We start from the raw sequence: 120,000 nt of genomic DNA, 5'->3' as shown, positions 1-120,000 counted from the left end.
ATTGACGACTTGAAAAACCAATCCAGTCTTCTATCAGCCACTTCCACAGCCAAATATACAATGTCCCAGTAAGCATCAAAGCCAATTTATAGACTCCGTAATGGTCAGAGTTTCTACATGGCACCAGACATTAAGATTTCCTGTAGAGTTTTTCCAAATTTCTTAGCGTCTATATCAACCGAGTGGCCTAAGATTACCCACATGCTGTCCTGAAGACCACCAATCAACCCGGACTCTAGAAGAAACCGTCCAAGTGAATAAAAAATTAGTTCCGGGGGGCAGCATGAGCCAAGCATAACTAGCGCCACTATAAAAATTGCCTGCGCCATGACGGGCTTGAGCCGACCACCAGGCCCCTGAAGAAAGCCTACCGGCGCTATAGGCAGAGATATAAAAAGAAAAAAAATACTACACAAGGAATTTTCATCGTCTTAAGTAGTCAGTCTTAAAGCTTATACACCCTCTATGTCAAGCTGTGGAAATGGCCCGTGTCTTTTTGCATATGGTCAAGGCTTGCTACTGAGTGCTGTTTCTCGTAATCCATTAAAGACACAGTATAATCTAAAAAGCCTGCGTGTCCTTCCCAGCCCAGTATTCACTTAAGTATTGGACACGTGTAAAACATTGGGTTCGAGTGCTCCGAGTTCGGTGATACCAAGTCATCGTCTTCGAGTTATGATCACTGTTTGCTTAAGTTTCCATTAGTGGTCACTGTGATTACATACTTGCTCTGTGAGGTACGCGACATTAGTTTTTTTTTTTTTTTTTTTTGTCACTGACGATTTTTTTTTTCTCTCTCTCTCTCTCTCTCTCGCATTGCTTTAATGAATTGCGATATGAAACCTTAATCATACCTATAAATCAGCGAGGGAAAACACACACACACACACACACACACACACACACACACACACGCACAGATGGCACAGGAGCAAACCCAAGAACAAACATCAGACGAAGAAACGCACAAAACACGACAAACTGAAAACTCTTGCCACTTATGAAGCTTGAATTCGTGCACGATGACAAAGACGTACTACTAATAAATATGTGGTTTGGATATACATAGAAAAATATCATATCATAACGCAAGCAAGGTGGGCGGTAGCAGGTTTCGAAAAATGGAGGGAGAGCATCAGTCAGCGAGGAACCCGTTGTGTACAGGTAGTGGGTCAGTCCGAGGTGTTAGTCCTTAGTATTCGGGGGCACACAAAGCTCCAGGAGGAAGACAGCCCCCGCCAGCAGCAGCCCCGCCCCGGCCACCATGAACAGCCCCTACAGGAGAGAGAACGCTGTGATGATGACTAAACTTGTAGCGTAACGAACGTATATATTATGTCTTAGCTTCCTGACGCTATGTATGAAAAAAGATATTCTGAAAAGGTCAGCCACACATGTACAATTCTGACAACGTTGTTTTGCTGGGCCGAGGGACCGCACCAAACATTTCACGAAGATGCTGCCGTAAACTGGCGGCTATCCAGACATAAGACGAATATTCCAGACTGTCGTTTGACACCTCTGAAAATGTTCGTAAGCAAGATGGTGTTTCAGATGTTGAAGTCTGGGCCTCCTCGTGCACAGCTGGTGTACTAATAATCTCAGCAGCCCCTCAAACACACGGGCGTGCATGTGACAAGTAAGACAGGTGACCCCAGATAAAAAAAAAGATTTGTCTACAATATCAATTCAATAATAATTACAAAACCATGCACATTAACAAATACATCAATAGAAATTAGAAAAAGATTATCAGTTAAGCCAATCGATGACAGGCACGCAATGCAACAAGCACCGCGCCGCACACCTGAGCCTCAGGTGAAGGGAGGCACCTGTGCAGGGAGCCGGCGGATCAGTCACTCACCCACAGGTTACCCAGCGAGAGGGGGGCGCGCACGGTGATGGTGGAGGGCGCGGTGCGGCAGTTGGTGGCGGGCATCTCTTGACGTACCCAGTGCTTGTACAGGCCCGCCTCGACCATGCGACGCGCCCTGCACACACACACACACACACACAAACACACATCTTCAATATATAAGCTTCAGACACTTAACAGCGTCATAAACATAATTCACTGCTATGGTTATTGTTGGTAAAAAATACTTCGTAGCTAAACTAATACTATTTGTATATTAATGTTAAGTGATATATTCTCGAGCCATGCGATAAATTCAATTACATACAACATATGCAAACAAATTCGTCATATATCATTTGTGACACCATTTTCAGTTAATATTCATTCCTATTGATGCAGTGAAGCTTGCCTCCCCCCTCCCTCCCTCCCTCCCTCTAGGCTCACTTATGGCTCAGAGCCTCCGTTAAGGGGCTGTTCTTCTGGCCGATCATGCAGTGGCTGTTAACGGTAAAAAGTCCCTCTTTTGATTTGTAGAAATCACACCGCTCTGGAAAATAAATGTGCATAAACGTAAAAAGCTCTGGAAACCGTCTTCCACCGATGACTCATAGTTCATGTTGCCAACATAACTATATATCACCTGTAAACACTTCTCTAAGTATATTTCATTTTTCCTAATTCAACAATGCAGATGTCGACCGACACTTGGATTCTTTTACATAATCAATTTTATCTCCGTTATTTTTTTTCCATCTTTCTCCGGCTTGAGCTACATAAAGTACCAGATTGATTCGTGATATACTCGTAGAATTGAATCCTACACGGAATGACTTCAACATTTTAAAGTGTGGAGGAAATCTCAGTAGCCTTCATACTTGTTTCCTTAAAGTAGGTGGCGATCGTCATGTCCTGCGTGAGGGTGGTGTAGAGGGTGGCGCTGCGGCCGTAGAGGATCTCCGACGTGGGGAGCGCTTCGTGGTACCGGAGGCGACCAATCTTCTCAAGGTCATACATCTCCTTCAGCTCCCCGTCCTTCATGCTCTGGGGGCGTGGCATGAAGGGCCGCACCTCAGCGTCGAGTGTAATGCACTATTTTAAGTCTATATTTCCTTCTAAGGCAGACTTTACTTATTATAATGCAAAAAATGCTTACTGATATAATTTCGGTGACACTGATATTTGCGAGTATGTAGAGTATGATGCCGGGGTCGTCGAGCAGGTCTCTGAGGGTCTGGATGGGCTGCGAGATGTGCCGCACCGTCAGCTGGGCGATCAAAGTACCCGTGTAGCTCCAAAAGACCATGGCCGCCACTAGCGCCCACGACCCCAGCACGGCCTGCCCGGCGCAGCCCTGAGCTGCCCGCCACGTCAGTCCTGGCAGTAATGGCAGAATATACATATTTTAACCCTTTTTTTATCGTTACGACAACCGACAGACCAAACGTGGATACAGACTTTCTCCCTTGCCGTATCCACTTTTTGCATCCAACTGTCACCAGGAGAGCGAGAGTTCGGCTTTAGTTGAATTGTATAAGTAATCTGCAGGGGATGCCGAACTTTCAGCAATATACTTTACTGGCTGCAAAAACTATTTACCAACCTGTATGTTTCGCTGGCTGCTAGATACATGTGGCCTCGTAACCAACGCACCTTGGTTGAAGAAGACCCGCAGGTAACTGAGTAACAATTTTCCTCCCCAGTTGAAAGGCGTCACGTTCCCGGGGCGCCGCGCCATCACCATCGTCACCAGCCACGCCAGGGCCAAGGTCAACACCACCGCCACCCACACCGACGCCGTCAGCGGGTACAGGAAGCCCCAAGAGTCGATCTCCGGCTCACCCTTCCTGGACAGGATCTTGCGGTCACCGTAATGAAGCGACGCCGTGTAGTCCACCACTTTCATCCTCTTTACCGTGGTGCCGAAGGGACCCAGGGCAAGATCTGCCTCCTGAGCACAGTTTCATTTAAGTCTTTTTATAATGATAAAAAAAAATAATGTACGAGTATGTACATCGTGAATGGTGATACGCTTTATGCGAGTAATTGCTAGAGGATATCAAAATTAAGCCAGTGTAATTTCAGATCCATAAAGAGAGTTATTTGCCTCACATACAAATAGAGTTAAGCAAAAATAAATATAGAAATTCATGAGTCCGATAGGATGCTAAATATGCAAGATTTTGGTGAGACTTGCCGTGCAGGGAGACGGTGCAACAAAGTGACTGATTGTGCCAGAGATCCCGTGATGAAAAGATTTCGACAATACTAACGTATATATATATATATATATATATATATATATATATATATATATATATATATATATATATATATATATATATATATATATATATATATATATATATATATATATATTGTATACGTACAAATATAAAATACAAAGTAACTTTACGACTACTCTGACGAAACAAACACACAGTGAACAGCTCACGTCGGGCCACGCGCCCCCCACACCTTGTTCACTACTTGGCCCAACATGCCCGACCAGGTTCCGTCAGACAGCTCGGAGCCCCAAGTGCCGTCCGCAGGCTCTATCACCTTGTACCTGGACACAGATAAACAAGCTAACAACCATCACCCTCTCCGTCATTTGTCCAGGGTTTGTGGCTGTGAGCCAGAAGTTCAGTTTTCAAGGAATGCGCACAATCTTTAAGTCTTATTGTTCTCACGTAAAGTTGAGAGTCTCGGCGAACAGCCGCAGCACGTTGCCCATGGCCCCCGAGACATCTTCGATGCTCCCGTCTGAGCGGTAGGTCATTACCACGTGGGGTGTCCAGCCCACTCCCCCCACCACCAACGACGGGGCGCGAGGGAACCTGCAACAAAAGCCACCGTGTTAGGACGACCTGTCCCTCCCAAGCAGCCTACAGTGACCGCCGGCCAGCCAAGTTACGAGTTACACGTCGTAAGAAAATAAACCATTTTATTTCCCATGTCTGTTTACTCTTTGTTACGACTGCATAACCATTTTTGTTCTCCTGTGAGGCATGTAGTACGCCGAAAATACCTCTACTCAAAAGGAACCAGTCAAAACTACTTAGCGGCACATGTGTTAAAACAGAGCGGTGTCTGGTAAATGCAAAAATCTTGAAGTACTTTAAGTAAACACGGAACGAAATTTCATATCATGACACAAAACTACAACCGTACATCTGCGGTGGCGAAAAATAATTAAATCAAGCATTAGAAAAAATTATGACGAACTTTGAAGCGATTTGTTGGCGTTGGTTACACTTGGAGCTTTCACCTGTTTGGACGCAGTATGCCCCTTGTGTGTGTGTGTGTGTGTGTGTGTGTGTGTGTGTGTGTGTGTGTGTGTGTGTGTGTGTGTGTGTGTGTGTGTGTGTGTGTGTGTGTGTCAACCAGATCTTAACCTATTCGCGTGGCAGAGGAGCCGTTACAAAGGCAATCCCACACCTACTACTGGACTGAACTGGCAAAGCATAAATATACCCGGGTAGAGTAAAAGTTTTAGCTCGGATGCTGTGATGTTATTTGCAGGTGGCCGTCGATCAACACTTACACGTACATACATGTGAGAGAAAGCTGTCCCCAGAGTACTCAAACAAAGGTAGAGTTAAAACCTGAAGCGGGTCGGGTTCTGCGTCAGGCTGCGTATCACCTCAGGCTCCTCCAGCACCTCCCGCAGCGACGGAGCCATTCTGCTTATTACTATTATTATTACTTCTATTACAGTTGCTGCTGCTGCTGATGATGATAATAATGATGCTACTCCCACTTGTGCGTGGCTGAGCACCCTCCTGCTGTTGGCCGTGAGTGTCCTGCCTCTGTGCTCGCTGCTACCGTCGTTTCGTTTAGTATCTTTGTTATTCCGTAAGATTCCCTTCCTTCAACCCGCGCCTCCACCTGTCATTGGCTGGTGGCCCTTGGATGTGACAAGGAGGAGGAGCGATGTCACCATCCACAATATACAGGGCTGACCTTTATTTCTTACTCGCCTGTCAAGTAGTTTGCAAGACATGAAGGTCACGGCGAAGAAAGTAATATGCGATGATCGTGACCTCTGAACTCAGTCAGCAGCGAGTAGACTACAGAATACGGCGATCCTTGTTCTCTAACGCTCGAAGACTGAGGGGAGCAGAGGACCCAGCCTCCCACTCTGTGCAGGAATCTACTACCGCTATGGACTTGATTTCCTTTTTCGTCTGTTATTCAGAGTTTCACGTAATCTATTATTTTTTACAGCAAGGGAGGCGGCTCAAGGCCACCAAACAAAAAAGCAACAAAAAAACCCCGCCAGGTGCTGCTCCAATTTTTTCTTTTCCTTTTTTCAACATCCATTACATACAATTTTCATAAAAAAACATCAATATTATTCTAAGTTTTCATGTCTGCTTTCCTTTCCTTTGACTTTAAAAATTACTCAAGGACGAAAATAAAGATACACGAGAACTTCATCTTACTTCGTTTTTCCTTCACGCCAGAGTTCGAACAATGATCATTTTAATCGGTAACTCAGGCGCCCTTACTACACACGAAGTGCAACTGACATCGCCGGGGCTTGTTTCCAAATGACCGGCTGCGTGGGAGAGGACACCATGAGGCACCGCCACAAGGCCCAAAAAAGAACAGATATCGGTATTCATATAAAGTCTTTACATTGCTATGAAAATTTTCTCTAACCAAGGTTTTGATGCCGAGCAGTAAAGACCACACTGAGCTAAACCCGAAACTGGATACAAACCATGTGCCGACATCTTCATGCCTTCAAAGTAAGAGCGGTGTAAACGACCGCAGATGTAAGGTGAAGGAAGAAGGGAGCTGTGACCCGGGCGTCAGCTTTGAACCAAATTAAGACCATGACCTCGTGAAAATATATTTCCTACCACGAGATAAACACCTGCTTGTTACTCTCCACAGTCTCCCGACTCCACCCCTAAAGGCTGCTGCACCATCCAAAAAGCTCTTATCATTACTGTCCTGATCGACACCATTAATATGTGTGTTACGGGGCAGTAACGACGCCTGACACTCTCAGTATACATTTAGAAAATCATTATGTACCTGAGGCAGACAGGAGTAAGCGAGCATCAGCTCAAGAGTCATTCTTTAAGGAACCTTGGAAAGAAATAATCATAAAATTGATTATAACAATCCTACATGGACGCATCCCACACACAAACTTGTCAGCCTCACACGTCTCTTTATCTCCAGACTCAGCTTGGAGCCGGCCACTAGTAGCCACGAGCCTCCTCCCAATCAATAACTGCCGCGCAAAACGAGTCCCCTATTAACGAATACTATGAAATATTCAGAGAAGAGCAAGACTTCTCAGGTACCGGAGCTTCTGTCCTTCTGTTGGCGGCTGACAACACTTAATTACCTTAATTACATTCTGCCCTTTCTTCTCTCTCTCTCTCTCTCTCTCTCTCTCTCTCTCTCTCTCTCTCACACACACACACACACACACACACACACACACACACACGATGACGTGACGTGAGGTAATCAAAAATATTTTCTCGAGACTCTGCACTTTAAATTTCATGTTTATTTAGGACAACGAAAGGTGACATCCAAAGGGTTCGCCGGTGAAACTAAAAAAAATCATAGGAAACCTCAGAGAAAAGTCAGTGAGAGGGAGGACTGGCGAGGCTGCATTTTCCTTGGTCCGCTGGTCGGGGAAGGAGGCGGTGAAGACGCCCGCCATCACGGCCTATAGTGTCCTGGGAATGAGGCTCATCTCCACGGCAAAGACAGACGCCGCCAGCAGGAGCCCGGCCCCGAGCAACACAAACAAACCCTGCAGGAGTGGAGGGCGGGGATGCAACACACGGCAATGGACCATCAGCTGTACTACCTAAGCTTCGTGAAGGATAATATTCGTGATAGGTAAAAAATAAAAAAATAAAGCAGGATATAAAATAATGCACAAACACGTATTAAAAATATGACCGAAACTACGGATGAGGGAGCAGATATCCTAACGACGATTAAAAATATATGAAGTGGATTAGGCCAGGGCATATTTCTGATGCGATGGGTGATAACAGATGGACAACCTGACTATAGATCAAAATATCCTACCTGTGACTTAAAAACTGTCAATAGAGAAGGACGTCACATACTTACGATACACTGTCAACGTAGGCCTACGAGGTGAGGTCAAATCAATGACTGCGATTATGAAGAAGAGCTGCAAATTATTTTGTGCACATGGAAACAAAAAGCCAACCTTACCAACCTCCTGCCTGTCTTACACTAAAGCCCTATTCACACTGTGCCGACCCTGGGCCACGACAACCTAGCGAGTCGGGGTGTGCGAGGTCTTGGGTGTGAAATACTGATGTGAAAGGGTCGCACATGGTCGGAAAGAGGTCTAGGAACGATCGCCGGATGCTGATTCGACACAGTGTGAAGGGGGCCTAAAAGTCGATGAGTTGTCGTGGTCCAGAGTCGGCACATTGTGAACGGGGCTTAACTCATGAGTCGTGCTGAGCGAGTTACCCAGAGGTTGGCGAGGGAGAGTTGCTCGGTGACTAAGACGGTGGAAGGGGAGAGGCGGCAGGTGGTGATGGCCGGGATCTCTTTCTTCAGCCAGTGCACGTACAGGCCGGACTCCACCATCACGCGGACCCTGCAGACGCCATAACACACGCGTAAAGGCACCTCGATTAATAACACCATTTGGCTTCCGATCTCACTTTAAATATGTTATAATCGAGCGATTTCAATCATCTTCCAAATTTCTGTACAAGCATCATCTGTACCACATAAAATATACCTGGATTTTTTTTTATGATTGGGGACAGGTGGCTTGCATGCACTTCTCAAGTACACAAGAGAACGGTACTTCTTCAGGAGTTACCGTAAACTAAACGAATGTCCGGTACACTCATTTGGAGGTGACCGTCTGCCCGAAAATGAAGCTGATGTATGTCTTTATTGGTTCAAGTGGAATGGAAGGCAACATCAACCACTCAACAAACAAGGCTATATGGACCAATATTTTTTTTTACAACAAAGGAGGCAGCTCAAGGGCACAAAAAAAGGAAACAATAATAAAAACAAAAGCCCGCTACTCGCTGCTCCTAAAAAAAAAAGAATCAAAAGAGGTGGCCGAAAGAGAGGTCAATTTCGGGAGGAGAGGTGTACGAGTGTTTGGGGTGACAGGAACCTTTGGTCGATGGCCGGCACGAGGGGGCTGCTCTTCTGGCCGATCATGCAGTGGGCGGTCGTGAAGAACGTCTGCCTCGCCTTGTAGAAGTCACATCTGTCTAATAATAACGATGTAATAATGCTGCATCAGGTCAAGTTTTCTTATGTTTTTTTCTTTCATATTCTTTTTAGAGCAGAGAGCGAGTTTTTTTTTTTTTTTTTTTTTTTTTTTTTTTTTTTGCTGAGAGCTCTCCTAAAAAAAAAAAAAAAAAACGACCGCTTCCCTCGCCTATACCCGCTCTTACTTGTCCTGAGGAAGTCCCCGGCTATCAAGAGGTCGAGGGTGAGGATCGTTTCCAAGATGGAGTATTTGTCCTGACGCACCGCGGTCTCAAGCATCTTGTGATAAACGGATGTGCTCTCGTACTTAATGCGGCCCACGGAGCTCAAGTCATACACTTCTCTCAGCTCTCCTGATTTCATTTTCTGTTGATGAAAATACAACACCAACGTCTGTAATAAATTATCAGACAAAAATAAAACATCAGGAAACAGCTTAGAGCCTGGAACGCTCTAGTCTCCCGCTCCATATAAGTAAGCAAATAAAACTTTGAAACGCAGCATCAACAAGAGTTAGGTTTCACAGATATTTAGTGTTGAAACCCGTGCACTAACTCACCGACATTGTGTCGGTCATTATGTTTTTTGGCGGCATGACGAGGGTGACGGAACGGTCGTCCAGCAGGTCCCTGAGAGTCTGGATGGGCTGCGGGATGAGGCGCACGGCCAGCAGGGAAGTGAGTGCGCTCGTGTAGCTCCAGAAGATCACGGCCGCCACCACCATCCACGAGCCCAGCACCGCCACCCCGCCGCGCCCAAACTCAGCTCTCCTAATGCCTATAATATTGACACCACGTTATATGTAAAGTCGGCATATTATCACATAAAACCACCAAACAAAAAATGCTGGGAAGGAGTCACAATGCGGGCCCATCATTCATTATTTTGTGTTTTTTTTTTCTCTCTCTCTCTGGGGATAATACAGACCAACCTTGATTAAAAAAGACCCGCACGTCCTGGAAGAGAACGCCTCCCAACCATTCCACGGAGACGACGCCTCCACGCTGGCGACCCAGCACCGCCGTGGCCACCCCCACCACCCCCACGGCCGCCGCCACCGCCGCCCACACCAGCCAAGTCAGCGGGTACAGAAAGCCCCATGGATCAATTTCTGGGACACCTTTGCTTGACAGAAGACCTCGGGCGTCGAAGAATAGAGACTCGGTAAAATCAACAACCTGAGCCCGGTCGTAGCTTACCCCGAAAGGCCCAAGGGCGATGTCGGCCTCCTGGTGGATCGGGAGAAACAAGTTTTAGCGATTCGACACCTTTTTATACTAAGTGTGCAATGGTCAACAATTGGTTTGCACGCTGCTTTACAACAATGTAATAAATGTGAGATGTATGGAGCAATCCTATATATTTCATTTATTTTCAACGTCACGGGCTCATCAAAATGTGTATCGGCACAATACACAACCATGTCCGCCCACGCCCACGGGCCGCTGCTCCTCACCTGGCGGTTCACCTGACCCACCATCCCCGACCAAGTGCCGTTGGGCCCCTGGGAGCCCCACGAACCGTCCGCCGGCGACACCACGTTGTACCTGTACACACACAGGAAAGACAACGTCACACCCACGCGCCACACTACAGGGACGCTCAAGATCCAGTCACGCTTCATCTACGGTCCGCTAAATAATGATTGCATGTATTTCAGTCGAGGTGAGCACACTGACAGTGACAGTCTAATGTCACTTCGCTTACACTCAGGCACCGTCCCCCCAAAGATGTCTCGGCCACAGCGGAAGCGGTTTTTCTTTGTCTGGAGAAACTTGATGAAAAACAAGCTTTTCCGTGTAATAATGTTGGTCTTGTATGTCGTCCGTGTTTCATCTTTATTTTTTGGAAGTATAATTTCTAAGGTGCCGATATTCCTGAGAAGGTATTGCAAGAGTTAACTTTCCCGCTCAGTGAAATGGTAAGTGTGTAGAACACTCCCTTTGTTTTACTGCCGCGCATCAGCGATTGAATCCATGCTCTCCTCCTTTTCCGATATATTTTTCCTTTTATTCGTTTAAAAGCATTATTTATCTATTTATTTTGTACGTTTGGCTCATGGCGCGGTAGGCTTTCTTGATGTGGCCTGGTGGTCTTGTTTAGCTCATGATGCCCCCGGAGCTCCACTTGATCCTCTTTAGTGAGTTTTGCTGAAGTCCGGGTTTATAGGTAATTATCAAGACAGCCTGAGGGTTGTCTCCGGCCACTTGGCGATGGCTGGAAGCTGTCAGCTTGTAACGACGGGCGAGACTTCAAACCTTGATCTCCACAACACCACGCCCACTAGCTGACCACTCAGCCACCGCCTCCCCAGATATCACTGTCAAAGCTGGCAAGGAGAAATTCCCACCCACACCCCCAGTGGCCTGATGCAACAAAGGCAGGGAATGAGACCACGCCACATTAACAAGAGCGTCTCTCGGCCCAAGGAGTGAGCGGAGAAAGAACGAACGGTGAGTTCCCCATGATGTCCTTAAACTCTCTGGTGCATGCCACCCTAAAGTCAAGAACGGATGGCGATATTTCTTACGTAAAGTTGAGTGTCTGAGCGAGGACCGTGAGCACGTTGCCCATGGGACCCATCACTTTCCGGCGGCCGTCAGCATCCGTAGTCACGACGGTGTGTGGCCGCCAGTGGACGGCCGCCACCGTCACCAACGCACCCTTTGGAAACCTGCGATGCAGAACGTGAATAACAGCTTTCATAGAAAATAAAGTTTTCCAAAATTGCCCGCCTTTACGACAGTCATCCAAGAATGTTATCATGGGTATTTAGTAACTCTGTCAATTCGTTTTTGAGATTGACAAAGGAGGAAAGTAGGAAAAACTAAACACACTACGTCTTATCCGAGCATCGAAGACTTATATATGAGACAAAGCATTGATAGCAGTGGTGTGTTGAAGTGAGCCGTGAGGTGAACACAGATCATTTACAGCTTAAGGTGTTTCAAGGGACGACGGTGGGGACATAGAAATTTTGAAGCACCAATGTATTCAAAGGGACAACGGTATAGTCAGGGAAAATAATAACTTATAGAAGTGACGGTGTTGAAGTAAATGAAGCTGACAGTCTTTCGTTCTCCTTCAATAACTGTGGCCCTTAGTCTCCGAGATCCAAAAGAGAAGACCTGTGCGGAGCCGATGGTGGTGTTACCTGAAGAAGGCCGAGTCCTGCGTCAGGCCGCGCACCACCTCAGGCTCCGTCAGCACTTCTGCCAGCGGTCGAACCATCGCGTACTGCACGTTCCTTGGTAGTGCTGGGGGAGACGGCCTATCAACACAACACACACACAAGGAAATAAACAAACAATTCAGTGTGCACAAAATGTCACACGTAGATTAGCAATATCATCCTTGAGGCGCTTGAGTGATTTGTATTCTGCCTTTAGTTTCTTTAATTCCAATGGCTTGTGCCCCGGCTCGACGCACCTGACACCCACGAGGGATAAATGTAAAAGCGTAACCCCATGCGAGGCCTCCGTCTGTGCTATGATTCAGGTCACCTAACAGTGGCATGACCGCTAACACATGGTAGTATCAAATGATCACTTTGGGCCAGCTCTACAGTCCGGTACAACATATTTGTACGCTCCCCAACCAAACACAAAATACTACGAAAATCTCTTGTATAGTGTTTGCCGTTGATATAAAAAGGAGGACATTTTAGGAAACAACACGGGAAATCTCTTTAGTATATGGTATTGAGTAGAAAATAACGGATCATTGTGAATATGGTTTGGTTTGGGCGCTGGTAATGACTGCGTGTTGAACTGTCGAACTGGCCCTTAGTGACTAGTGGAAACAAATGGAGTAACGATTTTATTACACTAAACATTTCGATGTTAGACAGTGCTGTAGAGTAGAAGCCACACAAACGTGAATTAAAATTGTGATTTGCTCGTGATGGCCTCCGTCTGCGATCTATGGAGGCTAGGTCAAGGAAAAGAAAATGACGAGCTAACTCTGATGCAGTCCAGAATACGAATGAAATTTGCATCACATGAACTCTACGCAAGTCTCTAAATTCTAAAACTAATAAGAATCGTTTTAAGTATCATTCAGCGACAAAAATAAGAAAAAAAAATGTATAGACAACATTAGTCACTGATCTCCATTTCAAGCAGATAACAGTATAGAATAAATATACAAATGCAGCCTGAAAACCTAACAAATTAAAACATCAATACATTTCTTAGCCTAGTTTAGGATTACCCCTTTTTTTCTGGCCCGCCGTATCTGAGTGTCTAATGCTTTGACAATATAAGAATCACGCGACTTCCTCCCTTCGCCCAGTACCAAGCACCCTGACGCGCCACGCCTGGAGCCTCAGAACTCCTCTACAAACGTACGAATCACCGCGCCCCTGCGAGATGCCAAACCTTCCCAGCTATAGGCGCGAGTCTCGGGTGTCTGCATATAACATTTCATTCCTTCCGAAACCCTTACGCTAATACGCTAATGACCGAGCCAGATAGTACATGGCGTGATGTTAACGACAAAGTTCGATTCAAGTTAACTTCTATGTTAAGCTAAAGCCTAGGATTATTTCTATACCAATCATAACAGCAAATACTAACTAAGCTTCCCCATAGCGCCTTGCCACGGCTGCGTCTGCCCACCTTTGGATGCAGGGTCGAGGCGTCTCTACATCCGCGGTCTTGGCTCCGGCTCATATATGTCACCTGTCAGCCGGTTCCGTTGCCCCCGCCCACACAAATCGTCACCTGTCATTGGCTGTCGCTAAGGACAACAGCTCAAGTCGTCTTGCATATCCAAACTGATCAGATCTTTACTCAGCTATTACGGAGTACATGTGTAAAAGGTGTCTCAGCCCTGTAACCCTTGGTAATCAGGATATTTTATTTTCTGCTAAATACTGGGCAAAATCCATTCTTTGACGAAAATTCCTCTAACACTGGGAAACGTCCATTCCAATTAGTTGAATAGTTTCTGGGATCCAGCCAAAACTATCTTCATCATTTTTCAGTTTACCTTTTCCTCCCGGTCTTGTCCTGGGCTCCACTAGTCATTTAATTATTACAGATGAGCATCTCTCATGAACTTGTGGTGGAAGCAATTCCTTCAAGGTTTTTTGTGCCTATCACCAAACCTGGATTTCATGTCCCCTCTTTGGCCTTAGTCCTCAGGAGGCTTGAATGTCTCAAAGGTTTCCCTCCGACTGTCCTTAAAACTTGTGCTTCTGCAGTGACACCATGTCGAGGGAAACTCCTCAGCCTCTTCGTATTAGCATCTATATTTCCTTCTTTCTGGATGCACACTTACATACATCTTTGTCCAGGAACAGTGACCGTTCTGGCCCCTAGAACCGGCACTAGCCTCAGCCTTGCAGCTCAGGATAATGGTTTAGGAAGGATGTTACGTTTGGGTAAAAAAACATACTTGCTTAAAGACAGACAACTATATATTTCAACTCAAAATCAATTCTGTATACATATGAGAAATTATAAGTGTCCGTGAAATTATATTTTCAAATTAAAATATCAAATCGTGTGTGACGAATACTGGAATCCTTATTTATTAGATTTTTACCTGTATTTTCTGTTAAAAAATCTATAATGATGATGATAATGATAATAATGGCAAAAATCAAACGTCACTGAAAGGAGAGCAACGCCCATTACTACACCCGGAGCCAGCCAGCCCCCCTCCCCTGCCTAGCCAATAATTGCCGAGCGAAATAAGTTAGTGCTTGAGGACGAATATGAATTATTCACAGGCGAACAAACCAACTCTAAGAGGAGGCTGTCAGTCTGTCTGTTACCGGAAAGTAATGCAGACAAGTCGACTAATTTCATTAACTTTTAACCTTTTCTAAGCTGCATCCTCTCAAAAAAATCGTTTCCTAATTATCACAGCCATTCAAGTCCTTCAACATTCCCTTCACCAGTTCTTTAACGTCATGGATAAGTGTGCCATGGTCTTCGCGCGGAAAAATCTGTGATGAGGGATCGTTATGTTGCCTTCATACAGATTTTGTCAATAATTACGAATTTTGCATCGCCTCAAAAATTTTCATAATACTTCACACGTATACTTAATGGCGGGGAGACCAACATTCAGTGCGAACATGCTCACATCAGGGCATCGGTCATCATGGCAAGCCGCCTCCCCAAGCACCGTCGGATAAATATTTCAATCTAACCTACAAGTCATTAAAGTTAAGAAGCAATTATTGTTGAAATGGACCAAGACCACGAAGAGCAGTGCAATATCAGGAGCTGCTGGCCCCTGCTTGCTGTGAATTATTGACCTAGAAGGGAAACCCCCTAAATAGCAACATCTGTGGTGGTGGTGATGGTTGCTCGCGAACACACACACACACACACACTGACAATCACGAGGTTTTTGGTTCATATCCCAACTCACCCTGAAGCATCACGTCACAGCCCCAGTTTAACAGTTTTTTATAGCTGTAACCCTTACTTCAAAAGAGATGGTACAGCAAACTCTTGTGAATACGATGAACATTGATTATAGAGAGAAGAGATGAAATTGAGACACACGTAAGATAAGATCGCCCAAAAGCTACATCAATAACAGAGGTTCATTGGATACATAATAAGCACAGTATATTTTTGGTAAGATACAGATACGATGACCACACAACATGACACACACACACACACACACACACACACACACATACGGAAGTCATAGTCAAAAATGCGTCAATATACATTTGAACAAATCATCAATTGTACCGCCCAATCAACATTACTCCTTCAGAACTAAATCTAACACCAAAGAAGACGGCAAGACTTGACCAACACCGACAATTTATATGAAAAAACACTTCCAAGCACTTAGAAATACAAATATGTCGGTGTGTACGGCCTTGCCACTGTTATAACGACATATCACGTAACTGACTGCTCTTTCGATCACCTCTTCGGATTCTTTACAGGAGCAGGGAGTAGCGGGCTTTTTTTTATTGTTGTTTCCTTTTTTGTGTGCCCTTGTGCTGTCTTCTTTGCTGTAAAAAAAAAAATACCAAGGCTGTCGTGCGATCGCAATTTGCATGACAATTAATAATATACGTGAATGTCCGGAGCCAACTACTTTTATCACACCTTGTTATGTAGTGTCTGTGGCTGCGTGGTAATAAGAAGTTTCCTTATCAGTAAACTTATATATTTACACCAGTCTTATTTGACACGTATGTTTGTTAACGTATTCGCAGCTTACAGGGTATACCGATTTTGTACTCTGATCAAGCCCCGGTCTGACGTCACAAGAACGGTCGCATTAAAAAAGGAAAGTCACAAAACAACAATCACATCTAGTTTCGCGAAGCTTATATTCTCTCTCTCTCTCTCTCTCTCTCTCTCTCTCTCTCTCTCTCTCTCTCTCTCTCTCTCTCTCTCTCTCTCTCTCTCTCTCTCTCTCTCTCTCTCTCTCTCTCTCTCTCAACCTGTCCCGTGAGAGGTTTTAAAATTTTCTTTCGTGTAACACCTGAAAGACCCTTTTATGAAACTGTCAAGAAATCCAAAGAAATACCAGACGACCAAATAATCCAAACAGTATTTTTTTTTTCACTAAATCAGTAACGGCTCATGGTCCTCACTGCTTGTCAATATAGTTTAGACCCATTAACGCCTACTTATACTTTCTTGCTTCCATTTTTTCCTGTGTGTGTGTGTGTGTGTGTGTGTGTGTGTGTGTGTGTGTGTCATAACCTTTGCAGTAGTATATCATCACAGGTTAACATTCAGCCCCTCAAAGCTCTGAATGTTTGTAATTCCATGATTCTTTTTTCATGTCTTTAAGTCTTTTCACATTTACCTTAAACTGGTCTTATCCTCAGTTTTTACGTTGACATCATAGGATTATTCGATATTGCCGGTTATCAACTTCTTGGCCACAAAACATACACCATAACACAGCACTTGTATTAACATCGATATGATAAAAAGAATCTTCGTGCATCCCAAAGGACCGTGCACGCCTTTTTTTTACAACAAAGGAGACAGCTCAAGGGCATAAAAAAAGGAAACAATAATAAAAAAAAAAAAAGCCCGCTGCTCTCTGCTCCTATACACATATCACACATAATCTTCACCCCACTTAAAATACTGATATCAATTTATTTATATTAATCTTTAGGGTAATATTTTAAGATCATCCATATCAACAAGTAGGACGAAATGTTGATCGTTCAAAGCTTCCAATGGCAGCCTCTTATACACGTCTGCTTCTTCGTAGGCCCTTGACAAGCGTTGCCAGATTATCGTATTCACCACATTGTATTTATAATTTTTAAGCCTCAAACTCTCTTCCCTACACAAATAACGAGAGAATATTACAGTTAGCGTTAAAACTGTTATTTACAGGTGTTTGTTTGTTTGTTTTTGCTATAGATATCAGTCAGAAACTACGAATATGCAATACGGTGTGTACGATAAGTTGGCAACGCTGCCCTTGACCCTTATCCTGGGCAGGTCTCACGGTCCCCCTTCTCCTATTATTTCACTGTTGCTGCAGGTCCTGGCTGAAGCATGACAGGGCCGTGTGCTTCATTCGCTACATAACCCAATTCGTTGACAGCTTTTACCTCCTCTATTATGAGAGGTTTTGCATCTCATAGAAATAAGTTCAAAAATAATAATGGGTTGCGATAATTTTACGATATAAACATCCCTTGCCATACGACATGAGCCTCCTATACGTAGTTGTCACGGATAATTTTGTAACGCATACATAATCAGTAAACAATCAAGAATTTCATCTCACCGAAATTCCCCCAGGACACCGATCAGTAACACCAGCACCCAAGAGATTTTCTTCCCCCTGGAGGACTTATAGTGAATGTTTTATGTCGACCTCTAAATCACCATTAAAGTTAAGAACCAATTACTTGCAACAGCATGCAACGCAGAACGCCAAAGAGACCTCTAGAACAAAACCTGAGTCCACATCAGACTTCTGCTTGTTGTTAATCATTTGGCTGATGAGAAAATATCAACCTAAATGGCTAACAACACAAGGCAACATCACTCACGTATAGATATTAAGAAAGCCATCAAGAAATACAGCTTTCCCGATAGATGCAATGATCACTGGAGCAGCCTGGACAAAGAGGTTGATCGAGCCAAAAACTTAAATGACTTTAAAGCTAAGTTTGATTGACTGAGACTCAGAGACGGGACCCCATTAGCATTGCTAATTTCCTCAATAGGTAAACACACACACACACACACACACACACACGATTATTGTGGAACACTCTCAAAGCGTGAAGGGTCACAAGCAACAAGAGGAACCATTCAGCGGCGTTAGGGAGGCAGGCTTCTGGTGGGTGTGGTGACTGCAGGAACGACTGGCGGCAGTGCTGATGGCCAGGGAGGGCGAGATCAGCGACGGGAGGAAACGCAAACTATCAGGGTCTGTTTTTTGTCCTTGGAGAAACAATTAACTCCAGGACGAAGACAGTCGTTGCCAGAATCAAGCCCGCCCCGAGCACCACGAACAGGCCCTGCAGGAGCAGTGGGGGAAAAGTTTGAAACATGTTTCAAAATGGAATTAACATGCAGATTGAAAATCCTAAGTGGAAACTGTTAGTTCTCACAATACTTGCATAGGTGATAATAGCCGCTAGATCAGTGGTTCTTAAGAACATAAGAACCTAGGGAGACTGCAAGAGCCTTTTGATGATCCCAGGCATTGGTCGGTATGGTCACATTTAAACAATGAAAAAAATTGTTGGTAAAATCTACGGCCATCATCCATTTTTATCAGTCCACCAGGTCCCGGCATTATCTGCTCAACAGACCTATTGACCCTGCACATAATCTGGGTCACTCCAGTGATATGGTGCACCGCTTCAGAACAATACCTCATGTCCACCATAATCATCAACTTTAAACTCCTCTCCTCTGTGAAACCGGCAGAGGGAAGAGGTGGATAACTCTTCGTTTACCTAATGACGATTCCTACTCTCTGAAAATTAACACAAAAACTTTTTTGAAGACCAAACTCCTGGTCCATATTCACGTGAACCAACAACGTTATTTCAAGAGTCGTGCTGAGCGAGTTACCCAGAGGTTGGCGACAGAGAGTGGCTCCCTGACCAGGACGGTGGAAGGGGAGAAGCGGCAGGTGGTGATGGCCGGGATTTCGTTCATCAGCCAGAATTCATAAAGACCAGACTCCACCACGGCGCGCACCCTGCAGGCAACGAGGCACTCACGATATAGTGGGAGGTGCTGCCAGGAGCCAGGTTATGCATGTTATCCCCTTTCGTCACTACGAATTATGAGATCAAAACAAGTCAACTTTATTTGACTACTTGTAATATCTATATCGTGAAAGTAAAAACACATTAAATAGTTAGATTATGCAAAACAAAGTAATGCTACAGAAGAGTTGGTTTAAGTGGTGCACTGAAAGGCTAGAGCACCCACACACCAAAGAAGGTTCGTGTCCTATTAGACAGCAAAGAACGTGAATATGTACAAGTCCTAACGACCCATGTGGTAAATGTCGGACCTGTGGTTGATGGCTGACACAAGCGGACTTTCACGCTGGGCGATCATGCAGTGGGTTGTCGTGAAGAAGGTCTGTCTCGACTTGTAAAAGTCACATTTGTCTGAGGGCGCAAAAAAACACACATAATTAAAAGTTTAGTTTTCTTTTCTCATGCATTACAAACATCCCAACGGCAAAGCCCACAGGTTCTTACTTGTCTTGAGGAAGTCACCGGCTATCAAAAGGTCGATGGTGAGGGTAGTGTCCATTAAGGAGTAGCCGTCATGGCGTACTACAGTCTCGAGCATGTCACGGAAGGCTGAGGTGCGCTCGTATCGGATGCGACCCACATAATTCAGTTCATGCAGCTCTTTCAGTTCACCGAATGTCATTTGCTGTGTACGCGATTCAAGATACAGTAAGAAAACTTATCTGAAAATTAGCTTAAAGTCAGAAAGAAAACAACTGAGGCTGAAAAAATAAGAGATACACAATGACTAGAATGTTTGGTGAAGACAAATAGTTAACTCAGCCCGTCCTTACTCTGCCTGTCGTTTGAATGCCTTTTCAATCTTCTAAACGGTCACTGAACTGAATATAGCCATGAAGAGATTAATATTAGAAGAGGTGGCCGAAGATAGAACACAAACGGGACAAAACGTGAACAAAGCTTTGTCTTGGAACTAAAAAGATTAACAAGCTTAACAGGGTGGGGGTTAGAAGTCTTGCCTGTTCTGAGTTCTACAAGGTCTCCATGAATGTATAGAGCGGGCAACGGAGGCGCACAGTTACCAGGGAAAAATAATGACAAGGGCGTCCTTGGGGACTCTGATCCCCGACCCAGCAATCCCTGTATTACCCCAGACACCGGAAGAACAATTATGTTATATTTCTACAGATGTGTTTGTAACGAGACCGGTAGTTATACTTCCATTAAAGAATAAATATGGCCCCTGGAAAAGTGTTCTCCGTGTGATAGTCGATTAACTACACGACCCTACAAAGCTAACAAAACAATAACTTTTACATAAATATATGCGGTAATCAATCGAGAGGTTTCCTTACTTACCGAAATAGTGTCCGTGATAATAGTCATGGGAAGCATAATTAGATTCACTGAGGTGTCGTCCAGCAGGTCCCTGAGAGTCTGGATGGGCTGCGGGATGAACCGCACGGCCAGCAGGGAGGTGAGCGTGCATGTGTAGCTCCAGAACACCACGGCCGCCACCACCACCCACGAGCCCAGCACCACCACCCCGCCGTGGCCGAGGACGACTTCCGTAAACCCTTAAATTTAATGTTCACTTGTTTGAATAAGTATCATGTGTCAGTATATATACGGACGTGGTACTGAGGGGATGGATCGGGTGGTCCGTATATATACGGACCTGAAGGGGTTAACATGAAAAAGCACTTTCAGGAGAAAAATAATTGGTATGACAAAGGAGTACAGCGTATTCGCCGCCTTAGCACCACAGTAGGCTTCCTTCAAATAATAGATAACATTTTTTTTTTAGTAGTCCCCACCCAACTTTAAAAATCCATCCGAGTTTGCCTGCCTCATACCGGGCTATGCCTCATTCATCGACGTCCCCTACTGTTAATAATTTTCATTCGTGTTTTAGCAGATGTGATATATGCCTTATATACACTTTTTTTTTGTGTGTGTACTTTCCAAAACAATCATAAGAGAGGTATCTAGACACATCCTGGAACAAAATGCATCTCAACAGAGTAGGAAGTGCAATGCATCGTTTTTTTAACGGAAATTTACTTGGGACACATCTTTCGTTTGTTTGTTTGTTTTTCCTTAAAAGGAAAGAAATATGGGTTCTTATAAGTCTCTTCGTGTGTAGTTTATAAGCAGCCGAAGCCGAGAAAGTACAAAAACACAAGCAGCACATGACAGCTTGAACTTGTTTTGGGGTGAGTGGACGAAAACTAACTATCGTCCCCAGCCCAACTATAAAATTCTGTTACGCTGTGTTTCCCTGTAACTCTACTCCCATGAATAACTACTGGCACGGATAAGCTAAAGCGGTACGCAACTACAAGCAGACTAGTACCAAAGCACCGGCTCATCGCTTCCAATAAAATGTTCCCTTCCCATTATTTACATCTATGGAAAGAGATAAAAAGCATAACAAAAAACAAAAGCGCGCTAAGTGCTGCTCCAGTGAGAGTTAAGAATGAGGCCAAAGGAGAGATCAGTTCCGGTTGGAGAGGTCTTTTCATACTCACCTCACTAGAAAGAGCTTAAGTCGTAAACAGGAGGAAATACAGACGAAGGAAGGCTGTTCAGGAGTTTAACAGTGAGAGGGATGCATTAAAGGAATGAAGGTGCGGGTTCACTCTTGCAGAACGAATTTGGATAGTATTGGGATGTGAGAGAGTAGAAAGCCTTGTACAGCGGGGCCGCGGGAAGGGGGAAGGCTTGCAGTTAATAAGTTCAGAAGAGCAATCAGCATGAAAGTAAGAACATAATGAGTCTGCAAGAGGCCGGTTGGCCTATACAAGGCAGCTCCTGTACTCTAAACCCCACCTTACCTCGTAGGTAGAAGAGAGAGAGAGAGGCAACACTGCAGCAGAGTTTAGGAGGTAGAAGATTGTCAATAAGAGGAGAGTTGATGAGACGAAGAGCCTTTGACCCCACCCTATCTAGAAGGACTGTGAGTGGAATCCCCCCCAACTGAAATGCATAGCTACTCCATACGAGGGTGGGCACGGCCAATAACAAACAAATAGCATATGGGAGGGAAGAAAATTGGTGGAGACGATACAGAATGCCTGACTTTGAAGAAGCTGACGAAGCATAAGATGAGATGTGAAGTTTCCAGTTACGATTTTGAGTTAAGGATAGACCGAGAATGTTTATTGTGGAAAAAGGGGACAGCTGAGTGTTGTCAAAGAATAGGGGATAGGTGTTGGGAAGAGTGTGTCGAGTTAACAGTTGGAGAAATGGAGTTTTAAGATACTGAAAGATAGTAAGGTCAGAGGTTAAGCGTTCTGCAGCGTCTAGCCAAGTTATGCAACACCTGGAGGAAGGGTTTTCCGTTAAAGGATATTGAGTAGTGCAGCGTCATCACCGTAGGAGTGGATAGGGCAGTTTGTTTTGGAAAGATTATTAATGAACAATAGAAAAAGTGATGGAACAGAGCCCTGAGGAACACCGCTGTTGATGGGTTTAGGGTTTGAACAGTGACCATCTACCACAGCAGAGATAGGTTGACCTGAAAGGAAACTAGTGATAAAAGTACAGAGAGAGGGACAGAATCCGTAGTAGGGCAGTTTAGGAAGCAAAGATTTGTTCTTTCGAGATGTATAAGACTAAAGCCAAAGTTTCACCGAAACGGCAATAAGGATGACCAAGAGTTAGTTACGAAACCAAAATCATCAGTAGAGCGGCCATTGCGGAACCCGTACTGGAGATCAGAAAGAAGGTCAGAAGTGGATAAATGCTGAAGAACTTTTTTGTTAAGAATTGTTTCAAAAGCTTTGGAAAGACAAGAAAGCAAAGCTATAGTACGGTAAACCAAAGCTATAGGACTGGAGACAATTACCTTGATTCAAGAGGACGCGCACGTTCTGTAAAATCACCTTTCCTGCCCAGCCCAGAGAAACAGCCTGTCCAGGTCGGCGGCCCACCATCGCCGTGGCCAGCCACACCACGACCAATGCCAACGACAACGCCACCCACACCGACCACGTCAGCGGGTACAGGAAACCCCAGGGATCGATTTCTGGGATACCCTTCCTTGACAGGATCCCTCGAGCGTCGAAAAACAAAGATTCGGTAAAGTCTACAACTTTTGTTCTACTGTACGTGATTCCGAAAGGCCCAAGGGCGATGTCGACCTCCTGTGACACAAAAGGGAAATCAAGATTCAGAAAAAAAATAATATGAAAATAAATATGAATATTATGAATAATATGAATAATGATAAAATCTATCACTGAGTCAATTATACAACTCGATATTTCCTTACTTCTCAGGGTAATATTATGATGATATTTATTTAAGCAAAAAGAAATGTGGATTCTTATAGATCTCTTTGTGAGCAATTTATAAGCAGATGAAGCAAACAAAGTATAAAACCCTAAGCAGGGCGCGGCAGCTTGACCTTGATTTGGGGCAAGTGGACAGACGCCACGCCACGGCCTCACCAAAGTACTGGCACAAAACACAAAGTATCGGCCACGCCCACGGGCCGCTGCTCCTCACCTTGCGGCTCGCCTGACCCACCATGCCCGACCAGGTGCCGTTGGACCCCTCGGAGCCCCACGAACCGTCTGCCGGCGATACCACGTTGTACCTGCACACGCACACACACAAGAAAGAGAAACTATCACACCCAGTCTTCGGCCTATATCACCCTAAATTCAACAGCAGGAGGTGAAGTTCCTTACGTGAAGTTGAGTGTCTGAGCGAGGACCGTGAGCACGTTTCCCATGGGGCCAGTCACCTTCCGGCGGCCGTCAGCGTCCGTGGTCACGACGATGTGTGGCCGCCAGTGGACGGCCGCCACCGTCAGCAACGCACCCTCGGGAAACCTGCCGTGCATGACAGCTAATGCCAGTCTGAGATTACCTTAGCTGACTACACCTTACGCTAACGAACTCGACTCAGGTACATCATAAATAAGCCTGTGCTGGCTCACTCCCCCCCCCCCCCATCAGACTCGGATATCATACCGCCGCTAGAAAATCATTCACTCATGTTATATGTGATAAAATCCGTTCAGCTTAAAAAAATAACCTTTTTCATGACCTCTAGTTGAACGTGAAAACAATCACATATGTAATCATGCAAGACCAAGCAAAGGCACTGCTTCTGACAAGTCTGATATAAAAAAACACCAGTACTAAGGAGACGATCGTGTTACCTGAAGGTGGCCGGGTCCTCCTTTAGACCACGCACCAACTCGGGCTTCTCCAACAGGACCTGTGCCAGCGGCCGAGCCATCCTGTGTTCTGGTTTAGGATGCAGGGGAGCGTCAGAACTCGCACGCAGCTAGAGAATAAGTTGTGCATGCAAATACGTATATTAACCATCCAACAAACCAATTACATCAAGAGTCTGTTTCAGTGATATAAAAACACCGATTATTAGATCCTATCTCGGACATCCATCCTTTAGGCGGATAAAACTTATTTACTGACTCACAAGGAAGCCTCAATATGGTCATGCAGCCGGGAACACAAACCTGTTGACTGTGATGGCTGTCACCACGCCCCGTTACAATACTGTCTTCTCTGTGAATGCCATAGTAATGTACCTTTGCCTATAAATATGCCTATAAACTATCAGCCTCATCATGAAGTTTACACTGCTTCTAGGCCTTGGGTATCTACTCCATATTTCAAGCCTGCCCTACGTTTGAAAGTCTAAATACTGAACGATGTAATACTTCTGGCTGAAATGTAAAGGAGGAAAGTTACAAGTTGTTTTGGCTTCCAATGAACAACAAAGTGTTAAAACAATGGATGATAAAGACTGGTTTTACTAACGAAACCATGTCTCCTCTCCTTCTGGACGAACTACTTGTCTGTTGCCATGTATGTATTCCGTAAACCTAAAAAACTCTTGGAAAATTTAAAGAGCGGAGATCAAAACAAGAGTGGAAATAGTTGTGAATGTGCTAACCCACGCGGTCGCAGGCGGTGTATCAGCCCCAAAAATCATGTGTCTCAACACCGCTGAGACTAAAATCCCCATGTTCACGGCAGTGTTTGGGCTCTTTCCCACGGGGGGACGGAGGCCTCGCCCTCCTCGACCCGCCTCAGGAACACTAGAGGACCTAACCTCTGGAGGTCCAGCCCTTACCATCCCCCAGTGTTTGCACATGTTTATTTCTGAGGGCTACACATTTCATCACTATTTCCCCACGTGTTTTGATCTCCGTTCTTTCCTACGATGTTCCAAGATGTTTGAAGGTTAGTGGAAGAAACATATGACGACACCAGAGTATTTGGTGAGGTAGAAAACGAGATATGGGCACGTTCATGAAGTAGTGGTAGTTGTGTGACCGTGCAGCGTTGCCTACCTCCAGCTGCAGGGAGTCAAGGAGTCTCTGCGTCCGCCACAATGGCCCGCCTCATATATGTCACCTGTCAACCATAGACAACCCAGCCTCACCAGCCTTCTCCCCCCCCACCCCCCACCCACCCCCTTCCGTCACCGGCTGTCAGTAAGACCACCGCCCGAACGTGTTGAAATTGTCGTGCATAAATCAATGAGGACGTGATGATCAATGCACGAGGGAACCACAAGCGCCTCTCCATTGTATAATCATGGAAGGGCTCGAACACTGATCCAAAGTGAGGCACTGAGTATGGTTGTGACACTCTAATTTGTAATGTATATATGTAGTTATGACAATGTTTAAATGACCATATAGAAAATGAACAACGAACAAATACTCTAAAAACAGTTCCGCGGTGGCGAATACGAATTCAAGGCGACGAATAGGGGAGTAGTTATCTTCATACGTGTAGATGTCTTTATAACATAAATAAATAAATAATCCTTGCTCGGTCTTGCGAACATATGTGCGTGGCATCTGTAACGAAATAGAAACAAATAACGTAGATAGGCTACAAGTTTTTCAGTGCGGAAGCATGATTTGCTTTCTATGGGATAAAGTGGACCAGTATTGCTCCACTTTACCCCAAGAAAAAAAATTGCGTAAACAGAATTAACTGAAATCTAAAATACTTCACGTTTCATGATATTGACTGCTTATGTTAGCAATATTACCACTGTTCTTTAGAAATAACCACAATAAATAACTTAATGTCACCAGAAAGGCATCTAAATTTCAAGTGTTACAAAAGTCTCACCTTAGATCCCTTCAGTGAAAATCAAGCTTCATTTCAGTTATATGCAGACGGGGCGTCCTTTCAGTACCAAAGCTTGTGGGTAACTGACGTGATGTTACAGAAAGCTACTGCAGCTGCTGTCTGAAATTTCGTACCACTGGTTCTGGCGGAAAACCCAATGGTCCACTTTGCCCCAGTGGTCCACTATACCCCCAGAGGATGTAGCCACCACATATAAGGAAAAGATATCTGTATTTGGATGTATTTGGATGTTTAGACCCCAATACAATGAAAAAGATGCGTTTTGTCAATAATGTCAGCAGGTGGCCTCGCGTGTCCTAGATGGACATTGTAGATAATTTACTTCATAGCAGAGCTTTACCACACATGAGGGAACGAGGGCAAAATAGAGGCTTCTTTGTATGATTTTTTTAGTGATGTGTTTTATTGATAGTGTTCTCTGCTTCAATGAACGGCAAAGCCCTGCTACATGGCAAGGCACGTCTTTAGTGTGTGTGTGTGTGTGTGTGTGTGTGTGTGTGTGTGTGTGTGTGTGTGTGTGTGTGTGTGTGTGTGTGTGTGTGTGTGTGTGTGTGTGTGTGTGTGTGTGTGTGTGTGTGTGTGTGTGTGTGTGTGTGTGTGTGTGTGTGTGTGTGTGTGTGTGTGTGTGTGTGTGTGTGTGAAAATCACCTGTTTGTTTATTCCTTAGCCAATCTAGAAATCCATGTGTCCCAATCTTAAGCCTTTATACATAAACCCTTGCCCTGAGTGGATGGACACAACCCATAGCTGATACTAGGGTTCAAGTCCTGCCTCCCGCTACAAGCTGTTAATTTTCAGTCACCGCCGAGTGGCCGAAGACTATCCACAAGCTGTCCTGGTGACTTCCTATCAACCCGGACTCTATCGAAACTCTATTAAGAGAGTAAAGTGGAGCTCCAGGGGGCAGCATGAGCCAAGCAAGAATGGCGCCGCTATAAAACACTTGCCTGCGCCACTAACGGCCTCGGGCCGACCAACAGGCCCCATCGAGAAGCCTACCAGAGCTATAGCCCAAACATAAAATAAAAATATATGTTTCAAATTACTCTTTTCTAAAAGGGTAGGACATCTATTTGGTGATAGGTTACTCCGAACACCAGGGGCTGGTCATCGCTCCGAAGGCTGGTGAGTAAGGACAAACGTTGCTCGTGTTCTGAAAGGTAAAAGAGGTTGCACGACACACTAACTGAATGCCTTTTTCTTCAGGGAATGGCAGGTTGCTACTCATTACGACACCATCTATGGTCAGTATTATGAGACAGTTTCGCTTCTCACATCAGCTATTTCCAAAGGTCAAAAATGGGGTCACTCGGGTTCTAATGAGTGTTTCTTCAGGTTCATGGTATAGACGAAGAGTCACACTACCACCAGGGTCATAAAACTACCCCTGGAAATCTTCACAACTCCTACGAAAGCCTTGTCAAATATGTGTTCTTGGGCGGCGAGATGTCTCATAATACAAGCCTACATGTTTACCGAAAGCCCTTCATATTAATTATATTTTGTCTGGATTTTATTATTGTTGTTGTTGTTATTGGTTAGGTTTCCACTAATTGCTTGTCCCATATATATGTATTCCTCTTCAATCTTAAGTGTATCGTTCCCGGTAATTATTAATTGTCCAGTCAATTGATACTTAAACAGCACTTCATTTTTTTTTTATTCATTTTCATACCTATTCCCGCGGACTCTCTCTCTCTCTCTCTCTCTCTCTCTCTCTCTCTCTCTCTCTCTCTCTCTCTCTCTCTCTCTCTCTCTCTCTCTCTCTCTCTCTCTCTCTCTCTCTCTCTCTCTCTCTCCACTCTTCCATGTTTAATTCCTGCCATTAATTCCTTGTTCGATGTTTGCCAGCATGAGTGGTTGGTCTATTTGCCATTAACACCCGATGGAAGGAGTTAAATCTTGATGGCTGAATCCCTTTTCGATGCGAGGAAAAATGTGGATGAAGGAGGTTTCTTCTCTGAACAGTTCAATCAGGGAAACCAAACTCCCTCCAGTTTATAATATACTTATCACATATTTCTTAATGTGCAAAGTGTATTTCAGTCAACGTCAATATTTATTTTTGTAATATGGTATTGTTGGAGAAAATTTGGAGCAACGAGATAATGGTATACACGATAAGGAGTAAGCTTGACATGTATTGCTTGAAAATGTGCCAAGCCGTTATAAAAATGGCGTCTTGCAATGCTCACGGTGAAACTCTCCTATGTATCGCAGTCTGCACCCGCTTACTACCAATATGGACCAAAATCCAGAGACCTAACACTGGTATACACACACATACACCAACGCAATTATGAAAAAAATAATACGCCAACTGGAAAGTGTTCAGTTTGCCTGTTAAATATACAAAGCATGATGAACAGGCAACTTCACGGAACTAAACTTCAGCGTGCAGAAATAAAAAACGCAGCTCCCGAGACTATTCCATAAGACACAAAGCTGCCGATACGGGGACTTGACATGCGACTTCCCTGTCCGCCTCCTTTCATTAAATGCAAGGCAAATTGCAGCCATCTATCTATTTCAGTATGCGACAACAACGCTTCCAGTGTACTGAAAGACCCCAAGGATCTGACACTATCAAACAAATGCTCAGGAAATTAAATAAACGCTGCATATCTCATTATTATTATTAGTGTGTGTGTGTGTGTGTGTGTGTGTGTGTGTGTGTGTGTGTGTGTGTGTGTGTGTGTGTGTGTACTATGACCCAAAAGTTAAGACTCCCAGCTCCCTAACGCACAATTGAAATGATCCTTTCTTCTTTTATGGGTCGAGTAGCCGTAATATATCATCATGTTTCAATCCTCTAGCGCGTGCATCATAAGTGACTACCAATCTTTTTTTTAGCTCCATGTAAAAGCACGTGTCATGATATTACGTTGATGCTATAAATTATGCCAATCAAAATTTCACAAACTTCATCATCAAAGTCAAACACTTTTTTTAGGGTATAAAATACAATATCTACATAAATGAATTTCTGCAGGATGATAATGAGGATATCAACTAAGGTTACGTTATTCTCTTCACTATAATTAGTGTGCAGGAGGCCACAAGATTTCCACGGATATCACTGCTGTATCGTGTGTCTAATAATATGTTTATGCATGTACAAAAACACTGCACTATATACGCCAATAATGTGATCACGTAGAAGTAAAAGCTTTTAAAATTCATATTTCAATAATTCCTGATACCAGAAAAAATAACTTCACGAAAAGGGCGCCTTTATACTCAGGCCAAAATTAAATAATAAGAATCTAATAGTCACTCAAAGCCCGAGTCAGAGAATCCAAGAATGAGATACATTGGTAGACAGAGCCGTATAGCAAGAGGATCCCTTACAGCGACGGCAAGCACTAAATAAAGTACTCGGTAAATAAGAAAAGAATACGATGTCATCATTATCGATGGACCCATTCTGCGTTCGAAGACACTGCTAAGGAGAGTCATTCATCCTCGCCCCCCTCGGTACTCCCTCACACTACTAGACAATTAAAACATGGGACTTCATTCATCACTTTTGTGAGAACTCAGCTGAATAACGTGGATTCTGAATGTCCACAGAGCCCATCTCAGAACACGACATAATAGTGCCACTACTTATTACATAAAGACGGGGGAGGGGGACAGCTGCCTGACGGCATTCGTTGTTACGAAATTTATTACTAAACATACTTTACGAGCCACACTGACACCACTCAATGAATCCCTGATGGCCGACCCACGACGAGCGTGAATAGAAGGAAACATTGATGGCACATGTCTCACCTCTACAAGACGCCAACACACTCACGCCGGCAATATCCCTCAAGGTCGACATTTATCACCGCATTAAATGCATGCCACGTCCTTCCCCTGACGCCCGCGGTACTAAGGCAGAACACTATTCCGCAGAATGTTGACATATACATTATTCGTCCCCTCATCTGCCATGTGACAGAGTTAAAGCTCCCATAAATGACGTGTCTGCGATGAACAAAGACGCCCAGTGTTTGATGAGGGGCCAGCAGGCGAGGGGAGCCACGAGTCATTACTGTGCCTGGGAAGGGTATTGAGCTTGTTCATGCCAAGCGGCGGCGAGCAGCGCAAGGGCGGCGTGGCGGTCCGTCCTACACCTGTGCACTCCTTCAGCTCTCCAGGCCTCTGAGGTATGTGCGGATACATCTCTTGCCTTTAAATACGTGATTATTTTTACCATTACACCAAGAGGAAGACTGGAGCGTTCATTTCTTGGCGCCGCTACTGCAGGGTTGGTTATATGGCGCAAGGAAAATTGGACACCTCTCTCATGCAAAATCTAACATTCGTCAACAATGGAATGAAAGATGCAAAATGAGGATGTCTGACAACAAACCGGAAATCTATTACTCATACGATTATCAATTTTATGCAAGAAAGTAATAATGATGACCTGCAATTTTTGTTTCTGTCATTTGCAAGTGTAGTAGACTGTTATACAGCCACCTTCAATGAGATGAGGCTGTATTTTGCTGCTGCCGCTGCTGCTGCTGTAGTAGTAAATGTGATAGTTAAAATTATAGTATATATAGAATTTCTTCTTTAGTGTAAATCTATAATAATAATAATAATAATAATAATGATAATGATAATGATAATAATAATAATAATAATAATAATAATAATAAAAATAATACGAATAATAAATGCAATAATATTCACCATAATTATATCACTATAATATTTCCTTATATTTATTAGATTCATTATTATTATTATTATTATTATTATTATTATTATTATTATTATTATTATTATTATTATTATTATTATTATTATTATTATTATTATTATTATTATTGTTATTATCATTACTATTATTACTATTATTATTGTGTGTATGTGTGTATGTGTGTGTGTGTGTGTGTATTATTGTGTGTGTATTATGTGTTATTATTATTATTATTATTATTATTATTATTATTATTATTATTATTATTATTATTATTATTATTATTATTATTATTATTATTACTGTTATATTTTCAAAGTTGATATTTCATCATAATCATAATCGTGATTGCAAATACACACACACACACACACACACACACACACACACACAGCAAGGTGGACACGCTGCACTGTGCGTGGCGGCGTTCAGGCCGAGGCTCCCGGACACGTCACGGGACACCGGCAGGGCAGGGCTTGTTGATTCACGAGCTTCACCTTTAGCTCTTATTCAAAGTTAAAAGGTAATTAATTGAAGGAACAGGTGAAGGCTAAGGAGGTGGGCCGCGGCGGGGGTTCGAAGACGATAATGAATATTTTGCTAGTGATTAAGTTTTCATCGACGTGCTTCGTGGGCCGCCTAATTATCACGGCTCATTAAAAAACATGGAGGGCTAATGAGATACACATGTGTGTGTGTGTGTGTGTGTGTGTGTGTATTATATATATATATATATATATATATATATATATATATATATATATATATATATATATATATATATATATATATATATATATATATATATATATATATATATATATATATATATATATATATATATATATATATATATATATATATATATATATATATATATATATATATATATATATATATATATATATATATATATATATATATATATATATATATATATATATATATATATATATATATATATATATATATATATATATATATATATATATCAGAGAGAGATAAATAGATAGATAGATAGATATATATATATATATATATATATATATATATATATATATATATATATATATATATATATATATATATATATATATATATATATATATAGATATATATATATATAGACACACACACACACACACACACAAGCATACACAAGGTCTGCCATCAAAATAAAGCGGGGCTCCATATCGTCGCCTCATGTCACTCACTTATTTCTGTTTATTCACCGTCATTCAGACAGCTTTCATCGGCGTGTTCCCCCAAAGAATCAGTTTTAGACAATAACGTAAGGATGCTCTAATGGCTAATCGAGGACTGTGTAAATCCACTTTCACGTATGATGGTAGCGGACAGGCGAACAACGAAAGCATTATCGCCCTCTTTGTTGCGTAGATATTGGGTCCACCAAAAGAGTGTGACAGAAATGACGAACATAACCAAGTCTGGCAACACTTGAGTGATGGAGGCGATAACAACCACTGCCAGACATCAATCCGTGACACCGTATGCGTGAGGACCGACGATAACGCTCATCATCTCCCAAACAACGTGACTAGTGGTGTGGACTCGTAGTTTTTCCTCACATAGTGATTGCTGTCCATGAGTGTTGAAGTAGGCGCATCAGTACACTATATATCGTTGCTGTGCTATTCCTACAGTGAAATGAAGTTGTAATCAATAGGCAGTACTCAAGAATGTCTGCATGACAACAGAGTGCAGTGCTTTCCCCAGGCTTTACATTCCAGGCGTACTCTTGTGAATAACTATTGTGAATTCTTAAACATAATTTGGCTTTTACTTACGCATCTAAAAAAAAAATTCGCAGGCACGTAATACATGTGATAAAATACTGAGCTAGCTAACACTACACACGTGGAACATCAAATCATCGTCCACTCACACATCTGTTTGCCAGGAGTGTGTGCGCAGCCAAGGCAAGACCCACCCCGGCACCACGGCCCCGCGGGTCACAGCGAGCGCACTGATTGTTGCGTCGTGGTCACTAACACCACTAAGTTCGATGTATGCTCAAAAGTATATCCGTATGGCATTCTCTACATCAGAAAATGTACAATTACATTTAAGAAACTACATAACAAAAATATATACAAAAGAAAGTTCTGTATAATATTTCGGGTGCATTACACATTACCAAGATTTTTTTTTTTTTACAAATATTTTAGAAAATAATGATTCCTTTCTTTATGTTGTATCTAATTGTAAATATATATATATATATATATATATATATATATATATATATATATATATATATATATATATATATATATATATATATATATATATATATTGAAGTGGTTTGCGAACCTTAGTGTCCATAGTGCGTGGATCAGGAGCCAATATTAAACAGGAGTCAATATTACACTGACAAAAAAAAAAATTGCCAAAAGTAACAAACGTTTTTATTACAAATAAAAACACCACCTGACATATCGTGATGTGACAACAAGCAAACTGTTGACTTTTATTCCCTTGATAAAATAGGAAAAGCTATCACAATCTTTTATTTAGACCAAATTTTGTGAACTTTCAACGACATGCGAAGCGCTCTAAGGCAGGAATGATATAAGTTAGAAGGAAAAAAAAGAAGAGAAGGAGAAAGGCCTGTCAGGGGGGGTGGAGGAGGGAGGCTTTCGTTTACCTTTCGTCAATAACTCCTCGTGATATAATGCGGCATGAACAGAGGGAGGAGCTTTGTTGAGAGAGAGAGAGAGAGAGAGAGAGAGAGAGAGAGAGAGAGAGAGAGAGAGAGAGAGAGAGAGAGAGAGAGAGAGAGAGAGAGAGAGAGAGAGAGAGAGAGAGAGAGAGAGAGAGAGAGAGAGAGAGAGAGAGAGAGAGAGAGAGAGAGAGAGAGTAAATAGAGTAGAGAATGCAATGCCAAGTCTGATAGCAAAAGAAAGTCAAGTATTAAAGCATGAAACTCAAGCCTTGTGTAACAGCGGAGGGGATGCCTTTCATGTTACCCTAGGAACTCAACATGACACAGTAGCTGGGAAAGTTGTAACCTCTGTAAGGGAAAAGGTTGTCACTCGTCCACCAAACCGATAGTCAGCAACACCACTCCCCCTCAACGCCCAGCTGTTTGCGATGGGGTCCTAAAACTAAATTCCCTAAGGTAGTGTTCCTTGTTTTCTTGTCTTTTCTTATTCCGTTTCTATCTATCTTATCATGGTGTATATCGTAGAATAAACATTTAGTGTCTCTATGGAAACCTTGCGTTAAAGTCTATTGGAAGATGGTCCTCTCTCTCTCTGAATTTCCTCCCTCTCCTCCTCTTCTTTCTCTCTTTCTCTGACTCTCTCTCTCTCTCTCTCTCTCTCTCTCTCTCTCTCTCTCTCTCTCTCTCTCTCTCTCTCTCTCTCTCTCTCTCTCTCTCTCTCTCTCTCTCTCTCTCTCTCTCTCTCTCTCTCTCTCTCCTGTGGGTGAATGGGAGTTGGGGGAAGAGGAAATGGGGGGGAGGGAAACAGGGGAGCAGGAGGGGGGAGGAGGGAGTAGGGAAGGGGGGAGTGGGTTTGGGGATGGGGGGTAGAGAGGGGTGACGGGTAAGGGTGTGGGAGGGAATGGGAGTTGGGGGGAGAGGAGAAGGGGGGAGGTAAGAAGGAAAGGGGGAAGTAGGGAAGGGGGGAGAGTGTGTGTGTTCGTGTGTCTGTGTGTATGTCTGCAAGTTTCTTTTTATCTTCGTTCTGTCTTTCTTCCTTTCTCTTTTTCTTTCTTTATTTTCTTTCTTTCTTCCCTTTCTCTTTTTTTTCTTCCCTTCTTCCTTCTATCTTTACTTTCTCTATCTCTCTCCCCTTCTTCCCTCCTTTCTCTTGATCTCCTCTCCTTCCCTTCCTTCTTTTCTTTCTTCCTTGATCACTTTCTTTCTCCTTTCCTCTCCTTTCCTTCCTCCCTTTCCTTCCCCCGTAAGTGTGGAGGGAGGGAGAGAGGAGTGGGGAAAGGGAGGGGAGGGGGGATGGAGAGAAAGGGAGTGGGAGATGGGCTGGGAGGGGTGGGGAGTGGGAGGGGAGGGGGAAGGGGTAGGGTAGGGATGTATGTTTGCGTGTGTGTGTGTGTGTGTGTGTGTGTGTGCGCCTAACTCTTTCTACCTGGAGTTACCTGAATATTGCTCCAGTCATACGCTTGCTCGTTATACACCTGGCGTGGGATCATATATTGTGTATTTTTCCTTCTGTTTATTTCTCTGCCCAAGGGCGTGATTTTATCCTTCCTGGTAGTGATCAGTCTGATGGTTGTTATTTTCCTTTCCTATTATATGTTTCTGTGAGAAGATTGTGTTAGTTTCCCCCTTCATCTTTTTCTTTATCAATTGTCACCTTCTTGCTCTCCTTTCTTTCCTGTATAGCTTCCTCCTCCTTCTCTTTCTCTTCGTTTACCGATTTCTTCGCCCTCTGCTTGTTCCTGTTCCCCTGCCGTGAAAGAAAAACATTAAAACAGTTCCTCATGTTCCCCGGCGGACTGCAGATCATTCTACATTCATAAAGCAACGTCCACTCTCCTTCCCTTAATGCGTTTCACCCGCCCTTTTCTCTTTCTCTCATATTTATAAGCAATTTCTTCCTCTTCTCGTTTTTTTTTCTTTTCCATGTTCGTTCTGTGCCTGGTCACGAAACAGAGCAAAGGACGAAGGTGTTTATCTTATGCTTCGGGACCGTGGAGCAATTCTAGTCGGCCTGTGTTGCGGGAGGAGGGAACACCGCTAAGATTACCTTCTACGCCCTTGAAACACCTGTGCAACGTAAAGTAGGTCTTCTTCGGTTGATCATCCTGTGCTATGTTCGTTTCTCTGCATGTACTAGGCTTCATTTCGGTCACTTTTTCATCCTTTAATATCTGAGGTTTTAGATCTTTATATATATTTCCTTTACCCTTTAATCTATTTCCTCTTTTTTCCAGTCCATCCCTTTCTCCTGACTCATGGTTCATTTCTTCCCATCTTTTCTCTTATTCCGTGTTTTTCTTTCATCATAACTCCATCACGTTCTCCATGCCTCTTTTTCTCTCTAGGTTCATCTCTTCTCTCATCAATATAGTAAGGATAATGAGGCACTGCGGAAGATACAAATGACAAGCCATCAGAAAGACACTTGAATTATCTGGAGGGTGCGGCAGAAAACGAATGGCTAGTCTTCATTATAACATTAATACGCCAAATCACAGTACTGCGCATTCATTCCCTTCAGCACTACCATCACGTGACGGCCTGGAGGCAGAAGGGTCACGGTGTCAAGATGTGGCCTACGACTGTTCTGTTCGTCCTGCTTCTCACGACACAAGGCAAGTGAAACAAACTGGGAACGGTGAGCTTTACCCAGAAGTCACATGTGCTGAAAACCCAAACATTTTCTGCATTTCAGGAATACGTGAGAGCGGTGGGACGACTGGAGGGAGCCATCCAATAATTTGCAAGAGTTCCCTTCTTAGTGAACAGCTGGTAAGCGCTGCTGTCCAGGTGGCCGCCACGACGCCACTCAGAACCTACTACGTTGTGTTTCAGGACAGCCCAGGTAAAAATACAATTACCTTGCTTTGTTACTTTTTATATCATCGCCGTGTGTAGCAGAGATATGCGACGCTTAAGCAGAAACAAGTCACGTGCTGACCTGTCGATACATTCTTAGGGCCTCACACTGGCAAAGACTGGCCTGCCATGAGTGACGAGAAGAATCTTAAAAGCAGATACCCTTTAGGTTTTCTAACGACTGCGAGGCTGATTTTGTTTACTTGATCAGTATTGTCTCCTCCTGCCTGCATACTTCTGAGGCTGCCATAATTCATGCCGCTACTTCTGAGTCGCAGCTGTAGGTATGTACTACTTTGTCACACACAGGTGTCAGTAACACTCCCCTATGTACCGAGCATTGCGTAACAGTCTCCTCGCATCCTTCAAGTGCTACAGTACAGGGAACAATCAAATGAAATATCGAACACAATGTACTCTCTCTGTGCTCAGGCCCATCACTTAGACTATACAGAGTGCTTTTAGCGGCTGGTTCTTATAGTCAGTTTTCCTTAGCAAACCTTAGGTAGCCATTCCAGGAAAATTAATTCACTTTTTCCTGTACCTCACACCATCTTGTAAATATCAGTGGCGCTATAGTCTAGTCCACCTCGGGTAACAGCGAGTCGGGCGAGAACCTCATCCTTGTACACGAGAAGGACGAGTGCCGGTCTCACAAAAATAATCGATTTCCTGATTAAGTGAATGAACGCATAACCGTAACACTTCGCCTGTATAGAAACCACATAACATTGATTAATTTTTCGTCAGCATCCTAATTCTTATCAATACGAGGCTGTAAACATTCTCCCACTTCTCGTTTTTCTTTGGTGCCTCAGACGTCTGCCTGCTGAGAGCCCTGTGGACAGCGGGGCTGACCACCAGACACATGTCGGTGGAGGCCTGGAGGGATGCCCTTCAGCGCCGCCCCTACGCCAGTGCCTCCGAGCATCTGATGGTGGGAAGCCTCACCTGGATGGCCGCTGTGGTGTCCGAGGTGAGCTCCACCGCTGCACGTCACAGTTTCAATCATAATTTTGTTCAAAGGCACGAATTTCAGATGATCTATATGGTTATGATCTCCAATATCTCCGAAACATTTATAATTTGCATCACGCCTTGTACCGCAAAAGCGAAATACAATAAACTAAAACCATTTTACTATTCTTAACATTATTGGTATACGTCATTTAGTAAGTCCGGTTTTTCTCCATTTATTTTATTCTTCGGTCAGTTCTTATCACAGTGTTCCCAAAAGCTTGAGATGTTCACTTGAGAATGTTCTCGTATATAATTGGTGATTATGCCAATCCGTTTTCTATTTATTTATAAATTTTGGCACCAGACATTTGTATAGCGGACAGACAAATAAACATACCGACGGACTACAAACCAAACATTACCGCCCTCCTCGCTACGCGGAGACAGGCAATAAATACCAATCTTGCGAGCCTTATCTTTCCCCTCCCCTCCCTGCAGGCAAGCCAGCTCATGCAAGCCCACAGACTCCACGTTGAGGTAAGCCATGAACCCGACCTTGTGTGTGTGTGTGTGTGTGTGTGTGTTGCTCATATACAAAGATGGAAAATCGATCATTAAACTTCATATTACCGGGAAAATCTCCATAATGAAGGAGTCAGACCAGGCGGTACAATATCACTTATACAGCTTGCGGCGTACCCAAAAAAACTTTCATATATTACATGCATTAATTGCATTATATAATCCTAAATTTCAGATATTCCAAAGTCAAATAATCAAATCTTACTGTATATGTACCTTTTTCTTCAAGACCCTGAAACATACATATTTTGTGGATTAAGATACTTCATATATTCTGCTTTCGATGTGATTAATGTGATATTTCTGTTTGGGTTCTTCTCCCCTTACCCCCCCCCCCCCCCTTCCTCATCCTATGGCAGAGGACCTCGTGGGTGTGGGTGCTGAGGAACACTGCGGAGTATGTGGGAAATGGGACGCTGAAAGACCGAAACGACGCCCCCAGACCCATCCGCCTGCCACTGACACCACTGCAGAGACATCCGCGTCCCTTCACCGTTTCCTTCAGTTACGCGACGGAGGTGCTGGACCGCCTCGCTCAGGGCGTGCTGAAGGGCGTGTTGCTGATGGAGCAGGAGCACCTTTCCTCGCCCCCACCGTCTTCGTTGACAGGAAGGACCGTGACTTCGCTCCTCAGTAACTCATCGATATCGAAAACTAAGAAAGTCGTGAGATACCTTCATGGATAAATAGATAAATAGGGACGAGCTACAGATTAATAAATGAATACACTGTTCCTAAAGAAAGCTGAGGACAATGCATATATAAGCATGGAAATGGAAACGCATAGGAATGTTATCTTCTGTGATAAATAACGGAGCTGAACGGTTTCACAGGAGGCTGGTGCATGTGGGCGGGATGCGGGTACGGCGGGACTGGTTTTGGGAGTTGGCATCGGTGGGGCTGTACAGGGACAACCACCTCACCCTCATCAACCCGCTCTGGCCCGCACGCCCCCACGACTTCCACGGAGGGAACATTTACATTGCCTTTTCGCAGGTAAGTCACCGACCGCCAAGTGCTTTACAGAACACATTACATGATCAGTTGGTAAATACAAGACACTTATTTTTTTTTTTAGTCTTGTGGTGAGCTGCAGCATAAGATAGACCTAAACAAGGAAAAAAATGAACCAGAAAAATCTACAGGTGGAGCCGATAACTATAAAAAAATTACTAACGGGGGGCGAGAGATTAAACGAACAATATTAACAATAATAATAATAATAATAATAATAATAATAATAATAGTTTTATTTCGCCCAGCGGCATACAGAAAAAAAAAAAGGACAAGTAAACGAACGAGATCAATTCAAGAAACAGTTTATCGAGATGTACGACAACGCTTGGGATAAAGGGTACAAAGAAATTCCTATCTCGAACCGAAATAGAAAAAAATACAAAAAAAAATAGGAAAACGTATAGACACGGCACAAGTCCTTCGGAAAATAACGTAACATTTTTTAGGAACTCTATAACGTTGCTTAATCAAAGCGAAGAGTTTTTTTTAATCAGTGCGTTCTCCTATCATGATATATAGATCAGAGACATGGAAAAGGAAATTGAAAAGTACCCAAAGAGGAATGGAAAAATCAGTGCTGGGAATCACTAAAATGAATAAGAAACACTGCAAATGGATACGAGAACAAACAATAGTAGATAACATTATAAAGGCGATTAAAATAAAGAAATGGCATTGGTCAAGGTACATATGTAGGAGAGAGGGCAACAAATGGACAAACAGAATAATAAGAGCTGACGTCATCAACAGAAAGCTGCAACCATTGAAGCAAACAGCACCAGCCTTGCGGACGCCCAAGGCTACCTGGCCGACACGCTCAAGATCGTGATGGGGGCGCTCAACGCGACGGGGGTCCTGCGGCTCACCACGGGCGCCGGTTCCAGGGATGACACCGGTGCCTGGAATGGCGTAATCGGAGTTATCGTGAGAGACGTAAGTCTGCTGCTTCAAGCGATGATGCAACACTATTTAGGAGCAGGGAAACGGCTTTATGCTCCTTGACCCTACATGATGAATTCTTGGTTATTTCTTCTAGCAAGCGAACGACTCAACACTGCTGTCTCCGTGGACGCAAAATAAATGTCTCGCCATGTTTGCAGGAGGCAGACATCGGGGCAGTGGACTTCATGCCCAACCATCAGAGACTGGAAGTTGTGGACTTCAGTGTCAGCATCGGACAGGACCCCGTCATCATCTTTTCCAGCGCCCCTTACTTCATCATTCAGCCATTTCTCCTGTTCCAAATATTTTCGGTTGAGGTAAAGTTGGTAATCAAGTAAGAGTTTCTAGATTTTCTACTAGCGTACAGGTAATGAATATTGCCAATTCATACAGGTCAACGATGACTAACTGATTCGGAATGAATAGATCGGGTTCCATGGCGTTTATTTACTAATCTGTTTTGCGTGGGCCGAGCAGGTGTGGGCGTGCCTTGCGGGGGCGGTGGTCGTGGGCGGCGCAGTGCTAAGCTGGCTGAGGCGGGCAGAGTCAAGTCTTACCGCCCTCAACGACCCCAAAGCTCGCCTGCCCCTTAACGTGTCCTTGGTCTTCAAAATGCAAGTCCTCCAAAGTAAATGATCAGTTATCTTTTTTTCAGTCTAGCCTTGCTAGGTTGTTGTTGTTGTTGTTGTTTCCTGGAGGAGGAATTCTTCATCGTAGGGGGGAAGTATTCTATATAAAACTTATTTCATCCTTGGCTTATTTGTATCCTGTAGGACCTCTTCAAGGATTCTTCTGGTCTGCCTCGGCCAATGCTGAAGCGGGCTGGATTTTTCCTTTTGTTTTGTGTGACCCTTTTTAGTGTCTCGTCTGGCTCAAACGCAGGCCGAGAGATAGATTATTTCTGTCAGAACTACTCGGCCACTGTCAAGTTTTACTTTCAAACAAATGAAGAAAAACCTTCATACATGTTCTTAAACTTGTGATGAAAAAAATCATAATTTATTTTGCTTTTCGAACATCGGGGTGCAAACAGATTTGTTTATTTGTTTAGCCTCTACTTAGTGCATTGATCCAAACAAGCACCAAGTTGTCGACCTTTACAGGCCAGTCCGGGATGCCGCCCGGGGCGTCGGCCAGGCTGTTGGCCAGCTTCCTCATGCTCGTTAGTCTCTGCCTCTGCTCCGTGTACAGCGGCTCCATCACGGCCTTCCTGGTTATTCCATTCCGGTGAGCAGTTATCCCCGGGCTAAGGGATAGTAATGTAATACGTAGAACCTTTCGTTGATAACCAAACTACCACAGCGCATTCAAAAGTGATCCGAGTAATACATCAAAGCTTTTCAATCAGAACATTAATTGTTACATGGTGTATAACATCAAATCATAGAAAATAGATTCCAGAAGCAGTTACGGCAATTCCGTAACAAGGATGGATATATTGGAGATTTCTATAATGATTTTTAACCTAGTATGCTTCATGATCATCGTGTCTTCCCCCGGCGGCCAGCTCGAAGCCCATCAACTCGGTCCAAGAGATGCTGGACTCCGACGTGATCCCGTGCGCCAGGAGCAAAACCAACACCGTCGCCAACATCATTGTAAAAATTTGCAATATTGCTCACCTCGGTGCTGAATCTATAAAACTGGATAATTTTTACATTACTTGCCAATGTCGCAATCATTCCTATGGGCAACATTAATCATATCCACCTATAACAACTAAAACAGCAGCTCGTCTGCACACAACTAAAATGTTTTCCTCGTCCTGTAGAACAACCCGTCGGGGGCGCTGTACGCAGTGCGGCACCGCGTCAAGATCATGGCCGGGGAGGAATTCGACACCCAGGCCTACATGGACCAAGTGTCGCAAGGCACCTTCGCCCTCATTGGTGAGTGACAGATCAAGCTTGTTTGTAAAATATGTGAATGGCCATGTGAAGCGAATGGGGTGCGAGGACATAGTACCACTCCGACACTTACGAGTCCAAGAGCTATAAATAAGAATCCCCTGAATAAAACTGTCACTTTAAGAACGGTTGACACATGTGAGAAATATTACTCCTCCCTGCAGCTCCCTCCCACCGTCCCGAAGTTCTCAATATCTCTCAGACCAGTGACATCTTAAGTAATGGACGGCTTACTCTTTTGATTTTGCGGCGCCCTTGTCATTAAGCCCCGAATTTTGGAAAATCAACAGCTTTGGTGCTACATGCCAAATTATAGCCTTCTAGAGGATGTCGACGCCTAAAGATTCTTCTTCCATAAATGTAATGATAACAGAAATAACAACAATAACAAAAATAAATAAAAATTTAAAAACGTTGGCTCCACTAGGGATATTTCCACATTACAACCATGATTTACCTTCCCTCAAGACGTCCTGAGTGCGGCACTGGGGCGCGCCAACGCGTTCACCCGCCGAGGTGCCCGATGCTGGTACCACACGAGCCGGGAAAGCATCCAGGTGAACCTCGACGCCATCGCCCTGAAGAGAAACAGCCGCTTCACCTGGCAGGTCAACAACGTGTACGTAAGGCGATGACAGCGTGAGACGGAATGGAAGAATTAACTTTTTTTCTTCGCAGTAAACGATACAAACTTAAGAGTTAAAAAAAAAAAATGTTACATGTTCCCACAACAGTTGACGAGACAACATGCCGAGACAATTATCAAATTTAGTTCCAGAGCTGTCTTGATAATCCCCTCTTGAAATAATTGAAGTCCTGTAGAGGAAGGAAAAAATACAGAGGAAGAAAGGTTGTTCCTGAGTTAACCAATCAGAAAAATAAAAGATGAGAGAGAGAGAGAGAGAGAGAGAGAGAGAGAGAGAGAGAGAGAGAGAGAGAGAGAGAGAGAGAGAGAGAGAGATCCATTCTAATATAAACGCCCCCCACCAGGCTGATGAGCCTCCAGTACTTCGGGTTCATCCAGAACGTGAAGCGCACCTACTACAAGCCGCTGTGCGTGACGGAGCGGAAGGACAGCGGCCCCTCGTCCCTCAAACTCGTGCAGGTGTGTGGGGGAGAGTGGGGGTCTTTTTTCTTTCTTTCTTTCTTTTTTTGCTTTCGTAAAGTCGCCCACGATTTGTGGGCATATGATGTTAAAAAAAAACTGTATTATCTTCTAAAACGCGTTTACATAAGTTTCCCTGAAGCTCCTTTCCACTCGGGAATATCATCCCTGCCCTCACTGATTAGCAAAGACAACAGGATACAACTGGGACAACTGGACACTAGAAGTACGTGGGGCATGTTAAGGCGATGTTGAGTGATGTGCATATATGCATATCTATCCATCGCTCTAGGTGGAAAATAACTGTAGTGGGCCATCATAACTGGCTCCCTCCGCCGGTTGACCCCCCTTATACAGCCCTTTTTCCACCAGTGGTCTGCGTTTCCCCACAGGTCCAGGGCGCCTTCTTCGTGCTGGTGGCTGGCTTGGGGCTGTCCATCGCGGTATTGACGACAGAAGCCCTGTTCTCGCGACGCTTCTGATGCTTCGTGCTGGCCAAAGACTATAATTATACCAACTGGCATTCTCTCTCTCTCTCTCTCTCTCTCTCTCTCTCTCTCTCACACACACACACACACACACACACACACACACACACGTTTGTGCAGAAAATAAAAAATCTGGTATACTGTGGTCTAGGTGTTCGAGGGGTTACGGAACCATGTTATTATTTTATCCTTTTAAATATATAATCCATGTTGCATGTTTTCCGACAGTGTGTCAAAATGATAACTCAAGTCAACACTTTCAAGAAAACAGGTTTGTTTTATTAATGTATCATCACATGGTAATGACATTACAACGGGTCCTTGCCATTTGCGAGGGTTATATCCCCAAAACTGGCAAACTGCAAAAATCGTGAACAGTAGCTCCCTCTTGTGTTAGATCAAGTGATAAAATGTTACTCACTACGTGTTTGATTTTATAGGTTCAATAAAATTCATCAACCAAATTCTCAAACGTGTTCTTATTAACCTTCCATACCAGACACATGACACTCACTGATCTAAAGAGTAAATAAGGCAGTACACGACAAATTGACTTCATTGATAGAAACTTATAATTCAAGAATAAAAATTAATACTACCATTATGCCCTTCGTAGTGCAGTGTTTAGCGTGGCTAACGACGAATCCGCGGACCCGGGTTCAAATCCCGGTACTGGCAGTCGCCGTGCAGCCTACCCAACTATTAATCCTCCCTTTCGACCTAGTCGAAAAATGGGTACCTAGGGAAACCTGGGAATGCAAATTATCTTAACCCAGATATCACACTGGCCGTGTCCCGGGGCTGTGGGTTCTTACCCACCAAAGGCTGAAGGGACAGTACTACAGAGCTAAGCACCGTGGTCACGCGCAGCTATAGCGTATGTCCTCATCTTTACCTTTTCTATACAAGAGTTTAAGGTGTAATGTTACTACTGTACAATTAGATTATGCTGTGTCGTTTAGGTCTACTCACCATACGAAGTACATTTCTAAATTTGAAGGTATTCAGCATACGGCAACAAAGATAATTTCTTCCTTCCACAGCAAACTTTATGATGTTCTCTTTTGAGAAACGTCACCTTCGACTGAAACTGAACGAATGTTTCGAAATATTTAATAGTTTTACGAATGTGAACAAATCCACATCGTTTATGATCAATAAAATAAAATAAATGGACAAAGTGTAAAAAACAAATTCAAATTACACAAAATTATTCTTCACCAACGTTGCAGCACGAGAATGGAATAAACTACCTTGAATGGTTCAGTGTTATACAACTGATTAATTTAAAAACAAATTTTGCCGCCATTTCCTCCATAAAAATATTCCGTTATACAGAAATGTAAAGTCCATTCGATGTTATTTCTTCTAGGTTTAAGAAGACACCACCTAATTTGGACCATAGGATATGTGTGGTCTCAACACCTTTGTAAATCTATGTAAGTGTGTCTTACCTGCTTCTTTGCAAAGAGCCAAAGCTGGGTGCACCATACATAACACCATTAAGACACTTTTGGATTGTGCTTACCTGCAAATAAAGAAAAGGCAAAGATTTAGGCGTGAACAGGGAAATATTTCATAAACATTTAATTTGTTACATATCATTAAATAATGGTTTGATCATAAGATAAAAAAAAAATCTCAGTATCTCAATGCATACAAAACAAAGCCCATGGGTTCCGTATTCAGCCACTGAGCCGATCAGACGCTGCTTTTAGCCTTCCTGCGAATATTTATCTTTCTCATTTTCCATTTCTCTCATATCTGAACTCGTTAAATAAAAGCAATTGTTCTCCTTTTCATTCTCCTCTTTCTCTTCTTTTCTCTCACTTCCTCCTTTTTTTCTTTTTTTAAGAATTAATCAATCAACTATACACAGCATACTATAGTGCCTACTGCCCGACATAACACCAGGCCGAATGGAAAAAAAGGGATCCACAGGACAGTTAAGTCACAAGCAGTGGCAACAGAAGGGGTTATAAAAATGTTAAGCATTGAGTTCTGGCATTTGGTAACACTCCACGGTGGATAACGGGTGTGTTACGGAGATACTAGACGTGTCTCAAGGCCAATATGACGAATGTATGCACCTAAGTCACGTGCAGCTATAGCGTATGCCCCCTAAGTGACCCTAACTTTAACTTTATCTTCGCGTCAGATTCGGTTGAGGTGCGAGGCAGCGGGGTGAAGGCCAATGTCAATATATAGACATTGGTGAAGTCGACCATATGCCCCGAAGTCGATGACGTCGATGAAGTCTTTGGGGCACACCTTTGCAACGGTGGTTGAGTGTTGCGTTGTGTTGTGGCGCTGGTTGGCTATATCACCCCACTTTAGTAATTTTCTTTGGTATTGTCTTTGTTGTTACTTTGGCGAGTCTTACGATTGTTGTGCTCGCTGTTTCCACATTTGTAGTATAGTTTGTTTTCTCTCATTGACACTTTGGTTGTCTGTAAAAAGTAAAAGATTAGCCCCTGCTCTCGTTTCTTTTGGCAGATTTGCAGCATGGGCTATGACTTCTACTCAGAAGGCTCGGGTTCGATCCCCGGCACGCAGTGGTGTTCATTACGGAATTTTTTCAGTCTTTTTACTTTACAAAGATATGGAAAATACGCTATGAAAATAAAAGCTTGAAACACGCGGTGTGAAAGAAAACGACGAAGAAAGAGGCACCGTTGCAAAGGCTGGTGGTATCCAAACGACAACATCCACAACACCCAAGAGCCAAACAACGAGGCTGGCACCGCTAGGCACCGCTAACACACACGAGGTCTCAGACAGTAAGTTTTGAAGCACTGGTTTACCCGACGATTAATGTTTAGTAGAATACATACATGATAACAGAAGTACCGTTTACCGTTGATGAGGTTTCAGGCCCTGCTCCGCCGCTGATGCAGCGCTCTACGAGGAGTACAGTTGGTTGAGCAGGAAACGGGATACCGGCGCCTTGATAAGACCAATCTTTACCGTTTCGCCTCCCGTATGCATAAAATTTTGAACACAGCGTCCCATAAAAACTCCCTTGCTGGGTGTACACCACGGCAGCGAGAGGAGCCCACTGTGCTGCTTGTTCGTCTGTATTATATATCTTTATAATCTGGTATTTCGTAGTTGTTGTCTAAAGGGTCAGTATTTCATCCAGAATCAACTCACTCTGTAATGTTGGCTAATGTACAGAATGCCTGGATAGTCCCTCACATAGTCGTCATGTACTTATGCTTTACATGTAATTTTAGGGCATTATTATCTATGACAGTGGTTCTCAACCTTTTTTGCACAATGCACCCTTTTCAACATACACATCAGAATATCATTCCCCCTTTTCAAGATTGTTGACTCAAAGCTATGAGTTGTAATTGTTGACGGCCCTCGTAGAGCGCTGCATCAGCGGTGGAGCAGGGCCTGAAACCTCATCAACAGTAAACGGTAAACATCTTTGCAGGAGGGGGTGCAGGAGCATCATTTCATTGGAGGGGATGAGGGGTGGGGGTACTTGTTGCAGGAGACCCAGGGAGAATGTAAGTGTGGCAGTATGAGTAAACTATTTTGAACCTTTTGTTCAGGAACTTATGCTAAACAGTCTGACTGGCTGCTTGCAGCAGGTAACCAATGAACACAGCATTTTGTCCAGCCCTGGCAAGCTTGAAGGTAATAAAAAGGTCAATATTACAAATGTTTCAGTCTGCCATTCTATGACCCAATTTCCTACTCCCTCCAAATCCAAATCCCCCCCTGGTAAAGAACCCCAGATCTGAGAACACCCAACTCAATCTGATGATTGACGCTCTTCTGACAGATCTTAATATGCCATTCATCTTTATAAGAGTTTCCATCAGAAATTCCTCATTTCTGGGATATGTATTAACTTTTTTCCTCTACCTACACACTGCTGCCAACCACTGGATGTCAGAATTGTTTTACTGGCTGAGAGGGAACTGTTGCCAACTCTCCAACTGTCACTTTAGCTACCTTCAAAAGTAGCTGACTTTTTTGTGGTAATAAGTTAATATGGGGAGGTGGTGGCCAAGTGGTCACTGTGTGGGTGTGGGGAGCCCAAGGACCTAGGTTCGAGTTCCACTGAAGGACGGTAACAATTTTCAACCATCCCGAATGTCAAAGATTACCCTCATGCTGCTCAGATCCTCAATCAACCATAACTTTGCCGACTTCATTCAAGTGGAGCACCGGGGGGCCAAGCAAGAGTCATACATCTGGATGTGGATGTATGATGCAAAGGGCACCTTTCAAGTGCATAACACGCAGCAGCCACTAGAAGTAAAATTTGCCTGTGCCACTAACAACCTGGGGTCATTCAAAAGGTCCCTCAAGAGAGCCTACAGGCACCATAGAGAGCACCCCCCACACACAAAAAAAAAAATAATAATAATAAATAAATAAATAAAAAAAAGTGATTTTTTTAGTTCATAAGACCATGGTGTGATAGGATGCAAGTTTGTGGCCTGCTTTAGTAACTATCCTTAGCAGTGACAAGTTACTGTCAGTTAGGTTTACATGGGGTTCATTTAGTTGAAGTGAATGCAGAATGCATTTTTAAATGGCTTCTTTTAAGTTTTCGATGGATGGAAGTTATTTTCTGCAATTTTAAGAATACAAATCCAATCAGAGGACATCAGAACCTCTTGGACACGTTATTTTAAGTTAAATGCATATAAGTAAAAATCAGATACACCTATATAGACTCCAGCAAATACCTGCAAACCACCTCTTCGGCCATTAGGCGCACCTAACATCACCAAATGTCGGGTACAAACTTGGCAGAGGGACTGTTTTTTTGGGGGGGCCATTGAAGGTAGTGGGCTAAAGAGTAGCCTATTCGGATATTCTATTTTTATTTATTAATGATCCACGAGACATCCTAGAGTTAAATCAAGGTACATGCTTATCTTTGTATTTATTCAGACACACACTGGTAATATTTCTGTGGTGTCTGATTCACTTATTTGAGTGAAATTATATATAGTCACAAATTCGTGTTGCTAGTAAAACTGAAACTAGTAATGTAAGTTTTGCCACCATGAAATATACACAAATAGATACATATGAAAGCTCACGAAGTCACAATACGTGACATCACCTGCTTTGCGCAGTAAAAATATGCTCTTTAAAGTATCTGATACCCGCAAAATGCCATGGGCGCTGCCTCGGGCCTCCAAGCTACAGATTTCCCGACTTTCTACCCCCAAACTGTCTTATGGGCTCCAATAACGAAACTAGTTTATAGTTATCGTTAAAAGAGTTTGATTCTGATGTTTCTTGGCAATAGTTAGGCGTCAGAAACTGGTAAATACTATGCTCTGAGTCTGAGTATGACTTTCTGGCAACAGTGGCTATACTACGTATTTTCATATTATTGTTCTGTTGTTTATTCAATGTTATGTTCAAGAAAAAGAATACTCATAATTTTAGTTTGTTTTTAGTTATAAGGATTCTTTACAAAATACAATTACCTATAAGACTACCTCCTACTAGTTAGGAAATGTACTGAATCCTGAATCGGCTACAATGATGTTAGGTGCGCCTATTACCACTTCCACTCTTCCTTCCTGAAGTCTGTGGCCGTCTTTTTGACACCACACTTCAATATCAATAGGATGCTATTAACTGTAGAGGCAACAGATTAATATGTAAGTGATGATAGGTTACCTTCTTTAGTGACACTACGTTACTAGTTTAGTGGAAATAGGTTACTACCCATTTGGTTTAAGTGAGGTTCTATTAGTTAAGGAAAACGCTAGCTCGATGATGACCATACTCCAGGATTTTAAATTGTGTCAGGTAATTCTAAAAATTTACCTTATGGTACTTTTGCATTATCTCAAGATAACAGATGACTATGGGGTTATGTTGCATTCTGATACAATTTCTTCTCTAAAGTGTGTGGAACATTACCTCCTATCAAATACTTGAAGGGATCTAAAACAAATCTTTACCTAACACTATGGTAGGATGCAGGGGTCTTCCTTGGCCTGATTTAATCACTATCCTTAGCAGCCATAAATTACAACAACAGCGCAGTGCAAAGTGTATCACATTTATTTAGCATAACAATTAAAACTTAACAATTCTAATGAAACTAAATCTAACCAAACCTACCTAACCCCCAGCACTGCCAAAATGCAATGTGCTAGACTGTGCCCATGATCTTTATACTTCCACTGAAACTTCTTTAGTGTTCCAGAAACCATTAGTTACTGCAATGCATTTAGAGAAATAAAAAGACACGTCATGTGAGATGGCTGCATGTACTGCCATATTAGCTCTCGAAATATAGTGTTGGTATATAACTAACTAACTGACGTGGAACTTAAGCATACACCACGAAAGGAAAAGGCAAAAAAAGAAAATGTAATTCACCACAGCACTCTCAAGGCTTCATCATCACCAAGGTTCTCGGTAATTTATCACCAGAGCAAACATGTTCTAACTACTACCAGCCATACATAGGAACACAAACACGTATATCAAATCAAGCACCAGGGCACCAGGGGGGTATTATTCCATAACATCACCCGTCTCACGGCAAACAACACCCTGATGATATGAAGTATTTTGTATCCATACAGAACTGACGTATTGCTTTGCCATCGCAAACGACTCGTTTTCAAGATAATTTTTTCTTAAAATATATACGTCAGTCGCAACCACCGTAGGAAGGGAGTGTGCGGGGTTCCCAGATGCATCAATAAGAGAAAGGACAGACAACGTATGTTGTATATACCCCACAACATATCACACCTCCCCATACATCACAACACAATGTAATGCTCATTTATTACAATATTTATTCTGATAATAATATAAATAATAATATTATATAGCTCACATTCAGTATTACCATAGGTATGGAGAGAGAGAGAGAGAGAGAGAGAGAGAGAGAGAGAGAGAGAGATGCTTATTTGAGTTAGGTTTGTTTAAATTTTTTTGCATGCGGAGATGAAATGTGAAAACGGGGGTTCGAGAGGGGCGAAGCCCCCCGTTAGATACCTAGTTATGTTAAGCTAGGTTAGGTAAGTATTTATTCAGCATGCTGAAATGAAATGAGTAAACCTAGGGGGTCAAGGGGAGCATTAGGTAAGTTTAAATTTATTCGGCATGCTGAAATGAGATGTCAAAACAGGGGGATCGAAGGGGGCGAAGCCCACCCCATTAAGTAGGTTAAGTTAGGTTAGCTTAAATTTATTCGGCATGCTGAAATGCAATGTAAAGTTTACCCCAAGGGGAGGACGGACGACCCCCCACCCCCACACACACATCAACCAAAAGGTCCATTTTCTGAGAAATTTAATACGAAAAACCGGAACGAAAAGTCCCTTCCAGTTTAATGAACTCAGCTTTGTCAGTCCCGCCACCCCCCACCCCCGCCGCCGCCACCACCCCAGCTGATTCGACTCGCTTCGCTCACCACTCACCCCTCTTCAAGTGGCTACAAAGACACCCTCCTAATACAGCTCTGGGTATGGCCCTGAGCACAAAAAATGCAAAATATACAAGAAAACGTCATAATAAGAACTGTATCACCCATACCTCATCCCATCAGGCCGCTCCCCACTCGCCGCTCGCCGTCTCCATCTTGGCATCTTCCCTCACATTTCTCTCTTCCTGCTGCTCACCACGAACACGGTACGGCCTAACTAAATACTGGTACTCCTGCTGTTATCACTCATCACTGTTGCCGCCATATCACTATATAGGTATTACATTACTTGTAGCACGAGAAACACTCACTCATGTAAACAGCCCGACGCGAGGAAGCGAAATAGGGCTCACATTTTCGCCCTCGTTGTTTTCTCTTGCAATCAGTTATTTAGTGATTATGGAACACTAGCAATAGTTTCTTATCGTAAAATATGGAGGTTATTGAAGATTTTACGTCTTTTTTTTCCATGTCACGTGTTCGTATTCCAGCCACTCCCTCTGATGTTCTATATAAGCTTTGGTGTTTCGACTCACTGTTTCAGAACATCAAATCCCATGGCAAAACGGTATTCGTCCAGGTGAGATGATTTAGTGATTGTAAAAAACTAACAATGGTTTCTTATCGTAAAATATGGAGGTTATTTAAGATTTTACGTCTTTTTCATGTCATGTCATGGTACTCCGGCCACCCGCTCTGGTGGATCGACTCACTGCTTCGGAGCATCAAATCCCATGGCAAAAGTGGTATTCGTTCAGATGTATAAAATGGCCCATACTACGTCAAAGGTTCAAAGTTTACCATATATACTGTTCACTAGAGGATTGTTGACAGTTTTTATCAGTCAGAAGTGTCAATACGTAGCCTATGGAACTCCCTGTTTGATGATAATTTACTGTGATATATATGCTTACCAATGTCTCTGCACCCATCATTCATATCCAAGTTACGTTAGGCAGATGTACAAGCTAACTTCACACTCCTGTTAAAAATTTGTTTGCACAATATGTCTACGAAACTCACAGTGTATTCTATTGTCAGTTAAATCCACACAATTCTGTATTATCCCAATAGTCTGCAATCTAAGTATGCTATATATGTTTATTTCTCCTTTTTTTTATATAATCAATCAGGAGCTTTATGTCTTGATCCCCCAAAAGACAACCACTAATATAAATAGCCTCAAGATCACACTGTCTCATCTGCAGTCTTCCATCTAGGCACACTATTATTTTACACACTCCTATCAAACAGATCATTTCACCTATCTCTTGGTGTGCCATCACCCCTCGCTGCCCCTCGTCTTATCTTTTACAGGCACTTTTTTTTTTAATACTAGTGCAGGGTATTACTAGGCATAAGTTTAATAATTTCCTATTTTCATGTATTGATTATGATTTTTTTTCTTTTTTTTTTCATTCCAGTCAAATATTGAAAATGGGGAAAAATAAAAGGCCAAAGAATTTTTATATTCAGCTTGCCAAGAAACAGAAAAAGTATCACAGTGTTCTGAGCCCTGGACTGACGGGATTTCTGTGCACATGCAATGACCGTGAGAGAGACTGTGTGATAGAAGCTTACAACATCCTAAACGAGTATGCTGACCAAATGTATGGCAAAGAGGAGATTCCAGGTAATTGAATTTATATGCATTGTTGTGCACTTTTTTAACTCTTGAGTGTTAATATCTATTCTATTTAGCTTACTGTATATCTCCACCTTCACTTAAATTTGCTGTGTAGCCTATATATTTTGTCAACTTCTCTCTACTCTTTTTTTTTTACATATTTAAATTGCATCTAACAATTTGGCTGCATCTACTTAATAACTCAACCGTGAAAACTTAATTAGCATATTAACTTGTTCAATTCTGTCTTCCTTATTAACTACAGTGTTCTTTTTAGTGTTTTTAATTATGCCCATTATGTTGCTTTTGTTTGTTGTCATGCAATTTAATTCACTCATAAGCTTGTGTGATCATTTTGTTTTAATCATTAGTATATTACTGTAGCTTTGTGATTAATTAGAATAAATCATAGGAAAAGTCTGATACACACCCATTTACTTGTCATATATATTACATATTTAGATACATTATGCACATTATGAAAGTGAAATTTACTTCTTACTCAGTCATAGATTAATATTCAAAAGATGAACAAGCTACATTTTGTCTTCCCGTAACAGGATCTCGCTTCACAAAAGAGGATGATGGTAGCAAATCTCAGGAAGGAATAAAATCAAGTGAGGTGGCAGAGAAGACTGAGAAGAAAGTGAGCAGTGAAGAAAAAGAGGATGGATATTCAGAAGGAAGCACTCAAACTAAAGTGTGTGAAGAAGAGAAGTTGAGTGAGGCAGCACAAAAAGATACAGAAGGACAAAAAGACGTTGATCACAAGGAACCTGAGAAACAAGATGAGAGTAAGATTAAATCAAATGTACAGAAGCGAAAAGGTACTGAAGATTCCAGTGATTCTGATGAAGAATTGTCTGTTGATGCTGCTCTCAAGGTAATTTTACCATTACACTAAAATTGGACTCATTTTTCTAAATATATTAAGTTTTAACACAAAATAATATAATTTTTTTTTATTTTAATTAAGTTGATCACAAAGGGATTAGGTATAAGTTAATATGTCATCACAATACTAATAATGCCTACATGATTTATTACTGTGGCTCATCTAGAGGCCCTACCAAAGATGAAATGTGTTTCCTCAGATACACTGTGTACCATTCATTGCCGCAAACTTTACTGTAGATATTCAAGATTTCAATATTTTTATATTTTTCATTAGTGAACTATGTAGTGTGTGTGTGTGTGTGTGTGTGTAATTCACCTCTTGGTCTGCTGCGGGTCTCTCTCGAGACAGCCAGCCGTTCCCCTACGGAAGAGCACAGAGCTCATAGTACCAATCTTTGAGTAGGACTGAGACCACTCACACACAACACACTGCGATAACGAGGTCGCAACTCCTTGCCTTACGTCATGTACCTACTCACTGCTAGGTGAACAGGGGCTACACGTGAAAGAAGATAAACCCAACTTATCTTCACCCGGGCGGGGAATCGAACCCCGGTCCTTCTGGTTGTGAGGCAGATGCTCTATCCACTGAGCTACCGGGCCGTTTGTGTGTGTGTGTGTGTGTGTTTGTGCGCCTGCATGCATGCGTGCTTTCATTTGGTACTAAGACTATTTTATGTAAGCATTTTTTTCTGTTTTTTCTCCTTCTCAGGCTGATGTTGAAGAGCTTCAAAAGGAAAATGAAAAGAAGCACAGACATTTGCGGAGATTTAGCCAGGTGGCAACTGGAGCTAGCAATTACATCTTCATCCGCACCACACTTGAGGACCCTCTTCCCCTCTCACTGACAATAATGGACGACATCCTTAGACTACAGCAGAGGAAAACAAAAAAGCTCATTCGCATGATCCCAGTGCAGACAACATGCAGAGCCTTTCAGGACGATATTCTAAAAGCAGTAAAGAACCAATGTGAATCTTATTTCAAAGAGAAGGGAGGGTCATTTTACATTGCTATTAAGGTAAGAAACAATAATTCTGTGCAGCAGGAGCCTCTAAAACTTTCTCTTATAACTGTGTTAAGTGAGGCTCATTCTGAAAACTACCCTGAACTTAAAGACCCAAATGTTGTTGTCAATATAGATGTCATAAAGAACATCTGCTGCATAAGCTTTCTGCCAGGATATCTTACAAAATATTGTAAATATAATTTGTTAACTTTAGGTGACAAAAAGGAAAATGCAAAAAGTATAGCTAAAGTTGAGGAAAAAGAAGTAGATATGCCAGAAAAGGAGGAAGATGCTAAGTGAAATATGGAGTACAAAATCAAAGAAAAAAGATAGTTGCCTTGTAAATGCCCTGTGAATGGTCATAAGACCTGATTAAAAGTTTGCGTTTGCAATGAAATGTTGTGCTGAACCATCTTTTACAACATTAAATTTTATTTTTGTACAGAATTTTATATTGCATTGCTGTTAGCATTATAGAAAATCTGCATTAGAATTTTTTAAATGACCACAATGTTACTTGTCAATTAATTTTCATGTGTACAGTTGTCTTTTATGGATAAATCCATATGCATTCAAATAGTAGACAGAACCACAAATATTTTTAATCTTTTATTCTATTTATTTATTTTATTTTATTATTTTTATTTAGTGGCCATGCAGTCATACAGTGTGGCATATCTACACATGATTCATAGGTTGGTTAAGGAATGTAAAATTCTTATTCACATTGTATTGGTTTCATACTTAATGGTAACTTTTTCCCTCATAGTACGTACTTTTATATCCACACATTAGGATACGGTATATGTTTTCACAATAAAGGTCAGTACAGCAAATGCCAAGTTTTCCTTCTTTATTTGGTTGGGCCATACAAAATGAGGAAAATGGCTCCTTGCCAGACAATAATAGATCTTGCTTTTACCCATTCTCAACGTTTTGTCAAGTACTCCAGTTATTGATTAAACTGAAGATTTATTTGAAGAGTCAATCAATCAAGGACTAATGAATTATATCAAATATTACAATCTGAATACTAGACATATTAATTAATTGTATTATATTTAAAAGCTAATGTCTCAACAAAATATTTGAAGCTTTCTTTGAGTTCAATATTATTATGATAGTATTTAAAGAAAGCTTCAAACTTCGACACTGAATAATTTGTATCATGCATGGAAGGTTGATATACACTTGTTCACTGCATGATCATTGTCACTCTTAGAAGGACGTACATGACAAGTGCACTTCCTGATTTCATTTTGGCTTGATGGCACTGATTGCAGAGAAAGACACATCACAGAGGCAAGTTAATCCATAATCTGCTTTCTTGTCAATGTAGTAATTATTATAGACAAAGCCAAAACTCAACTAGAATTGATCTGTTGGACTTCTGGAAATTTTAATTATTTTTATACCTTTTCACATAGGCTACCTGTATATCATTCAATTATTTATACATAAGGAAACTCTTAATAGTAACACATCACAAATATAAGCAGTTATTATTTATAGAGTTAATGGAAAGCACAACTAACTCCACTATAATTATAGCTAACCCTTATGCCCAGTGATGCAGTGAGCAGGTGAATGTGGAAGAATATTGAAAGAAAAGTACTACATGGAGAGCAAAGATATTTAAAGATTTATGAGAGGAGGTAGGTGATAATCACAAGACGAATCCGAGAAGTTTCGGGTCCCTACAAAGGTCGGTTTAGGGGCCGTCAAACTACCCCTGGAAATGCCCCAAACGCCTACGAAAGCTTTATCAAATGTGGGTACTTGGTCGATGAAATGTTTGAAAAAAATGGCCCTCTGACAGTGACCACGACCATGGAGGTAGAATTGGTGGAGTCGACACAGCCCGCTAATCCCATTCATTGAGGTGAAGCCGACGAACTCAAATTTACAGCCGAAAGACGAAGGATGCCCAGACCTGACAACACCTGACACTTGGCCGTAAAAATGACAACTCAGGCGGATTCACTTAATTGGCTGATGTCGACTCCACCAATTGTACCTCCATGACCACGACCCTAGAATACCTATACAAGACCGAGACCAAGGCGGGTTTGTTTACAGTCGAGGGCGGTGCGGTGCGGTCCCTCGGGTGCGGTGGTCTGCCGTTACGGAGGTGGGTAACAGCTGCTTGGCTCACTGTAATTACTCATTCAGGGGCCACTGGACGGTCACACACACACCATACAGTACGTTACCAAGTTAGCAAGATTTTGGGAGTAAGGAAAGAAAGAAGGAAGGAGGAATGGAAAGAGAGATTTTGGTTTGAGAGGAACGAAGGAAGGAAGGAGGAATGGAAAGAGAGATTTTGGTTTGAGAGGAATGAAGGAAGGAAGGAGGAATGGAAAGAGATTTTGGTTTGAGAGGAACGTAGGAAGGAAGGAATGGAGAAAGAGATTTTGGTTTGAGAGGAATGAAGGAAGGAAGGAGGAATGGAAAGAGAGATTTTGGTTTGAGAGGAATGAAGGAAGGAAGGAGGAATGGAAAGAGAGATTTTGGTTTGAGAGGAACGAAGGAAGGAAGGAGGAATGGAAAGAGAGATTTTGGTTTGAGAGGAACGAAGGAAGGAAGGAGGAATGGAAAGAGAGATTTTGGTTTGAGAGGAACGAAGGAAGGAAGGAGGAATGGAAAGAAATTTGGATAGATTTTTACAGTGTTCCCCATCTCACAATTCATTAAGAGAATATACTTTCTGGTAGATTTACGTGCGTTCTGAACAAATTTGATAGCCGTTTCTGTCGCAAATCATTTAATAACTAATTAGATGAGACTTCAATGCCTGTGTGCACCCGTCCCAGAAATATAGCATAATGACATTAGCTCTCCATGAAAGTTTCCATCATCAAAGTTTCAGAATAATTTTACTATTTAGAAACTTACTGTTTTCCTTATTCTGAGATTTTTGTCGAACTCACATCTCAAATGTAGGCGCTGTTTAACATGACCTCTTCAGATGCTATGATAAGTTATATTTAAGTTTAAAAAAAAGGTATGATATTAAATTTTTCAGAGTTCACTCCACGAGGATGTTGTCCCATTCCTTGAAACCACTGAGGGCAACACACAATCTACTAAATAGAGGTAACGTTAATAAAATTTCAAGATAGTTGTCTTCTTTTAATTTCAGAAGGTTTTATATTTATAGTAGTATGTGTAGCATTGACAAGTTTTTCTTTCCATACTCATGTTCTTACATGTCATAGAATATTTATTACAAAACAAAATTAGTTTCTAAAGCATCTTAATAAATGTAGTTAACTTTCCAGTTGCTTAAAAATCTTGAATTATAAAGAGGATACACAAGAGTAATTATTTTTCTTGCACTGAGGAGTATAGTATTATAACAATTGATATTTTTCCAGTGTTGCAACCTGCGTGCCTTCATGCAGTTCGAGGGAAGAAAAGAGCAAAATTTCGCAAGCCATTGGACCCAAAACATGCGGAGGATTTACCTGGTAATATTACACAGAGCTGACATTCAGTAGTGCAGTGTAATGGACCATATTGGCTATACAGGCAGCGCCACATGTAGGCACTCAACTCCAAGCTGAATTTTCCATAGAGTTCAAGTTATAGACTAGAGTGCGTCTGAGGCTGTCTCAGGGATACACGGCCATGATGCCGCCGTCGCCCCAAGCCGATGCTTGCACACACTTCACTCCTAGCCGATTTCAGTTTTTTCTCCATGTCAAATAGTAGAGTCAGGAAATTGGGTAGGAGTAAAGTGTATGCAGTCGTTGGCTTAGAGCGGTGGCGGCACCAAGGCCTTGTATCCTGGAGGCAGCCTCAGACACACTCAAGTATATAACTTGAGTTCTATGGAAAGTGCTGCTTTGACAGTTCACTGAATGGCTACGTGTGGCGCTGCCTGTATAGTCAATACGGTCCATTGAAATTTGTTTTTGTTAGTAGGCTATATATATATGATTCTAACAGGAGTCTTAAAAGTTTTCAACATATCAACACTTCCATGAAGTTTCAGATTATTTATGGACCCCCAAACATTTATTATGAAAATAACGTGTTGAATACAGTCAGGTGTTCTAAACTGAACATAATTGGTTGTAGAATGTCATTCACTATAGCATTCATTTGTCAAGCATACATTAAAATTCGTGTAGTATATATATTTGCCAGCGTTGAAGATACACTTTTTTTTTATCAAAATAAGACTAAAAATTAGCATGAATCTTGGATGCCAAAGGTTGCATTACCTGTAGGCCAAACCTAAGCCTATAGGAAGTTCACAGATAAAATAGAATGTTGCTGAGGGGCTATAAGAGTCTAGCAGACCTTACTCACCCTAGCAATGTCCTGTGATGACAAGGATACACTTCTGGCAGCTAGGTCTTGGTCTTCGTGTGGGAATTGCTGATTCCAGGGTGTCATTTGGTCAAAGTGTGATGTTTGGTTTGTTATGTTCATGTGGTAATAAAAAAGTTGTAGTAAAACCTCATAAGTAGTTATTCTCTCCTCGTCCTGACACACCATTGTACAGACTAGGATGCTGCTTCACTCAACTGATTTTTGGACGTCATTTTAAGCTTTACCTTTTTTCCTTTTTTTCTTCAGAATTTGAATTTATTGGCAAAAGATCTCGACCCGACACCCTTCTGTTTACTTGGGGTGTTGCAGATCATGGTGGCCTTGGACGGGCCTCCTTCATTCGCCCAGACGCCTCCAAGAAGCAGCACCACCGGTCATACGTGCACCACCCTCACAGAGTAGAGTTTGGAGAATATCATAAGGCAAGAGTGCATGATGAAGATTTATATTACCTAGTTATATATATTGTGCAGTTCATTTCTAGCATTTAGATATAGAAAGTTTCAGAAGCTGAGAAACACTGTTGCTTCCCAGGAATCACTCGTGTGTGCACTGCAATGCATGAGTGGATATTCTTAAAATTTTAGAAATATCCCATACACAAAATACAGCCTTATGATAGGTTATTGAGAGTATACAAACAAAAGAACCGTGTAAGAAAACAATTGTTTAAAGTATACCAGGGACTTGCCATCCCTGGTACTGGGAAAATTATAGAGTATTTCATCATCTTGTTAATTAACTGCAATCCTGGTTCAGGTGTGTATTGCTTTCATTGTAATTACCTTTATAATTTAATGTACCTCATATTTTTCAACTCAGTTTTCATTTAGTTCTTTCAATCCTTAATATGGTTACCATATATTTCTTTCAGTATGCATACCAATCTTTCCATTAGTAAGTCTAGAAATATCCTTTCCTTTTTGTAAAGAAAAAATAATTTTCAGGTTGTGGATGTAGCCTGTGGTTATGGCTACACTGTTCTTGCTGTTAACGATGAATCTGGACCTTCCTGTTATGGAACTGGCCTAAACTCAGACTCACAAGTTGGTAAGTTGACCAGTAATACTCAGTGGCTGCAATAGCTTTGTCTTACACTCAAGACCACCATTGAAGGCAGTTGTAAGGAAGGATGCAACACAAATGTAGCAAACATTCCAAAATGACATATCCTAAAGCCCCGGGGTTTTAGAATATGCATTACATAATCATTATAAATCTTAAAAAGTCTGTATCAGTGCATTTTTTCTGCCCAGATACTTTTTAGCTGTCAAGTATTGTTAGGCAACAAGTTCATTATTTAACTGTTTCTTCATGTTTACATATAGTCCCATAATTACTGAATAATCCAGGTCAAACAATGATCAGCCCTTAGCAGAAAGTTCAAACTCACCTGTTTTCAGGAACTCATGAACCAAGAAGTGGACACCCTCTTGGAATGTTGATCAATCCAGCACCCATTGACCTTCCCGTTAAGGAAAAAAGCAGAGTTATCAAGGCCAGTTGATGCTAAACTTTTAGAGATGAGGTATTGTTAAGGCATGAAATGATTTTAATAGTTTATCTCAAATACATTCTGCAATAGGGCTTAATAAATCAAAATTTAAAAAGAAAAAAATAATTTATAAGAAATATGTGGTAGTAGTTGTGACTACCAGGAAATGAGGTATGTGGGGTCTCATCTGTCTCACCCAGCCAAGCTTAGCTTTAAACTCATCTAAGTTTTTGGCATGAACAACCTGTCCAGTCCAGGCTGTTTCAATGATCAGTGGTGTAATTCATTCCCAGTCTAACCCTGTGCTGTACTCATGCCATTTGGTGCCCTCCTGGAGAAAGCTTTGAAGCTCTCTAGCTGATTAATGATAAAGTTGGGACCTCACACTCTAAACCCCTTTGCTCATTGGGGTGTGGTAACCACTTCCTGTCAGCAGAAAAAGCTTTTGGCCTGAGCACGGCCTGAACCTCAGCCTGTCAGAACGGCACACTGAATGCTTACTACCGCACCACAGGAGCAGTGTATGTGCGTTTGTGTGTGTGTGTGTGTGTGTGTGTGTGTGTGTGTGTGGGCTTGTGTGTGTGTGTGAGTGTATGTGTGTGTGCGTGTGTGTGTGTATGTGTATGTGCGTGTGTGTGTGTTTGTGTATGACTGCGTGTTTGTGTACACTTGCACATGCACCTGGCTGGTGATATTCTGCCAAAGACAGCCTCTAATTTAATTCAAGTTTGAGCAAAGCTGTGAGATACATTTATGAATCAGGGGGATAGTAAGTCCAAATTAAACTAGGCACAGCACATAAAATATAATCAAAAATATTCATTCTTAAATTTTCAGCAAATAATTTGAAATATTCATACGTAGTTAAATTTTCAGCAAGTAATTTGAAATATTCATATGTAGTTAAATTTTCAGCAAATAATTTGAAATATTCATACGTAGTTAAATTTTCAGCAAATAATTTGAAATATTCATACGTAGTTAAATTTTCAGCAAATAATTTGAAATATTCATACGTAGTTAAATTTTCAGCAAATAATTTGAAATATTCATACGTAGTTAAATTTTCAGCAAATAATTTGAAATATTCATATGTAGTTAAATTTTCAGCAAATAATTTGAAATATTCATACGTAGTTAAATTTTTGGCAAATAATTTGCTTATCTCAAATCAGGTAGCTTCAGGGCGAGCACACACTGTGATGCTGACAGACAGTAACAGTGTGTGGACCGTGGGCAACAATGCGTATGGACAGTGTGGAAGGCCAGTCATACCTGACGAAGACTACGGGAGAGAGGCCTATTACCACCACCTGACTGCTCTTGAAGGCACCCGCGTCAAGCAGGTGGAGTGTGGCCAAGACACCAGGTACAATACAATGAGTTTGGTCTTGCTAAAATTACTGCATGAAATATGAGGTCTTGATATTAATGATAATTTTGAGTGGAAATTGAATGTGAAAAAGAATGCAAAATAATTTTGAATGGTGAAGAAATGGAGGAGGTCAATGAGTTTAAGTACCTTGGATCAGTTATGTGTAAGCATGGTGGTATGGAGGGAGAGATAAGAGAAAGGGCATTGCAAGGAAGAAGGGTGGTAGGGTCTGTGGGACGAATCATGAATGGCAGAAGTGTGAGCATGGAGGTAAAGAGGGATTTGAGAAATACAATAATAGTACCAACCCTCACATATGCAAGTGAAACGTGGGCCTGGAATGAAAGTCAGAGGTCTAGAGTGCAGGCAGTGGAAATGAGTTATTTGAGGAGTGCTTGTGGTGTGAGTAGAATGGATGGAATGAGTAATGAAAGTGTGTATGAGCGTTTTGGAATGTGTCACAGGGGTGAAGGGAAGAAGTGTGGAGTGGTGGAAGAAGTGAAGCGACTGACTTTAAAGCGGTTTGGCCACATGGAGCGAATGGAGGAGAAATAAGATGACCAGAAGGGTGTATGTGAGGGAGATAGAGGGAGGGAATGCTAGAGGACGACCTCCAGTGAAATGGAGGGATAGGGTGCAAGAGTACGTTAGGGAGAGGGGGGAAAGATCTTTGAGAAACTTTGAGCAGGCAAGGAGGGAGTGTCTGGATAGAGAAAGTTGGAAGCTCTTCTGCCGTGGCCATCCCGTGGTGGGAGCTCCTAGGAGCAGACGTCGATGAAATGAATGAATTGTGGGTTTTCTTTGGGCCAGTATGAGGTATATTGATTCGTTCATGCCATTCCGCTTTCCTATCCTGCACATGAAGCATGTAAAGTACATTTACTGTACTAGTTTTAACTATATTTGCAGCCTTTGTACCAGTTACAGTAAAACTAGTAACAGGCAGCTACAGAGATTTGAGTTGCCAGATAAGTGTTAATTTCATATACTTGGGGTATATTCTGAAACTTTTCCATGTAATTTCATTCAGCCAGACATGTGTGCACAGGTACTATACACTCAGAAATCCATCTCCTTAGTACAAGCAAATATGCATGTACTTTCTGATGTCTGTCTTGAATGACCTGTTAGCCATGCAACATTGTGCAACGTAATGCAGCAGAGCTAACAAGCATGGCAGTGTTAGCCAAACACCACACTGAGTTGTAGCGTGGGGGGATTGTGTGGGCAGGGGGGGTAGTTCTTAAACAAAGGAGATGTCATAGTTGTGTCAGTGTGGCCAGTGTCACCGATGCTGCATCTTCTTACCTTTTACAAATGTTTCTTTCAACTATGATTGCTGTTTCCAGTGTAGGGTTGCCTGTAAGAGAAACTGAGGGAATATTGTAAGGGAGCTGTTGTTGTGGGATGCCATTTTTGTTGCTTTCAGCTGATCCACTGTCCAGTTTTTGCTCACCCCCCACACTTGTGGTGAGTCGTGCGGTTAGTGAGTCATTTGAATGTACTGCTGCACTGCATTTCAAATATTATCCATGTTATTTAGGTACATTCAACAAACCAGCAAAATTCCTTATGAATAGACACTTGCAGAGCCAGTTGTCATTTTATGTACCTGCAATGAAATGAATTATAGGTATTTGAAAGGCTATAAATCATTTGAGTATTATCTGACTAAACTGTTTGATACAAGCTTGCCTTTTGTGTGCTTGTATGGTATATTATCGATGCAAATCAGCATGTTTGCAGTTTATATAAGAGGGCTTGAGGGTTCTTTCTATATATACACAAACATTCACATATATCACTGAAAATAAAAAGTTGATCTTCATGTATTCACAAACTAGCAACACGCAAGTGCCACATCTACATTTGCGATTGGATAGATGGAATGAAACAGACTGTAGTCTCTCATCCTGCCATTTCACTCTTGCCAGCCTCCCATTCTGCCATTATATCACTCTGGCCTGAAATAAGCCAAACTGCCTTAAATAAGCCTATAACAGACATGGAGACTACTCAGTGGTATTTGCAGGAGCGTTTGCTATCAAAATACCTAAATATGATTGTGTAATCAACAATATATATATATATATATATATATATATATATATATATATATATATATATATATATATATATATATATATATATATATATATATATATATATATATATATATACAAAGATTAAAACAATGATTAGCATGATATATTGATGATAATAATAATTAATTAATTTTTGCAAAGATTATGTTGGACTGATGCCTTATTGCAGAGAGAGAGAGAGAGAGAGAGAGAAGAAAAATTGTGTGTGTGTGTAGGTTGGTTCTGAGCATTTAATATGTTATCCACTCCCAAGACTAAGGGTAACACAATGGTTTCTATCCAACAGCTTTTTCTTGAGTGAAGAAGGAGTGGTGTATTCTTGTGGCTGGGGAGCAGATGGCCAGACTGGCCGAGGCCACTATGACAATGAACCCAGTGTAGGAGCCGTGGTGGGAGACATTTCTGGAGAAAAGATAACAAAAATCTCCTGTAGAGCAGACTGTGCCTTGGCCCTTAATGGTAAGAATTTATTCCATGTTGGAGCTAACTGACAATTTGCATTACAAAACTCATTCATCACATCTTGATACAATTATATGACCCATCCATAATATCAATTTACAATTGACTATGGAAATCATTTCTTTTTACTTTTGAGACTGAAACTTTCAATTTATCCGTATCTTCCCCTCCTTTCAGACTAACTTACCTACTATTTGCCGTTAGTCAACTACAATTTCATACATCACATCAGGAGTTAATTTATCAACTCAACCATTATGCTTTTACTTCAGACTTGTAGTCACTCATGACTTCTCCTTTTATTTATGTATATCTAAGATTTGCTTTATTCTGCTATGATAACGTTATTTCAAATGAGTTTTTTTTATAAATGAAGCATTTTGTTGGCATTATATTGAATTATCCATTCCAGATAAGGGTGATGTGTTTGGCTGGGGCAATTCAGAATATCACCAGTTGAACTCTATCACAGATGAAATGCAGATTCACACCTCCAGGAAACTGAACTTTCCAGGTCTAAAGAAAGTAATAGACGTTGCATCTGCAGGAACCATGTGTTTACTGCTTGACGGTGTGTATATTTTGCATGATTTTTATTTTCCATAATTATTGCTGTTATCATATTTTGGTTGACATAGTGCTCTTGGATGCAGAACTTCTCACAACTAACCTGGATGCTATACTGTAATTAGTCAAGCAAAGCATAGATAGGATCCGCATAATGCCGTGTGTTCCTTTTGATGTGATGGGCAGCCAGACTTCAGTTTGTAATACATTTGTGGGCAGTTTCATCAGTGTCAAAAGGTGGCAACTACATCCTCTCTCACTCTCTTGGTTCATTTAGTCTTTTTAACCTTACATAGTTTCAGGAATTATAGTTTCTCAAAAATAGTACCATAGATTCACAGTATTAAAGTAAATAGATAATCATTCATGGCAGTATATGAATTTGGCAGGGTTGCAGTTTTGCAGCTGGTGAAACTGGTTTTAGGTAAGTGATAAGCCATATGTTACACTTGGTTTGTGCCCCAGGGTAGTGGATTTTACCCACCACTGGCTCTCTGGTCAGTAAGATGGCAATGAGTACAGAGGCTACACACAGCCATTGCAAATGCCCCCAACTTCACTTTACCTTTCGTGATTCTTTATTTCTTGAATATGCTCCCTGTGATAAGGATGCATCTCGTGAACAGATACAGTATGTGCACTGGAAACAACAGTTTGAACTTTTTTTTTTTTTTTTTTTTTTTTTTCAGAGGATGGACAAGTTTATGCCTGGGGTTTTGGTCCCATTGGAAAGGGGCCAAATGTCACATATTCAAAAGCTCCAACCCTCATTCCTCCTACATTATTTGGACAAAATGAACTCACTCCTAATGCTAAGGTAAGAATGTTTTTGTTTTCAAGATCACCTCATGTTTTCCATTCATAAAACTAAGTGACCAACAAGCTTAGTATCCAAGCAATATACACATATAAACTGCATTGTGAATAAGTCAACACTAACTGTGAGTAGAGCTGGTGCTGTATACAACACTTGTAGGAGTCCTCCCGCTTCATTATGTAAAAACTTTGTATATCTTTTCTTTATTGATGAATAAACTTGTTTATTAATTCCAGGTGATAAGTCTGGCCTGCGGGATCAACCAGTTTGCAGTTATAAACAGTCACGGCTCCTTGTTCACCTGGGGAAAGAACCCTGGGGGGTGCTTGGGGCAGAGCCACACCAAGGATCAGTGCTTCCCAATACGTGTAGGTGCTAGTTGCCTGTTTATTGTTTTCATGTCAAAGTAGAGAACTAGATATAATAGACACACTATGTGACTGAGGTAAGACTCCATAAGGGGAGTCTTTACTGCAGTTGGCTATTGCAGTACATCATCATCACCATCATCAGTAACCCTGTTTCTCATAGCAGCAAGGTGAGAAAGAAAAAAAGGCCATATAACAGTTTTGATATTCTGTGAAAAAAGTTTAGAGGTGTTCATTCTTCAACTTTGACCTCATTTAGCATAGCTGCACAGGATCTTATGACATGAAGTGGAATGCAGAGACATTTATTCTTCCATTTCTGCTTCACACGATGCTCCCACCCAACCCTAGGGGCCCTTCACTGTCCTCTCCCTCACTTTCCCCTCTTTTTTTTTTTACGTTTTTGGCCTATTGCGCCGGTAGGCTTCTTCCCGGTGGATATTGAATTCCTGATGGTCGGTCCAAGGCTTCTTCCCGGTGGGGCCTGATGGTATGGCCCAGCCCGTTCTGGCGGAGGCGAGTGTTTATAGTGGCGCCATCTTGCATTGGCTCATGCTGCCCTCCTGGAGCTCATCTTTAATCCTAGAATCTAGAGTCCGGGTTGATAGGTGGTCGTCTGGACAGCATGTGGGTAGTCTTAAACCACTCGGCGGCGGCTGAAAAATCCCAGCTTGCTGGCACTGGTCGGGGATTGAACTCACGTCCTCCTGAACGCGGGGCCGTCTCGCTATCCGTTCAGCCACCGCCTCCCCTTTGCTTAGAACTCACAGCTATTTAAACTATATCACCACCCACCCACCCAGAAAGAACTTGCCCCTCAGTCTACACATTATATGGCTTTGGTTTGGAAGATATAATTTTGTGTCAATCAGTGCAAATAGCAATGTGGCCCACGTCACTGGAGAATTTCCTCCTTGATTGCTTTTTTTTTTTTTTTTTTTTTTTTTTTTCCACCTCTTTTGAGACTTTAACTTCTCACTCGTGTGATGAAGGGAGCCACTAATGGTGGTAAGGATAATGTTATAGGACATTACACAGTGTTGATAGCAAAATTTAAGTGGAATGTTGCTTAGGAATGTAAGTCACAGTCCATTCCACGGGGTGATCTTTCCTCCTCTAGTCTACATTAAGTATTAACGTAATGTTTTGGGGTCTCAGCATCCTCACGCTGCTGAAGTGGGAATCAGGGATTTTTAAAGATATTGGTTACCATGCTTTTAGCTACTTATTATTTTAAATATAAATTAGAGAAAAATTTTATAGGTAGTCTTGTTTTGCAGGTGTGCATTGGAGGTCAGGTGCTCAAAGTCAGCTGTGGAGTTGATCACATGGCAGCCATGGTGAAAGAGATTGTGTGAAGACTCCACTGCACTGTAGTATGTGTAATAAAATTTGTTATTTATTTTCAGTGTTTTGCTTTCTTGTAAATCGCATTGTGCTGTGTTCTATTTTGCCAGTGTTGTCATAAATATTGTGTGCGGCCATTCTATTGGTTTCCATTTTTTCCCTGTCCATTGTATTTTTGTTTCTTGTAAATGTCCTCCATTGTTGTATGTGACAAGATCATAATTATTTAGAATAGAAATCCAGACACCATATGGATCTCTCACAAACACCAGGTCTTGCCTTGAAGGTTCATCATCTGTACTGATCCTTGTATTTCTCACCATCTATTGCATCAGCATGTTTTCTGTTCCATGAGTCACTACCCCCACCCTCACTCTTTTTTATTCTTCCTACTTCAGTCTTTTTTTTTTTTTTTTTTTTTTTTTTTTTCATATCCATGTCCTCTCATCAAAGGGGACTCTGGGTTTATATATTTTTTCCCCATGATGCCCTTTTGTGGATCAGTAATAAATGTAAATCTAAAATGACATGTTATTGGTGAGGCAGTTTTTGCTGTAGAAAAGGAAACTGTTTATAGTGAAGAATTTCCTACTAAGCTTCACTAATACCACACAGGAGAAGTAGTACAAGGGAGAGGGGCACGGGGAGACTTTAGCCAAGGTTAGCCAGACTGCAATACATTATACCTAAGACTATTACGTAAGTTCTAAATTAATGAAGTAATTGAATGGATTTATGTAGATGAATTTTTTTAAAGAATGATAAATGGAGGAGGTGCCAAGGATAGGTTATATGTTATGTAGTGTTCCACATGGTTCATTGTTTCAAAGCAAAGGAGTTATTACTTTATTTTTACTCACTCACAAATACGTCTTTTCATATGTATAATCAAGATAATGAATGACTTGACCTCTTTCAAGAAGAGTGTACGTATCAAGACACTTATTCTCCACCCGGAATTGACCTTTCTTTTGGCTACTCTTTACTTTTGAGGGAGCGGCGAGTAGCGGGCTTTTTTTTTTTTTTTTTTTTTTTGTACTCTTTTTGTTGCCCTTGAGCCACATCCTTTGATGTAAAAAAAAAAAAAAAAGAGCAAAAATATTTTATTAAAAACAGAATAATGGGCCTAAATAATTCCTGCTTAATTAGGGTGAATTAATAATTAACACACACACACACACACACCAACACGTGAGCAGTCCGTGGTGGTGAATTTTACACACACACACACACACACACACACACACACACACACACCATGCTTCCCACAACTATAGATAACACTTATCAGATAAAAAAAAAAAATTTTATGATAGTGAAATGTCCAACTATTGCCTGATGACGAAGAAAAGGTTCACTGTTATGGCCATAGTAATAGATGGCCTTAGATTTGTTTAAAAATATCAAATACTGAGACCGCTGAATTATGTAAAGATATTCACAATTTTCCTCATGGCTCATCTACTCTTATAAAGGCTACGTAGGTACTCTCGATTAATTTTGGTCAGCTAATTTATAGTTAATCATTATTCAACAACAAGATATCAAAAGAACTTCAACTTTGAAAACTTTCCGGGAGTCCTTTTTACTTTACTGGATTAAACTGTCGTCAGGAAGCACGAGCAGGGGCAGGAAATTCAAGTAAATCAACGATAAAATGTGTCCCCGCACGTGTCGCTACGGGCTCCCTCAGCTTAGGCAACATTCAATTTGTTTTCAGGCTGTTTGTCCTAAGGGAGCATAAGACGTTACAAAGTCTGTGGTGACGACCGAAAGGGTGACCACCTCCCGAACCAAGACCAAGATCGAGGGACAAGTCTCAGTGAAGGCGAACACAGTACAGGCGGCGCCAGCCAACGAGCGGCGCGCTAGTAACATGGCGCGGCGACCAGCCAATCACGGGACGGCTTGCATGGCGGCCTGGCGGGCGGCGGCCAATGAGGCGGCGGGGCGTGCGGGGAGCAGCGGGCGGCGGGCGCGGCGAGGGGAGGAAGATCAAGAGCCGAGTGAAGGCAACACCAGGGAAGGGGCGCCACCCGCATCACCACCCAGACACCAGCCACACCACCATGGCGGACCCGGAGACACAACCACAGCCTGAAGAACAACCCAAGGCACCTGTTAAAGAAAAAGAAGTCCTAGGTAAGACCCCGAGGACCGAGAAACAAGCCGCGGAAAAACTGTAATGGACGCAGGAGGCCTGCGTGCCGGCAGCCATCACGAGCATGTGGAGCACGTGGCGCCCACCCTCGCGGCCGCGGCCACTCTGCCGCCCCCGCCCGCCCTAACTCAGCATTACTTGGCGAGCCGCGGCGGCCCCGGGGCTGCGGGTGTGCGTGGGGCGGGTGCAGGCGCCGCGGCGGGCAGGAGTCAGCTGACGGGCGGATCGGGCGGCATGGTCGCCTGGACCAGCGGACCCGGGGTGATTAACGTGCGTGCGTGTGTACCGCGGGGGGAGATGACCCCGCGGTGACTGCAGATTGATGCCGGGGTAAAGGCCTTGCTTCTTTATTACGCCGCCAGTGACAACGTTGCAGCAAGAACCGTATCACGTGTCTTTATCGTAAGCAATCAAACACTTGCTCTTAGTTGAATTCCGTCAGTTAGTGACGCAGCTGAGCTGGGGATCTACTGTAGCCAGGCAGCTCCTTTTCTTCCTTGCTCCAATCAGTGAGTCTTTTGGGAGCTGGGTTATCGTGGTGTTGGCGGTTGGTCCGGTATTTCTGCCAATCATGCATTCACATTTTTCTTGGTGTCAGGAGACCTGTCTCGTGTTCCTCAATTTGGCTGGGATGCAATTAAAAAGTCGAACCACAGAAGGTGGATCTGATATTAATAAGGAGATTTTTTTTTTTTTTTTTTTTTTTTTTTTAAGCATGCCTATATCCTCATACCTTTGGGGTACTTTTCTGTTGTCACATGTCTTCTGCTATAAAACTAAAACCTAAGATATACTTATGTACCCTTCACTATCATTTCCTGCTTAACCATCTGCTCTTCTGTTTCCATATATGTCTTCTGTTAACCTTCAAACCTCTCACTTAGCCAGTGGTTCCCAACCTTTTTTCAGGCGACCCCATACACCTCTAGACATGATCGTGACCCCACTAGTTTTGTTGTATATGTGTCATTTCCCAATCCCATGAGCTTCACTAGTAAGTGGTCAGAAAAAAATTGCCTTCTAAACTTCACAGATCACTCACCATCTTTCACATGATCCACACATGGGGTAATAGTAATCAATTACAGCTTTTCAAGTAATTGTAATCGATTACCCTCTTATTTTTTTAAGTAATCATAATCTAATACATTAAAAGTGTAATCGTAATAGTGATTACTTTTGCAATTACAATAGCATAGTTTTAGCTAATAGTTTCTCATACAGCAAGTGTGTACTCTAAATATCTGTAGTAATTCCTTCCTGTAATCACGATTAATACATTATGTAATCATAATCAATTACACCTGAATTTATTGTAATCGTAATCGTGAAAATATGAAGTAATCGATTACATAACATAAGTAATCGCCCCATGTCTGACATGACCCTTTACAATACTGTAAGGTATGAAGAGGCAATATATGACATGTATTTCCCATATCTCACTCTACCTTGTTAGAAAGCTTTCATGTCTTTTTTAGTTTTTTTTTTCTGCATGATTTGCTTTATTTTTAGTAGTTTTGAAAATATCATCATTGAGGAGTAGCATGTTCTGATATTTTCACTCCTCCCCATGAAGTTTAGTTTTCCCTCCAAAGTTGCCATGTCTTTAGTCAGCAAAAGGGTTCTTTTATGCCCTTCCTGTGTTACTGACATGGTAGAGAAAGACTACAGAGTTTCCTGCAATAACTGTCGTTTTGACTTTTTTGCGGGCTTAACGATGTTTGTCGATTCCTGAGAGTTGGTACCTGTGTCTGTCATGGGTTCCTTAGTATGGGAATATACATTTGTTCACATTTTTCCTTACAATAGATTTTTTCAACAAAGCTTTGCAAGATTTACAAGTGTATTTTTTCTTCTGCAGCCACCAAGGTAACCGGTACTGTGAAATGGTTCAACGTGAAGAGTGGCTATGGCTTCATCAACAGGCATGACACCAAGGAGGATGTGTTTGTTCACCAGTCTGCCATAACAAAAAACAACCCACGGAAGTACGTGCGGTCAGTAGGCGACGGCGAAGAAGTGGAGTTTGACGTAGTGGTCGGCGAGAAGGGAAATGAAGCTGCCAACGTCACTGGCCCCGGTGGGGAAGCAGTCAAGGTGAGAGAGGATCTGGTGTTCAGCCTGCTACTGTCTTAGTTGCAATGCCTAGTACACCAGCCTTTGTGAAGGGAAAGGGGGCTGGGAACAGCATGTAACATCAGTCTTCATGCATTGAACACATGGTAGGTGGTTGTGATGGGTCATGCAGGAAGAAGTCTTATCCAGTAGAGAAGGAAATTATTGGGGGGGGGGGGGGGAGAGAGAGAGAGAGAGAGAGAGAGAGAGAGAAAATGACCAGAAAAGCACAGCTCCCAAAAAATGGACAGAAGGTCTAACGTGAAATCTTGAATGTTCTAAAACTTGGAAGTGTTGCTATCTATCGATCTGTGGGCATACACAGGGGGGGGTCACCTCACCCACCCAATAATGCCAACCCCAGTGGTTTCTCACTGGGTCAACTGAGTGCAATTGAAGATTAGTTGATAGATACTTGAAAAATTGTCACGTTGCCAGGTGGAGAAATTATATTTTTGAGACATATATGGACACCCAAGTTCCTCTCTGCCCCATTCTGAAATAAAAGCAAGGTTAGAAATTAGGCATTTTATAGCAACTAGCCTAAAGTTGTATAATTCCTGGTGAGAGGGTATTGTGGAAGCTGTCAGCATGAAAATGGATAGTTTTTTTTTTTTTTTTTTTTTTTTTTTTTTTACTGAATGATGGAACAACCATGCAGAACATTATTCTTTACAGGTTAAGGGGTGAAACCATATCAGAAATTGGTAGTCCAGAAAGGAAACTGGAGATGAAAGTACAGTGAGAGGGGTAGCATCAGTTGGAGGGTAGTTTTGAAATTAAAGATTTGTACCAGACTGAAAAGTTTCACCACAATGGCTGAAAAGATGACCAGGAATTCATTAGAGAGGTAAGATCACTTGTAGCATGACCCTTGTGAAATCATTATTATATCAAAATAGGCTCGGAGTTTATAGATGATTTTTAAAAATTCCTCATTTGTTTCAAAATCTTTCGAAAGGCAAAAGTAAAGCTAGGAGACAGTAGTTCGAAGGGATAAAGTGGTGACCCTTCACATGCACAGGTTGTATATAAACAATCTTTAAAAGGAAGAAATGATAGGTGTTAAAAGGTAGAGGCAATCGTTTAACCAGGCGGGGTGTGATCACAGAAGCACAGGCTTTGAGGACAATAAGAGGTACTCTGTTGGATCTATAAACCCTCCAAGGAGGTGAGCTTGAAAGGCCATTGAAAACCTTATTTTTAAGAATTTCAGTACCGGTATCAGAGGAAATGAGTAGGAGTAGAAGGAATATGTCGTAAATTTTATGTTTTTCATTTGTAAATATTATGTTTCATTACCAAAGGGTTATGACCATCATGTGTTCCATCATTATTCAAACTGCAGTGTGAAGAATGGGACTAATGAAAAAAAATAATTTTGTACTAATGATATATCACTTAGTTTTTAGATGTGAGATAAATACGCATACAGATGCAAACACTCCCATGAAGTCTAGGCATTCATCAGCCAGTCATAACAGAATATATACAAATATTGTCAAAGATGTGAAGTTGATGTAATCCAGTCAAGCGTCACTTCTTGAGCTGTGGAAACAGCTGAAGGTAAGGCAATTGGAACTTTATGAAAAGTCATTTACCCATGTACACTATTTGGCTAATGGGAGTAATCTTTGGAGCTCCAGAATGCTTGAACTTTGAAATTGTTCATATAAATTTGTTTATGATATAGCAGTCCTTTCAAGGAATAGTGTATACAGGGGCCCCCTTTATTATTGTTTAGCTCTCGTTGGGAAAGAAGGAAATTAAAATCCATTTCCTTGTTATCACCTGTTTGCTCTCCATAAGTTTCTCATGAGACATTTTGTTATTCTACACCATAACTGATGCCCGACCACCCGAGTTGTGGGTTACCTCTTATTGAGGAAACTTAGGAGTTAAAGGAGTCTTGTGATTTAGACAAGTGTTTTTTAAAAAATGCTAGATAGCCTCTTGTCACTCATTGGTGATGAAGATATCTTATAAACTAATATAAACTTATATAGCTTAAAAAAAAAAAGATTTCCTGGGAGTTTTTTGTTGGTATATATTTATAAGCTTTTGAAATATGCAATATATTAAAACCCTGCCCTGTTTTATTATGAAATATGAATCAGATAAAATTTTGACTATACTGTATATAAAGATAATTTCTTCTTATTCCCTTATATCCATGATACTGCATTTATTTTACAGTCCAGTAATCTAGAGCTACATGACACTATACTTCCGCAGGGGTCGCCTTATGCTCATGACAGTGATGTTCCCATGCAGGGGTCCCCCTATGCGGCTGATCGTCGCAGGGGCTACCGCCGTCGCTACTACCGCCGAGCAGCCCCAGGCGAGGAGGGGGAGATGGTTGAGGAAGGAGGAGACTATGTACCAACCATGAGGGGCAGGGGCCGCGGTGGTTACAGGGGCCGCAGCCCTCGCCGCTTCTACCGCGGTCGCTTCTTTGGCCGTGGGCGCGGCCGTGGGGCAGGGCGAGGCCCATTCTATCCAGGGTTCAATGACTATGAGGGAGGAGAAATAGCTGAGGTAGCTGAAGGCATGTCTATCAGAGGACGCGGAAGAGGCCGGGGAGGACGTGGGAGGGGCCGGGGCGGTCGTGGCCCTCGAGGCTACTTCCGCCGATATTATGGAGGCGGCGCTGCCCGCCCCCAGTACGACCAGATGGTTACTCCAGATGATGCTCCGCGGCGTAGATTCCGCAGGGGCGGCCGTGGCCGTGGCCGCGGAGGCCGCTACAATGGCACTCCAGAGACCAGGGTAGGTGACTTCGTGACGGGAGTTATTATAGCTCAGGGAGTGTAGGAGCAGTATGCCCAGCCCTCGCTCTGCACAAAGAATGCATTTTGTGATAACTATTGGTGTGAAAGTGTAGGTTTTGACGTACACAGTTATATGTGGTCCTTTCCTCTTATGAGAAACATACCCAAGGCATCCATTTCTTATCAGTTTTGTTATTTATAGGGCAGTGTGTGTTTGAATTCGGTGGTGGTAATTATATACACCTAATTTTTCATTTTGAAATTTAACTGGAAATCTTTTCTGCTGCTATTGCCAATTCTCAGGCCTTTTTGCAAATTAAAGAAATTGGCTTATACATCAAAGAAAGAGAGCTTTAAAATCTAGGGAGTGGGAGAGACATTTCATTGTACACTCAGCCCTCGATTTAATGGATTAAAAGGGGTGAAGGGTGGACCGTTGCTTGAAAATACTTACATACGATAAATACCATTATACAATAAAATTACTGTTAAAAAAAAAAAATGATACTGACAGACCTAATAATAAACGTAGGTATATAGTTCTTTTATTGTGCATGTTGTCTGCACGTTGTCTGTATAGGTGGCGTTCACAACTCGGCACGTTCAAGTGCTCTCTGTCCGAGCTCCGCTTGAGGACAAACAAAACAAACCACGCTTCATCTTCTTTTGACCTGTTCTGCGTTGGTGCCTCGGGCCGACCATCAGGCCCCACCGGGAAGAAGCCTACTGGCGCAATAGGCCCAACGTAAAAAAAATATTAAAAAATAAAAAAGATAAGCACAGCCTAACTAGCCCCATAGAACACTCCAGAAGAAGCCATCTCCACCTTCGCCTCCGTTCCGCTGACACGTGTTGTTTTGTTGGCCTTCCTGCGATCAAGGGTTGACAGTGGGGAGGAGGGGGAGCATATTGTTTATGCATATGGGTAATATTCTACAAGTTTGCTACTGTCACAAATCATTATCCCGAGAACGTCGGCAGACCCTTTTCAGAGCTTTCACGAGTCGTGGCTGTGGTATGGTGGACTCTAAAAAGGGCTCGCCATAAAACACCGAATTTGAGCTAATTGTAGGTGTTGGTGGCATAGCACAACCCACCATGAATGCCCTAGGTCATTGTGGTGGGTGAGTGATCTTGAGGTGGGCTTTTTTGTCATAGGTGGTGCTGTAAGGTCATGGCATACTGAATTAGCTATCCATACAGGAATCAGTTGTCAAATTCTCTATATTAGACAACATGCGACTCGGCTAGATGCCACGCGTCACGACTGTGTATTTTGTAACAAACACCACCCAAAAAGAATGGAGTTTGGGTAAAAGTAAATATTTTTAATGGCTATGGTTATGAGAGGAGTACTCTGATATACGTTCCATGTTCTTTTCTTAGTCTCAAAATGCAGTGTAATTTTGTCATTTCTCGGCCACTTCTCGGCTTTCCCATAGCCGAAGCCCACGGGTTAAATGACTGGCTTTTCAATGGCTGTTGCACCCGCCGCCGCTGCTGCAAAACAACTCACAGAGAGAGGTTCAACATACATACTGTCTATTCATTTCACGCACCGCTCACACTTGGAAGTGGACACACTAATTGACAAAAACCAGGTAAATTAATGTTTTTCCTGCTGTGTAGTTCCCCCGTACGCTTGCGTAGTGGACAGCAGCGTGACTTGTTTTTGTCCCGCAACACAGGCCCACGAATTGGATCATGCACTCCGCCACCATGTCCCGTCCTGTGCTTCGTATTTCTGCCGCCCCAAACCGCCAGCCAAATAAATTTAAACAAACCTAACCTATCGAACGGGAGGGGTGAGGGGGGCTTCAGCCTTCTTGACCTCCGTAAGGGAGGCGATGCAAGCAGTTTTGATGAAAAATATCATTTTCTGTGATATTGTTATTATTTTAGGGTTTTGATGTTTCTAAAGCCGGTGTCACACCGGACAAATTTGAGATTTTGTGGTCTGTTAACTCCGAAATCCGTTAAATCGAGGGCCGAGTGTACATGGTTTTTGACATGTGAAAAGTATTGAAGATTCTATCTGAAATTCATAATTGAAGAGAGAAATTTGCAAATAGTTTTCACGTGTTTTTAAATTCTCCCATATATAATAAAAAAAAAATTCTAGCCCATTGTCTCCAAGTGTTGTATGCCACTCTTCTGGTACTTGCTGATTGCACGAAGCACTGTTCATGCTTTTCCCTCTTACGCTCAAGGTTTTTTCCTTGTGCAGATATTCTGTAGCTCTACATGAATTTAGGGATGTTGAAGTTATAGATCCAAGCTCTGCCTCCTCTCTCAGTGGTTTCTTATGAGGCTGCAGTTACTGGTCTTGTTTATTGGATTTAAAACAAGCATTCATTCAATTTCATAATAGTACCATGCCACACAGACACATCAGTATTAATCATTAGTTATGTATAATGTTTATCTCAGTTTTGTATAAAACTAAGAATAACAAAGCAGAGCGGGGGCTTTCTATTTCTCCACCTGAAGGATGTGTGAGTGAGTGGGTGAGAGAGATTAATCTGGTGTAACATTTTAGGATAGGTCAATGTCGAGAATGTGATGGAACAGCTCTTCTTTCCTGAAGCAGATGTAGCTGCACTTTCCACTCTGTGTAGATGAAGTAGATATTAACACTGGCATGTTATATCTGGAGTCCATCCCTTAGACTAAAGCATGTCCTCATAATGCATGTTTGCCTTACAGACGTCGGAAACGCAGACACAGGTAGCAGCTGAGGGACAGAAGGCAAGTTTATCCTTCACCATTTCCCTTACAGCTGGGCTGCTAGGCTGCATGGCTAGCCATTGCAGAGTTTATGGGGCTTCTAAAATTGAGCTGTTGGAGTAGAGAAGTTCCTTGGTGTTCCAGCTTTTGAAAAGGTGCAGAAGAGTGGCAGAAAATTCATGCAGCATTTTTCAATTTTGGGTTTGCTGGAAACTTTCCATATGCAGAGAAAGTTCCTTTTAGCAAGTTAAAGCTCTTATTAATCTGGCAATTCCAAATATGCCAAATTGAAGCTGCTTACCATCTTCTTACCCTGTTGTGAAAGACTGTTATGGTATGCATGAATCTTTTCTCTTGAAATGTGGTATTTGCCTTTTTCTCTGATGTAGGCACATTTATATGTGTCTGGAAAATTTTGGTGTATATATTTATATATGTATATAATATATAATGTTTTTATTCACTAAAGTAAGGAGACTGCTTGATTCAAAATTTATCAATATAAAATTACATGGGCATTTCATTGATGTAAGAATGTACACCTGCTGCTCATTTGAATATATGCATACATGAGTAATTTGTTTAAGATGATAATTTCTAAAATGATTTTCAGAACTAGATATTTGCTTTGACTACCCTTTGTAAATTCTCATGTTGATTTTTTTTTTTTGCTGGCACACAACAGATTTTCCAAATTTTACAAGAGTTTTTTCATGCCAGTGTTGTAGATTTTTTAAAGTTCAAATAATGGATTGGTACTACCTCAAGAGCTGGAATACTAGATCCACCTCCTTAAGTGCTTTTAGGCTAGTAGTATTGTCTTGCTGATTATATGCAGTGCTTTTAGATTAAGGCTTTTGCATGTGCATTTCAGCCTGAAGTGTCAACAGAAGACTCTAAAGAAATGACTCGGCCTGAGGGAGAGCAGCATGAAGCTCAAACTGAAGTGGTGGTAAGCTTGGGCTTCCTAGCATCATATATTCCAGTGCCTTAATTTGCTCTATAATAGTGTGAAAAAGATATTTTCTTCCAGATTGGAATGGACTGACACTAATTGTTGCCTTTGGCACTTGAATGAAGAATCATACTTCAAACATTTTAAAAGGATTGTCTGCCACTTCCTGGAGTTCTGGAAAGTTACATCTGCCACCATGTTTTCATATCCACATATGTGTAGTCCGATTTTCTGTTTAAAGTTAATCGTCTCATGTCTGCTCACAGTGTACCAGTATTATTATTCAAATTTGTGGAGGCAATGTAATCCTTTTAGAACTTTGTTTTGTGCAAGTTCAAATTTAATTGAGTACATGTATTTACTTTTTTCTTTAATTTTTTTTTTTTTGTGTGTGTGTGTGTGTTGGTCCTGTTTGATTTTCATAGAACTATGACAATAAATGTTATATTTTGTAAATGTTTTGCCATGGAGTTGAGATGTTAGCTTAATGATACAATGCTTGTTATTATAAAGCCAGTGTTTAAGGAACTAAATAATTTTTGCTATTTTTTATTTATTTTGTATCAGATGTATAAAGGTTCTGCTTTAACTCAACAGGGAGATGGACAGCAGTCTGGGCAGGAAGGTCAAGCACCTGCTGCACCCCAGCCTCAGCAGGCAGTGGAAAATACAACTGCTGAAAGCTCAGCATAAGTCATTACCCTGTCTCTTCCCTCAAGTCATGCCACCAAAGCTAAGAAGCCCTGTTTGAAAGGTAGTTGTAATCTTAGAACAGGACAGACTGGTGTTGATAGATTACATCTACTTTAAAATGGGTCAGTAATGTAAGGGTGGGTCAGGTTCCTACTGCGTCATGCCCCCACTTCCCCCTGTCCCTAAAAACTCAGCAGGGATCTGACCCACTACCCGGGACCCCCAGTGGCAAACAAACCACCGAGACGGAAGAAAGGGACTTGAGTAATGCAGAGTAGCAGCTGATAACCAACCTGCTGCTGCTCCCGGTTACCAGAAAGTCGGCTCTAACCACATAATGAAAGAATACACGCTTGTCCTCACTCCGGGTCCGGTAATAAAGAGGTCACAGGTGCAGAACAGACACACCCACGGTTCAGGGTTGGAGTCAACGTAAAGATGGCCCTTTCTTTGTCACGCAACACCACTGATGACGCCATGCAACCAGTACTAAGAAATGTTTAGTCTGTGGGTGGGGAACGAAGCACAGTCAACTAACATAAAATTCCTGTATGATTACAATGGGTGGTTTAAGAATGAGAAAGAAATAAAAAAAGTAACTTACAACAGATTCCTCGTGAAGTATTATCTTTACTGTTCCATGTCCATGGTGCTGAGGTGTGTTTGTTGCTGGCTGGGTTCCACCAAAAAAAGTGTAAAATCACAAGAATCCTCATGCACATGTTTAATCATGAAATCACCCCCTTGAGTAGGCCCTACAACCAGCCTGGGATGCTGCCAGTTATCCAGATAATCCCTGTTGTTAAATTGCATTCTATGGTTTTATTGGAATTTTGTCTTGCTGGCAGACATGAATGTAGGAATTTCTGTATTGTCCATGTCCTGAGGTAAATGTTTTGGGGTGCATCAAATGGATTTCCACAAGTGTATTAAAAAGTCAAGTACCAGCTTGTCAGCTAGGTATGGGCAATAGCAGATGGAAATTGTTTTCTTGTTTTACTCATTGACATTGTCATTGGCAGTTATTTTTGAAAGACCCTATTTTGACACTTTTTCTACATAAATTTTGTAGGAAATTATTGTGCCACAAAACATGTGCATTTGCAATAAACCAATAAAATCCATAAAAATTTGAAACTTATGTTTGATTGAAGCCATGCTACTAAGTAGCCTGCTTGTGTGGTTTTGTTTAGTTTGGTTCATGCTTAGTACGTGGTTTCACATGAGTTGTTGGCAGGATCCTGATACTGTCATTAAGTGGAGCTATATAATGTATGTGGATAATTCACCATTAGCTGTATTACTGGGCTTGGGAATCTAGTGATGTGCAAGGGGTAAGGATGGGAGTTGCCAGTTATAGCTATGAGAAAAGATTAAGGTGAGGTATGTATAAAAAGTAGTACTGGATGGTTCAAAGTAGTAGCTGAAACTTGAAGATATAAATTAAACTGGGCACGGAGTCAGTAAGGTAAACTCGTTTGCCATGGGAGTGAAAATGAACATGATTGAAATATGTAACTTGATAAGACATTAAATGTGAAGGTGTAGCAGCATGTCAGACAAAATAGTATGGACATTTTGACGTGGATTTTGCTGCCTCTGCTTTAGTATCAGTATTACCTGCACAACTATAAGTCAAGATTTGGGGGCCAGGTGGTTCGGTGTGTTTGGTACTTGGCAAGGCTGGGGACGGTGGTTACGAGTTCAATCCCGGCTGACGGCGGCTTCTTGGTGAGCGAGGCACTGTATTCTCTCGTATCCTTGGCAGAGCTGCATGGTCTTCATTACCTAGCTCGGGGGAGGGAATTCTGTAATCACGTTATTAATCAAGATGTTTCATCTCATCATCAATAGAGCTATATCTGATTGAATGATTGAACTATCTGCATTTTTTAGCCTACTTCTGTTTTGTTTTTTCATTTTAGTGTATTGCCTTCGCCACTTAAGAGCTTATATTTCAGCTGATAAAAGAATACTAAAACTAGGAAGATTTTCTTTTGTGTGCTTTTGCTGTGTTGTTATTATTGCTTTTGTTCATACTACTATTTTTCTTCTTATTATTATTCCTGATAGTATATGTGAGAAGTACTTCGGGCCTTCCGGTCAAGCAACACCGCGGGTGTTTTTGATGCCCTTGAGCCGCCTCCATTGCTGTGAAGGAAAAATAAAATAACACCTGGGCTTACGGAGCTTCACCCCCCCACCCCCCCACCCCTACACACGCTGTTATTACTATTATTGTTATTTCCATTTTCATTTCTATTATTTACCATATTATTATGTTGTTCATTTGTTTTATTGATTTTATACCTTCCACTGATGTATATTTTCAGCTCTAGGGCTGCTTGCTTCTCATACAATAAACTGCTTATTATTATTATATATTATTACACACACACACACACACTGAGAGGTCCCAGGGTTTATCCGTGCCCCCTGTCCACCCAGCAGTGAATAGGTAAACAAGTGAGCTCCATGCTTACTCGGAGAAGGTGATCGCGACTCTATCTCGTGGTAAGACCATGGTGAATTACCCACCCGGGAGGTGAGACACAACCCCCCACTGACACCTGGCACCAAGTCTTGTGTACTGCTGAATGGACTGGAGCATGGATGAAAGAAGACTGCCCATCCGTCTCCACTCCGCCAGAGTATCGAGTCCGTATGTATGTGTGTATGTGTGTGTGTGCGCGCACAGTAAAGCACGAGCTGGGCGTGATACATGTGGCCCATGAAGAGTCGAGACGGACTGAACATATTGGATTATTACCCATCGAATCCGCCGTGCCCAAGCCTGGCTGGCAGACAAATTAATGTGCCTGGCTACTACGCGGACCCAAGTTCGAAACCCGGCCCGGGCAGTCGGCGTGCAGCTCACTCATCTGTTCATCCTCCCTTTTCGGGTTGGTCGATAAATGGATACCTGGGAAAGGTAAACTGTGGCAATCCCGAATTTCACATTGACCCGTGTCCCGGGGTAAGAGGTTCTTACCTACCACAGGCTCAAAGGGCCAACGGATCGGAGGTGACCACCGCACCCACGCACAGGCGTGTGCACCCACCTTTACCTTACCTTACCAAACACAGCATCCAATAGTTGTTACCTCATATCGCGACTCCACTTATAAATAAATAAATAAAAAAAAGAAGGCTGCGGTATATCTGCATGAGATTATACTTGGAGTGTAGGCCTACCTAAAAAGGAAAACAGCGAGAAGTGCAGAAAAAAATGATTACCACAAAACAAATCCATTGTGTATAGATTTGTGGTGAGAAGTCTCTATTCTTCATCAGTACACAGATCATATGTGTAATATACTGGCAGGTGAGATTTTCTCAATATATTATTATAATTATTGCTTTTTTAACTGGGGGGGGTGGGGGGCACAATTTATCCAACAGGAGCCGAAGCAGGGACGGGATGGTGCTTTCCCTCATTGTTATAATGATCGTTTGATTTGGCTTATTAAGTTAATCTCTCTCTCTCTCTCTCTCTCTCTCTCTCTCTCTCTCTCTCTCTCTCTCTCTCTCTCTCTCTCGTTATCCTCTTTTTCAATCAATTGTTATGATAGATTTTTTTTCTTCGTTAGGGAGTGATTTGGGTCTCGATGAAAGTTTGGCCCGTATGCTCCAACATTTCGGTGCCCAAGTTACACAAAGTACATGTAACCATCTCTCGTAGAAGTTGGGCTGATTTTCATGGACGGCTTTATGGCACTAACAGTAGTTTTACAAGGCTTCTGCATTATGAACTTGAAAAACGCTTATGAGAAACAGATCAATCTTTTTTATGCCTTTGGAAATTGTAATAAGAGCCGTCTGAAGCGGAGACAAAATTACGCGGTGGTTCCTCAAAAAAGAGTGGGAGGCAAGGGATGGACAGCGCTGGGTCTGAGAAACTCCTGCTGCTTATTTTATAGTACTGGGAAAAGAGGTAATTCAAGAGAGAGAGAGAGAGAGGCCCGCAACATGCTGCAGCTATAAAGATGACAAGAGTTACAAAAATCAGAACACTAGATTTAGTTCAGAGGTGTTTTGACACTAAACATGGAAATGTCTAAAGTGCAGGAAGGTGGAGCAAAATATTGAGAAGTAGACTGTTCCAGCGTTTAAAAGTGAAGATTTGAGTCAGAATATATGAAGAAAAACATTGCAACAGTTAATTCGGGTATTCATGGTAGACTAGGACGGACGCATTGTAGCCCTGAAGAAAAAAAATCTATCATAACAATTGATTGAAAAAGAGGATAACGAGAGAGAGAGAGAGAGAGAGAGAGAGAGATCACGTGTAAGTTGTTAACCCTTCAGAGTCAGCTGTGGTCCATCCAGCACAACCTTTACACCGGCTGGGATACTGCACACACATACGATGATTTGTATTTAGATGCCTTTCTCGAAATGATTAGGCTTCTTGTTTTATCATTATAATAGTTATATATATATATATATATATATATATATATATATATATATATATATATATATATATATATATATATATATATATATATATATACACACACACACACATATAATATATATATATATATATATATATATATATATATATATATATATATATATATATATATATATATATATATATATATATATATATATAACTTTTTTATGCAAGTATAAGGCCGGGTAAGAAAGTTTACATTTCATTACTAGAGAATCAAGTAAAGGCAAGTGCCCTTAATCAGCTGTCGAGCCCAGGTAATAAGGTGGAAATAGCAAAGCACCATTCCCCAGCTTGTCACCCGGTGGTGCCACCTGGCGGCGGGGGACGGGGGGTGCGCGGGGCGGGTGCGCGGCGCACACATTCCAGCCTCCGCAGACCGCTGCCCCGCCAGTACTTGGGGAGCAGCCGGAGGGAGAGGAGGTGTGTGTTATGTGTGTGGCTCGGTGTGAGTGTTGACCTTAGTCGCCAAGATGGCCAGCTCGAACAAAGATGAATCGCTCCCCATGGAGCAGCGGGGCACCCAGATCGTGCATGTGCGTGCTGACAGTGACAGCGAGCTGGAGGCTCTGTTCGAAGTGGTGCTGAAGCCCTCGAGCCAGGTGCCCCTGCAGAAGCCCTTCAAGATGCGCAACTTGCCCCCGTCCTTCTTCACCCCGCCTGCCCACCGACAGTCCCCCGCCCCCGTCAACCACTCGCGGGAGGGCTCCGCGGACTCCACCTTCGGCGGGGGCGGCCTGCGGGTGTCGGGCGCCATGTCCCCCAACACCGCCCCGCAGCACTTCCGCCACCACTCCTCGCCTGCCTCCCTGCAGCAGACCCTGGCACAGCAGCAGCAGCAGCACGTCGCCCACCAGAAACAACAAAGTTACGATCTTACTGACGACATGGGTAGTCTTCCCCTGGGCTGGGAGCAGGCACGGACTCCCCAGGGACAAATATACTACCTCAAGTAAGTACCGTGTTAACCCCCTTGAGTCAGGTGCAGCTCCCAGCAATAACCTGTAACACCAGTCATGGTAATAATAATAAGAATAAGAATGATATATAGCCCAGCCTCGTCTGTGGGTTACTGTACACCCGGACAGTGCCTGTACCCCTCCACACCCCGGGCGGGCATGGGGCAGCCCGTTACGTGGCCCGCACCCCTACACCCTGGCCGGAGGTCCGCCAAAGTTGGGAGACAAAGTTGGTACGACGGACTCAACGGCCATCTACACACTTTCGTATGTTCGTATGTAATATAGATATACATAAAAAAGTGTAGTGCGCGTCAGTCCTGCGTTACATGACCTTTTTGACCGCTGGTGGAGGGTGAAAAAGTGATGTCCACACCACGTAGTGGCTGAGGGCGTGAGGGTGCTGACACGGCCTTAGTCGGGAGCCTCCTGCTGTCAGCTGGGCCGCGCCGTGCTCCGGTCAGCCTGAAGGCCAGTCAGCCAACCAAATGTAGATTTGACACGGATCATTTGGGGTGTCTATCTGTTTAAAATGTTTGAAGAGGTAATGTTCAAAATATATTCCCGAGCAGGTGTATTGTTTTACGTTAGTGAGGTGTCACCTGACATGTCACTCTCTTGCAGTATTGATACCAGCGGTTCTGGCTGTTTGTTTTAGCGGCGGCTGCACACGCGGGGTAACTGCAGCAGGTGCTCTGCAGCTGCTTGGGGACTTGGGAACTTGTATCTGACTAACAAGGCGTACAGAGGAAGTAGTTTTATTGTAAATTAGGTGATTATTTGAATACTTTGTCATGCGAAGTAAACTATTTATAATGTGTAGTTTGAGTAAGGGATTTATTAAGGACAAAGTGGGAGTTCCTTATCCTTGTAGTAGGGCTTTGGATTAGCAGACAGTAGGTTGAATTTTTACCACATAACACGTGGTGGTATGCCGGGCCATATAGTTGCCAGAGGAAGAGCTTGAGGAAACCATTCCTATTGTTTTCTGTTTTCTGTACCTGTCCGGCCGGTGAATGATGCACTTCTCAGCGTTTTAGGGATCAAAGGAACTCCTTATAAGAAGAAATCAATAATCTATAATCCTACATGATTGACCTATCATGAATTTTATCGAAGAATGTCTCAGACAATCACTACTTGGCAACGCATCCGAAAACTCGCGTAGGCGGCAGGGTTGCCGAAGGTTTTGGCGGGAAGGGACAACTTAAAAGTTCTGCCTCCCCATCAGGGTTCCAGCGTATTGATCTGGGTTGAACACAAGACCATCGCTTTGTCTGGAGCACTAGGAAATGTTCCGTAATGATGTCAATTTAAAATAAATTATAAGACGTCGTTATCCATAAGCTCTGGAAAAAGTTTAATGCCACCAGACTTGTTGCGTGAGGAGGCCCAGGCAGGCGGTAGGACTTGCGCTTTAAGGACGCAGCTATACGCAAGCGCCGCGGGAAGCTCTGGCATTCCTGAGGGATAAAAGTTACCGGACTTCAGTGGCACAAGAGCCGAGGAGGGGGCTGCCTCGCCCTCTGTCCATGCCTGCATGTATGGTTCTTGTCTGTAGCTTCATGCCCATAATCTCTAGCCAGGAGGCGGTCGGATGCACGCGCTATTTATTGCACATCCTTCACAATAAATTACGAACTTGAAGTTAAGTTCTTGTACATATGAAGGTCTGCTAACACATTTTTTTTTGAAGATTTATTTCATAGTTCTGTTATCTTAGAGGAATCTCACAGTAGTAAATCGCCTTTAGGATGAATATAATGTTTATAGTATTGTGGTCAGGGGACGCGGCGTGCTCTGAGGTGACACTTTGTCGTGCAGGGAGGACATGAGTTGCACGCTGGTGACTATATATTACCCACAGACATTACAGACCTTCACTTGAACCCGTTAGGAAGGCTAGCGTCTCCTGGCCACCCCGCCCTGCTGTTCCATAGGTAGAGGCTCAGGTGGGCGTACACGGAGGCGACAAGGGCTGGGTGGGGGGTGGGGGGCGTGTCGGTGCCAGTCACAGGGCTGCCCAGGTTGGTATGTACACCACCGTTACGGTGTCGCCGACATTTTGTTTGGCACGGCTTAATTCACCTTGGGTATTGTGTTGTGTACAGTTGCGGAACAAGATATAAATAGCAGTTGGTACTAGTAGCAATAGTAGTAGTAATGGTAGTAATAGTAGTAGTTGTAGTAAAAGTTGCAGCAGTAGCAGAGGTAATAGTGGTGGCGTCAGTAATGGTGAATATGATGGGTTACTTTCCTTTATCACAATACAACCTTCCATTCCTTTGCCTATTTTCCATATTAATCTCTCTCTCTCTCTCTCTCTCTCTCTCTCTCTCTCTCTCTCTCTCTCTCTCTCTCTCTCTCTCTCTCTCTCTCTCTCTTCCTATATCTATATTTTCCTATATCCATATATTCCAGTATCTATTTTCCTTTATCCTTCTCTCTCACCATATCTTCCTATGTATATTTCTCTCTCTCTCTCTCTCTCTCTCTCTCTCTCTCTCTCTCTCTCTCTCTCTCTCTCTCTCTCTCTCTCTCTCTCTCTCTCTCTCTCTCTCTCTCTCTCTCGGGAAAACATTCTCCATGCAGGTCGGGATTTTTCTAGACAGGAATTCAGAGTAGCCTTAACACCTGAGGTCACTTGCACTCCCCCCTCCACCCCGCCCACTCCTCCCAGCCCACTCTTGCCTACTCCTCCTCCACCTCCTCCTCCTTCTCCTCTCTTATTTTCTTACCTCCATTCTTCCTTTTCACCATTATAATCATCTTGCCTTTTCTTCGCTTTGTTCCTCTTCGTCTTTGGCATCCTCGGTGTCTTGTTCCCCTTCTTCCTATTCTTTACCGTTCTCATTTGTTAATCTCCTCCTCTATCTTCCACGCCACAGACACGCTGAACCTTGATAACACCCACACCCACACACACACACACACACACACACACACACACACACACATTCCCGGACGGTGAACACAGACAGACCCGTGGCTCGTGACTGATTTTTCGCTATTACCAATAATTTTCGGAAACTGACTCTGGTTTCTGTGTATTCTGCCTGGGTCTCTCGTTGCCGCACCAGTCGCTCTTCCTCGTATGGACTGTGTTACGCTTGTGTTTGTGTGTGTGTGTGTATATATTTATAGCTTCCCCCGTCCGAATACGAGAAAGGAGGAGCAAGAAGAAGGAAAGAAAGCGAACCAGTAAAACGTAAGAAAAAGCAAGACAAAAAAAAAAGAAACTGACACGTTGAATCGTTCTACGTTTATTATGGCTTTTTCTTTCTTTCTCATTCTTTCGCTTCTCGCTTTCCTGGTAGACGTCGGGCGGCCGTGTTTACCGCCGCGGACGCACACGCAATTGTCACGAAGCTCTGTGCGCCTCCATCTTGTTTCGCCGCTGGATTCCTGAGGAGGTAAAGGCAGCCAGCGAGCGAGGCGGCGGCGGCGGCAGGCAGGACGGGCGGGCACGGCGGCGGGCAGACAAGGTGGAGGGAGGGAGGGAGGGATTGGAAGAGGGGAGGGAAGGACCAGTTTGTGTGTAATAGTTAGGATGGGTCTTGTATTTATTATTATTATTATTATTATTATTATTATGTATTTATTTTTATTACGTACTTGTATTTTTTGTTCTTACGTTTTATTATCCTTTTTGTATTATATTCTACTACTACTACTACTACTACTACTACTACTACTACTACTACCTCACCATGCAGTAGTAGTATAGTAATAGTATATGTTTGTACGTTACTGTTACAAGGTGCTAAAAATAGACCGAACGATTGGTCATAAGTGATCAACTCTCTCTCTCTCTCTCTCTCTCTCTCTCTCTCTCTCTCTCTCTCTCTCTCTCTCTCTCGTCGGAACAATGAATAGGAAGGTGGAAATTATGTAGATGAGGTAATGATTGACTAAGTGTGTTGCCTGTTGATGGATATATTCTTCTCCTCCTCCCTTTTCTTCTTTTTTCTTGTTATTATTATTATTATTATTATTATTATTATTATTATTATTATTGAGCTCTGTCCGCGGCACGTAATTACTATCCAATCTATTACCACCACCACCACCACCCCTAGTACCTCTTTCATCATCATCACCATCATCCTCATTATCGTCGTCATAGTCGTTCCCATCGTCGCCATCGTTAAAGGGTAAATCTGACTGGTGTTGTTGCGTTGTTCATTTTTCGAGGGAGTTTGTGAATAGTTAAAAAAAAGGAATATCATGTCGCTCTTTCATACATAGAAGTCGTTGTTCCATATATTTCTTCTTTTCCTTTCCTCTTCCTTTTCATCGTCTTCATCTTTCTCCTTCTTTACTTCTTCTTTTTCTTCTTTCTTTATCTTTTATATATTTTCTACCTTACGTCTTTCTGTCCCTCATTCTCCCTTTCTTTTCTTTTCTTTTTCCTTTTTTTTTTTTTTTACTTATAACTGCTCATTTTCCTCCTCCTCCTCCTCCTCTTCCTCTTCGTTTTCCTCCTCCTTTTTATGTTCTTTCTCTTCTTCCTCTTCTCCTTCTTATCTACTTCTTTCACTGCCTAGCCTTTTAGCTACCACCACCCCCTCTTCCTCCTCCTCTTCTTTCTCCTCCTCCTCCTTCACGTCCTTGTCTATTGCGGCACTTTTCATCTCGTCCTTTTCCCTCCTCCTCCTCCTCCTCCTCCTCCTCCTCCTCCTCGTGTAACCTGACCTGCCTCGCCATAAATCAGGGCCGTGAGAGGGTCAAGTGCGAGAGACGACATTTGCCAGGTGTGTTATAGGGTCAGGAAGGGTCAACCACAGCCTCTCCCCCCTTCTCTCTCTCTCTCTCTCTCTCTCTCTCTCTCTCTCTCTCTCTCTCTCTCTCTCTCTCTCTCTCTCTCTCTCTCTCTCTCTCTCTCTCTCTCTCTCTCTCTCTCTCTCTCTCTCTCTCTCTCTCTCTCTTCCTTTCCTTCATCTCCTTTCCGCCTTTTAAAGCTACTCAGGTTCTGGAAATCGTCGTTGCTGCAGTAAAAGGTGAAAGAAAGACTGAATTTGCAGTCCTTTTGTCTCTTCTTTTGCGTCATTTCCTGTATAAAGAAATTAGAGAACTGTGCCATCTAAAATCATCTGAAGCTATTAAGCTATTGAAGTTCTAGAGAGGCTGAACTTATGTGGGGGGTTTGGGGTTTCATTTCCTCTCTTTTTCCGTCCTTTCCTGTATAATATAATAAAATGATAAAGAGCCTGGCAATACAAAATCATCGGAGGCAATCACACTCCCTTATAAGGCTGCTCACACCGCCTCATCACCGCTCATAAAACTGAAGTTCTAGAGAGGCTGAACTTATGTGGGGTTTTTCATTTCCTCTCTTTTTCCCGTCCTTTCCTGTGTAATAAAATAAAATAATAAAGAGCCTGGCAATACAAAACCATCGGAGGCATTCACACTCCCTTATAAGGCTGCTCACACCATCTCATCATCGCTCATAAAACTCGTCGGGGGTGATTAACGCATTATGACACCGCCGGAAGTACTACATATAGCGTCGCTTACCGGCCAGCGCATTGCAGTGGCGAGAGAGGAAGCTTGTTTCCTGATCAGTTATAGCGAGTAATAGTTAAGGTGTGTAATAGTTAATAGAGTGTGAAGCCTCGTTAAATGTTCTGCCGGTTAATTAAATCTCAGCGGCGGGATGGACTTTTAAATGCCACGAGAGATGATAATGAAATTTAAAGACCAGAAGTATCATTGTTAGTCATTTAAATGCCACACAGTAGTTGTATGACCTTTAATGCGAGTGCTGTTGGGTGATAGTGAAGGGTTTGGTGTTACTTGCCATAGGTTTTCGTTGTTGGTTTATGGTAGTCTGGGTAGTAGTGGTGGTAGTAGTAGTAATAGTTGTTTTTATATCAGTTTTGTAGTCGTTAGCTAATGGGTTTTGTGGTAGTAGTACTTGTGGTAGTCGTACAAGTAGTTTTCATAGTCGTAGTTGTAGTAATAGCAAAAGTAATAACAGTTTTCCCTTTTTTTTTTACAACAAAGGAGACAGCTCATGGGCACAAAAAAAGGAAACTTTAATAAAAAAAAAAAAGCCCGCTACTCGCTGCTCCCCAAAAGAATCCAAAGAGGTGTCAACACTTAAGATTTTGCGCCAGGGATAGCATTGTCCTTGGTGATAGAGTTAAGTAATAGAAGTGGTATAATTTTACTCGCTGATAAACATTTTCCCGTCATTATGGCTTATTAGCGCCGGAAGTAATGGCTCTCCACCGCTAGCCGATCTTTGTCCCTGTACGGCGTGAGCAATAACAGTTTCCATCGATATATAGGTATTATTTTTTCACCACCGTATCAGTGACAGTATTAAAATGGAACAAAGAAAGAAAGATAGAAAGGGGAATAAAGAAAAAAAATGCTGATTGAGGCCTCGAGAAAGAAAAAGAAAGAAGGAAATAAAAGAAAAAAATGAAAATGTCTCGAAAGAATAATGAAAAATTTTTCACTACTTAAATTCATCCAGGTAGCAAAAATATGGTTCTTCTAATTGGCCACCGGTGTTCTTTATATACAAGCGTTATTTTGTAGCCACTTTTTTGTGCGCCTTCCGCTTAGCTGTCTGTTAACCTGACCGTAAACAAACCCATCAGCCAGCCATCCTTCAGTGACAAGTTTTCTTTTTTTCCTTTCTTTTTATCGGTTCGTCTCCACGGTGCGCTGGGCGAAGGCTTGATGGTGTGGTTGTCTTGAGGCGTCCTGCGGGATGATGGGGCGGGGCCGTGGGTGATTTAGGTGGCGGTGGTGGTGGTGAGGGAAGGAAGGGAACGAGGAAGGGGAGGAAGGGAAGAGAAAATTCACCCACACGGAACATTACTTCTTCACTTTAAAGGTTCGGTCTCTCTCTCTCTCTCTCTCTCTCTCTCTCTCTCTCTCTCTCTCTCTCTCTCTCTCTCTCTCTCTCTCTCTCTCCTTTAGGCGTAGATAGGAAAGATTACGTAAAATTATTGTTCAGGTTTGCAAAGAGTAGTAGTAGTAGTAGTAGTAGTATAAGTAGTAGTAGTAGTAGTAGTTCGTGTAATGTAAGTTTTCGATATATAAAGGTTTCATGTTTTAAATTTTGTTGTTTGTTATTTTTCTTTTTTTTGTTCGTTATTTGTGTACGACTTCAAACATTTACTTCTGCATTTATTTATCTTCGGCATCGTCATAACCTTTCCTCAGTGGCGCGGCGCTCGCTCGTTTTATATGTGTTTGTTTAATATTTCCTGTTGCACTCCTGACCTTCTCCACATAAAAAGTGCCTCGGCCTCCTATTAGCATTTAGAGAGGATGGGCAGCGGACCTTTATTGGGGGGGGGGGGGGAGAGGGGGGGGATTTGTTCTTCCCTTCCCGTCCCGTCCTCTCCTATTTATTTTATTCCCTTCTCTTCCCCTGTCAACTCTTCCCATCCCCTTCCTTCCCATTCCTTCCCTTCCCTCCTCTTCCTCTGTCCTATTTATTTTATTCCCTTCTCTTCCCCTGTCAACTTTTCCCATCCCCTTCCTTTTCTTTCCTTCCTTCTTTTTCCTCCCCTTCCATTCCGTCAGTCTTTTCCCTTCCTTTCCTCTTTATTATATTCCCTTTCCTTCCTTATGTCTTTTCCCTTTCTTTCCTCTCCATTATCTTCTTCCCTTCCCCTCTCATTTCCTTTCTTTCCCTTCCCTTTCGTCTCTTTCTCTCCCTTTCCCCTCTTCTTTTTCCCTTCTTGCCTGTCCCTCTCCCTCGCAACTTTTCCCATCCCTTCAATTCCCTTCTCTTCCCTTCTTATCTTTTCCCTTCCCTTCTCATTGCTTCGTTCCCACTCTTCTATCTTGTCTACTTCACCTCCCTTTCTTGTCCCTTTCTCTTCTGGATCTTCTTTCACTTCCAGTCACCGCCAGTTTCCTGTCTCAGTGTCTCCTACCCGTCTTGTAATGGCTCTCTGTTCCTTCCCTCGACCATGCCCAACCCTGCTTCCTGTCTCTCCTTCATTTCTGTGCCCTTTGTCTTGTTTTCCTTCAGTGTCCTTCTCCTGCTCCTCTTTTCCTCTCCTTTTAGTTAACCTTCCCTCATTTCTTATCCTTTATTCTGGGTTTTCTTTCATGCCGTCCTTCGTTTGCCCTCTTTTTTTCTTCCTCTTCCATGTCCTTGCCGTCCATCACCTACTGCTCTTTCTCCTGTCCTGTTGCTCCTCTCCCTCTCTCTCCCACACATACACGTCCATTCCCCCCCTCTCTCTCTCTCTCGCTCTCTCTCTCCGTGCCCTCTCCTCTCCCTGTCGGCCGTCCCTCAAGGATTACTGGCTCTTGGGTTACAACCTGAAAGTCGGCTCGGTGTGTGGCGTCGTGCGGGCGGCGGCGTCCCGAGCCTCCCTTCCCGCCGGGGTTGTAGGGAACAGTTAGCTGAGGGTGGACCTGCGCCGGGGGGAGGTGACGAGCTGACCCATGCACCCCTGGTCGAGACGTGAGTTGCTTGGGGAGTTGGGGCACGGCGGGGCAAGGTGGGGCAGCCGGTGTTGAGCCTCCGGGGTGACTTGTGGCAGTGTCATCAAGCTGCAAAGATGGGAACAGGACTTGACAACCCTTCTTTTTTCCCTTCTTTCCTTTCTTTCCCTCCCTCCCCTTCTTTTTTCCCTTTTTACCTTCCCTTCCCTCCCTCTCCCTCGCATCTTTTCCCATCCCTTCCCCTTCTCCCTCCCTTTCCCTTCCCTCGTATCTCTTCCCCTCCCTTCCCATCTTAAATTTTCCCTTCCCTTCTCTTCTTATCGCAGCGTGGATATGAAGGAATCGCGGTGTGTGTGTGTGTGTGTGTGTGTGTGTGAGAGAGTCGCCCGATCACCAGGCAGACGGAGGAGGAGGCGCCGGGGAAGGTGCTCTGGGCTGGCGGTCAAAATTTACTGTGGGCGGGCGTCGCTGCCTGCCGCCGCCTCCCCCTGAGAAGTGGTCAGCGCGGGCCACAGCCTCCCTCGTATGTCAAGGGATTAAGGACTCGCGGGGGGGGGACGAGTGATAAATGCATTCAGTACCGCCTGGACGAGAGAGAGAGAGAGAGAGAGAGAGAGAGAGAGAGAGAGAGAGAGAGAGAGAGAGAGAGACTGACTGACATTCTAATTCAGGTGTACAGGTATCAAATAAGAGTAATTTATGGACAAACCGACACACAAACACTCACTCACGTCCGGTAGTGGTGTTGATGATGATGATGTCGGCAAGTGGCGGCAGCGTCGGGATAAATCGGTGTCGTCCCGGGACTCGTACCTGCAATTTGAGTTCGTGTCGTGAGGCTCAAATGAGGGTCGCCGGGAGCAAAGGGAGCAAGCACCCTCGTTACCCATCGCCGCGCGCGCTTTTGTCGGCGTTTAATTGTATGCAATCACGCTAATGAAGGCACGATTACCGACCTGCGACCGGGCTCCCTCCGCGGCCTGATTATGTAGATCGCCGACTGATTATGCAGATCGCCGCGGTCACTTCCTTCCGCCCAGCTGTCCCGCGCCGCGGCCGTGACATGGACGGGGCGGGGCGCGGCGATCTCACCTACGGCGCTCTTGGCGGGGAGGAGGCGACATGTGGGGGGAGGGGAGGGGGCGGTAGAGAGAGAGAGAGAGAGAGAGAGAGAGAGAGAGAGAGAGAGAGAGAGAGAGAGAGGGGGGGGGGAATACAGATTTTGGGATAGTGTCATAAGTAGAACCGAAATGAAAAAAAAAAATGTTACCTGTTATTCTCGTTCGTAGCTCCCCCCTTCTCTCTCCACACACACACACACACACACACACACACACACACACGGTAGCTCAGGGGTAGAGCGTCTGGCTCACAACCAGAAGGACCGGGTTTCGATTCCCCGGCCGGGTGAAGATAAGTTGGGTTTGTCTTCTTTCACGTGTAGCCCCTGTTCACCTAGCAGTGAGTAGGTACGCGACGTCAGGCGTTGTGTGTGAGTGGTCTCAGTCCTACCCAAAGATCGGTACTATGAGCTCTGTGCTCTTCCGTAGGGGAACGGCTCCCCTCGAGAGAGACCCGCAGCAGACCAAGAGGTGAATTACACACACATCACCAATTAAAGGTATACTACTCGCCCCTTAGCCATTGCAGCTGCGGAATATACTAGGAATAACCGTAACACTTGACTCCGCATCCTATCGTAACCAACCATCTCACACTTCTTCCATATATGTATTTTCTTATTTGTTAATTTACTATTATTGTCATTATGGAAGTAGTAGTAGTAGTAGTAGGTATATTTTCTTCCTGCTTACTTTATTTATTCTTTACAACATACCTATTCACTGTTGGCCCGGAATCGAATCGTTGGCCGTGCAGGTGTTAGCGATCACCTTCAACCCTCCAGTCATCCATCCAGCTGTTGCGAGTGAGTCTGTAAACAGGGAACCGAACAGCCATGAGAGAGATGACAGGTATAGCCTATGAGAGCTTATTCCATACCTCCAATAACAAGCAAAAGTATACTAAGTCAGTGATCTTCAAAATGTTCGTATACTGCGTCCCTGTTCGATCCTAAAGCCTATATTATCAAGCATTTCGGAGCTTACACACCCACATTTGATAAAGCTTTCGTAGATGTTGTTTGTGGGTATTTCCATGGAGAGTTCAATAAGCTTAGGGATAGTTTGACAAGGCTCCTGCACTATGAATGTGAAAAATGCCCATGAGAACCTGACCGAAAAATATTGGTAAGGAAAAAATGATGTGAAAAGGAAATGAAAGGAGGAAAAAAGGACGCTCGAAGAAAAGATAGACTGAATGAGAACGAATAAAAAGGAATCAAGAAAAGAAAGAAGGAACAGAAGAAATTAAGGAAAGCAAGAATGAAAAAAAACTTGAAACAAAAAAATAAAAAGCGGAGAAATAAACCTTTGCGGCATTTGAAAATATTTGTTGTTGGACCCGAAAGCGCCTGAGGATAGACCTTATAGTAAGACTCCCCTTGAAGTGCGGCTGTGTCGGCGCCTTGTGAGGAGTAAGCGGGAGGAAGGTGAAGGATAAAACGGGGAAATCAAGACGACCCGGTGCCAGTGTTTATGTGTCCTTCTTGCACACTTCCCTCCTTCCTTTCCTTTATTAATCTTGCTGAAGCGAATACTTTCCCTTTTCTTTTTACTTTTACCTTCCCGCACTTAGGAGGAGCTGTTCATTATCAAGCGGAAAAAGAAAAAAAACTTCGTGAATTACTTCTTCAAACTTCGGGAGTTCTTCTACCATGAGCGGGAGTACAGCGGTGCCACGTTGGTTGCCTCTCCCACCACCACGACGATTTGAATATATTTTTTTCTTACTTATATCAGTAGTATTACCCTCACTGCACACAGGAAAGAATGCTATGACCTCTGCGCCACCCGCCGTCCACAGTATTTTGTTTGTGTTTGTGGAGAAGAGGCGAGTAAAGAAAATAATCGCTTGGTTTTTATACTGTATTAGAGGACAGAGGGGAGTGTTCCTAAGAGGCCAGGGAGTCTATATAGTACACTAGGAGTTTCTGGTTGCGGCGAGATGACGGGGGGGGGGGGGGTTGACCTGTAGAATGCACCTGTGATCAAGGAAAATGAGACAGGTGTGAAGGTACAGGCAGCAACCCTAACGTGTGTGTGTGTGTGTGTGTGTGTGTGTCAGTCTCGGTTGTCTGAATGACGTTACTTCACACCTGGCTCTCTCCCCACCTCACACACACACACACACACACACACACACACACACACACACACACACATACAGATAGCGCATCGCCGATAGCTCCCGCCACGTTGCCTTCCGTTCCCACCTGTCATCGTGTGTGTGTGTGTGTGTGTGTGTGTGTGTGTGTTTTCCCTGGGGTGGTGGTGATGATGATGAGGTAACAAAAGCGGCTCTAACACAACGGAAACAGGAAGAGCGGTATTATTATTAGTACTATTATTATTATTATTATTATTATTATTATTATTATCATCATTATTGCCGGCGTAATTATAAATGACTTCATATTATGCTTTGATACTGTTCGAAAAACACACAAAGGCGGGCAATTTTTAAGACAATATGCTTCTCCGCGTGTGTGTTTTTCTATATATATTTCTTTCTTTATACATTATTATTCTAAAAGCCCCTGTGGCGGGATTAGCGTGAAGCCCGACAAGCTCTCCGAGGCGCGAAGGAAAGAGTGTTGCGACGCGATGAGACGCGGAGAAGACTGATAAGAAACAGCGAGACAAAGAAGAGGCAATAGTAGCTGACGGGGACGAAAGAAAAAAATACCAGAAAGACTTTGAAATAATGTAGAAAATGTTAGGAAGTATAGTTTTACGAGGATTGAAATAATGTAGAAAATGTTAGGAAGTATAGTTTTACGAGGATTGAAATAATGTAGAAAATGTTAGGAAGTATAGTTTTACGAGGATTGAAATAATGTAGAAAATGTTAGGAAGTATAGCTATAGGAGGATAGAAGTAATGTAGAAAATGTTAGGACCATGAGTTATAGGAGAAATTAAATAATGTAGAAAATGTTAGTATATATATATATATATATATATATATATATATATATATATATATATATATATATATATATATATATATATATAGTTAAAGGAGGAAAGAAATACTGTAGGAAATGTTAGGCTGTATAGCTATAGGAGGATAGAAGTAATGTAGAAAATGTTAGGATTATAAGTTATAGGATGAATTAAATAATGTAAAAACAGTTAGTACGTATATATAGTTAAAGGAGGAAAGAAATACTGTAGAAAATGTTAGGATGAAATGTTATAGGAGGACTACCGCTGATGGAGGGTTGGGTGGAGAGGACGAGAAGAAAAAAATTAAAGAGTGTGAAAGATGAAATAGATAGCTTAGGTAAATGGAAGAACTGCGAAAGAGGAGGAGAAGAGGAGAGGTAGAAAGAGGAAAGAGTGCAACAAAACAGAACATCGCTCACTTGGATAAAGATGAAAAACAGAGAGAAAGGAAGAACGGGAAGAAAAAGAAACGAAAACAGAAAGAAGAAAAAATGAATTTGTTGAAGAAAAACGAGAAAAAAACGAGGAGTAAAGAAAAGAGTGCACGGAAAGAAAATTATTATATATCAAAAGAATGAAGAAAATAATAAAGGAAAGGAGAGGGGACGGGAGGGAGGGATGGGATAAGAGGTGAAGAGGAGGAGGGAGGGAGGGTGGGGAAAGGAGAGGAAATGAGATGAAGAGGAGGAGGAGGAGGAGGAGTAGGAGGGCAAGGTGTAACAAGGGGTGTGGAGTTGTGTTTCATCCAGGTAACAATTAGCCACACCTTTTTGCCCCAGAATCTTTTTTTTTTTTTTTTTCCGGTCATAATATTTCACTTCCAATTGTCTCTTTCCCTGTGTGTGTGTGTGTGTGTGTGTGTGTGTGTGTGTGTGTGTGTGTGTGTGTGTGTGTGTGTGTGTGTGTGTGTGTGTTTATTTGTCTCGTTTATATATTTGTTTGCTTTCCTATTTTTTTTTTCTTTCTCTCTCTCTCTCTCTCTCTCTCTCTCTCTCTCTCTCTCTCTCTCTCTCTCTCTCTCTCTCTCTCTCTCTCTCTCTCTCTCTCTCTCTCTCTCTCTCTCTCTCTCTCTCTCATTATTATCACAGGCAGTTAGACAGTTGAGATTGGGAGGTGAGATTGAGGGGTGAAGAGATGAGAGATAGAGAGATGGGGCAGGTGTCTCTCTCTCTCTCTCTCTCTCTCTCTCTCTCTCTCTCTCTCTCTCTCTCTCTCTCTCTCTCTCTCTCTCTCTCTCTCTCTCTCTCACAAGTGTTCAGTGAGAGTATTGCTGTTTTTTTCTTTTTTTCCGCATCTGTTCATCCGTCCGTTCGTCCTTCCTTTTTTTTTTTCTTTTCTTTTGTATGTTTTTTTTTGTTGTTTGTTTGTGTTTTAAGTGTCATCTTCCTTATTGTTGTTCTCTGGGTGGCTGGGATGTTTCTTTTGTCCTTTTTTTATTGTGTGTGTGTGTGTGTGTGTGTGTGTGTGTGTGTGTGTGTGTGTGTGTTCTCTTACTTACGTGTCTTCTTCCTATTCTTTACCTAGCTACTTGTTTGTTTGTTTGTTTGTGCGTGTATGTGTATGCATGTATATAGGAAGCTCTTTCTTATATTATTCATTCACGTTTTTATTTTGTCTCGTTTTATTTATTTCTTCGCTTTTAATTTTTTTTTGTTTCAAGTTTTTTTCATTCTTGCTTTCCTTTATTTCCTTCGTTCCTTCTTTCTTTTTTTTGATTTCTTTCCTTTTCTTTTACTCGTTCTCATTCATCCTGTCTTTTCTTCAAGCGTCCTTATTTCCTCCTTTCATTCCCTTTTCACATCATTCTTTCCTCACCATTATTTTTTCGTTCATCATTTGTACATAGATAGATTTATTACTCGCATACTTTACTAACCTTTATTTATTCTTCAAAAACTGTTAGTGTGAGACAAAAAATTGATTATAAAGTAAAAATTAAGTAAGAAGAAGAGGAAGTTGGAAGAAGGAGGAGGAGGAGGAGGAGGAGAAGGATGAAGGAAGGAAGAGGAGGAGGAGGAGGAAGAGAAGCAACAGGAAGGAGGAAGATAAGTCGTGGAAGCAAAAGGAAGAGTGTTATGGGAGAGGAGGAGATGAAGAGAGGGAAGGAGGCTGGGTGGTGAACAGTTATCAGGAAGGAGGAAGAGGAGGAGGAGGAGGAGGAGGAGTGGGATAGAAGGGTGAGGAATGGCCACGGCGATCAGGTGTTTATCCCTCTTCTTCCACCATCATCATCTTTCACTTCCGCATCTTCTTCCTCCTCGTTCTCATCTTTTATCACCTCTCCTACTGTCATCGCCTTCCTCATCTTCCTCCTAATCCTTCATCTCTACTATTATCATCTTCTCTTCCTTTTTCTTCCACCATCATCATCTTTCTCTTCCGCATCTTCTTCCTCCTCGTTCTCATCTTTTATCACCTCTCCTACTGTCATCGCCTTTCTCATCTTCCTCCTCCTAATCCTTCATCTCTACTATTATCATCTTCTCTTCCTTTTTCTTCCTTCTTCTCTTCCTTATTATCTATCTTCCCTATTATCATCTTCCCAGCATCCTTATCCTTCCATCCCTTCCTTCTTCTTCCTCTCCCTCATTCTCTTTCTCATCCTTTGTCTTTTCTCCCATTTCATCATCATCTCCAGCCTCGTCTTCCCTTCCTTCTTCCTCATCTCTCTCTACTATCTTCTTTTTCCTCCTCTTCCTTCTACTCCTCCTCTTCCTTCATTCCTTCCCATTTTCATCTCAACAACAGTGTCTTCCCATCCTTCTACATCAGAGAGAGAGAGAGAGAGAGAGAGAGAGAGAGAGAAGTTGGGGGATGGGAAAAGGTGGAGAGGGTGATTGACTGACTGCTTATAACTCCACCACCACCTCCTCCTCCTCCTCCTCCTCCTCCTCCTCCTCCTCCTCCTCTTCCTCCTCCTCTTCCTCCTCCTCCTCAGCTATGTTCCCAACCACATGCTGATGATGTAAACAACAATTATATGGCCTTTGCCTCTCCCACACCTGTCCGAGGGCTTGTTTATTGGCCCAGGTGGCTCATGTAGTAAAGGTAACAGCAGTAGTAGTAGTAGTGAAGTAGCAGTAGTAGTAGTAGTAGTAGTAGTAGTAGTAGTAGTAGTAGTCGTTGGGGTGGTGGCAGTGGCAGTGGTCCAGGTGTTAACGGTCCAGGTGAGAGAGAGAGAGAGAGAGAGAGAGAGAGAGACTATGTATGTATCATCGAGTGGAAATCAATAGTCGCTGTACACACAATTAATTATCGGGCAAGAAAATTATGTATCAAAGCGAAAATATTGAGACCAGGAACTGATGGTGGTGATGGTGGTGGTGGTGGTGGTGGTGGTGGTGTTTGTATTAATGGTGGTGATGTTGGTAGTGGTGGCCGTGTAGTTGTGGTGGTGGTGGTGTTTGTATTAATGGTGGTGATGTTGGTAATGGTGGCCGTGTAGTTGTGGCGGTGGTGGTGTCGTGTTGTGTTTCAGCCATGGAATGCAAGCCAGTCAGTTGTCAATCAGTCAGTCAGTCAGTCAGGGAGGGAGGGAGAGAGAGGGAAGGAGGGAGTTAGAGAGATCAAAACAGTAATATCAAAGTTTGTACCTAGTGTGTGTGTAAGTCGAGAGAGAGAGAGAGAGAGAGAGAGAGAGAGATCAAAACAGTAATATCAAAGTTTGTACCTAGTGTGTGTGTGTGTGTAAGTCGAGAGAGAGAGAGAGAGAGAGAGAGAGAGAGAAATACATCGAATAAATCAAGCCAAAAAAAAAAAAAAAATCCGTAATACCTCATGCAAACTAGATAACATTAATAATCTTCTCCCTCTTTCCTCATAGACGGTAATAAAAGAGAGAGTTTATTCACACCGACAAAACGAACCGTGTAGTAAACGTGTACGACATCGGGCTACAGAACATCCAAGTGACAATAACAACAATGGCGGTGGTGGTGGTGGTGGTTTTGATAGTGAACGCCCTTTGTTGTTTTGTTGTGGTGGTGGTGAAGGTGATGGGAACGGTGCATAGTGCCGGGCGGACCCTACACACAGAGGCACCACCACCACCACCACCACCATCAGGAGTAACAGTGGTAGTAGAAGTAGTAGTGGCAGTAGTGGTGGTGACAGTGGCGGTGGTGGTGGTGGTGGTGAGTGATGTTAAGGGGTTGGTCTTGGCTGTGTGGAGAGACTGCCCGACCCGCTCCTCTGAAACGCCCTCCAGCGCTACCCACATTCCTGGCCTGGCAAGAATTCACATCCCACGTCCGAATCGCCGACCGCCTTCCATCCCGCACACCGCCCCTCGCCCTCCGCCGCGCCGCCGCTCCCGCCCGCTCAATCCCGACGATTATGGAGGCTCAGGTGTCCTTCCGCGTCCTAAGTGCCATCCATAGGTGTCAATAGAAGCCGGGCAGTGCGAGGACTTTCTTGGGTATGGACAAAGGGCAGGAAAACGGACGTCGGATGCCCACCCTTGCGCAGGACCCGGCCGATTATGTCCTGCGGGCACCGGCAGGCGGCTCAGGTAGCCAATCATATAGTACTAAGGTGCATAGCTGTGTTTTGATTGGTCAGCCGTGCACACCTGTGGGGACGCGCGGCTAACGACACTCAGGTAACGGGCAGCGCTGTGTTGTCCCTCGCACGGCCGTTTCGAGGGTTACTTTGAGGGAAACGGCGAACTTTGGGGCCGAGGGAGAATGAAATGGCAACTTACCGACTACTTGTCCAGGTAATGTGAGGTAAGAGCGAGCGGGCGCGCGTGAAAAGTTCTGAAACGTTTCGTGTTGGGCAAGCAGGCGTCCCTCACACGTCCCCGACACCCGGCCAATGAGGTGCTCCCGGACGCTGCGCCCCGCGTGTGATTGGTCAGCTGGCGGAGGAAATGAAGGTTCTGGGCATAGGTTAAAGAATCTCGGGAATCGGGACTATCACCGGAGGCGCCTCTTCTCGGAAACCTGCCCGGCCCTCTTTTCGACTCCCTCCGCCTTCATGCACCTCCGTCAGGAGTTCATGCGGTCGTACACACACACACACACACACACACACACACACACACACACACAACATTGACATTTTTCTTTGTTGATTGGTCGAAGTAAAGATTCAACTGAAAGAGATGATAAATTAGTATTGCTTTATTTTGGCTGCAGATGATAGATTGACTGGATTGAGAGAGCATTGCGGGATAAGTTTATTACATCCGAGGAATACTTACTTTACTGATGAAGGAAATTAAGCCTCGGTAACTTTGGAAGACGTATAGACAGTGGCGCTAGTTGGTCAAAAGTTAATGTTAGAGTTGGTTAAAGCTTCCATAACCAGATATACGGATAGTAGAATTGTCGACATACATAGAGTTATACCTATCACCTATACCTGCCTACATACATACATACATACATACCTTCGAGGAGACAAGGTGTAAGACTAACGGTATTTCATGACTTTAAAAAAAACTTCTAAGCTTAATATCATTGTCTTCATTTTCATTTTTTCTATATTAATGTTGTATATCGGATTTTTTTCCCCCATTCTTTAAAGGAAAAAAAAAAGAAGCTGGAAGTATGAGCAGAGAGAGAGAGAGAGAGAGAGAGAAATGAGACAGATTTAAATATGTTGACAACTAAAACACCACTTCCTGCCGCTCCCCTTTCATATGTTTAATTCTTTCCTTCCTTTCGTTGTTTATTTGGCTGTTGAACCGGCTCCTTATCTACCCCATTACCCATCCAGTCACCCACGTAGCCACTTACCCATTTAGGAAGGGTGAAGGGAAGGTTAAAGGGAGGGGGAAGGGGAGGAACTGAAAGGAAGGAAGGGAGGAGAGTGAAGGAAGGGATGGAGGAAAGAAGGAAGCAGAATAAAGGGAGGGATAGAGGGGAATGAAGGGAAGGGACTGAGAGGAAGGGAAGAAGGAAGGGATGGAGGGAACAAGGAAGGGGAGCAAAGTGAGGGACTCTTGAGGAAGGAAGGGATAGAGGGGAATGAAGGGAAGGGACTGAAAGGAAGGACTGGGAGGGAGGGGAGGGAGTGAAGGAGGAGAGGAAGGAGAGGTGATAATTTAACCTCTGCGATGAACAAACAAACAAATCTCTTGCATCATGCGCGTCTAAGAGTGAAGGGAGGGAAGAGGAGGAGGAGGAGTCAGCTGATGAGGGAGTGGGAGGGCGAAGGAAGGGGAGGGAGAGAAAGTGAGGAAAATGACGCAATTTGATAGTATATAACCTGGACAAAAATATAGGCTTCAGAGAGAGAGAGAGCTGTGGGGCAGGTGGAAACAGCAGGTGTGTATGGGATGCACCTCCAAATTCGTTCCAGGGCGATCTTGTTTGCGTGAAAATCGCGGATATGTAAAGCTGTTTGCGATCCTGTCCGTCTGTCTGTTTGTGGCGCCCGGTGAGTGCTCTGTTTCCACCCGACTGGCTTGTGTGTAGGTTAGGTTAGGTTTGCTGCAGTTTCTCCTCCTCTTCTCTTTCCCCTGATACAGTTGGCGAAAGAATCCGATTTTTACTTTTTTTTTTGTACAGTAAATGAAGCAGCTCAAAAAAGGATGATAATAGTAGATAATAATAGTAATAATGAGAGAAGTAAAAGATCGCTAAACATTGCCCCTATAAAAGAGTTCAGGATAGTGGCCAAAAGAGAGGTCAGTATCGGGTGAAGAGGTGTCGATTGTATGCCTTAATGGAAACATATCGTGATTTACTTATATTTAGGAATTATTATGCGAGCTTTTTTTTTATTGTTTCCTTTTTTTGTGCCCTTGAGCTGTCCCCTTTGTAAAAAAAAAAAAAAAAAAAAAAATTGCAAAAGTGTCGTAAGTTAAAGGTTATCATTTGCACACAAAAAATGTTTATTGGGAATATTACTTTGCTACTGTTACCTAATTTTTTTGTCAATAAACAACTGAAACAACTGAACTTTGTGTGTATGTATGTAACTTTTTTAATATACCTTTTTTGTACCGTTCTTGTCTACCACTTTCCCATTTTCTTTCTTATCGTATTCTCATTTTCTTTTATTTTTTTGGGGGGACTTTCAATTGTGGTATATTTATCCTTTTTTATGCAACGCCTTATCATTTTAGTTTAGTGTGTTCATTCTCTCTCTCTCTCTCTCTCTCTCTCTCTCTCTCTCTCTCTCTCTCTCTCTCTCTCTCTCTCTCTCTCTCTCTCTCTCTCTCTCTCCCTCATCCTTGGCCCTCCCTCTCTCCCTCCCTCCTTGATCTGATTACTTTTTCCTCGTGCCCTCTCTTGAACCTCTTCTTCTGGGTCCTCCTCCTCCTCCTCCTCCTCCTCCCTCCACAGCTACGTACTTTGGTTTCTTATCCCTCTCTCTCTCTCTCTCTCTCTCTCTCTCTCTCTCTCTCTCTCTCTCTCTCTCTCTCTCTCTCTCTCTCTCTCTCTCTCTCTCTCTCTCTCTCTCTCTCTCTCTCTCTTTTACTTTGAGCGGAGTGATTTTACTTGAGAGAGAGAGAGAGAGAGAGAGAGAGAGAGAGAGAGTGGTCAACAAACTTAAACTCCCAATTTTATTATGAGCTCCCTTTGTCCAGTCTCTCCCTCTCCCTCTCCCTCTCCCTTCCTCCCTTCCCTTCTCCCCTTCCCTTCCTTTCCCAACTCCTTCCATCCACTTCTACCTCCTTGCCTCCCTTTATTCTCTTCCACCTCCCTTCCTTTCCTTTATATTTTTCCTTACCTATCCCTTCCTTTCTCTCCCTCTCCTTTTTTCTTCTTTTCCTTCATCCATTTCTACCTCCTTCCCTTTATCCTTTCCTTCCTAACTCTCCCCTTCTCCCCTTTTTCCTTCCCGTATCTTCTTTCCTTTATCATTCTCTTCCCTTTCTCCTCTTCTTTTTAATTTTTCTCCCTTCATCCATTTTATCTCTTTCTCTCTGTCCTTCCCTATCTAGTATCTCTCTCTCTCTCTCTCTCTCTCTCTCTCTCTCTCTCTCTCTCTCTCTCTCTCTCTCTCTCTTTCCATTTCTCCTATTCTCCCATTTTCTTTCCCCTTTTTTCTTCTTTTCCTACTCTATCCTCCCTTTCCTTCCTCTTTCCCTTCTCCTTTTCCCTATTTCCTTCCCCTTCTTCCATTCCAACATCCTTCCTTCCCCTGTTCCTTTATAACCTTCCTTCATCCTTCCTTATCTACGTTCTTCCTTCCTTCTTTCCCCTTAATCCTTCCTTCCTTCCTTCCCCATTATCTTTCCTTACCTACGTCATTTCCTTCCCTTCATCATTGCTCACCTTCATTCCTCCCTCCCTCCCTTCACCTCTCACTTCCTTACCTTCCTCACCAGTCACCTTACCTCCTTTCCTTTATCTCCTTCCCTCTCTCCTTTCCTCCCTGCCGGCTGTCTATCTTTCTCTCTCTCCTCACGATCATTCTCTCCGTTTTTTTTTTTTTTGCTCATTCATATTTATTGCTTCTTGTTCTTGTACTCCCTTACCTCCTTTCCCTCCCTTCTCTCTCCCTTTCTCCCTTCTCTCCCTGCCGTCTGCCTTGTCTTTCTATCCTCTCCATCTATCTCTATTTTATATATTCGTGTTTTTATTTATATTTATCTTTATTTTGCTTCTTGTCTTTCCCTCTCTTCCCTTTCCTTTCTTTTATACCCCTTTCCTTCCCTTCCTTTCTCTTCCCTTCCCTTTCCTTCTCTTCCCTTTCCTTCCCTTCCTTTCTCTTCCCTTCCCTTTCCTTCCTTTCTCTTCCCATCCCGTCCCTCCCCTTCCCTTTCCTTCCGTTTCCTTCCCTTCCTTTCTCTGTCCTTCCCTTCCCTTCCCTTTCCTTCCTTTCTCTTCCCATCCCGTCCCTTCCCTTCCCTTTCCTTCCGTTCCCTTTCCTTTCCTTTCGTTTCCTTTCCCTTTCCTTTCCTTCCATTCCCTCTCCTTCCCATTCTCCTCACACCCATTCCTGTTACTTCTACCCTCTTCTTCTTCTCTCCCTTCCGTCTCTACCTCCTCTTCTGCCTCTTCTTCCTTCCCTCCACTATAGTCATCCGTCCTCCACCTCTCCACTCTTTCCTTGCCTTCTCCCCTCTCCTTTATTCCTGCTCCTCTCTTCCACCTCGCTTTTTCCTCCTCCTTTTTTCTCTAACATTATTTTTTTTTGCACTGAATATTATTAAATGTATTGCCGTGTTTATTTTACTCCTGCTTTAATTTTCCAGTCGTTTGTCTTCATTTGTTTTACTACTGCAACTATTATTATTTTTTTTTCTCATCATTCACACTCTCCTCACTATAAACTATCCTTCCTTTCTTTACCTCATTCCTGTTACTTCTCTTTCTCCTCTCCTCTCCTCACTATAAGCTTTCCTTCCTTTCTTTTCCTCATTCCTGTTACTTCTCTTTCTCCTCTCCTCTCCTCACTAAGCTCTCCTTCCTTCCTTTACCTCATTCCTGTTACTTCTCTTTCTCTCCTCTCCTCTTCTCTTCTTTCTCTCCTACTTCCCTTTTCCTCTTCCCTGACTTCTCCTCCTCCTCCTCCTTCCTTTCCTCCACGCTTCCATCCCTCCTCCACCTTCTCTCTCCCTCCCTTCCTTTCCCTTCTCTCCTCAATTTCTTCCTATTCCTTCCCTCCATCTCTCTTCTCCTTTCTCTTAATTCTTCTCCTCATCCATCTCTCCCGTCCCACCATCTTCTCTCTTCCTCCCATTTCCACTCTTCTTCATTCCTCTTCCTCTCCTCCATCTCCCTTTTTTACAGCGCTCTCCCTTCTCTTATTCCTGTTTCTTACCTCACTGTTCTTATCTCCCTTTTATCCTCTCCCCTCTCTCCCCTCTTCCTCCCCCTCCCCAATCTTCCTCTCTTCTACCTTACCCTTTCCTCCTCCTTTCTCTCCCTTCCCTCAATCTTCTCCACTCTTCCCTCTCCCTTCCCCTCTATCTTCATCCCTTCTCCACTTCTCTCCCATTCTTCTTATCTTCTCCACTCTCCCCTCTGTCTTCTCTCGACCTTCCCTCTCCTCCTCCTCCTTTCCTCCATCATCTTCTCTCACTTTCCTCCTCTCACTTCTAGCTGTCCATTGCACAACCTCGTCTCATCTTCCTTTTACTCCTCCTATTTTCATATCAACTCTCTCTCTCTCTCTCTCTCTCTCTCTCTCTCTCTCTCTCTCTCTCTCTCTCTCTCTCTCTCTCTCTCTTCTAGCCTCCTTCCTTCATTTTCGTTATTGTTTTCTTTCTTTTCTTTTTCCTTTTTCTTTTTTTCTTTTTTTTTCCTCCTCCAACTTTCCCCGGCCATATTAGGCGTTGGGGAAAACTAGTGTGTGAGATGCAAGAAAGCGAAGATAAAGTACTGCAGCTCTCTCACTTTTCCTCCTCTTCCTCCTCCTCTTCTTCTTCCTCCTCCTTTTCCTCGGTTTCTTCCCTTCTCGCCATCCTATCTTTTGCATTCTTCTTTTATATATTCTCTCTCTCTCTCTCTCTCTCTCTCTCTCTCTCTCTCTCTCTCTCTCTCTCTCTCTCTCTCTCTCTCTCTCTCTCTCTCTCTCCCATTTATTCTGATTGGCTCGGAGTGTATCATAAATTGCCCTATTGAGAGAGAGAGAGAGAGAGAGAGAGAGGGTCAGAGAGTTATAGGTCAAAAGGTTAAGGGGGACGAAGAAGGGACGTGAGGGGTGGAGAGAGAGAGAGAGAGAGAGAGAGAGAGAGAGAGAGAGAGAGAGAGAGAGAGAGAGAGTAATTTTATCGTTACGTACTTCATCTATAAACGATATTCTCCATAATTATTTTTTTCATATATATTTTCAAACTACAACAACAACAACGATTTTAAAGCTAAAGGAACTGACTAAACTTACTAATCATTACAGAAGGAAACAAAAATAAAGTATAAAGAGATGTAACAGATAGATAGATAGATAGATACATACATACACACATAGCACAGCAGACAGATATAGATAGATAGATAGATAGATAGATAGATAGACAAACAGATGAATGAAGGAAAAATAGATAAAAACGATTGAATGACGTGGATAAGTTTTTTCTTGGAGTTTTTTTCCGTGTGTGTTATCCGATATGCTTGTGTGTGTGTGTGTGTGTGTGTGTGTGTGTGTGTGTGTGTGTGTGTGTGTAGAAGGGCAAGAGGGGGTACTTATAGGAACTTTTTGAGGGTGGTGATTATAATTATGACGGCGATTGTGGTGGTGATAGTGAGGACGATGGTGGTAGGTCTGGTGATGGTTGTGGTAGTGGTGGTGGTGGTGATGGGAGGGTAGTAGTGGAGGTAGTGGTGATCGGAGTGGTGTTTGTGGTAGTGGTGATGGTTGTGATCGTGGTGGTGGTGCTGGCGGTCAGGTGTGGCGCCATTTATCAGCGGCAGGTGAGAGGAGAGTGACGTAACACCTCCGCCGCTTCACCTTTACCTGAAGGTCATTTACTCGTGGAGATAATCAGTGCAGGAAGGAAGGCAGGCAGCGAGGGATGGAGGAGGAGGAGGAGGAGGAGGAGGAGGAAGAGGAGTGCTAAAAAGAGAAGACTTGTCCCTCCCCTTCCCCATACACAAAAAAATACCTCTCCCTTTTCTCTCCTTGCCACCTATATCGTTTTCCTCTTTTCCTCTTCCTCCTCCTTTGGTGATAATATACCTCTACTCCTCTATATCATGTTTCATCGTGCTACTATTGTTTCAGGTGTTTTATTATCATTTTTATTATTATTGTTGTTGTTGTTGTTGTAATTATATAAGCAGAGACTTGACATGTATGGAAGGAAGCAACACAAAGAGCAACCGTAATGACATAATGAGGCCTCTGACGTCAAGTGAAATGAAACCGAGTGTGTGTGTGTGTGTGTGTTTGTGTGTGTGTTTGAAAGGTGAGATTGGGTTCTTATTGCACCTGCCGCGGTCAGCACCTCGGCCCTATTAATAAGCTGCTGAGTCAGTTGGTCAGCAGAGTGGCGGCGGCGACAGGGAGGCGCTGCTGACGGCGTAGGTGGAGGAGGGGGGGGGGGGGGGGAAGAGGCAGGTGCAAAGGGGTGAGGATTGGTGTGGATGTGAGGGGATGTGGAAGAGAAGTGGTGGAGTGGGTAATGATCGATGTGGACGTGTGTGGGGTGGATAGGGATAGATGGTAAGAAGTAGGTGAGGATTGGTGTGGAAGATGGGAAGTGGATGGGGAAGGGGATGTGTAGGTGTGTTGGGTGTGAGAAGTGGATGAAGATTGGCGTAGATATATGTGGAAGGGAAGTGGGTGGGGCAAAGAGAGATGGATGGGGAATGGATGTAGGTATATGAAGCATGGGTGAGGGTGTAGATTCATGTGGAAAAGAATGGGTGGCTATATAGGGACGAACGAGATGGATGGGGAAGTGGATGTCGGAGAGGGATGGGTGAGGCGAGGGTGAGGAAGACTACTGCTGGATGAGTGGATGATATATTTTTTTTTGTGTGTGTGTATGTCCGATATTGCCTGTTTAATTTTTTTTTATATGCGCATGTCTTGTGGCAGCAGTGAATGTTTACCTCCATGTGTGTGTGTGTGCGTGTGTGTGTGTTAGCCATTCCTATACATTGGTCTTGTTTCACTGGTGGCTTGGCTGTGTTAGGCATAAGAGGAGGAGGAGGAGGAGGAGGAGGTAGGGATGGAGGATTACGAAGTGGAAGAAGGAGAAGAGGACGGGAAGGGAAGCAAGGAGAGAGAGAGGAGGAGGAGGAGGGGAAGGGAAGGTGTGTATTTAAGTATGTGCTAGTTATTAGCTTTGTCGTGTGTGTGTGTGTGTGTGTGTGTGTGTGTGTGTGTGTGTGTGTGTGTGTGTGTGTGTTCTTTCCTTCCTCTAAAACTCTTCACATTTATTTTCGTTTTTTTTTCCTCTATTTCTTCTTATTTTCATCTTATTATCTTATTTTTAACCAATATCTTCCCTTTAACCTGTTTTGTATGTATACGTATAACATTTTTTTTGTGTGTACTGATATGTCTTTCTTGGTGTGCTGTATACCTCTCATTTGTTAAGGTTTCACAAAGTCAGAAGAGATGGTTTTACTAATTCGTGTTTTTCTATTTTTTTATTCATCCTCTTTTCCTTCCTCCACACTTCATTCTGTCTCATGATTTTCGCTTTTCGTATATTCATTTAATTTATCTTTTTATGCGAATCATTATATCTTTTTTCTCCCTTGTGGTATAGTGTTACGTGTAATATATAATAACTTAATTTTTTTTTTTCAGTCTCATTTCTCTTGACGTCACGAATTTTCCAACGTATCATTTTCATGTCCGGTTCTTTCTCTTTATTTTTTTTCATAACGAGACACACACACACACACACACACACACACACACACACACACACACACACACACACACACACTGAACTTCACAGAGCAACTATATAAATTTCCCTCTTCCTTTATTTTCCTATTGTTTCCTTCGCTAAATGAGTCTTGTGAAGGGAAGGAGAGTATATCAAGTAAAGGTTAAGAAAATGAAGTGAATAGGACAGATGATGATGGTAGAAGAATATGAGGAAGATGATAAAGGAAGGTGATGGAGTTAACTTGTGAAGAGGGAATGAAAGTGAAGAAGATAGTGCAAAATAAAAGGAAAAGAAAAAGAAAAAGAGAAATAGTGAAATGCTGCTGCTGCTGCTGATGATGATGATGATTAGGAGGAGGAGCTAAAACATACTGGTGTGTATGGAAGATTACATGTGTGTGTGTGTGTGTGTGTGTGTGTGGCCTTGAGCGTGCACGGGGCTGCCCTACCACCACCACCACCTCCACCACCTCCACCACCAACCACCACCACCACCACCGTCACCAACCTCCACCAATATGCCTTTGTGTCTTGCTCGGCCGTTCATTCCACTCACTTACCCACCTCCTCCACCTCAGCCTCCACCTCTATGCCTCCTTGTCTCTCCTCTTCCACCTCTTTCATCTCCATCTTTCCTCACCTTCGTCTTTATCTTTCCTTACCTTGTCCTCTTGTTTCTCTATCTCCTCTTCCTCGTCCTCTTCCTCCTCTTCCACCTTTTTATTATCAGCATCATCTTTCTTCTCCACATCTGATTCCACTTTCATCTCGATTTCCTCCTTAACATCACCTCCTCCTCCTCCTCCACATCTTCATACATAGACTCTAATACGTCCTCCACCTTCTTCATCTCTATCCACCTCCTCCTCTTTATTTTCCTCCACCTCGTTCCACCTCCACTTCTTCCTCTTGTCACTATTACTTCTTCGACTTTTCTTCATCTTTATCTCCTCCTCCTCCTTCTCCTCCTCCTCCTCTTATCCGCGTCTTCTCCGTGTCTTCCACCTCCACCTCCTGCCTCACGATCTGCTCTTCCACCTTCACAGCCTCAGCCACATCTATTACCAACATCATTTCCACCTCTCAATTTCCTCCACCTTCTTCCACCTCCACCTCCTCCTCCATTACCATTGTTATCTCCTCCACCTTCTGTTTCTTCTCACTCACCACAATATGTTTCTTGAATTTCGTCACCACCACCACCACCACCACTACCGTCACTATCTCAGCCACTCCCACTACCGTCACAACCACTACTACCACGCTCATAGCAATAACGAGAACAACAGTAGTGACATGCTATTATGAATCACTGGTCCACTGTATACAAGCTGCCAAACTTCATTATTCTTTCTCTCTCCCTCCCTCCTCCTCCTCCTCCTCATCATCATCATCATCATCATCATCATCTAACTTGACAACAATGAATCATGACTTTGTATAGAAACATTAAAAGAAGAAGAAAATGGAGCAACTTTTAACAACAATTAGTAAACATAAAAGTTGAATAAATAGTATAATATCTTACTTGTTTTCTTCCCTTGTTCTCTATTCGTTATCTTATTATCTTAGCCTCCTCCTCCTCCTCCTCCTCCTCCTCGGTAATTTCCTCTATTCCTTCTTCGTTTAGTCAGCTCGAAATCAATCCCTATCGAAGTGTCTTGCATCGTAGGACTGTCACGTCAGACTTAGGTAGATGCTGACTCTCTCTCTCTCTCTCTCTCTCTCTCTCTCTCTCTCTCTCTCTCTCTCTCTCTCTCTCTCTCTCTCTCTCTCTCTCTCTCTCAATCATCGGGTCTTCAAGGGCGGATAGGATTGGCTATAATAAGACCCTGAGTCGCGAAGGTCTTCCTATTCGTGTGTGTGTGTGTGTGTGTGTGTGTGTGTGTGTGTGTGTGTGTGTGTGTGTGTGTGTTTGCCCCTCTCTCCTCTTTCTCCCAACACACACACACACACACACACACACACACACACACGTGGCCTTATCCTTCGCCTCTCCTTTAAGTCTTATTATATCTCGCGAGACGTGTATCACAGAGACCCATTATTCCTCCTCCGCCTCTTGAGACACACACACACACACACACACACACACACACACACACACACACACACACACGCGTCTTATCGTTCCCTCCTCCTCCTCCTCGCTGGTGTTGGTGGTATTGTTGGTATTATTGTAGTGAATATATCTTTTGTTTTTTCTTCTTTTATTTTTCGTGAGTTGTTAATTTATGATCGTTTCCGAGACTTGGTTTGTTTGTGTGGCTGTTAATTAATTATGCAAAGAAGAAGAAGAGGAGGAGGAGGAGGAGAGGAGGAGAACAGTGAGGCGTTTTTCTCGAGTTGTTCTTTTTATCATCATCACCATCATCACCACAATCATCACCATAACAAAACAAAAATCACCACCCTCATCATTTTCCTGCCACGTCGCCTCTTCGGTTTGGTTTGGCGCGTCCCGTCCTCAAGAATGTAAACAAGAGAGAGAGAGAGAGAGAGAGAGAGAGAGAGAGAGAGAGAGAGAGAGAGAGAGAGAGAGGGAGAGAGGGAGAGGGAGAGAAAGGGGAGGGGAGTGAATTATGTTATGAAATAGAGAAGTGTATTGGAAAAGGGTACGTACAGAGAGAGAGAGAGAGAGAGGGGGGGGGGGGGTTGGCCTACAAATGTTCGGGTCACGAATCCCTTATCAGTGACCGGCCACGTTCGGGAAAGTCCGTAACAACAACTGATTGATCCGGATCCGATAAACTTGTACGGTTGCGTCACCCCTCCTCCTCCTCCTCCTCCTCCTCCTCTCGATCCCAACTCCCTTCCCTGACCTTCCCTTCCTTCTCCCTTCTTAAATCTCGTCCCTTTCTCTTTTCTTTACTTTCATGACTTCCCTTCCTCCATCCTCCTCTTGTTCCTCTTTCCTCTTATATTGCTTTTGTCTTCTTCCTCTTCCTCTTTTCCTTCTCAAATTTCTTCCCTTTCTCTTTACTTTCATGACTTCCCTTCCTCCATCCTCCTCTTGTTCCTCTTTCCTCTTATATTGGTTTTGTCTTCTTCCTCTTCCTCTTGTTTCTCTTATTTTTTTCCCTTTCTCTTTTCTTTACTTTCATAACTTCCCTTCCTCCATCCTCCTCTTGTTCCTCTTTCCTCTTATATTGGTTTTGTCTTCTCTTCCTCTTGTTTCTCTCTTCCTCTTTTCCTTGTTAATTTTCTTCCCCTTTCTCTTTTCTCTACTTTCATAATTTCCCTTCCTCCATCCTTCTTGTTTTCCTTCTTTCATTTGTTGCTTTTGTTTTCTCTTCCTCTTCCTTTTCCTCTTGTTTCTCTCTTAATTTTCTTCCCTTTCTCTTTTTTTCTTCTTTCATAACTTCCTTTCCTCCATCCTTCATGTTTTCCTCCTTCTTCCACTTGTTGCTTTTCTCTCCTCCTTTTTTCCTCCTCCTCCTCCTCCTCCCTATCTCCTATTTCCTCATCTCCTCCGTTCTCTCCCTTACTCTCTTTGCTTCTTTTATTTATTTTCTTTCCCCCTCCACTTCATTTCCTCCTTTTCTTTCTACTCTTTCCTTTATTTCTTCCACTGTATTTACCTCCCCTTTCCTCTTCCTTTTCCTTTTCCTTTTCTCCGACCCTCCTTCTTCCTCTTCCTTTTCACCCACCCTCCTCTTCCTTCCTCTTCGGTTTTGTTCCTTCCTCTTCTTCTGATCTCCTCTTTTCTTCTCTTCCCTTTTATTCAGTCTTCTATAATGTCTCCCTTCCTTTTCTCCCAGTTTCCTCCTTCCTTCTTCTCTTCTCCCCTCCATCCCTTCTCACGTGACCAAGGGAATTAAGTTTTGGCATATTATTATTATTATTATTATTATTATTATTATTATTATTATTGTGTTTAGATCAGTGGCCAGGATAAGCATGTAAGTAGTGTTGTTTGTGTCCTTGTGTGTGTGTGTGTGTGTGTGTGTGTTTGTCAGGGACGGGAGGATGGGGTGGAGAGGGTGGCGGGGCCGCTTTTGGAGGAAGAGGAAGAAGAAGGAGAGGAAGAGGAGAAACAGCAATGATAGAAATGTTGTGAGTGTTAGTTGTATCGGCGGTGGTGGTGATGGTGGTGGTGGTGGTGGTGATGGTGGTGGTGGTGGTGGTGATGGTGGTGGTGGTGTTCTCCACTAGCAACAGGGGAAAAAAATATAGTTGGGTGTTGAATGTAAGAGAAATGTTGACAGTTATGATGTCGTGGTGATAGTGGTGGTGGTGGTGGTGGTGGTGGTGGTGATTGTTAATTTTGACTGTAATTGGTGTGGTGTTGCGTTTCTGTTGAATAAAAAAACAATAAAAGAAAGAAAAAAATAAGATGTGAAAGTGGTAATATTGGTGACTTTTGCTGATGAGTGGTGATGGCGGTGGTGATGATGATGGTGGTGATGATGGCAGTAATATAAAGGTTACGCATTGTGGTGACTGTAGTGGACAGCGGTGTTGTATTTTGTTGTTGTTGATGGTGGTGGTGATGGTGGTGATGATGGTGGTGGTGATAGGGGGTGGTGGAGGAAGCGGGGTCACTGGTGATGTTAAGGTTGATGTTACTGATGGTGGTGATAATGATGATGGTGATGACGGTGGTGGTGGTGGTGATGAAAATAAATTGATATAAACACCTACTTCTTATAAGGTGACACTAATGGGATGGGGGTTAATTCCCTTGTTGTTGTTGTTGTTTGTGGTGTTGACAGTGTTCATTTAGTGCCTATAATCGCGGTGAGGGGGAGATGGTGTTGATGGAGGTGAATGTGATGGCGTTAAGATAATGGTGAAGTTTGAGGAGTGATGAAAGAAGTTATGGAGGTGTTTGGAGGTGGTGATGGTGGTGAAGATGATGCAGATAGGTGGGGGAGCAGGGAGTGTCGTGGTGGTGATGATGGTGATGATAGTGTAAGTCAAGGAGGTATATTTAAAGGGAGATGGTAGTTGTGGCGGTGGTGGAGATGCAGAAAGTAATAGTGGTAGAAGATGGGAGTAAGGAAGGTGGTGTTGGAGGTAGTGGTGGTGGTGGTGGTGGTGGGAGGATATACACCATTTTCACATAAATATACGTATAGGTGCTTAATTTGGCAGACGGGATGTTGACACGGTGAGTGAGTCCTGAGTAACCCCCCCCCCCTTCCCCCTCCTCTTCCTTCTCCTCCTCCTCCTCTTCTTCCTCCTCCAGCCACACGTAAATATATAGAGAGCTTTGACACACACACACACACACACGGTCGTTCACCTGGGTTGGATCGCTCACCTGTAGATGTAGCAGCCACCTACCCGTTGATTGGCTCACACACTTTTTTTTTCTCGTACATTATCCTTTAAAATGCGCATGGTAGTGAAAAGATGGTGAAGAGAAAAGAGTTAGTAGGTGAAAGTGTATTGAGTGACTTCATGGAGGTGGTAGAGAAGGAATTAGAAGGAAAAGTAGATTTGGGAGTCCTTATGTATAAAAGTGGTAAACTGGAAGTGGTAGTGAGATGGTTAAGAAGTGAATGTGGTAAAATTAAAAGTCATTTCTTATTTGTGAATCAGATAAAGTAAAATAAAAAGAAAGGTGAAACTATATTGATTGTCCTTATGCATGGAAATGGTAAGGAAAGTAAAAATGAATCAGGTATACATAAATTGATTGTTCTTATCAGTAGGAGTGGTAGATAAAAGGAAAAGAAACATAAATAATAAAAAAAAAGAATTGTAACTAAATAGAATCCCGTGTAACAGTTTATTCAAAGTTGATTATTTGTAGAGACGTAATCAAAGGTAAATACATCGTTCAGATTAGCAGACGTAGCAGGTAAAGGGAAAGGAACACCACGGATACAAAAAAAAACAGAACAATAAATAATAAAAAAAAGCCCTGTAACTGTTTGCGCGGAGTTGATTGTTTATGCTAAGTCAGCTCGTGTTTGTGGAGCTGCTACGAATCCTCCTCTCTCTATCTGTGTTCTTTCTCCTTCTCTTTATGCTTATTTCCTCTCTATTTATGCTTATTTCTCTCTCTCTATGCTTATTCCTCACTTTCTCTATGCTTATTCTTCTCTATCTATGCTTATTCTTCTCTTTCTATGTTTATTCCTCTCTATCTATGCTTATTCCTCTCTTTATGCTTATTCCTCTATCTATGCTTGTTCCTCTATACCTATGCTTGTTCTCTCTTTCCCTATACTTATTCCTCTTTTTTCCTATGCTTATTCCTCTCTTTCTCCTGCCTGTCTCTCTGTAGCTGCATAAGAAAGAGGAGGAGGAGGAGGAGACGGAGGAAAACCTAACACTGGTTGACTGATTTTATTCTTAGAAGTCGTAAACAAGGCGTGAAAATTTGATGGAGGTTCATTTGTTTAGTGTTTGTTATTTTCCAGACGGTGGGCAAAGGATGGCAGGCGAAGGTTTTGGGGTTGACGGATCGTATTGTTTGCTATTGTGTTTTGTATTGCATTATTATTATTATTATTATTATTATTATTATTATTATTATTATTATTGTTATTATTATTATTGTTATTTCTACTATTTATATTAACATACATCTAAGGAAATCATTGCCGTTGCTAGTTTTCTTTACAGTGTGTTTGTGTGCTTGTGTGTGTGTGTGTGTGTGTGTGTGTGTACGCCATATCTATCATGTAATTAATTATTTTTTTCCTTTCTTCCTCAGGTAAGTTTCGATGGGACGTGAACTCAAGGGAAGGACAGGTAACGTGTTTCCGGGAAGAGAAAGAGGAGGAGGAGGAGGAGGAGGAAGGGAAAAAAAACGGGGGACATATTCAAGGAGCAGTCAGTAGCGGGCTTTTTATTTTTTAATTATTGTTTTCTTTTTTTTTTACGCCCTTGCACTGTCTCCTCTGCTGTAAAAAAAAAAGGGGGTGACGATATTGAATAGAAAATAATAAAAAAAGTAAAAAAATAGCAATCAAACAGGTAAATCTTGGAGGAAAAGAAAAACAATGAGAGTAATTAGAGCAAGTCAGTTTGTGGAAGTTAAAACAAATAAGAGAGAGAGAGAGAGAGAGAGAGTCCCTCAGTAAAGTAGTAAATCCAACTCCCAAATATTGTTGCTTCACACTGTATATTTTTTTTCCTGGCATGACACTTGTTGAAGGAGGTTGACACACTCTCTCTCTCTCTCTCTCTCTCTCTCTCTCTCTATCTATTTTTATCTATTTCTTTCTTATCTCTTTAATAACAATAATAATAAAAGTAATAAAAGTAAATGGTTTTTTTAATGCTTGTGTGTGTGTGTGTGTGTGTGTGTGTGTGTCCCCTGGCGCCACGCTCACCTGCCCCACACCTGTGCTCACCTTTTAGCTCTACCTGTTGTTGGCTTTACCTGGCTGGCGGCGCTGCGGACTCCTGGTTATTTATTGCATGGTTTACTGGCGTGTGTGTGTGTGTGCTTTTTTTCTTTTCCTTATGTTTTTTCCAGTTTTAATTGGTTCAAGTTCATTTACAACTCTATGTATGCTTCTTTTTTTTGTGTGTGTGTGTGGTTTCTATTATACAGGAAGGCGCGGCTAGGCATGCACCCTCCGGCAGAGAGAGAGAGAGTAGTAGTGACAGTGATAGAGGAAGAGAAAGATACATAGCAAGAGACGAGGGGAAGATTATACAGTTGGAGGGAAAGAAGAAAACATCTCAAACGAACCTTAAGATCTAGATAAACAGTCGCTTCACGGAGGACACAATTGGCCTTCTGTCTTGTCGGTCTTGGCGTAAAGGAGTCACATGAATTTACGACCCGGGTACTTATAGAGACGGAGTTGGGCACCGAGGCAATGTGTAGTATAATCGTGCATGCCTCTGACTGTCGTAACTTGTGGCGTCACTGTTGGCACTCTATTTTATGTTCCTTCACATTGACAAGCATCCTCTGTGTTATTGCTATTATTATTATTATTATTATTATTATTGTTGTTGTTGTTGTTGTTGTTGTTACGGTTAAAGAGACAGCGATTAGTGAATAAGAAAGTTAATACCTGCCCCAAACGCTACTCAGGTAAAGAAAAATAGATGTAAATGTTACAATCTAGTATCATATTGAACTTGTTGAATTTAGCGAAGGCGAGAAGTAGTTTAGAGGCTCTTTTTTTGAGTTGAGTTTGTAACAATCGATAATAACTGAGGAGGGATAGAAAGAAAGAAGGAATTGAAAGGTTGTTCCCGAGTTGACTAAAATGATCAGCTATCCTGTTAGGTGTTTATTTATTTATTTATTTACAGCAGAGGAGTCAGTACAAGGGCATTATAAAAGGTAACAAATGTGGAAAAAAAAACCCGCTACTTACTTTTTTTTTTCCTCTGTCTATATTTCTCTCTCCCTCCCTCTCTTTCTTGTCTACAGTGCATAGCTTACATCGTTCTTATCGGTCTTCTTGTTTGGCCATGTCCGCCTGTCTTTCTTTACCTGCATCAGTATTAACATCTCATCGCTCTGTTCCCTGACCTGCGTTCATCTCCATACCTTCTATTTCCTCCGCTATGTCTTGCGTCCTGTGCCGGGGCGAGGCGGGGCCGGTGCGAGGCGGGGCACGGGGAGCCAGGCAGATGGTCATGCCCCGCGGGGTGTTGTCTTTGTGCACGGGGCGAGGCGGAGGGTAGCAGCTTCCTTTGCCCCCCGCCCCCGTGCCCCTCCCCGCTCACCTGGCCCCGCTCCTCCGCCCCCCTGCCCCGCCCCGTGCCCCGTCTCACACATGCTGATGAAGCCACAGTAATTTCCGAGTGTTACTGTCTCCTGTAAGTCTGCTCCTCCTCGTACTTCTTCCTCTTCTTCCTCCTCTTCTTCTTCTTCATCATCATCATCATCTTTTTTCATCTATTTCCTCTTCTTCTATTTTTCTTCTTTTTCTTTATTTTGTTGTTGTTGTCCTGCTGCTTCTTCTGCCTCTTCTTCTTTTTCTTCTTCTTCTTCTTCATTTAGGCTTCATCTTTTTCTTCTCCATTATCATTTGCCTTCTTTTTCTGCCTCTCTTTTCGTCTTTAATTGCTCCTTCTTTTGTCTCCATTTTCTTTCTTCATTGTCGTTCCCTGCATCTTTTTCGTTTCATTTTCTTCTTCTTCTTCATCTTTTTCTTCCTCATTATCATTTGTCTTCTTTCCCTGTCTCTCTTTTCGTCTTTAATTGCTCCTTCTTTTGTCTCCCTTTTCTTTCTTCATTGTCGTTCCCTGCATCTTTTTCGTTTCATTTTCTTCTTCTTTTCTTCTTTTTTTCGTCTTTTCGTGAATCCTCTTCCTTCCATTCTACTCACCACCTCCATCATCTTTATTTTTAGTTGTTAAATGATACTGCGGATGTTTTTCTTCATCTTCACATCCTTGTTTTCCTTATATTTTCATTTTATTATCTACTGAAGTTTGTATGTAAGTATGTGTGTTTGTTTACGTTGAATTTACTGCCTTGTTTATCTTCGAAGTTTGTCATTATTCGCTTTTTCTTTCTCTCTAAGCGCCATCTATGTCTGTTCCTCCCCTTCTTTACTTCTTTACCTCCCCTTCCTCCCTCCCTCCTTCCTTCCCTTCCGCCCTCTTCCTGTTTTCTCCCTCCCTCTCCCAGACGCTCTCCCTCCCAGCCTCCCTCCCTCCTCCCTCTCTCCTTCTTCCCTCCCTCTCTCTCCCTTCTCTTTAACCTGGTGTTGTTATTTCCAACCGTCACCTTTACCGGCAGCAGCTGGTTGCCTCCTCCTCCTCCCCGTCCTCCTCCTCCTCCTCCTCCTCCTCCTCCTCCTCCTTCTTCTAGTCTTCGTTTCTTTCGTCTCCTCTTTTTTTCCCTTCTTCATAGTCTTCTTTTTCTCGACGTCTTCCTCATCTTCCTTCCTCTCGCTTCTCCTCTTCCTCCTCCTCTTCT

At 42.8% G+C, this 120,000-nt stretch overlaps 8 protein-coding genes across 21 annotated transcripts in view; 5 read left to right on the top strand and 3 right to left on the bottom strand.

The window, feature by feature from the left end:
• Positions 1-2,298: 2,298 nt before the first annotated feature.
• Positions 2,299-4,814, bottom strand: LOC127004293 (glutamate receptor ionotropic, delta-2-like). Its single transcript, XM_050871855.1, has 6 exons — positions 4,549-4,814; positions 4,334-4,424; positions 3,509-3,803; positions 2,949-3,256; positions 2,734-2,899; positions 2,299-2,405 (listed from the first exon to the last, which is right to left on the bottom strand). Exons 1-6 carry the CDS (start codon positions 4,635-4,637, stop codon positions 2,299-2,301), a joined length of 1,056 nt encoding a protein of 351 aa, XP_050727812.1. The 5' UTR covers positions 4,638-4,814.
• Positions 4,815-7,409: 2,595 nt separating this feature from the next.
• On the bottom strand, positions 7,410-12,891 carry LOC127004292 (glutamate receptor ionotropic, delta-1-like). The gene is made up of 9 exons (XM_050871854.1): positions 12,273-12,891; positions 11,675-11,792; positions 10,575-10,742; positions 9,980-10,347; positions 9,678-9,915; positions 9,276-9,484; positions 9,018-9,113; positions 8,348-8,477; positions 7,410-7,643 (listed from the first exon to the last, which is right to left on the bottom strand). Exons 1-9 carry the CDS (start codon positions 12,347-12,349, stop codon positions 7,557-7,559), a joined length of 1,491 nt encoding a protein of 496 aa, XP_050727811.1. The 5' UTR covers positions 12,350-12,891; the 3' UTR covers positions 7,410-7,556.
• A 3,689-nt stretch (positions 12,892-16,580) lies between these two features.
• Positions 16,581-52,553, bottom strand: LOC127004291 (probable glutamate receptor). The gene is made up of 11 exons (XM_050871853.1): positions 51,255-52,553; positions 42,574-42,694; positions 24,487-24,574; positions 24,011-24,154; positions 23,826-23,916; positions 23,098-23,461; positions 20,673-20,890; positions 19,818-19,998; positions 19,625-19,724; positions 19,174-19,303; positions 16,581-18,611 (listed from the first exon to the last, which is right to left on the bottom strand). The coding sequence occupies exons 3-11, from the start codon at positions 24,564-24,566 to the stop codon at positions 18,516-18,518; spliced, it is 1,404 nt and encodes a 467-aa protein (XP_050727810.1). The 5' UTR covers positions 24,567-24,574; positions 42,574-42,694; positions 51,255-52,553; the 3' UTR covers positions 16,581-18,515.
• LOC127004290 (uncharacterized) lies at positions 37,493-43,703 on the top strand (the record flags this gene model as incomplete). The annotated part of the gene is made up of 12 exons (XM_050871852.1): positions 37,493-37,813; positions 38,167-38,205; positions 38,610-38,851; positions 39,084-39,246; positions 40,018-40,200; positions 40,368-40,526; positions 41,261-41,436; positions 41,717-41,807; positions 41,981-42,098; positions 42,585-42,735; positions 43,107-43,362; positions 43,614-43,703. Coding segments are annotated over 12 exons (1,989 nt in total), but the record flags the coding sequence as incomplete, so codon positions are not given.
• On the top strand, positions 46,343-55,433 carry LOC127004199 (THUMP domain-containing protein 1-like). Its single transcript, XM_050871713.1, has 4 exons — positions 46,343-46,489; positions 52,569-52,777; positions 53,332-53,654; positions 54,381-55,433. The coding sequence occupies exons 2-4, from the start codon at positions 52,582-52,584 to the stop codon at positions 54,975-54,977; spliced, it is 1,116 nt and encodes a 371-aa protein (XP_050727670.1). The 5' UTR covers positions 46,343-46,489; positions 52,569-52,581; the 3' UTR covers positions 54,978-55,433.
• Positions 55,434-56,683: 1,250 nt separating this feature from the next.
• Positions 56,684-67,610, top strand: LOC127004196 (RCC1-like G exchanging factor-like protein). Of its 2 annotated transcripts, none has more exons than XM_050871710.1 (12): positions 56,684-56,808; positions 57,703-57,773; positions 58,055-58,147; positions 59,265-59,440; positions 59,966-60,068; positions 60,422-60,516; positions 61,689-61,882; positions 64,280-64,452; positions 64,868-65,026; positions 65,712-65,839; positions 66,076-66,207; positions 67,488-67,610. In XM_050871710.1, the coding sequence occupies exons 1-12, from the start codon at positions 56,699-56,701 to the stop codon at positions 67,563-67,565; spliced, it is 1,512 nt and encodes a 503-aa protein (XP_050727667.1). In that variant the 5' UTR covers positions 56,684-56,698; the 3' UTR covers positions 67,566-67,610. The 2 variants fall into 2 exon arrangements, with proteins under 2 accessions (XP_050727667.1, XP_050727668.1); XM_050871711.1 differs by having other exon boundaries at positions 56,758-56,881.
• A 1,915-nt stretch (positions 67,611-69,525) lies between these two features.
• On the top strand, positions 69,526-80,116 carry LOC127004195 (Y-box factor homolog). Of its 6 annotated transcripts, none has more exons than XM_050871705.1 (6): positions 69,526-69,696; positions 71,580-71,815; positions 74,108-74,602; positions 77,311-77,352; positions 78,206-78,283; positions 78,884-80,116. In XM_050871705.1, exons 1-6 carry the CDS (start codon positions 69,624-69,626, stop codon positions 78,977-78,979), a joined length of 1,020 nt encoding a protein of 339 aa, XP_050727662.1. In that variant the 5' UTR covers positions 69,526-69,623; the 3' UTR covers positions 78,980-80,116. The 6 variants fall into 6 exon arrangements, with proteins under 6 accessions (XP_050727662.1, XP_050727665.1, XP_050727661.1 ...); XM_050871704.1 differs by having other exon boundaries at positions 69,528-69,696; positions 74,069-74,602; XM_050871708.1 differs by lacking the exon at positions 77,311-77,352 and having other exon boundaries at positions 69,527-69,696.
• A 3,510-nt stretch (positions 80,117-83,626) lies between these two features.
• The window catches only part of LOC127004190 (transcriptional coactivator YAP1-like), a 157,341-nt gene continuing 120,967 nt past the window's right edge, over positions 83,627-120,000 (top strand). For 6 of the 8 annotated variants that reach the window (XM_050871697.1, XM_050871690.1, XM_050871692.1 and 3 more), the window contains exon 1: positions 83,627-84,393. In XM_050871697.1, the coding sequence (XP_050727654.1) occupies positions 83,915-84,393 (479 nt within the window). In that variant the 5' untranslated portion in view covers positions 83,627-83,914. The remainder of the gene's footprint in view (positions 84,394-120,000) is intronic. The other 2 variants (XM_050871693.1, XM_050871691.1) reach the window with 2 other exon arrangements.

This window comes from Eriocheir sinensis, chromosome 27 (assembly GCF_024679095.1).
Source record: "Eriocheir sinensis breed Jianghai 21 chromosome 27, ASM2467909v1, whole genome shotgun sequence".
NCBI classification, from domain to species: Eukaryota; Metazoa; Arthropoda; class Malacostraca; order Decapoda; family Varunidae; genus Eriocheir; species Eriocheir sinensis.
This window is presented reverse-complemented; position numbering and strand designations above follow the sequence as displayed.

Bases quoted from the DNA above. Each gene is read 5' to 3' on its own strand.
- LOC127004293 (XM_050871855.1), bottom strand. From the start codon at position 4,637: ATGACCTACCGCTCAGACGGGAGCATCGAAGATGTCTCGGGGGCCATG. The intron at 3,804-4,333 runs GTGTGGGGGGCG...TGTGCTCAGGAG, and splicing joins TGGGCCAAGTAGTGAACAAG to GCAGATCTTGCCCTGGGTCC. The intron at 2,900-2,948 runs GTGCATTACACT...CCACGCCCCCAG, and splicing joins GGAAATATAGACTTAAAATA to AGCATGAAGGACGGGGAGCT.
- LOC127004292 (XM_050871854.1), bottom strand. From the start codon at position 12,349: ATGGTTCGACCGCTGGCAGAAGTGCTGACGGAGCCTGAGGTGGTGCGC. The intron at 10,743-11,674 runs GTCCTCGCTCAG...AGCGGACCGTAG, and splicing joins CCATGGGCAACGTGCTCACG to ATGAAGCGTGACTGGATCTT. The intron at 10,348-10,574 runs GTGAGGAGCAGC...CCGATCCACCAG, and splicing joins TGGGTCAGGTGAACCGCCAG to GAGGCCGACATCGCCCTTGG.
- LOC127004291 (XM_050871853.1), bottom strand. From the start codon at position 24,566: ATGGCTCGGCCGCTGGCACAGGTCCTGTTGGAGAAGCCCGAGTTGGTG. The intron at 20,891-23,097 runs GCTTTTGAAACA...ATTAAATTTAAG, and splicing joins TGCTTTCTTGTCTTTCCAAA to GGTTTACGGAAGTCGTCCTC. The intron at 18,612-19,173 runs GTAACTCGCTCA...CTGCTCCTGCAG, and splicing joins TCTCTGTCGCCAACCTCTGG to GGCCTGTTCGTGGTGCTCGG.
- LOC127004199 (XM_050871713.1), top strand. From the start codon at position 52,582: ATGGGGAAAAATAAAAGGCCAAAGAATTTTTATATTCAGCTTGCCAAG. The intron at 52,778-53,331 runs GTAATTGAATTT...TTCCCGTAACAG, and splicing joins TGGCAAAGAGGAGATTCCAG to GATCTCGCTTCACAAAAGAG. The intron at 53,655-54,380 runs GTAATTTTACCA...TCTCCTTCTCAG, and splicing joins CTGTTGATGCTGCTCTCAAG to GCTGATGTTGAAGAGCTTCA.
- LOC127004196 (XM_050871710.1), top strand. From the start codon at position 56,699: ATGACCACGACCCTAGAATACCTATACAAGACCGAGACCAAGGCGGGT. The intron at 57,774-58,054 runs GTAACGTTAATA...ATATTTTTCCAG, and splicing joins ACACAATCTACTAAATAGAG to TGTTGCAACCTGCGTGCCTT. The intron at 65,027-65,711 runs GTGTGTATATTT...TTTTTTTTTCAG, and splicing joins CATGTGTTTACTGCTTGACG to AGGATGGACAAGTTTATGCC.
- LOC127004195 (XM_050871704.1), top strand. From the start codon at position 69,624: ATGGCGGACCCGGAGACACAACCACAGCCTGAAGAACAACCCAAGGCA. The intron at 71,816-74,068 runs GTGAGAGAGGAT...ATACTTCCGCAG, and splicing joins CCGGTGGGGAAGCAGTCAAG to GGGTCGCCTTATGCTCATGA. The intron at 78,284-78,883 runs GTAAGCTTGGGC...TTAACTCAACAG, and splicing joins AAGCTCAAACTGAAGTGGTG to GGAGATGGACAGCAGTCTGG.